This window comes from Saimiri boliviensis, chromosome 21 (assembly GCF_048565385.1).
Source record: "Saimiri boliviensis isolate mSaiBol1 chromosome 21, mSaiBol1.pri, whole genome shotgun sequence".
NCBI classification, from domain to species: Eukaryota; Metazoa; Chordata; class Mammalia; order Primates; family Cebidae; genus Saimiri; species Saimiri boliviensis.
The window spans coordinates 11,943,719-12,083,947 of NC_133469.1; the positions used below are offsets into that span (position 1 = coordinate 11,943,719).

Below are 140,229 nucleotides of genomic sequence, written 5' to 3' on the forward strand. Positions count from 1 at the left end.
AGGGTCCTTGCCCACTGCAGAGGGGTGGGCGCTCCTGGTCCCAGGAGCCTGGCTCACTTCTGCTTTTTTTTTTTTTTTTTTTTTTTTTTTGAGACGGAGTTTCGCTCTTGTTACCCAGGCTGGAGTGCAATGGCGTGATCTCGGCTCACCGCAACCTCCGCCTCCTAGGTTCAGGCAATTCTCCTGCCTCAGCCTCCTGAGTAGCTGGGATTACAGGCACGCGCCACCATGCCCAGCTAATTTTTTGTATTTTTAGTAGAGACGGGGTTTCACCGTGTTGACCAGGATGGTCTCGATCTCTCGACCTCGTGATCCACCCGCCTCGGCCTCCCAAAGTGCTGGGATTACAGGCTTGAGCCACCGCGCCCGGCCTCACTTCTGCTTCTTTCCGCCAGACCTCGGTCCAGCATCTTCCATTTCCCAGCTGCTTCCACTTGCCTCTGGGGGACACTTCGTACCTAAGTGAAGGTGCTTCCCGCAGCCCCCTCTCCCCACTGGCCATCCAGTCCTCAGGAAGGTCTTGCACCTCACTGATCCAGTAGCAAGGGCATCTTTAGCAAGACCAGAGCCACCTGCTCCCACCCCTTCCTGCCCCAGGGCAACTACAAACCTGCTACACAATGCACACAATTCAGACTTTGTAGCTGTTTTTATTATTAATATTATCTTCTCCTTTAAGCATCCCTTTAAGGGTGAAATGAAATCCAACCATTTACAGAGAAAATGATTTCAGAATGTACATATTGATTTTCCCTTACAAAAAAAATAATACTATTATTGATGTCCTTAAATTATACATTTCCCAGGGTCCTGCCTTCTGCTTGGGCTAGTCCTGTCTCCCCACCTGGACTCTTCCTCACTGGGCACTTAACCCAGACAGAGCTGTGGCAAGGAGATGCCCTCATTCCTCATCCCCCCAAAGCTCTCCCATGCTCTCCCGGGAAACCGACATGACCCATGGGTGGACAGGGCCAGCCATGCTTCCTGGATGCTTGGCACGGACAGGCCTCCTTGGTTCTCAGTCTTGGGGCCAGTTATTCCCAGGGGAAAATGTGGACATGGGGTGTGGCAGCAGTGTGCCGGTGGTCACATTCAGCTTGGTTTCCTTTCATATTGAGGGAGTGGCCCTGGGTTCCTCTGCCCCCCCAGATTCCCAGTGTATGCTGTGATATATGTGAAACTCTTCAACCCCGTGCCCTGGCCCCCCACTTCTCTGACAGCTGTTCTTTCCACCAATGGCGAGGCCTTCACTTCTACTGCTGTGAACAGGCCCTGCTCCACCAGATCTGTGAGGAAGGCAGGGCCCGGCAGCTCTTCCTTCCCTTAGCCCTGAGCTGGTGCCCTGGAGGGGCATCCCCACAGCAACTGAAGGTGCCGGGGCATGGGGTGAGGAAGTTGCCAAGGAGGGAGGCCCCAGGCCAGGGCCCAGGCATGATCAGGAGCCCTGAGATTCCCTGTCCATGGGGTGCAGCCTTGCCTGGATTGACCCAGAGCCACAGGGATCCCCTGACTTCTTGAGCTATCCCTCGGCCCCAAGAGGAAACAGAAAGGAAGGCTGCTGTGACTTCAAAGGAGGAGTTCCATGGGGGGCAGTCCCTAGATGGGAGCGAGAGTAGGTCAGAGCCCCTCAGCCCACTTCACATTGGCCTATCAACAGCTGCTCTGAGGCCAGCTCCCCACACCATGCCCTCACTGGGCACTTAACCCAGACAGAGCTGTGGCAAGGAGATGCCCTCCTCTCCTGGCCCATCAGGAAACTCCCATCGATAAGACACCAGAGAAAGCCCACTGGGGTAGGGGTAGGGGATGGGTGGGATGATGTGGCTGGGGTCAAGAGGGGCTGGGGAGGTAGTGGGCTCTCAGCTGCACAGCCCTCAGGTCAGAATTCTCATTCCTCAGACTGAAAGACAGACAGACGGACAGACCCTGCATCCCCTTTAGCTTTGCTTTCTAGGCTCCCCAAGGGTTTTCTGCCTCAGTCATATTGGGGAGCTGCAGGAGGTGTGGCCACAGGCCTCAGGAAGAGGACACCTGGGCCTGGGCTCCCCCAGCCACACACAAGCATATATTTACAGGGACACAGCAATACAGACATGTACAAATACACACCAAGCATGCACCCATGCCCATAAATATACACACACACACACACACACACGCACAAACATGAGCCATTCCACAGGCGAACTCTACATACTGACATCAGTGGGTAGTGCTTGAGGGGCCGAGGGAGTGTTTCCTCTTCCCACAGAGTGCAGACTTCTCACTGCCCTTGGCCCTGGGCTACACAATGAGGGGAACAGGAGCAAGCTGTTCCAGAAGCTCTGACAATGAGAGCTAGATCCGATGACTGAGTTATTGCTGCCCCCTTCCCCTCTCCCAGAGATGCTACTGTTTCCCCATTTCCATTCTCTTCTCCTCCATCAATAAGAGAACTCCCAAGGTGAGGCCAGGCACAGGGTGGCCCGCTGAAGACTACACTTCCCAGGTTCCCTTGCAGCTGCTTGTGGCCATGTGACTGAGTCCCAGCCAATGAGAGGCCGGCAGAGGTGAGCCTGCCAATTTTGGCATCTGCCTTTAGCAGGAAGTGGGTATGCCCTTCTTGCCTATTTCTGCTTCCCCCAGGCTTGGATACACACAGGACTGGGCGCTGGAGCAGCCACTCTGTACCCAGAATTGGAAGGTGCGTATGAAGAAACGCACAGCTGCCCTACCAGCTCTGGGCCATCTCACTCTAGACTAATTAGAAACCAGTGTCTGTCTTGCTTAAACCATGTATTTCAGGGTTGCTTAATCACAGCAGCTTAGAGTCTACTCCAAAGACACCCCAGCTACGAGGAACAGGAAGCATACAACTGGCCTTATTGTCCCTTCTTGGGCCCAGGACAGCCTCATGGCCCCTTCCTGGCTCCCAGCCCTAAGGAGGGGCACAAGAGTGATTGCACCTGGGACAGTGAACAGCTGGGACTGGGTATCAGAAGGAAGGTGTGATGGAGAGGGAGAGACAGATCCATGCGGAGGTCTCAGGTCTCATGTCAGTCTTCTCCCCACTTCCCCAGCAAGGCCCCACCTGCAACTGGATTCCTGTCCTTGCAAGGACGGAGTGCACAGTCCACAAGACAGCAATGTAACAACGGGAGAAGGAATGTCAAGGCCAGCTTGGAACTAAAAGGAAAATTCCTCAGGGTTCTTCAGGGCCCTGTGTTGGCTCACGACAGCCCGAGGGGACAGAGACAGACTCAGGCACCAGCCCCCGAGGGCAGCCATGTCTTGTCCTTTGGGGCAGGGGGTGGAGTTGTGTCTCCTGGCCCAGCACTTCTGACAACCCTGCAAAGCATCCCTCAGCACCTCCTCTTGGTGCGATGTGGTTTTTCATCCCCTCCCTCCCAGGTGTCCATGCTTCCTCCTGGACCCAAATGTATTTACTTACAGAGCCCCGGGTCCTCCTGGCAGGCCAGTCTCCCGCTTCGAGCCCAAGACCCAAGCCCAAATGGTGGGCTTCTTCCCGGCCTGGCAATGCCCCAGAGGCTGCCCCATGAGATCCTGAAGGCTCTCTTCCCCCACTCTGCTTGCCCTCCCCTGCTACCCAGGGACCACCAGCACACTCCAGTGGCACCTCCTGGCCACAGCAGTCTTGGCAGTCAGAAGGGCTACCCAGATGTCACGGTGTGCACACTCTCCCAGCAGGAGAGATGTTTTCTGAGCTCAAAGGCCTGACCCTTGATTCACAAGGGCTTTAGTAGGGAAACCCTACCCCCATCTGTACTCCTCACCCACACCTGGTCCCCTCAAGAACCACGGAGCCAGCGGGAGACAGGAGATAGCGCTAGGGGGCCGCCACCCCCGCCCTGCCACGCGCCCTATCAGATCATGCAGCCCTAGCCTTCTGCCTGGTCCAGTTTGCCCCGGGCGGGCAGCCTTCCCTCGGGACCCCTGTGGCGCCGCCCACCTGCCGCCGTGCTCCTGGGCTCCTGGTAGGGGTTGTCCAGCAGGTAGCGGAATTGGTTGTAGTTCTTGAGCAGGTACTTGGGCGCGTACATGTGCTCGCTGGGGTCTGCGGGCGGATACTCCTGCTGTGTGCCGTCGAACCAGCCCCCCGTGCGGATGAGGCCGCGGATGTAGTTCAGGTCCCGCTTGTCCTCGTAGTCACCCCAGCGCGGGAAGTCGCCGTTCTGGGCGGACACAAGCTTGAAGTAGATGCCCTCGGGCGTGAAGCACCAGGAGCAGTGCCAGCCAGCGAAGTGCAGTGGGCTGCCCAGTGACCACTGCACCAGGATGTGGCCGGTGCGGTTCTCGTACTGCCTGAAGTTGGGCATGGTGTAATACTGGCGGCGGCGCAGGCGGATGCCATCCAGCCCGTACACGGCCTGCAGCATGTCCACAGTGCAGCCCGACACCACCTCCAGGGTGCCCGGCTGCTTCCAGAAGAAGCCGTAGAGCGACTTGCGCATGTGGAAGGCGAAGGGCTCGGTCCAGCCGTCGTAGAGCTTGAGGAAGAGGACGCCGTCGCGGGCCGGGATCTCGTCGGCGTCGTCGATGATGAAGACGTCGTCGGGCCGTAGGTTGCGCAGTCGCGAGACGCCGTCCTGGGTGAGGAAGGTGCGCAGGTAGTCATCGGCGATCCAGCCGTCCTGCCGCCCTCCGGGCGGGAAGTGGTCCAGGAAGACGTACAGCACCTTGTGTCGGATGTACTCGAAGGTGCCGTTGGTCAGCATCTCCCGGAACTTGAGCGGCCGCGGCTCCCCGTAGGCGGTGAAGTTGGACTCGCACACCACAAAGGCGTCCACCACGTCGCCCAGCTCGTGGAAGCGCACGTCCAGCAGGTCAAACTCGTGGTTGACGTTGATGGCGTTGATGACGCGGCGCGGCACCTCCCTGGGCACCAGCCGCTCCTTGGTGGGCAGGTTGGAGTACTGCACCACAGTGGGCACGCCGCAGCTGGGTCCGTGCCAGCCGGGCAGGCACACGCATTCCACCCACTTGCGCCGCGCGCCCCGGCCCCCAGTGCGCTCCCGGGCGCTCAGCAGGTACCGGGGTGGGCGCCGGGCAGAGGAGCCATTGGCCCGCTCTGGCTTCTCCTCTGGCCGTCCTGGGAGCGGCCTCTCCAGCATCTTGGTACCGGGTTTGAAGCAGACGCCGCCCGCCTTGGTGCGCACGAAATACTCGGTGGTGTCCTCGGGTAGCACGAAGGCCACCCGGTGGAGCTCCTCGGTCGCCTTGCTGGGCGGCAGCGGTTGCAGCAGAGGCGAGTGGGAGTAGAGCGGGGTGCGCAGCAGATCTGGGCCTCCCGGCTCGGGGCTGGCCTGGGGCGTGACCGGCGCATTGTTCCAGAAGAAGCTGGACACCAGGTTAGGGCTGAGGGAGGCCAGTTCTCGGGGGAAGGTGACATAGGACAGGGTCTTGAAGAAGTGCAGGAAGGAAATGAGGCACAGGCCGGCCATACAGAACATGAGAAAGAGCTTGTAGCGTCTCATTTTCATCCTGCGGGAGAGAGAGATGGCAGACCCGTCAGGGCAGCCCAGGCTCCTTTCCCAGGAAGGGGACCTAGGAGGCCTCTGCTGCCACCTTGCCGGGGAATGTCCTAGCCAGCAGCACCTTGCCCCTGCATGGAGTGACCTCCTGCCCCCATGAGTCAACTCGCTGTACCAAGGCCCCTGGAAGCCCCAGCATTGATGACACAGGCATGCTCCGGCAGCCCTTCCCCAAGACCCCCAGCCACCACGTGCTCCCTCTGCAGCCTGCTCCTTTGCCTGGCCCACCCCACCCTGACTGTAGGGGCTGCACTGCTAGGCTTGGCTCCAGGAGCAAAGTGCACCCTGGGAAAGGCTCAACCCGCAATGCAGGCCTTGCCCCAGGACAGGAGTAGGAGAGCAGGCTGCAGGCTGCAGGCTGCCCTCGTGGGTCCTGTCCCTCCTCTCCTATCTTCTTTCTTATGGACATGCTTACAAACCTTTTGAATACTTTTTCACTGAAGAAAACTCACAGGTCTCAAGGGAAAACACTTAATTCTAACATATTTAAAGAATAAAACCAGGCCAGGTGCAGTGGCTCATGCCTGTAATCCCAACGCTTTCAGAGGCTGAGGCAGGAGGGTCGATTGAGCCCAGGAGTTCAACAGCTTGGGTAACGTAGTGAGACCCTGTCTCTACAGAAAATTTAAAAATTAGCCAGGTGTAGTGCCATGTGCCTGTGGCCCCAGTTACTCAGGAGGCTGAGGTGGGAGAATCACCTGAGCCCTCGAGGTTAAGGCAGCAGTGAGCCATGATTGCACCATTGCACTCATCCTGGAAGCACAGACTGAAACCCCGTCTCAAAAATAAAATTTCCCTTCATTAACCCATGCCCTTTACTAATTTCCAGGCATAAAAATTTGAGGTCGGCTGGGCACGGTGGCCCATGCCTGTAATACCAGCACTTTGGGAGGCCAAGTTGGGTGGATCACTAAGTCAGGAGTTTGAGACCAGCCTGGCCAACATGGCCAACATGGTAAAACTCTGTCTCTACTAAAAATATAAAAAAATAGGCCGGGCGCGGTGGCTCAAGCCTATAATCCCAGCACTTTGGGAGGCCAAGGCGGGTGGATTGTGAGGTCAAGAGATCGAAGCGATCCTGGTCAACATGGTGAAACCCCGTCTCTACTAAAAATACAAAAATTAGCTGGGCATGGTGGCGCGTGCCTGTAATCCCAGCTACTCGGGAGGCTGAGGCAGGAGAATTGCCTGAACCCAGGAGGCGGAGGTTGCGGTGAGGCGAGATCGTGCCATTGCACTCCAGCCTGGGTAATGAGCGAAACTCTGTTTAAAAAAAAAAAAAAAAAAATTAGCCAGGCGTGGTTGCGCACATCTAGCTACTTGAGGCAGGAGAATTACTTGAACCCAGGAGGTGGAGGTTGCAGTGAGCTGATGTGGCAACATTGCACTTCAGCCTAGGCAACAAGAGCAAGATTCCATTTGAAAAAAAAAAAAATTGAAGTCTGTCTCTGGCTTTATATGCAATTTTTCTGTTCTTGGTTTAATATTTTTCATAAATATTACCATATCGGATGCTAGGTCTAACCAAGTTGTTTTCCTCAATCAATGATAAATTTAAAAGATTTTGGGCCAGGCGCAGTGGCTCACGCATGTAAACCCAGCACTTTGGAAGGCCAAAGCAGGCGAATCACAAGGTCAAGAAATCAAGACCATCCTGACCAACATGATGAAACCCTGTCTCTACTAAAAATACAAAAATCAGCTGGGCATGGTGGCGCGCGCCTGTAATCCCATCTACTTGGAAGGCTGAGGCAGGAGAATTGCCTGCCCGGGAGGTGGAGGTTGCAGTGAGCAGATTATGCCACTGCACTCCAGCCGGTGACAGAGCAAGACTCTTTATCTAAAAAAAAAAAAAAATTTTTTTTGGTATCAGTAGAAATAAATGTACCAGTTCCTTTTAAATTCCACATATTACATGGCTATTGTGAATGAATCACTCTGTATTCATGAGTGACTATGATGTAACCATTGATACAGTTTATCAATTAGTTTATGGCTGTGGAATGGAGATGCTTGTATATTCTTATTCTCCAATTTAAATCAACTTTTTTTTTTTTTAAAGGCAGAGTCTTGCTCTGTCACCCAGGCTGAAGTGCAGTGTCGTGATCTTGGCTTGCTGCAGCCTCTGCCTCCCAGGTTTAAGCAATTCTCCCGTCAGCCTCCAGAGTAGTTAGGATTAGAGGCATACACCACCACACCCAGCTGGTTTTTATATTTTTAGTAGAGATGGAGTTTTGCATGTTGGCCAGGCTAGTCTTGAACTCCTGATCTCAGGTGATCTGCCTGCCTCGGCCTCCCAAAGTGCTGAGATTACAGGCGTGAGCCACCATGCCTGGCCCAACTAAACTTTTAATTTTAGAATATTTGTAGATTATCAGAAAAGGTGCAAAGACAGCACAGAGCTCAAACACTTTACCCATTGCTCCCATTTTACACCACTAGGTACATTTGTCACAACTAGGAAATGGACATCAGCATGTCAGCATTAGCCAAACCCTACACTGGATTTGGATGCCTCATTTTATGAATGAGCTGTAGAGCCACAGGGCACCTCTGACCGCAGCCATCCAGCTCATTTCACCCTTGAGCCTAGGCAGGCAGGCAGGCAGGCCAGGAGTTTATATCCGTTTGACCAATGAAAATGCTGGGTGGGGCCGAGTGGGACCAGTGACCTGTCGGGGGGACCCACCGGGTCACAGAAGAGGCTGAGACAGAAACCTCGCCTTTGGCATCTGACACTGTTCTTCTGCTTAGACATTCTTTCCCTTCAAATGTTTCCATCTGTGGTTTCTCTTTATTTCCGGTTCTTTCTCTGGGTCATACTCTCCCCCTCACTTTTTTGAGACAGAGTCTCATTCTGTTGCCCAGGCTGGAGTGCAGTGGCGCCACCTCTGCTCACCGCAACCTTCATCTCCTGGGTTGAAGTGATTCTCCTCCTTCAGCCTCCCAAGTAGCTGGGATTACAGGCATGTGCCATCATGACGGGCTAATTTTTGTATTTTTAGTAGAGATGTGGTTTTACCACATCACAGCACTTTAGGAAGCTGAGGTGGGTGGATCACCTGAGGTCAGGAGTTTGAGACCAGCCTGCCCAACATGGTGAAACCCCATCTCTAGTAGTGGCAGGCACCTGTAATCCCAGCTACTCGGGAGGCTGAGGCATGAGAATTGCTTGAACCTGGGAGGTGGAGGTTGTAGTGAGCTGAAATCACGACACTGTACTTTAGCAAGACTCCATCGCAAAAAAAAAAAAAAAGAAAAGAAAAGAAAGATAGGCACTTGGCTTCCAACAAAGCTCCTCATCATTCTGAACCTTAGTTTCTCCATCTGTGAAATGCACAGAGTCCCTGGCATGTAGCATGTGCTCGATAAGCTCTTGTTCCTTTCAATGCTCAAGGCTAGATACCCTCAATTTAATTTTCTCTAAGCCACATAGCCATAAGGCACAGAATCATGACATGATTGATCTAAAAATGTTAAGTACCATCTCCTCCAACTCCTTCATTTTATAGAGGGGGAAGCCAGAACCCAGGAGGCTCAGGGACCTGCCCAAAGTCACAACAGAGCTGGAGTGTGAAGTGGGCAGCTGTGCCCCTGCACCAGGTGCCCCTTGTGACCTCACCTTGGCAGAGTCCTGAGTAGGCTGATAAGGAGCAGCCGAGCTGCTGATCCCAACAGTCAGGGCAGCGCTTGCCCTGTTCAAGCTCAGATATCCATCCTCTAGTAAACACCACTGCGCCTGGCCTTAGTGGAGTATTTTCTCTACCCCACTGCTTCTGTGGACCTGCTTCTGTGGACCACACTCCAAGTTACACAACCGGTGGGCATCGCCTGGGACTGCCGTTCAGACTCTAGATCCCCTGGCAGCACGAACAAAGGCTTTAGCAAAGCAAGGTAAGAGGAACCCAGAGAGGCAAGGAAACAGCCTGCTAGGCATAAAGGGCCTCCGTGGACCTGCTGAGGTCAGATTGACCCAGCTGCCCCTTGGCTGCCTTTCAGGATCTAGTTACTCGCAGCCAGCTGTGCCCTTCTGAGCACTGACTCACCAGTGCTTGGGAGCTCCCCTCTGAGTCACTGGAGCCTTTAGGCCACAGCTGCTTGATAAGGCCTCAGTCTGGCTTGCTGCTGAGAATCATGGATCTGAGCATGTTTCCCTCATCACTCAGGTTGCTAGGAGGCTCAGAAGCACACAGTGGTTAGCCCAGAGTGTGTCAACAGTGCCTCACAGATTACATTTTCTTGGGCTCCTTCACTTGCAGCTGCCTGCATAGTTTCAATCCTTTTCAGCTCAATTCCTTTCTATCTTTTCATTTTTTGATTGAGACAGCATATAAATAAAATGAAATAATTAAGCACTGGCACTCAGGGTCTCATTTAAGTCTCTTAAACACCCTGGTGGGTCATTTAAACTGCCCTGTTTTAACAGATGGAGAAAATGAGACTCAAAAAGATGGCAAGACTTTCCCCAAAGGACATTAAGGAGGTGGCTGGGTCAGGCCGAGTCAGGACTTGAACCTCAGTTCTGGTTCTCAAGCCAGCGCCTCTCTCCCTCACCACAGCTGAGACCACCAGATGCCTCCGTAGTGCTGGTGTCCCAGCTGTGGGCTGAAGCTATGGACCCAAACTGGGCCCCAGTTGGTGGCATTTCTGCTTCCATTACAAAGCTTCATCAAGGCTGGGCATAGTGGCTCACGCCTGTAATCCCTGCACTTCGGGAGGACAAGGTGGGCAGATCGCTTGAGCCCAGGAGTTTGAGACCAGCCTGGGCAACATGGCTAAACCCTGTGTCTCTAAAAAACAAAAAAAATTAGCAGTGTGTGCTGGCCCGTGCCTGTGATTCCAGCTACTTGGGAAGCTGAGGGGGGAAGACTGCTTGAGCCCTGCACGTCAAGGCTGCAGTGAGCTGAGATCACAGTACTGCACTCCAGCCTGGGTGTGGGATTGAAACCCTTATCTCAAAAGCAAAAACAACAAAGCATCAAAAAACCATCAGGTGTAGCAATAAAACTATCACTGAGGCTGACAGTGCCCCCGGCACTGTAACATGTCCTAAGCATGTTACACGTGTGACTGCACTGAATCCTCCCAACACGAAGCAGGTGGCCTTGTATAAGGAAACCAAGATGATGTCGCTCGCACAGCGCTGCAAAATAGAAGGATCACACCGGATCCTGTAGGGTCACTGATGGGCTTGTGTCCAGTGGTAAAGCTGTCCTGAGCCCCTTCCAGCTGCCAAGTTCAACCCAAGTGGGGTAACAGGGCCCCTGAGGAGTCCACCTGTGACCAGTGAAGACAACCCAGTGGATGGTGCAGCCCCCGTGGCATCTGATCCACACAGCGTGCCACAGGGTGCCCACCCAACCCACGCCACTCATTCAGCAGGAATTCTGCCAGAGTCCCCTGTGTGCCAGGCACCTCAATGGGCACTGGGAATATGGGGGAGACAGGATGAACCAAAATCCCTGTCCTCAGTGAGCCTGCTGGGCAGCCAGCAGGTAGGAGCCTGCGTATACTACAAACACGAGTCAGGTCGGAAAACTGCACACCCAAAGGAACCGTGCTCCGGAGAAAGACAAAGCGGGTAACGGGCAGGAAGGAGTGCGTCGTGCGTCCAGTGATGAATGGGGTGGGGGCAGGGCAGGCTCACTGGGGAGGCGACGTGAGCAGAGACTCCACACAGGAGAGGGTGCCAGGGAAGAATGTTCCAGGCAGAAGGCACAACCAGTGACCTGGCAGGAATGTATGCACACAAGTGAAGAACAGCAAGGTGGGTGGGATGGAGCAAGCGAAGGGATGTGGGGGAGCGGGGCAGGGAATGAACCCAGGTCACACAGGGCCGGGAGCCATGGTTAGAAATGTGGCTTTCACTGGAGGACTCAAAGAAAGGAAGGCCATGGCCTGACCTTGGTGTGAACGGCTCACTTTGGCTGCTCTGCTGGGAATGGACACGCACTTCAAGAGCAGGGCAGGGGAAGCCAGGAGGCCACAGGCAAGTCAGGGTGGCTTCCCCCACAGTGGAGGGTGTAAAGTGTGCTCAGATTCTGCTGGATTTGCTGAAGAGCTGGATGTGAGCAAGGCAGCACACTGGGTGGCCCCACGCACTGGTAGAACGGACCAGCCCTTGACTGGGGTGGAGAAGGCCGGCCCTACCCAGCAGGGCTGGGGGTTGTAGCCATCATCAGTCTCTGCAGGGCCTTGCCCTAACCATTACTTCTCCTGCAGACTACAACGCTGAGGCTGAGCATGAAGGACACGGCCAAGGTCGCACAGCTGGCTAGCAGTACGTCCCGGGCTAACCTTGGTCTCTGGATCCAAACATCAGATGCTTTCTGCAGCATGCTGTCTAGAAGTTTTACCCGAGGGATGGGCGGCATAGGAGATGCTTTATGTCTGTGGTCCCCCTGTGGCCTCGGGGAGTGGGAGCTGCAGTATGGGAGGCATCATTCAGCCCCCTGCCCCACTCCCACCCACTTCCTTGGATGTACGTAGCTTGAGGTCCTCCAGCAACTCAGGATGCCAGGAGGGTCACTGTGGTCAGGACTTGCCTGGAGAATAACGTTAGTTGAGCTAGGACTCGGGGCCTCCCCTGCGCTGGGCCATTGCTCTCTATGGCCCAGGTAGGCAGTTCTCTGAGGACAAAACCCCTCTCCAGCTCCTTCCCACTGCCAAGGCTGATCTCTGTTAGTGCAGATGCCATACTCTGGCCCTTACTCAGTTTGTTAAAATTCACCTAGTATTTCTTAGATGCCTGCTCTGTGCCAAGATTGGCCTCCCTGGAACCAAAGCACCCACCCCTGCCCCAAGCCAGAGCCCATCCCAAACTCTCTCAATCTCCCCCTGGCTCTTCATCGTAATCGAAGTTCTTATAGTCTCTATGAACAGAGCAGGTCACCTGACCTCTCTCAGCCTCAACTCCTCCATCTATAAAATGGGTATCATTATCTCTGCCCTGCTTATTTCAAGTAAGAATCAGAAAGACCTAGCCACAGCCTCAGCCCCGGTCAACACTAAACTTACTTTCCCCTAGAAGTCTGTCTTCCCAGCTGGCATACAAGCTCCCTGGAGCAGGGAATGTACACAGCAGGTGCTCAATGAAACCACCCTGCACTACCCTGGACCTCTACAACTTCCTCACTGTCACTTCCATGTACTCGGACTCCCCAGTTCAAATCCCAGCTTTGCCACTCCTGTCGGTGTGGTCTTGTACAGGTGAACCACTTTTCTGTACCTCTGTTTTCTCATGGATAGTGAGGGCTGAAAAAAATCCCCATGAGAGGCCTAGCACACAGTAAGCACTCAGTGATAAGAGCTAGCTCTTCCTCTCCCTATTATTATTTCTCAGCCTGGCAGAGAAGAGAAACAATGAGCCTTTGGGTGGGGGCACAGCAGAAGCAGAGGTTTGGAGGTGAGTCCCTGGCATGGCCTCAGCCTGAGTGGGTACTGTCCTGTCTCAGAGCAAAAGGGAACAAAACCTGAACCTCCTGTGGGGAGGGAACAGAGGCCAGGAAGCCACGCCTCCTGAAACTCCAGGAGAAGGGGGGCTTGATGTCCCATCCCCACCCCACTGCCAGACACCCTGTGAGTTGCACCCAGCTCCAGAGGCCTGTGCCTTTAAAATTTTTTTTAGACAGGGTCCTGTCTTACTCTGTTGCCCAGGCAGGCCCAGTACAGTGGGGTGGTCATGGCTCACTGCAGCCTCAAACTCCCGGGTTCAAGCAATCCTCCCACAGCAGCCTCCTGAGTAGCTGAGACCACAGGCATGTGCCACCTCTTGGCTGATTATTTAAACATTTTTTTTTTTTTTTTGTAGAGATGAGGTCTCCCTACATTGTCAGACTGGTCCCACTTCCTGGGTTGAGGTGATGCTCCCACCTCGGCCTCCCAGTATTGGGATTGCAGTTGTGAGCCACCATGTTTGGCCGGACCTGGGTCTGTTGGGTAAGTGGTAGAGCATGGGCCAGGCGCTTTCTGGCAGCCAGGTGATCCTGGACACGGGAGTCGGAAGCTGACGTGGGATGACAGCAGGCCTCAGGCAGTGGCCATGCTCTGGAGGGTCTGAGCTGGACAGACTTCCTTCCTTCCCTCCCTCTTCCCTCCTCTTCTGCTGTTTTTCTTTGGGCTATGCTTGGAAGGCTGATGGGCTGAGGGAGGGAAGCCGATGAGCCCAAACTCTGTGACCCAGCCATGACTTCACATTCAGAACTACGGTGGAGCCCAGCCGGAGGGAGCTGGCCAGGGAGAAAGGAGGTGCTCCACGGAGGCCACTGACTTGTCATGGGAGCTGGCCAGCTGGCAGCAGTCTCCCAGGGGCAGACTCACAGTGACAGCTGTCACTTGGTGATGGGAGGCTCCTGTGGAGCTCTCCGTGGTCCTGAGCTTGCCTGCGCTGACCAGGGTCCTAGCTCAGCCAACAGGGTGCCCTTGGCTGGCCACACCCTGGCCCCTGCCAGCCTCCTCCGTGGTTCAGACGGTTCATGTCTTAACAGTCATTTCCCCTGTCTCCCACCTCTGGCCCCTTCTCTGCCTGCCCCTCAATACCTGATCTCTGGTGTCTTCAGCTGGGGGACTCAACTCCTCCAGAAGAGGCCAACTGTCATGTGTGTCCAGCAGTGGGCAGACTCAACAGCCAGTGAGCACTCAGGGCATCCCTGGAATGTTCGTGAGGGGCATTTTGGAGACTTCCAGGCACACCCTCAGCCTCCACTCCTGGGCAGGAAGTAGCTCATCCACGGCCCGCAGCCCTGGTACACCTCAGAGTGGACCTGCACTACCTCTCCAGGAGTTAGTTCATCTGCTTGAAAGGGCTTCGCACTGAAGCCCATCTCCCTGTGCTCCTTCTACCCCGGCCCGGTCCTTCCCCATGCGACCTGAGGGCTCAGCCGCCTCCAAAAGGAAGTCAGGAGGCACATCTTTGCAGCAATCCCTGCCATGTGCAGCAGCTCCTGGGGCACAGGGTAGGCCAGTGGCCACAATGGCCAGATCCGAACACTGCTTTTGACCTTGGCCAGTCTCTCTGCCTCATGCCTCAGTTTCTCCCTCCATGATACGCAGGTATAACCATTTATATCTCGCAGGGTTGTTGTGAGAGTCAAGTGAGTTAATCCCAGAAAAAAGCTAGGCGGCATGCCTAAGCACACAACAGATGCTCAGGACATGCTGGCTCCACTATTACTGCAAGTCTGGAGGATTTGGTTTGAATCCCAGTGCCATGACTTACTTGCTGTGTGCCCTTTGGCAAGTTACTTAGCCTCTCTGGTCCTAAGTCTTCTCTGATGTAAAAGGAAGATGTCACCCTGTTACGCAGTCCTGTGGAAGACCTGGCTGAGCCATGGTGTCAAAGCATTCTGCATGGGGCCTGGCCATTAGCAGAGGTTCTATAAATGCGTGTTTTTCTTTCTTTCCTTCCATTTGGGTTTTCTGCTGGACAACCAGATGCAGATGATCCCCTGAACGTACCAGGCCTTGCTCCTGACTGGCTTTATTACCTTTAAGAAAGGTAACAAAGACCCCTTTATTAAGGTACAAAGGGAGCTGGGTCAACTTGAGGGCTGCTTAACCCTAACTAGCACCCCCAGTCTATGGGGCCTTTATCAGTAACTCATGAGGCATTCAGGACCTAAGGCCAGACTCTGGGGAATCTGGAGACCAGCCGAGGCCTTGGTCCAGAGGCCCGTGACTAATAATTTGGTCCAAGCCTTCACTCAGGCCAGTGCCCCGCCCCCGCAAGTGCACAGCTGGCCTCTGCATATCCACTTCCAACAGCTGCCCATTCCAGTCCCTTTGGGCTGCTAGAAATTCTTTCTTCTGTTGACCTTCATCAGTTTCCCTGGAACTTCTGCTACTGGTTCCTTCCCTGGGGTAAAGCAAAGCGAGTCAGCATCTCTGGGGTCAGAAGACAGTAATCACATCCCCTAGACTCTGAGACTAAATGCAGCATGAGGTTTCAGGATCCCACATGGGGAGACGGGCAGAGGAAGTGGCTGCAGAACATGACTGATCCTGGAGTCCCGGCGAGACTGGAGAAAGAAGTGCTGCTGTGCTGTCCTCCCCACTCATCATCTGACTTGTTCCTGTGACTGACACCCATCCACAAGGCAAGCCTACACAAAGTGGTCACTCTGCAGTGACGTCTCATCCCAGCTACTGGTGGACATCAGGGATGCAGCTATGTGTGTCTCCACTTTGCAGATGAGGACATGGAGGCCTCAAGAGGTTAAGCGACTCACTCAGCCACGCACAGTGGATAGGAATGAAACCGACAGAAACTGAGACTCCCCATACATCCTGCAGCTGCTGGCAGGTGGAATGCAGATCTGGGGATTCTTCTTCAGGCCAAAGACAAGTGGCCTGGATGAGGAGGGCCTGGTAGACCATGACACCCAGCCCCCGGGAATTTTGCTTCCCTGGCAGGCTCAGAGGGAAGGAGTGTGCTTCGGGGCCAGGCCTGGCCAAAGACTCCATCTTCCCTGGATGACCAGAGTCAAATCCTTGCAAATCCCATTCACCATGGGGCAGGTGGGACAGCGTCTGCTGTGCCCACCATGGATGAAGAAACTAGGTCGAGGGAGGAGAGACAGAACTACAAGGGGAGCAGTTCTTGGATTAGGCAGGCAGGGTTCAGGGAAGACAGGGTGCCCAGTCCACCAGAATACCCACGAGAGTCTCAGCTCCGCAGAGTCAGCCCCTCTCTCTGCTAGCTCAGCTCCAGGGTGGAGGCCTTGCCAAAGGCTCAGCCCAACACTCACCCCCAGGAGCCCTTTCCATGGCAACACCCCCCCCCCACCTCCAGCCCCTGTGCAGGCACCACTCTCTCCCCTCCAAACCCATCCCCTTCAGCTGATCCCAGCCCCCTGCAGGCTGCCTGAGGACTTTCCCACAGAGTGGTCGGCAAGTGTCTGGGAAAGTTGGTTCCCAAAGCTGGGATCTACCTCTGCTAGGACTCTGCCCCTCCCACACTGGTCACTGGTCCACCCAGGACATCAGCTTCTCATCCCCAGAGGCCCGTTCCATAGTGTTTTTGTTTTTTAGAGACCTCACTATGTTACCCAGGCTGGATATGAACTCCTGGACTCAAGCAATCCTCCCACCTCAGCCTCTCGAGTAGCTGGGACTAGTCTAGCACCACCATACTCGGTTTAAGTTAATTTAATTTGAATTTGAATAGCTGCATGCTCTGGTGGCTATTGCATTAGGTGGTGCAATTTAGACTGAATGGGAAGGGCAGGAGGCAGGGAACCAACCAGGTCCACCACGCCAGCACCCTGGACCTCATGGGGAGAGCCATGAGCTGGAGCAAGGGAGCATCCCAGGCACCCAGCCTGGGAGATGGGCTGTGAAGAAAGGGCCAGGGACGGGGCGGTGGTGAGCTGATACCTAGGTCCCAGCTGAGAGGGGCTCATAGAGCACTGGGTAACTATAGGAGGGAGGGATGCAGCTCTGGGGGGCAGCCTGACAACAGGGTGCAGGGGCATTAGGCAGGTGATTGGCAGAAGGAGACCTTGGGAGGGGAGGTGGGCTAAAGGCAGCCTCAGGGTCCGATATACAGAAGTACAGATGTATCCCATGGACCTGGTCCCGTGGGCACTGAGGACAGCTATTTCCCAGACAGGTCCCTGGAACTCCCCTCCAGGTGTCCCAGGACCCGAAAGAGGGGTGGAGTGGAGAGAGAAAGAAAACACAGCCCAGGGCCCTGCCCCCAAAACACAAGAAGATGCTCCCAGCTTTTCAATTTCAGACACTGAGTTCCTTGCAAGATTTGGTTTGAAGGAAAACTTGTATAGTAAAAAAAAAAAAAAAAGTCTGATAAGGCCTGCTGTGAATCCATTCCTCACACCACAAGCAGGGAGAGGAGGCCCTGAGGAGGGGGTGACTTGGTGGAGGCTGCACTGCAAGCAGAACCCAGGTCTCTCTGACTCCAGAGAGGCAGGGGCGCTAGGCTGGGCTTTTCCATCTCGGATCTTCAGCCCCCAGCCCAGGCAGGGAAGGGACCATATGGACATCAGGGGGAAGGGGGCAGAGGGCGGCTGTCCCCCCTGGGGCTAGTGGTGCCTGTGCACATTTCACGAGGGCCTGAGGGCTCTGGCTGCCTCCTACACACAGAGCCTGGAATGGAGAGGTGTAAGTTGCCTCAGGGGAACAGGCCAGGCCACAAGTGGGCAGTGGCTCCTGCCCCAAGCATCCAGAGCAAATATTCAGTGAATGTTTGGGATTAGCCAGAGGAATGAGTACTGTTGGAGGCATCTCAGGCACAGGGCTCTTTATCTCTCAGAGAGGGGTCCGCCCTCATGAAGAGAGGCCCTCTGCAGGGCCAGGAGGCAGTGGGAACCCGTGGGGACTGCGGACTGCGCCAGGTGCCGGGAATGTGCCCCGGGCTGTGAGAGGGTTGAGGGAATGTGAAGACTGGAGCAACTGGCCTCACTTCATTCCACCCCCACAGGCACACAGGGCCTCAGACTCACAGCAGCAGGTGACAGCAGCAGGATCCACAACCACCTGCAGCCTCAGGGCTTCTCAAAGCTTCAGGGGCAAAGTCCAGGCTGCTGCCTTCAGCCTTGCCCAAGGCAAGGGCCTCTCTCACCCCCACCACCATCAGGAGCCCATGGGCCTGGCATTTTCAGGTCACAGGGCTCTCTAGCTCTGGTAGATGACTAGATCAGCTGCCCAGGAAAGCTGCGGCTGCCCATCCTGCCAACTGCCTGAGCCCCTCTGAGCAGCCTCAAACCATGTGAGCACCCCGGTGGCACACTGCAAGGCCAGGCTGCAATTATGTTTTCCAGAGCCCAAAGTTTCCAGAAAGGCCAAGGGGACCCAGGGCAGCCCTTCCCACTGCTGCCCAGTTCCAACAAGAACAGGTCACCTTGGACAGTGTGCCGTGTTGGGGTCTCCTGCAGCTTGAAGAAGGCTCAAGGTCCAAAACATCAGGAAACCTCCAAGGTGAGGCCCAGACTCCAAGAGGCTCCGAAAGCCCTGGCTCCTGCCTGACACCGCACACCCCTACCCTGATCTATCCTGGAGCTGGCACTCCACATCCATCTGCCCCCTGCCCACACCATGCTGGCCCATCTCCATCCAGGCTGTCCACATGCCCTCCTCCCCTGAACTCCCATCCCCTCACCCACATTATTTTCCTCTAGCCTCGATCGCCCAGAACTTGGAGACAAGCAAGGGAGGGGTCCCATGCCGCCGGCACTGCCTCCTTGGGGAGTTTGTTTGCTGCTGTCTGCCTGACGCTGGCCTCCAGCTAACCTGGCCTGGCCACAGATCCAGGGATGCCCAAGCCCCTGTGCCCACAGCTTCCCCTTGCCAACCTGTAATCGTAGAGGGGGCGCTATATTCTAAAAAATGTGTCCCCCAATGTTCGTGTGTAGGAGATTTAATCCCCAGTGTAGTTGTGTTGAGAGGTGTGGACTTGTGGACTTTTAAGAGGTGATTAGGCCATGAGGGCTCCCCACTCATGGGGGGATTCATGTTGTTACTGTAGGAGTGGGTTGGTTATCGTGTTTCTGATAAGATCATGGGCTCAGCCCTGCCCCTCTGTGTGGGTGAATGCTTCTGCCCTTCTGCCATGGGATGATGCAGCACGAGGGCACTCACCAGATGCCAGCTCCTGGACCCTGGACTTCCCAGGCTCCAGATCTGTGAGACAGTTTTGCTGTTTACAAACTATCCGGTCTCAGGTATTCTATGACAGCAGCACACACAGGATTAAGAGTGGGGAAATGAGAGAACAGCACATCTGAGGCCTCCCCCAGAGCTGCCCTCTGACAGGCTATGCTCAGTGCCTTAGCTGTTTTCTAACCTCAGGTAGACATCCGCCTCCCACTGTATTTCAAAGAGGAGAAAATCAACATTCAGAGAGTCAAAGTGACAAGCCCTGGCACTCCCCGTAAGTGACATGCATCTGACCCTACCTTGTGGCCCACACCACCAAGACTCCAGCCTGCATTGCAGCTGCCGGACCCCTGCCTGGGCCCCTCCCAGCCATTGCCACCTCCCTGACCTCACCTGGCCTGCGCCTGCCTCGAGGCACAGTGTCTAGTTCCCTCTGCAGCCACCTGCTCCCAACTCTGCCTGGCTTTCATGGCTGTAAAGCAGCAGTTTCCTCCCTAGAGGCTGAGCCCAGGTGTCAGTTAGGTGACCACGGGGGAGCTGACCTTGTCCCAAAAGGTGCCGGCCCTGCCTTCCATCTGGGCTGTTTCCTGACTCCACCTCTTCACAGTTGCCTCACCTCTCCAGCCTCAGCCTCCTCCTTTGTAAAACACATAACCAGGCAGCAGTGAGAGGCAGCCCCACCTTCCCAGAGCCACTGCTAGATGCCAGGTGCTCGAGGAGGTAGGGGCACTGTGGTTTACAGGTGGAGAGCCTGTCAGGGCCAAGCGCTCAGTAAAATGCATGTCCATCTCTTGTGAGCCTTGCCTTGCTCCCTCTTGGGGTGGGAGAGTCCCCAAGAACTTTGCCCTGACTCCCAGAGGGGCTGCCAAACATTCTTAGTGGGATGAAGACAGGAAACCAAGGAACACAATACGTACAGAAGAGCTCAGAAATAAACTCTCTGCACAGCAGGCCCCGAGTCTCTGACAAAGTACTGGACAGGGACAGGGCGGGGGCCAGGAAGCCTGAACCCCCTCAGTCTCCCCTGCAAGGGGCCCTAGCAGTCTGCAGCCTTTTGGGAGGAGTTAGGGTCTCCCTGGGAGTGGGGGCAGAGGCTGGATTCTGCCCAGAGGAGATGGCCAGACAGCTATTGTACTGCTGGCTCCAAGCCCAAGGGTCCACCCTTAGCAAGGCATTCATTCCCCCGTGTGGAGAATGCCCCTCTTGAGGGTGAAGACATAAATCACACCATACCCTGGATGGAGGCTGAGCGAGGCTGAGCCCAGAGCTTCGAGCATCCCTGCTGCTGGGGAACTTTGCACACAATGCCCCACCTCCAATGCCTCACCCTCCAGGGACTCCTCCCTCTCCCTAGCCCTTGCCTTCCCTGGGGGGCTGCCCTCAGCCCAGCCTGCTCAGGAGTTCCCCCACGCTGTCCCCTAAGCCTGGAGAGGAATTTCCTGTTTGCTTGTCTTGCTCGTGGTGGTGGCTGATGCACAGAGAACAGCGCAATAGCATCCAGTGGAAGAATGAGTGAATGAATGTCCTGTCGCTCTGCCCCTAAGCCTTGTGTCTCTGTCAGATGGTGTGGCGACTGCCTGGGAGGGCTGCTGAGAGGCTCCCGTGGAAAGAATAGAACCGATGACACGCGATGCCGTGTGTGTGTGTGTGTGTGTGTGTGTGTGTGTGTGTGTGTGTCAGGGAAAAGGGACTCCCAAGGGCACAGGGGCCTTGCCATCTCTGCAGAGGAAGGCCGGCAGGGACTGATGGCCGGAGGGGTGGGGGTAGGAGTTGGGGCCAGGGGGGTGAAGGAAGGAGGAACAGAGAGGAGGTCGGAGTGGGATGGGGGCTGCTCAAGCCTGTAATTATTAATTGGGCAGATGATTAATTATTAACAGAGCTTCGGGTTAGAGGAAGAAACGGCTTCTTTTTTTTTTTTTTTTTTTGAGAGGGAGTTTCGCTCTTGTTACCCAGGCTGGAGTGCAATGGCGTGATCTCGGCTCACCGCAACCTCCGCCTCCTAGGTTCAGGCAATTCTCCTGCCTCAGCCTCCTGAGTAGCTGGGATCACAGGTACGCGCCACCATGCCCAGCTAAGGTTTTGTATTTTTAGTAGAGACGGGGTTTCACCATGTTGACCAGGATGGTCTCGATCTCTTGACCTCGTGATCTACCCGCCTCGGCCTCCCAAAGTGCTGGAATTACAGGCTTGAGCCACGGCGCCCGGCGAAACACAGCTTCTTCTAATTCATTAATAGGCCCGTGTTGCCAGCCCCTCCACAAAGGCTTAAGCTCCCATCATTATGGGACCACTGAGGCCAGCAGGATAAATCCTCAAGACCCCCTGTACCTTGGGCTTTCAGCTCCCTCCCCACCTCCTAGTCCACTCCGCCTTACAGGTCCAAATTACCCTGCCCTGCCCCATCTGAACAAGAGGAGGGAGGGTCGCCAGCTCTGCCCTGCCCTGGCTTCCAGGGTCAGAATGCCCCCATTCCCACACCCAGGGCTCCTGGTGATGGGGTGCCTCACCTCCAGTCTGTGCTGGGGGTGGCGATCACCAGATAACAAAGGAGGCCGAGGAAAAGCCAGGAGGGAGGGGGTTGGGCTAAGTTATTCTGCCTCTGCTGGAGGGTTCTCTTGGACCTTGGGCTGTCCTGGGTGCCCACCCCCAATCTCTCAGCAGTCGGCGAGGGGCGGGGGCTGCTTTGGGACCACAGCTCTCTGAAGTCTAGCCTCAAAAGGGGGTGGATTTAAATCCTGCCCCTTACCAACCCCACTGGGTGATCTTGGGCAGGTCACTGAATACCCTGGGCTTGATGCCCCTATCAGCAAGGTGAGGCCATCCAACCCCGAGGGGATTAGAAGGAATAACATCCAAAGAGGCTTGACACAGGCCAGTCCTCTGAGCTGGGTTCGGCCTCACCACGTGCCCAGCAGAGGCGCAGCAAGGCCTGCAGGCACCGTTCCCTCGATGCTCCCAGGATGGACCTCTCTCTGCCTCCTCTGACACCCCAGGTCCTCACTGGCTTCCCTCCTGCCTCCGCAGCAGCCAGGGGCACCGCCAATTCCCCATTAGGCCACATCTCTCCACTCAAGCCCTCCCGTGGCCCCATCACACTCAGAATAAAACGCAGACTCCTCTGCGCGCCATGCGCCCTGCCCATCCGACCATCTGACGCCTGCACCTCTGCTGACTTCGCCTCCCTTGTCCCCCAGGCTCCGGCCACACTCCCACCTTCCTGTCTCCTACACTCTCCAGGTGTGGCCCCATTCCAGGGTCCTTGCACCAGCTGATTCCTCCGCCTGGAACGCCCTTCCTCAGGTCCCTGCTCACTCTGATGCTACCGGTCAAGGTGCCCCTGAGCAGCTGGCTGAAGTGCTGCCCCTGCCCCCAAGGCCTCTCTCCAGGCCGTCCCTTCCAGCACTCATCCCTGCGGAGGTGATCCCGCTTCACTGTTTATGTCTCCCCTGTCCTCACCCCATTGGCTCAGCCACAGGAGAGCCTTGGTCACAGGCCTTGGTCACCACTATTCCCCGCCCCCCAGGACAAAGCCTGCCCCGGAGCAGGCACTGCACAGACAGCTGCTGGATGACGATGGAACAGTCCAAAGACAAAGGAGCCTGGATGAGACGTGGTGAAAGACTCAGAGGGACAAGTATCCTCTGGTTTGGGGGTGCAGGCCCAGCCTGAGAGTTCCCACGCCCGACAGGCACGCTCCCCTACCCAGTGGCCTCAGAGAAAGCCCCTGCCCTGCTGAGATCAGCGCCACCCTGCCCAGCAGCCCCGGCAGTGCCAGCCCCTCCCACCCAGGCTTGCCATCCTCTGGGGACAACATACAAAGGCCCACTTCAGTGCAGAGCCTCAGCTCCATCTCCAGCCTGGCGGGCCGAGCAGGGGGAATGGAGCGGAGGGCGCGCCCCACCCTTCCTCATCCTCTGGGGCCTTCTCTAGCATTGGGGACTTTGTCTCAGGTGTTGTACCCCAGGCGGCAGAGGAGGGGTTGTTGGCTGGCAGAGGCCCCCATGCACAGGCTAGCAGGTGGTGGTCCGGTCTAAGAGTTGTAGGCAGTGGGAGTGGGTGGTGCTCCCCCGGCACCCACCCATGTGTACAGGACAGCAGGTGGTGGGCAGCAGGTGGTGGGCTGGGTGCCAGGTGGAGTGAGGAACAGTGAGGTGCAGACCTGGCGGGGGCGATCCAGGCTGGGGAGCAAGGAGGGCAGTGGGTATGGGCTTTGGGCCACACTAGGCCTGGCTTTCTGTCCTGAGACCCTCTGTGGTAAACAAGGTGCAACTCTCAAATGGCCGTCCCAACAACCTGAGCTGGTAACTTGTAACTCAAGCCTGACACCAAGGGACTGACGCTGACAACTTCAGGATTCCCAACGCTCCCCCTTCTGCACCCCTCCCTACCCATCGCCAAGCCTTGCACATCTCACTGCCCGAAATTCCCAAATCTCCCATCCCTGAGCCCACTGCTCACCAGAATGGCAGCCGCTTCCTCAGTAGGCCCTGGACCCAGCCCCCATGAGCCAAGCAAAAGCCACATCTGACACTGCCCCTCCCAGCTTGGAACGGCTGCCCTCAGGAGAAAGTGCAAGTCTCCCAAGGAGGCACAGAAGTTGCTGTGTAATCTCGCCCTCCAATCCCCGTGCCTGTCCCTGGAGGGTTCGGCTGAGCTGCACTCCTTCAGGTCTCCCTGACCCCGGCCCGCCCCCCAGAACCCCTTACCGCATACAAGGGCTGTGGTGTCCAACGCCCCTGAGTCCTCACCTCAAGCCCTGAGGCCCACACAAAAGAGGTGCTCACCCTCAGTTTGCTGAATGAATAAATGACCACCCCAAATCCACACACCCACACCATCCAGTCAATGCTGCAGGGCTCTCAGGCCTGGTCTGGGGCTCACAAAAGTGCCCACACAGTTCTAGTACTTCCTGCTTTGACACCTTGGGCTTGCCACACCCCAGTAAAGCAGCTTAGTTACGTGAATCCTAAGGGCCCCTTCCAATGGGATGTGGTGGCGGAGGGGAGATGCAAGAATGAGCCCTGCCTTCACAGCTGGGAGGAGTTATGGGGAGACAGTGGGAAAGGAAGAGTGGCTCAGCAGTTAGGATCCTCCCCGCCAGCATCCGAACTGCAGCCCGCGGCCGTGTGTGCACCGCCTTGTGCCTGGTGCTGCAGGTGCACTGCTGAGCGAATGAGCGAGCTTGAATATCGCCCTGGCACTGTGGGGACCAAGGGAGGTGACAAGGCCACACCTGCCTGCAGCCTGCCGCTCCTGGCAGCACTGCCCCTGGGACTGGGGACCTGAGCCTTACGATTAGCTTCCGCTGGGGTGGTCCCAACAGAGCAAGCGCATAGCTGGCTGGGCTCTGCGCGCCCAGGGAGCCTGCCCTTGGCTGGGACACACCCTGTCTCTTCTCCTCTCCCAGTTACTCTATGTCCAATTCTGCCTGCCCGGGGCATTCTGCCCTGGTCCATGCTAGCCCCGAGCCAGGTCAGTGTCTAGACACTAAGCCACCTGCAGGGCTACCTCTGCTTCGAGGTTCGGATTATTTCTCAGGGGGTGGCGGGTGACAGCACAGACGCTCCTACAGCGGCAGCCACATCTTCCTCCCCACATCATCAGCATTCAGTAACACGACCTACTGAATGCGTCCCCTCATTCAACCTGTTCTCATCCTTTCTGAATCCTGAGGGTGACGATGAAGGTCCCAAGGCGATGGGGTGCCATCTTGTTAGTGTTAGGAGGATATTTACGGGCAGTGGTGAGGGTGAGGTGGCAGCCACCCTGCAGCAGGGAAAGGCCGTACTCCTCTGTGGCTCTTGTGTTAGGACCTGATCATCTCCAGCAGGGACACTTCGCAGGCCCCACCCATGGTCACAGGACACCACGCAGGGCTGCAGACGTTGGGCCCCCTGCCCAGCACTGTGAGACCATCACCCATCTCTTCCTATCCATCCACTACCTAACTTTCCCACCTGGTGGAGCCAGAAACAGGCACGCAAGCCAGAAACAGGCACCAAAAATATACAAAAAATTAGCTGGGGATGGTGGCAGGAGCCTGTAATCCCAGCTACTTGGGAGGCTGAGGCAGGAGAATCACTTGAACCTGGGAGGCGGAGAATGCAGTGAGCCGAGGTCACCACTGCACTCCAGCCAGGGCAACAGAGCAAGACTCCACCTGAAAAAAAAAAAAAAAAAAAAAAAAAAAGAGAAAGAGAAAAAGAAAAGAAAAAAGGAAAAGAAAGCTCTGTATCACGGGTCCCATGTCCACACATCTCCTCTTTGGGACACTGTATTTTGTATTCCCTTCCTGGTGCCCAGCAGCAGGGCTCCTGCCCACTCCTACCTTCTTAGCCTCATTATCCTTCGGGGCTTGGGAGCAGCAGAACCAAAGAGATGAGGCTACCTGCACTCCCAAATCGAGAAGGCCTGGCCCAGCTTTCCCAGCCTGGGATGCCCCCAGGGCCACAGAGGATTTCCCAGACACACCCCTGATGTCAGCAGAGTTGTGCCCTGACACCTAGCTTAGTCACCGGTGCACAATTTCACTTAGGGAGAAATTGCTGAAAGAATGGATGGACGGATGAGTGCTCTGTACTGGGTACACAGTGTACTGGGTAAAGAGTCAAGAGCTGGGAGGGAACGGAAACTCACCCCACCCAGGATGGAGGCTCAGACGAGATGACAACACTGCCACAAGGCACAACTTGACCCGTGTGTAGGAGGATAGTGAGACATGCACTTTGAGGCCAGGGTCAGTAATGACATCGGCCACAGGGAAGACCATGCCTACTGGGCCCTGGCATGGAGGTGAAACAAGCAGCCCTGGCTCCTGCCCTGGGGGCCACTTCTGTCTAGGAAGGGCAGGAGGGCTTCCTAAGGAGGGCATCTCTGGCAGCAGCTGGGCTGGAGAGGGCAGGATCTCCAGGGGTGCAGAGTGCCAGTACCAGCAAAAGCCAGGAGGCAGGAAGGTGAGGGTCACATGTGGAATATGGCAATTGCCCAAGAGGCTGGAGCATGGGGGACGCGGGGGAAGAAAGAGCTGGAGCATGGCGGACACAGCGGAAGAAAGAGGCTGGAGCATGGGGGACAGGGGGGAAGAAAGAGGCTGGACTGGCCCCGGAGGAAGGAGGTCAGAGGTGTTTGGACAAAATTCTCAGAGCACTGCATTCCAGGAGCCCCAGGCCTGGGCTCCCATGACCCAATTTCCAGGAATAAGAGCAACACAGGCCTCCTGCCGCAGGTTTGCCTGCCGCAGGGATGTGCCTGGTGCTAGGCAAGTCCCACCGTGAGACCCCACAGCTGGTCACTGCTCACAAGCGGTGGCCCCAGAATCAGACAAAGCGGGAGCCGGCTGTCTCCAGGGCTCCTTTTTGTCCCTCTCATTGTTAGAATACAACTTCATTTTTCTGGTTCTAAAAGTTTCTAACCCACTCTAGAACACCAGGAAAGCATAGAGAAAGAAGCAGGGCAGTGTCCCTGCCTCCCACCATCCTGGCCATGGCTGGCGTCTGGCCAGACCTTCCTTGCAGGCCTTTCTCTTCCCCATGAACCTTTTGCTGGAACCAACATCAACATGGGTTTCCTGCCACCTTTGGCAGTGCGCATTTTGCTCTACGAGGCTTTTCTTTTGAAACGAAGTTTCTCTCTTGCTGCCCATGCTGAGGCACAAAGGCACAACCTTGGCTCACTGCAACCTCTGCCTCCTGGGTTCAAGTGATTCTCCCGCCTCAGCCTCCCTAGTAACTGGGATTACAGGCACCCTCCACCACACTCAGCTAATTTTTGTATATTTTGTAGAGAAGGGGTTTCACCCTGTTGGCCAGGCTGGTCTAGAACTCCTGACCTCAGGTGATCCACTGTCTCATCCTCCCAAAGTGCTCCTGCTCATCTACACCCACAGCTAACCCTGTTCCTGCTGAGAAATGTTCTGGCCTGGGAACAGGGGAAGAGGGTGGGGTGCCGTCTCATGTGGGTCTGGTGTCTCCTCCTCACACCACACAGGGGACTCTCAGCTCTATGAGGTACTCCGGGCAAGTTTCCCAGCACCCCATACCTTAAGGCTCCCTCTGCAAAATGGGTGGGTTTGGCTGGCCACGTGTCCTCTCTTGGCTGATCCCCTGGGTTCAGCTGCAGCCCTCGGAAGGTTTTCCAATCCTGGGATATGGGCACATGTGAAAAACAGAGCCATACCTTCCAACCCATTGTGGGGATTCAATGAAACCATGTATGTAAGATGCTTTGTTAATTGTAGAGCGCCACACAAACTCATCGGGTCCCTCGCCCATCGGGCAGGCTCTGTACCGAAGACACTAGACACAAGCAGACCACCTCCCTGTCTAGCACTCAATTTCCATACAGTGAAATGAGGATTATTTTGGCACCCTGGCCCATGGTTCTTGAGATAATGAAAATTAAATCACGCAAGAAAACTCCAGCATCTCTTTCCCGTTCATGCCACAAATATGAGTTAGAAATATAACATGCACAGTCCTGGGCCATGGTGGGGGAGGTAGCTTTTCCATCTCTCACCTGAACCAGCCAGTTGGCACTGTTTCTGGAAGTGGCCCTCACTGTCACTCTTGCAATCACCATTCAACAAATATTTAAGAAATATGTATCAGGCTGGGTGCAGTGGCTCACACCTGTAATCCCAGCACTTTGGGAGGCCAAGGCAGGCGGATCACTTGAGGCTGGGAGTTTGAGACCAGCCTGGGCAACATGGTGAAACTCCATCTCTACTAAAATACTAAAATTAGCCAGGTGTGGTGGCACGTGCCTGTAATCCCAACTGCTCAGGAGGCTGAGGCAGGAGAATTGCTTGAACCCGGGAGGCAGAGACTGCAGTAAGCTGAAATTGTGCCACTGCACTCCAGCCTGGGTGGCAGACTGAGACTCTGTCTCAAAAAAAAAAAAAAAAAAAAAAAAGAAAGAAAAAAGAAAAGAAATATGTATCAAATGCCTTCTACTTGCCAGGCACAAAGCCAGGCCCTAGTGCATGCCTGGTGCCAGCCTGGGAGCCCAACCCATCCCAGTCACCTGTAGCTCTTCCTGTGCCCCTCTCTCGAGGCAGCCACCATCACTCACCAACCATGATTCACCCCAACCAGGTGCCAGGCCCCAGGTAGCAAGAGAAGGATGCACCACAAGAGATTCACCCAGTGCCTTAGGCAAGCTCTGGGCATCACAACCCATCTGGGACTTGCTTCCAGGAAGAGGCCGAGGCAGCAAGTGTTAGGATGTAAGCATTGTGGGGGCAGTGGGGCAGGGGCGAGTGTGGTGCATGAAGAGCTGGCGGGCGCAGAGGCTACGAATACAGGTGGGGACTGGGTCACAGGATCTGGGTCACAAGGGTTGAGGATCTTGAAATCTAGTAGCCACTACAGATGCCATGGGGCTGGGAAATGGCTCTTGGAATGCATAGGCCTCTGTATCCCCAGGGCAGCATTTATTTTATTTTTTTATTTTTGAGACAAGGTCTTGCTCTGTCACTCAGGCTGGAGTACAGTGGCGCAATCTCAGCTCACTGCAGCCTTGACCTCCCCGGCTCAAATGATCTTCCCCCTCAACCTTCCAAGTAGCTGAGGGTACAGGCATGTGCCACCACACCTGGCTAATTTTTAAATTTTTCTGTAGAGATAGGGTCCCACTTTGTTGCCCAGGCTGGTCTCAAACTCCTGGACTTAATGAATTCTCCTACCTCGGCCTCTCAAAGTATCGGGATTACTTTGAGAGTCCAAGTCAGCATTTTTTAAACTGTGGGTTTCCAGCCCTCCCGTGGTGAGAGGCTGACTCAGCAGGGCTGGCTAGGGCCTGGGAAACAGGTACTTTACTCAGGCCACCCAGGTGACACTGAGCAGGCCTTCCAGAGACAGGGCCCAGGACGGTGGCGGGAGGAGGGCCTCGAAGAGGAGGCCTGGAACCCAAGAGACTAAGTGGCGGCTGTCTCAGGGCTCTAAGTCTCAGAGAGCAGACCCTGCTGGGAGCCCACGGGAGAAGGAGCAGGTCTGGGTGACCGAGAGAACCTGCTCTCTGAGAGTCCGACAGGCTGGACACAATCCCAGCCCTTCCACTTCCCGGCTGTGGGCCCCTGACTCTGGGTACTGTCAAAACGCCGAACAGGGATGATAATAGTGCTTGCCTCTCAGAAGTTAGGAGACATCTCTGGGAAACGTCTGGGAGAATGCATACAAAGTGGTTGGTTGGCCCTGGGCCCAGCACATAGTAAGTGCTTGATAAAGAGCAGCAAATTATGATGTCCAGGAGGCCAAAGTGGGGAGGACAACTGTGGGAGCCATCCATCACGAGGCCTGACAGCCAGAGTCCCAGTACCCACTGGGGCCGGCCTCCCTTGCTCAGAACCCTGTCTCCCCGGGCTGTTCCTTCTGGGAAGTTTCTCGTCTGCCCAGACGGAGGGAAGGCTCGGAGGAGGTCCCGGTGTCTGTACAGGTTCTGTCTCCCTAGCCTGGCCCTCACGCACTCCTCCCAAGGGATTCCCACTTCAGTAAGAACCAAAGTTTCGAGCAAAATAAGCTTCATAAAGTAAGTTCATAAAACAATAGGGTAATTAGATGTGTGAATGATTTCCATTGTTCCAGTTTTGTTTTTATAGAAAAAATCAAAATAAGTGAGTCAAAAGGGGAAATTCCACTTCAGGCAGCACAAGGAGAAGTACGTGAAGATTCGTTAACTTCCTGACTTATGGGCAAGGCCTTGGTTCCCCTTGTCGGCTCCATGCTGGACTGTGAGAGGGGGTTCCCAGCCTGCTTCCCGCCTGTGGGCAGCTCCGCCCCTTCCCGAAGCCTCACTGTCCCCTTCCTGGTGGTGGGGACAGTAGCCCCCCGCAAGCAGGTCCCTGTACCCTTCCTTTGTAGTATGAGGGCCCTCTGGAGGGTCAGTCCCTTCCATCAGGGATGAAGGAGGAGGAGTAATGAGCAGGACAGCCAGGCTGCTCACCTGGGCTGAGATTCATTCATCTGCACATTTAACTGAGGTCCTCCTCAGTACCTGTGTCATTGAAAGTCTATCAGGAACACCTAACAAACATACCAAAGACACAGGCAGGGTGCTCTGGGAGCTGATAGCAAGGACACCAGGAAGCATGTGGGCTTCCCCAAGCCAGCGACACTGCAGCTAAGATGTAAAGAGTGGGTCAGCCCAAACAAGAGACTGCACCTCAATTTCCCTATCTGCAGAGGGGATTATCCTGGAACCTCTGTCATGGGCTGCTACAGGGACACAATACCTGATGGCTACTCATATTTTTGTGGGCAGAAACGTGCACATTGGAGAGGCTGTGGCGTTGGGGGAAGAGCCAAAGGGGAGAAGGTTCTGTCTGACTTGGGTTGCAGGACTAGTGTCACAGAGGAAGGGGCTCATGAGGAAGCTTTTGATGGGCCACAGAGTTACAGAGGACAGCGGAATGAAACAGGAATTCAAGTCGAGGGAACAGCACAGTGAGGGAACAGAACGTGAGGTTTGGGACCTGCTTGGGCCACATCTCGGCACTTGCACTGGCTTAAGCTTGGGGCCCATTCTGTGCAGAACCCCAAGGCCAGGCCAAGGTGGAGAGGACCCCTGCAAGGAAGGGCTAGAGCAAGTGTGCGGCAGCCAGGGGTGTGGAGGGTGTCAAGATGGGGAGGACACCAGGACCTCCCCATTCCCTCAAGCCTTACCCCAGGGCTGGCACAGGGTGGCCCCTCACCTCCAGCCCCTAGGCCTCCCACGCCTGCCCCTGTAAGCCCTTCTCACTGACAGTATCACCAGCGGCTCCCAAATCTAGCTGACCAATACTCTTTGCATCCTTTCTTCCTCATTGAACCATCATTTATTAAGCACCCACTGAATGCCTGGGGTCTAAAGCTGGCATGTACCAGCCCTCATTATGACACTCATTAGGCCATCACTGGCTTAAAGTTGGCCATACAGGGAGGATTTACACCACGGCGATCAGCCAACTCATCAGGGGTTTGTTTCACAGAGAGCCGGTTGCCAGCCTACTATTGCCACCAGTTGGAGCAATGGATCTGGAAAGGCAGGCCCCTGGCCAGGACTCAGTCAGAAAAGGAAGACATCAATCACGTACGTAAACAACACATCTCCAAGGGCATGCGGTATAGTCTCCAAAGAGGCGGGGGTGAATCGGGAAACTCATTCTGGAACGGAGCAGTAAACTATGGAAACGATGCCAAGCTGTTCAAATAGTAACAGTCCACCTCACTCCATTTTATGCTTTATTTTTTTTCCGAGATGGAGTCTTGTTCTGTCGCCCAGGCTGGAGTGCAGTGGTGCGATCTCGACTCACTACAGCCTCTGCCTCCGGGTTCATGCGATTCTCCTGCCTCAGCCTCCCAAGTAACTGCGATTACTGGTGCCTGCCCGCCTTTTTGTTGTTGTTTTTGTTGTTGTTGTCGGTTGAGACAGTATTTTGATCTTGTTGCCCAAGCTGGAGTGCAATGACACAATCTCAGCTCACTGCAACCTCCACCTCCTGGGTTCAAGCAATTCTCCTGCTTCAGTCTCCCAAGTAGCTTCAAATACAGGCACATGCCACCAAGCCTGGCTAATTTTGTATTTTTAATAGAGACAGGGTTTCTCCATGTTGGTCAGACTGGTCTCAAACTTCCGACCTCAGGTGACCCGCCTGCCTCAGCCTCCCAAAGTGCTGGGATTACAGCATGAGCCACCACACCCCGCCTAATTTTTGTATTTTCAGTAGAGGTTTCATCATGTTGGCTAGGCTGCTCTTGAACTCCTGACCCCAGGTGATCTGTCCAGCTCAGCTTCCCAAAGTGCTGGGATTACAGGCGTGAGCCACTGCACCCGACAGCACCCCTATTTTAGACACGAGAAAACTGAGGAACAGAGATGCAGAGTCACCAGCCCACGGTCACACTGAGAGCGGCAGAGCTGTGATTTGAACCGGGCCACTAGATCTGGAATTCCTACTTTTGGTGACTCTTTCCTTGCCCCCAAGCAGCCAGCACAGGGCTAGGCAGACCATCAGTGCCCATGGGTATCTGCTCCCCAGTGGGATTCTAATCTTCTTGGGGCTTGGAAGGCCTGCGTCCTCTCTCTCCAGCACAGTAAATTATTATCCCTATCTGAGGACATCATGTTCCGAGAGCTGGTCCCCACATGGAGGGCTGGAGGTGGCTGAGACAAGGGGCCGCATTAATGCATTTTGGGAAGCAAAAAGGCTCTGGCCTTGGGGAGCACTGCAGGACACCCTGAATGCCTTTGGCTGGGCGGGTGGATGCTCACGGGGCCAAGTGGAGCTGTGTTTGCAGGCCACCCTGCCTCTGGCCACTCCTCATCACTTATCTAGTCTTCTCCCAGAATTGCATGACGACCATGCAGTTCCCTCACCTTCGGCTCTCTGCTGTTCATGTCCAGCCCAGCCCTCTCATGATTCTCATGGCCGCTGCCCAGTGAAGCTGGCCTGGGCCGCCAGCTGGCATCCGTGTCCTCGTTTTCCATGTAATAATACCAACGCCGCAGCCAGCAATCTCCCAGGTGCTGCTTAGGTGCCAGGCACCCCGTGTGCATCCTCTTATTCAATCCTCTCTGCAACTCATCCCACAATCAAATTCTCTGGAATCTGAGCACTTTGGGAGGCAGAGGCAGGAGGATCACTTGAGCCCAGAAGTTCAAGACCAGCCTGGCCAACATAGCAAGACCTCTATCTCTATTTAAAATTAAAAAAAAAAAAAAAAAAATTAGCTGGGTGTGGTGGCTCAAGCCTGTAGTCCTAGCTACCCAGGAGGTTGAGGCAGAGGGATCCCTTGAGCCCAGAAGGTCAAGGCTGCAGTGAGCTATGATCACACCACCTCCAGCTTCAATGACAGAGTAAAACCCTGTCTCAAAACAGAAACAAAAACAAAAACAAAACCTCCCTATTTGACAGATGTGGGAACCAAGGCTCAAAAGCTGACTTCCTGAGGTGGTCCAGTTATTAGAGAAAAAGAGATAATCAGCGCTGGGCAAGGTGGCTCACACCTGTAATCCCAGCACTTTGGGAGGCTGAGGCGGATGGATCACTTGAGGGCAGGAGTTCAAGACTAGCTTGACCAACCTGGTGAAACCCTGTCACTACTGAAAACACAAAAATTAGCCGGGTGTGGTGTCCAGCGCCTGTAGTCCTAGCTACTCCGGAGGCTGAGGTGGGAGAATCGCTTGAACCCAGGAGGTGGAGGTTGCAGTGAGCTGCGATGGCGCCACTGAATTCCAGCCTGAGCAACAGAGTGAGACTCCATCTCAAAAAAAATAGAAAAGAAAAAGAAATAATTTGTGTGCCTCAAGCAGTCCTGGCCACACCAAAGGCACCAAGCGGACCCTCAGAAAGGGTGGCTGAGCCAGCAGCATCGCCCCAGCCAGGTCTTGGCTCCCTGCTGTCCTCAGGACCAAACACTAGCTCCCTGCTCTGCCCTCCCACCTCACCTCCCCCTGGCCTCCCTGCCCAGCCTCTCCCCGGTCTTCATCTCGCTTCTCCCAGGGAGCACTCACAGTGCCTGACTGTCTCCACCACCACCTCTCAACACGCACAAGGCACTCACGCCTCTGAGCCTTTGCTCAGGCCATTCCCTCGCCCCAGAACGCCCTTCCCACCTTTCTCTACCCAGAGAACTCTGCCAGCTTCCTGTCATCATCTCTTCCAGTAAGTTCTCTCTTCCTCTTGGGCTGGGACCTCTCTTTCAAACTTTCCTAGGACCCTGAGCAGATCCCCTTAGCACTCTACAGCCTGAAAAACCCCTCAAGAGCTGCAGCTCCTGGGGTGAGGGCTTTCCCCTCCATCCTTCCGCCTGGCTCCATATCTGATCTTTAATAACTGCGCCCCCAGCCCAAGTGACACGCTAGTGCCCACAACTCCCCCATCAAGGCGAATCTAGACTGGTGTGTCCCAGGAATGAAGCGGGAGACCGGGGAGGTATCCCACTGGGGTAGTGTGTCTGCCTACACCCCATCAGGGGCCTTCAGGGGCTTCTTCCGAGGCTGGGAGTCATCCGACCTCAGACCACCAGGTCTGGCCGAATGCGGCATCCCTTCCTGCTGCACCCCAGCTCGGGCACCTCACCACACACACCAAGGCGCACTCCCCTCCCCACCCCCAGTTCCAGAACTCACTATTTGCAGATATTTATAGCGCCCTCCCTCAGCCAGGTTTCCTCCCCCGCCCTGGGCAGTGCAGTGCAAGGAGCCGGGGGCCCCTATCACGGTAAAAGGCCGGGGACCCTCTCCACACTCGCCTCTGCCTTGTCCCCAAGAGTAGCTACGGCCGCAGCCCCCGCACCCGCCCAGCACCTCGACTGCGCCTGGGCCTCGGCCGACGCCGCCGCAGCCCGGGGTCGGGGGTGGGGAAGGCGGGCTCGAAGGCCTCCCGCCCCAGCCCAGCGCTGCGCCGGAGGTTGGGGGCGCCGTGCACAAAGCAGGGCTGGAGCCCCGCGCCTCGGAGACATCTCCCGCCCCGCCAGGAGAGGGGGTCGGGCGCCGCGGCTCTGCCCTCCGGGACCCGGCGAGCTCCGAGAGGCGGCGGGTGGGGGGAGGGGGCCCGCGCCGAGCGGCTTCCCCGGCATCCAGCCCCCACCGCGGCCCCAAGGCCCCCAGCACCAGTGCGGCCGCGGCCGCCCCCTAAGGTCACGCTCGGGGAGGGGACCGCGGAGCTGGGCGGGGGGCGCCGAACACAGCACGGGAGAACGGGGAGAGCGGGCAGCGCGGGGTTGGAGGGGCGGCGGCGCCCCTGAGGACGCCGGGGTCAACTCACCCATCGCCCGCTGGGTCTCAGCAGCGGCGGCAGCAGCAGCGGCGGCGGCGGCTCCGCGGCCCCCGGGGTCCCCGGCGGGGAGATGCTGGCGTCCGCCGCAGCCTCTCGCCCCATCCCGGGCTCCGGCGGCGGCGGCTGCGGCGGGCGCCCGGCATCGCAGGCGGCGCGGCCCCGGCCCGGCCCCGATCCCCGCCTCCCACCCCCACCTCCACCCCGTCCCGCGGGCCCAGCGCGGCCGCTCTGCTGCACCCTGGGGCGGCGGCGGGGGCCCGGCGAGCGGACGGGCGCGGAGGAGGGATCGCGGCGGGCGCGCGGGGGGCGCGGAGGCGAGGCCGAGCGCGGCGCGCAGGGGTGCCCGCTCCCGCCGGCTCTGGTGGCTCCGGCCCCCACCCCGCCCCCACCGCAGACCCCTCCCCTCCCCCGCCAGCCGGGCTCCGCCGCCGCCGCGCCGGGCCGGGGGCGCCTCGCACCGCAGACTCCGGCCGCCGCCGCCCCGCGCCACCCGCGCGTGCTGGATCTGGTGTGTGCGTGTGCGAGCGAGTGTGTGAGTGCGAGTGTGCGCGCGCCCCTCCTGCGACCGTGCGTGCACCGGCCCACGGCCCGAGGCGTCCTGCGCGGGGGCGTGTGTGGAAGACGCGGGCGGCTGGGGTGCAGGCCTGGTGTGCACGCGGGGCGGCGAGTCCTGTTCTGTGTGCGCGTGGTGGGTGCGTTCCGCAGCGTGCCCAGGTCGGTGTGACTCTGTGTGCCGGGGTCTGTGCCTGTGTGTGCGCGGAGTGCCGGCCCGTGTTGCGGTGTGTGCGTGGATCCGGCTGAGCCCGCGTGAACCTGGGCCAGGACTGCGTGCAGGCATCCGTGACCGTGTGTGGAGGCCTGGGCTTGGGATGTGTGCTCGGGGCCGGCGGGGCCTATTACTGTGTCCACACAGTCTGTGTGTCTGCTCGGGGCGTTGGTGACCGCTGCACACCGGCCTGCGTCCTTCCGACACCCTCCATCCACTCACAGGCCCCAAGCAACCTGAGCACTCTTGGGGTAACTCGGGGGGATCCCCCCTCCCCCGACCACCCCAGGCCTGGCTGGCCCTGCCCACCTCTTGAGCCTGTTCTCCTGGCACTTGTCCACCAGCGGTTCTCCGGTTCTCTGAGGGCCCACCATGTCGCGCACCGTCTCCTTGAGGTCTTGCTGTCGGCCAGTCCTCTCAGGGTTCTGAGGCGTCCGTTCCCCACGTGTTTCCCGCCGCCTTTCAAGTGGTTCCGCTCTGGCGCCCTGCAGAGCAGCCACTTCCGGTTGCGGGTGCAAGGCGCGAGGCATCGTGGGTACGCAGCAGATTTCTCTGCGCCGCCATCGCTGCCGTCGGTGAGGGTGCAGGGATGCGCCTCCAATGCTAGATCCCAGCGAAAGTGCTGCAGGGTGGTCCCAGAGGCCTTTGCTGAGCCATCCGGGCTGCCTGGGGCTGGTCTTCCTGCTCCCGGTGCCTCCGTACCCAGCTTCATCCCCTTGCTGAGCAGGAAGAGTGACCCTACTCCAACGTTTACCTGAGCAGGTCGCTCTCCTGCCTGAACCCTCAATGGCTTCCACTTGCCCTCAGCTTAAGTTCAGTGCCTGGGCGAGGCACAAGGAGCCCCTAGTAACTTAGCCTTCCCCTCTTCTTCAGCATCACCCCTGCTGCTCTCTTCTTCCTGGAGGCTCTCACTAACCAAGGGTGAGCAAACCATTTGCTGTAAGAGCCTGCTTGTAAATATTTCAGGCTTTGCCAGCCATACGGTCTCTGTCCCAACTACTCAACTCTGCCATCGTAGCATAAAATCAACCATAGACAATATGCAAAAGAATGAGAATGGCTGTGTTCCAATAAAACTTTATTTATGGACACAAAAATCTGAATTTCATATCATTTTCACGTGTCCAGAAACATTTTTTGATGTTTTCCCAACCACTTGAAAGTGTAAGATCCATTCCTAGTTCCCATCACTCTAAGCACATCACGTTACTCATGCCTGTAATCCCAGCACTTTGGGAGGCTGTGTTGGGTGGATCACGAGGTCAGGAGTTCAAGACCAGCCTGACCAACGTGGTGAAACTCCGTCTCTACTAAACATACAAAAATTAGCCACGTGTGGCGTGGTGGCCAACACCTATAATCCCAGCTGCTCGGGCGGCTGAGGCAGGAGAATGGCTTGAACCCAGGAGGTGGAGGTTGCAGTGAGCCGAGATTATGCCACTGCACTCCAGCCTGGGTGACAGAGCGAGACTCCATCTCAAAAAAACAAACAACAGCCAAAAAAACATCTCCATGATATCTGCGTAGGGTAGCTGTCACTCCCCCAAAATCCAGTCTATTCTGGGCAAGGGAGCAAGACTCCATCTCAAAAAAACAACAATAAAAAACATCTCCATGACATCTGCCTAAGGTAGCTGTCACTCCCCCAAAATCCAGTCTATTCTGGGTGAGGGAGCAATACTCCATCTCAAAAAAACAACAACAAAAAACATCTCCATGACATCTGCCTAAGGTAGCTGTCACTCCCCCAAAATCCAGTCTATTCTGCCCTGCAAAAATGTTGGCCTCCTTTCCCCAGCCTGGCCCTCCAGCCCACTCTGTCCCTTCCTCTCCAGCCCCCAAAGAACCCTCAATTTTGCTTACATGTGTCTTCCTCCCCCAGTTCCCCATGCCACAGCTCTCCCTGCCTGTGACTTTTGCCTCTCTGGAAGGGGCCACCTCACAGACTCTTTCCTTTCCCAGAAAAACCTTCTCTCCCTCCCCAGGCCTTTGGCAGCAACTCTGGGCATCCCTTAGCGCATAAGAGAAGTGCTGCTTCTCCATTGGACTTGGTTTGGGCATCAAGAAAACCTTGACACTGGCCCCAAAGCACCAATGCAGGCCCCAAATCTCACATTCTTCCATTTCCGTTGCTCCTGGCAAAGGGGAGGAGGACCTGCGCAAGCCCCAGCCCTTGCCCTTGCAGGGTAAGGACAGGCCCCACTCCCCAGAGAAGCTGCCCTGCACAGAGCTGGCCGGGGTCCGGGGACTCACTCTCTATCCTCCCCAGACTGAGTCTTTGTTCTCCTGACCTTTCCAGATTCCCAAGCTTCTTGGGAGGCCTAAGTGGAGTCAGCCTTGTTGGGTCCATACCAAAGTCCGCCTCCATGTCCTCAATGTGGCTCTCAGTGTGTTGGGGGCTGTGTGGCAAGTACATCTTCCCCACCCCCAACCCATCAGAGATAAGCGACTTGCTTGATCACAGGCAGCCAGACTCACTCAGGGAGAGCCAGGCACACCACACCCCACCCTCCACCCTCCCAGCTCAGGCCCTGTGGCGCCAGGAGCCTCCCTCCGAGAGAGCTAGCCAGAAGGGGAAACAGCCTCCAATTCCTTCCTCCCACATGGCCCCTGTACTCCCGAATTCACAGAGGCCCGGCACACAGTAGGCACGGAGGTGCTCAGCAGGTAGAGAAGCTGAATCCCCGGGTGCTTCAGACCTGGGTTCTTTGCCAACTCACCAAGTGTTCCAGTCATTTCTATTCCTAAGCCTCAGTTTCCTCATCTGCAGAATGGTGTGAATCACTGCCCTGACATTGCATTGACGTCAGAGTAATCTGGGTCTCTCCATCCTCTCCCAGTCCCACCTCCCAGCCGTCCGCCAAGCCCCACAGTGATGTGGGGGAGGGTAGTTGGTGGCCCTCCTGCCCCACCGCTCCTTTAAGGGCTGAGCTGCCTGATAAGCAGGCTGTGGGAGCTGGAGGTGGGAAAAGCCCAGATACAAGATTAGCCAACCCCTGGTGGTGTCGCCTTACAGCCCTTTCACCCTGGGCCGTTTGACTCTGGGAACAATTGCTAGTTCTGTTACCCTTTCAGCTGCTGCTGATGCCTGGCCCATGGGAGCCACATTCTGCACTCCCTGGGTCATCTCACTCCTGGCTCTGGGTCTCCAGGTGAGGAGGCTCCTTGCCCACACCATGAAAAGCAAGCCCTAGGCCAGGCTCGGTGGCTTATGCCTGTAATCCCAGAACTTTGGGAGGCTGAGGTAGGCGGATCACTTGAGGCCGGGAGTTTCAGACCAGCCTGGCCAACATGGCAACACCCTGTCTCTACTAAAAAGACAAAAATTAGCCAGGTGCGGTGGCGTACGCCTGTAGTCCTAGCTACTCGGGAGGCTAAGGCAGGAGAATCACTTGAACTCGGGAGGTGGAGGTTGCAATGAGCTGGGATGGTGCCATTACACTCCAGCCTGAGCAACAGATCGAGACCCTATCTCAAAAAAGAAAAAACAAAAACGGGGGGGGAGGGGTGAGGTGTTGTGGCTCACACCTGTAATCCCAGCACTTTGGGAGGCCGAGGCAGGTGGATCATGAGGTCAGGATTGAGGCCATCCTGGCTAACAAGGTGAAACCCCGTCTCTACTAAAAATACAAAAAAATTAGCCAGACATGGTGGCGCACACCTGTAGTCCCAGCTACTTGGGAGGCTGAAGCAAAAGAATCATTTAAACCCAGGAAGTGGAGGTTGCGGTGAGCCAAGATTCCACCACTTTACTCCAGCCTCGGTGACAGAGGGAGACTGCATCTCAAAAGGAAAAGAAAACCAAGCCACCAAGACCCAGCCCTGCCAAGGCTCTAGGTGGTCAGGGAGCACAGCAGTGCAGTGGGCAGAGTGAGCCGGCTCTGGTCTGGGTCCTCTGAGATGGGCCAGGGCTCCACACTCAAAGCCTAGGCCTGCTGGTCTGCAGGGTGGGCATCAAGATGGTCATCTGACAGCGTGCGGGGAGGGTGAGGGAGGTGGGATGTGTCACAGGGTAGTGCTGGGCAGCACCAAAAGTATTGGATAAAGGGTCCTTTGAGAAATTAAAATGAAATGCCAAGCCCCCCAACAGACTGAAAAGACCCCCTCTTGGCCAAGGAGACCCCAGAGAAACCTTGAAAGCCGAGTTCTTGGCCACAACAGAACGGGAGGTCAGATACTCCTCGATACATGCCCTCCTGAACCCCTTCCTTAGGGAAGAAAGCCTGCTGGCAGCTAGGGCTAGCCAGAAACCAGCCCTTTTGAAAGATTTCACTGCTGATACCAACCTTCTGATACTGATACCATCTGATGCTGTCCCTGTTTGGCAGTTTTGACACAATAACCGACCATCGTCCCTTCCTGATAAGAAACGGTCAACCACAGAGAGGCAGAGAGGGTCTAGCCAGTCCACAGTGGATGCCCAGTGAAGATACTCAGGTTTTGGCCTTTGAGAGGCTGAGGCAGGCGGATCACGAGGTCAGAACTGAGGCCATCCTGGCTAACACAGTGGATGCCCAGTGAAGATATTCAGGTCTTCACCTTTTGACATCAGAGGGCTGAAAAACGCCCTACGATCACGGTAACGCCACCACTTTTTTGCTCATGTGACTCATGAAGGGGCATGAAGCTCAATTGCACAGATCCCTGTTTCTCCTTTCATGAATACTCATGACTCCTCCTACAGCTTATTAAGTATGTATATTCAGCCACCCTGCTCAACATAAATTCCTGTTCCCTTTGCTCCTCCCTTGAAGCACCTGTTCCTGGCTTCTGGTTAGAAGCTTTGTTTCCCAGCCTGTTAGAATGCCTGCCCTGAAGGCTGCAACCCTTTATGAGAAATAAAACTCTCCTTTCCAAATTTGTGAACCTCATTGTTCTGTTAACGACTTCCTTCCCCATCACTTGCCAGGTGAAGGAAGTCAGATCTGTCCCCTTCCTACCCTCCCCGGCATGCACTCCATTCATTCTTTTACTCATTCATTACTGAGCCTGTCCCATTCACAGGCAGCCCTCTGAAATGCTTGCAATTTCTCTGCCTTTTAAAAATCTCTGTACCTAGCATATCTGTGTCCTGCCCAGAAAACCTTTCTAGGAAAACTCCTACGTATCCTTAAAAACCCAGCCCAGGTGTTTCTTCCCCTTGAAGGTCCCTGAAGGGCTTCTGGTCCCAGGAGCCCTGCTTGCCTCCATTTGGAGAGTTCTCACTTCAAGGCCTTTGCTGCTACTGGGCTCTGCCTGGAGTGCCCTTCCCCGCCCAGCCCAAAGGGCACTGCTCAAATGCCACCTCTCCAGAGTCTCCTCTCTCTCCCCCTCTTAGGACCTGAGCACTTCCTGTCTGCTGTCCTGGGCTCCCCACCTGGCCTTGCCGTGAGCTCTTGGGCAACTAGGATAAAAGAAGTTTCCCCCAGCCCCTAGCTGGTGCTGGGGACGGAGGGCCCTAAGGCAGGGGTCCCTGCTGGTTCAGGTAGGCTGTCTGGGCCAAGTCTTGCTGGTCAAGCTGTCTAGGCCTGTGTGGCCTTGAACAAGTCCCTTCCTCTCTACAAGCCTTACTTTCTCCATTTGCCAAGTAGAACCAATAGATTAGACAGGGATCCATTACCTGGGGGAGGCGAGGGGTCCAGTAATCTCCTAAAATTCCCAGTAGCATGGTGTGTGTGACTGTGAACATGGGTGAGTGTACACTTGTGGAAGTGTGTCCATGTGTGTGAACACGGGTGGCGTGTACACATGTGGAAGTGTGTACATGCATGTGAACACAGGTGTGTGTATACACGTGCAGAAGTGTGTGCCCCTGCCTATATGTGTATTTATATGAGTGCATGTGTGCATGCGTGTTTTGGGGGGAGAGACCATGACTGTTACCAGATTCTCAAAAGGATCCGGCCCCAGGGGGGGAATCCCGGCATGGCCCACAGGAGAGAGGGCTGTGGGCGCGAAGAGCACCCTTCCACCTCCCGCTTCACAGCCCTTGCCTAGCCTGTGTTCTTGCAGTCACTTCCCCATTTGTGAGCAAAGTCAGCTCAGCTCCCTGTTCTGCGCAGACCCTGCAGTGGCTGCCACCTCCACTCAGAAGGAGGCCAGAGACCTGTCGGCCAGGTGCCTCCCTGGCCTCCTCCCCTCTCCTCTCACCCACTGGCATGCTGGCTTCGTTGGTGCTGGCAGTCCCCTCTGCCTGAACGCTCCAGCCCCAGATATCCACAGCTCCTCCTCCTTCCAGCCTGGGGTCTGATCTGGGCCTTTGGGACCACCCCAACTCAGGGATCCCCCATCCCTTCTTTGCCCTTCTTTCTGCCATGGCACATTTCACTTTCCAGCATACTAGGTAATTGACTCATGGATTAAATTTCTTGTGTATATTGTCCATCTCCTCAACTAGAACACAACTGCCACGTTGACAGGGATCTTTGTCCATCCTGTCTCCTGCTGCTGTCTCCCCGGCATCAGGCCCAGCCTGGCTGGGGGGAACACAGGTCGTGGGGTGGGGGGTGTAGAAAGGAGTGCCTGATGCACTTAAGGGAGGGACTAGGCATAGCCAGAAAGTGCTGAGGTGGCTGTGAAAAACGAGGTTGAAGCCAAGGACACGTCTAAGCTGCCCGAATGTCCCAGACGCTGAGAGTCAGACTGAGTGACCTGGTGAAGCTGAGCAGGTGAAGCCACTGTAGCCTGGGGTCTGCCCAGGAAGGTGGCCTGTCAGAGTGGGATTTGGAGCCTAGAGGCCTCAGGGGAACATGCTGAGTCACACCAGTGTCGCCAGCTGGCTTCTCCTTGCTCGGGGCTCTTGAGAGAAGCAGACACGTCCACATGTGTGTGCACAGGACTGGCAGATGGCCACCCAGGCCCGCCGTGCACACAGAGCAAGTCCCCGTCTGCCTGCATGTCCCCCCACTGGAGGCTCCACACCCTGATGTCACATACACGCCTGCACTCTCACACAGACACGCCCCACATGCACACACAGGGTGCATCCCCGAACCCACAAGCCCTGCAGGGCGCTCCCTATAAACTCACAGGACAACATTCCACAGGGCCACTGAAGGGAGGGCAGGGCTGGGAACCATGAGGCCCAGACTGGCGTGGTGTCAGGCCACGCAGAGCCCTCCTCCTGACTCCAGCACACTCTCCCACTCCCCTCCACACCCAGCACCTGCCTTGGTGAAGCTGCCCTAAAACTTGGAGGTGGGGACGTGGGCCCAGCCACGCTGACTCCTGACCAGTCCATTCTGCAGCAACTTCGGGTTCCCAGGCCGGTCAGAGAGGTTCAGCCTCTGTCCTCATGGGCACTGGACTGAGTCCTCACTCAGCAGCCACACAGCCACAGGAAGTGGGGGGCGGGGGGCTGGGCCTGCAAGGGGACTTTGGGAACATAGAGTCTATTTGTGATTGTCTGAACCCGAAAACCACAGGCCCCAGGTGGCTGGCTAGAGGCCAGCAGCTCCTCTGGCCCCGCTTTTTTTTTTTTTTTTTGAGATGGAGTTTGGCTCTTGGCTTACTGCAATCTCCACCTCTCAGGTTCAAGTGATTCTCCTGCCTCAGCCTCCTAAGTAGCCAGGATTACAGGTGCCGCCACCACACCCAGCTAATCTTTTTATTTTTAGTAGAGACGGGGTTTCACCATGTTGGCCAGGCTGGTCTAGAACTCCTGACCTCAGGTGCCTCAGCCTCCCAAGGCACTGGGATTATAGGTGTGAGCCACTATGCCCAGCCGTTCCTCTGGTCCTTTTGCTGACTTGAAACTTAAGTAAACCAGGGTGCTGCTAGAAGCCTGCTCAGGGGTCCAGTCTGTCCAGCTGGAGCTGGGGCGCTGGGTAGAACTGAAAGAAGAGAGAAATTCACCCAGGAAATCTGGGATTGGCCACAGGGTCTCCACCTAGGGGCCTGAGCTGGCCGTAGGAGTCTCAGCCACTGACCTTTAGCTCATGCATGCTGAGGCTGGGGAACTGCCCAAATGTGAGTCCACTGGGCCTCACACCTGTGACCTGGTTGGGGAAGGCAGCCTCAAAGTCATCTCTTCTGGCCCCAGTCCCATGCCACCGCTTACACTCATCCTGTGACGTGGCGCTCCCTCTCTCACTGTCTTTATTCTGTGACAGCTTTGGCTGTTAGATACCCTAGAACCCACTGCCTGGAACTGGACAGAGTAAGCCAGCTTCCTCATTGGCACAGTGGTCCTCTAGACATTTGGCAAGGGTCCCTCCAGCACTTCTCCTCCCAGGTTCTTTTTTTTTTTTTTTTGAGACAGAGTCTCGCTCTGTCACCCAGGCTGGAGTGCAGTGACATGATCTCATCTCACTGCAACCTCCATCTGCCGGGTTCAAGCGATTCTCCTGCCTCAGCCTCCCGAGCAGCTGGGACTACAGGCGTGCGCCACCATGCCCAGCTAATTTTTGTATTTTTAGTAGAGATGAGGTTTCACTGTGTTAGCCAGGATGGTCTGGAACTCCTGACCTCGTGATCCACCGACCTCGGCCTCCCAAAGTGCTGGGATTACAGGAATGAGCCACCGCGCCTGACCTTCCCAGGTTCTTTAACGCCTCCTCCTAGGACATGGTTTCCAGACTTTTCATCCCAGTTACTCTCCCTTTGCCCTCCCCTGACACGTTCGGACTTGCATAGACACACACTGAGGGCCTCTCACCTGCCTTGGCTGCCCTGCGCTCCATGAACAAGGCCTGCATCTGCGGCGAGAGTTCTGGCTGCCATACACACTTCCTGCCAGCTGCTCTGCGAGGCACGAGGAGCTGCACCTAAAAAGCTCAGGGGCTCAAACAAATTCTGGTTTAAGACAACCTCAGCCGCACTATGGTATAGAAACGGGAAGGAATAAGGAGGCGGAGCGCAGGCACTGGGGGCGCAGGTGCAGTGCAGGCTCCAGAAAGAGGACAGGGGTGCTAACCACAGAAGCAAACCCCACAGCACTGACCACGGGCTGGGAGCATCCTGCATTGCCACGCAAGCCAGTGACGTCAGGCACAGCAGCTAATGAGACAGACTTGGGTTGCCTGGGCCCAGCTCCGAGATTCACTGACTCACTGTGTAACCTCAGGCAAGTCGCTTGCCCTCTCTGTGCCTTCATTCCCTCATCTGTAAAGTGAGGCGTGTAATAGCAGACCCCGCCTCACAGGGCTGTTGGGAGGCTTGCATGAGTTGCTAGATGCAAAGTGCTGAGAGCGGGGCCTGGCAAAGAGCAAACACATCTGCCCTTCCTTTCTCCCCATTTTTCAGATAAGGAAACGGAGGCACAAAGCAGTGGAGTTCACTTTCCCAAGATCAGGCAGCTAATGAGTGGCAGCACCTGTGCTGGGAGGTCACTGTGAGGTTCAGGAGGCCTCTAGGGGGTGGAAGGGAGGGATCCTCCTGGGTTCCCCCACCCAGTGAACATCATTGTCTGGGGACATTTGGTGAGAACCTGTGAGGCCGAGGCAGGGCCAGGGAGCGGCTGCTGTGCGGTACCCTCCAGAAAGCCTAGGCAGGGCCGAGTGTTGTCACCTATAGGAGGAACAGGCTGGCTCATTCTCATTCCCTGCTGGGGCCTGGGAAAACACTCTCAGGGACGGGGACAGAGCCAGGGCCTCTGGAGGAAAAGGCTCTGGGGCATTTGGTTCCCCTGGGGCCTGTCCAGAGTCAGGGTATCCTCCTCTAGGTCCCCCACCCCACCCAGCTGGGCTGTGAGCCTCCCAGGCTTCTTCCGCATGCCTGGAGATTGATCACCATACGCTCTCCCGCCCGGCCCCACCAGAGGCTGCCAGCAGTTAAGGACGGCTCTGAGGCTCGAGGTCCTTGGGTGGGAGGTATCCGCCAAAAATGGCTGCAGGGTTCCCTCCCTCCCCACCCTCGGCCGTGCGTCCACCATTTCTCCCTCCCTGAAATCTGGACAGCCCTGTGACTTGCTGTGGCCACCAGGATGAGGTAGAAGGGACCAGGAAATGTCCAGGCTAGGCCTCAAGTGGCCTTGCAGTGTCCTTTTGCTCCAGCTTAGAGGCCAGTGGTTATGGAGGAAAATCCGAGGGGAGAGCGGCCCTGGAGATCACAAGGGAGGAGAGAAGCCGCCTGCTCCAGCTGTTCCAGCCACCCCTGCCGGGCACCGGGCCTGGGAGGGAGGCCAGGGAGGCTGCCCCAGCCAGGCAACACCGCAGAGACAGTCACACGGCAGGCAGACCAGGCGAAAGGCCTGCTCCCACTGGAGGTCTGGGCGAGTCACATCACCTCTCCTAGATTTGGTTCCCCCGAAAGAGGGGCAGCAAAAGCACCAGCATGGTCTGGAGTGACGGTGCAGAGTCGGCGAGCCCTGTGAGTGGCGCTCGGGCTCGCCCAGGGACTGTGGTGGGGAAACACGAGCCATTTTCACTATTCTTAGAAGCTTGGAGACGCAGCTGAATCCAGGCGGACCCTCCTCGGCTGGACAAAGCCTCCAGGGAACTGAGCAGCTGGATTCTAACAAGGGCTGCTGCTGCAGGGACATTTTCCATGGCCATGTGTGAGCATGAACCATGTCAATTTTGAGCCTTTGCTGTCTCATGAGGGGTATGACGCAGCCCCCACTGACTGCAGTGGCAGAAGAGGGGCTATTTCTTTCCTTTTTTTTTTTTTTTTGAGACGGAGTCTCGCTCTGTCCCTCAGACTGGCGTGCAGTGGCACAATCTCGGCTCATTGCAACCTCTACCTCTCAGGTTCAAGCAATTCTCCTGCCTCCGCCACCTGAGTAGCTGGGATTGAAGACATGTGTCACCACGCCCAGCTCATTTTTGTATCTTTAGTAAGGATGGGGTTTCACCATGTTGGCAAGGCTGGTCTTGAACTCCTGACCTCAGGTGATTCACATGCCTCAGGCTCCCAAAGTGCTGGGATTATTATAGGCATGAGCCACCATGCCAGGCTGGGCAGGGCCTTTCTTTGGTTCCTAATCAAAGCTAAGCATATACTAGGTACTCCATGCATATAATCTGGAGGAATGAGTGGATGTTTCGTCTGAGATGGGCCAGATAGGGCAAGACTGGCACTGGGGAGACCGGCAGAGGCACTGGGAAACAGGTGAGGTAACGGTGTCTGGGGTGATGAGGGGCTGGCAAGAGATGAGACCCCCAGGACCAGGTGTTGTCTGCAATGTGGCGTGGGGAGGGAGTTGACGCCCACGGGTCTGATAGGGAAGGCTGCCCACCCCTGACAGCTGGGCTCAGAGGCTGGGTTCCAGGTGTGACATCACTGGGCAGAAGCCCTCAACACCCTTCAGGCCCAGACTGGTGCTTCGCCACCCCATCTATTCCTCAAACTCCTGCTCCCACTCTGGGCCCAGGATGCAGGGACCTCTTCCTGGAAGACTTCCCTGATTCTCCTGTTCCTTCTGCACCCTGACCCCCATGATTTCTCCTTCCGTTAGCTCTTCATTCATTCATTCATCCACTCGCTTCATTACTCACTCAGGAAATGATTTGGAGACTGGCCCTGTGTCCCCACGGGGACACAGAGATGACCCTGCTTCAAGAGAGACAGACTCAGAAGCCAAACCACAGCATGAGTCAAATCTCAATGCACTTTGAAAGAAAAAATTTCTCACGGATCCTGGGGTTGTCGTCAATGATTTTTATTATAGTGTCTCTTAAATATGCACAGACACTGAGCTAGGTGTAAAGCTCCTGTGCCTCTTTTGCCTCCAGCATTAAAACCAGAGCAAGGCCGGGCGTGGTGGCTCATGCTTGTGATCCCAGCACTTTGGGAAGCCAAGTGGGGTGGATCACCTGAGGCCAGGAGTTCAAGACCAGCCTGGCCAACATGGCGAAACCTCGTATCTACTGAAAAATACAAAAATTAGCCTGTCGTGGTGGTGGGCGCCCATAATCCCAGCACTTTGGGAGGCCGAGCCGGCTGGATCAATTGCGGTCAGGAGTTCGAGACCAGTCTGGCCAACATAGTGAAACCCCGTCTCTACTAAAATTACAAAAATTGGCTGGGCGTGGTGGCGGGCACCTGTAATCCCACCTACTGGGGAGGCTGATGGAAGGGAATCGCTTGAACCTGGGAGGTGGAGGCTGCAGTGAGCCGAGGTTGTGTCATTGCACTCTAGCCCAGGCCACAGTGAGACCCTGTCTCAAAAAAAAGAAAAAAAAGAAAGAAAAAAGTTCTAAATACACACTGCCAGAGTCAACTGGCCTCTGAGGCTGTGTAAGGACAGGCTCTTGATTTCACAGAAGGGAGGTTGGGGGTAATTGTTAGGGACCCCCTTCCCATGTCAGTATTTTCAGGCCTTTGTTGTGAGTGGGTCACATTCTCCCGAGAGGAGCCTCAGTGTCCTGCCTGGAGGGTGACGACAGGGTTGTGTGCTGGAAGCCGGCCAGCGGGCATGGAGGCCCGTCATCCAGAAGCACCTGGCACACAGCTCCGCTTCCAGTGCCGTGGCAGTGCTGCTATCTCTGGGTGGAGTCGAGCTCCCTGCCGGTCGGATGGAGGAGGGGACTGCCTGGCCATTCTGGGTGGGCGTCTGGGGACCTGTCCGAGCCTCGTTTTGCCCAGCTGGTATTGCTGGCTCAGACTGAGCTTTTGGTGGTTTTCAGGGTAAATCACACTCGTGCTCAGCGGCCATCGTACACTTGGGATGTAACTTCTGTGTCTAAGTCACTTGCCACTCTACATCAACTTTCCAGCTTCAAAACCTGTGTGGATGTTCTCTATCCTGCCTGCTGCAACCTTGTGGGTTTATACCTAGAAGGGAGGGAAGGAGGAAGGAGGGGGTGCCCAGAGTCACCCACATCTCCAGCCACTTTTTTTTTTTTTTTTTTGAGATGGAGTCTCCATCTGTAATCCAGGCTGTAGAGCAGTGGCGTGATCTCGGCTCACTGTAATCTCCACCTGATAGGTTCAAGCAGTTCTCCTGCCTCAGCCTCCAGAGTAGCTGGGACTACAGGCATGTGCCACCACACCCAGCTAATTATTTTTGTATTTTTAGTAGAGATGGGGTTTCACCATGTTGGCCAGGATGGTCTCGATCTCCCGACCTTGTGATCTGTCTGCTTGGCCTCCCAAAGTGCTGGGATTACAGGCATGAGCCACCATGCCCGGCAACTGAGGCCACTCTTGATGAAGGTTGGACTTCTTCCCTCCAAACAGCTGGGCCCACCCCAACACTGTCCCATGCAGGGGGCTGGGAACTAGAGATGAACTGTGCATGGATCCTAACCGGGAACCCCAGGGTCACTGCAGACCAAGTTGCAGGCGCCCTGAGCTCACTGGAGCAGAGGACAGCCTTGCTGGGGGGGTCCCTGGAGAGGAGATGAGAGTGATCTGGGTCCTGAGGGATGCGCCATTCCAGGTGAAGGAAGCCTCAGCAGAAACAGATGCATGAGGGTGGGGGTCTGCCCAGTCCCAGGAGGGCGTGGGGCCTGGTCTGGCATGAGCAGATCCCAGTGAACAAGTCAGACCAGGTGACAAAACCCCAGGATGATCTCAGCTCCCACAGGGCCCCTTGGTGTGAGAGCTTCCTTCCTACCCTGGGGCCAGGCTGCCCAGCAGGTTTAATTGGCACAGAGGGATGGCTGTCAAATCTGCTCTCAGGAATGGAAGGGTCTCTGAAAATCAGGAGGAAACTTCATGGTACACAGGGAAAAGTCCAGAGTTTAAATCTTTGCTCCTGTGTGAGCTTGGGCAAGCTGCTAAACCCCTCTGAGGTCTGGTTTCCTCATCTCTATAATGGGGTCACAGATACCAACTCTGCCAGGTCATTAACTTAAATGAGGTATTACATGTCAGCTACATGCCTGGAACATAGTTAGAATCCACCCCCCAACCTTTTTTTTTTTTTTTTTTTTTTTTTTTGAGATGGAGTCTCTGTCACTCAGGCTGGGGTATAGTGGTGTAATCTCAGCTCACTGCAACCTCCACCTCCCAGGTGCAAGTGATTCTCCTGCCTCAGCCTCCCGAGTAGGTGGGATTACAGACATGCACAACCACATCCAGCTAATTTTTGTTTTTAGTAGACACAGGGTTTTACCATGTTGGCCAGGCTGGTCTTGAACTCCTGATCTCAGGTGATCCACCTGCCTTGGCCCCGAAAAGTGCTGGGATTACAGGTGTGAACCACCGACCCCAGCCAGAACTCACTAGTTTTGTTGTTGTTGTTGTTTTAAATAAAAAGCTGAGCTGTAAACCTTCATTTGGAGACAGGGATCAGAGAGATTTATGGGCCAAGATTGTCCAGGGGTACCCGGGAGGTGGAACTTACAGAAGCACCAGGTCAGGAAAGGTCACGTGGTCTTGGGGCAGGAAGGAAGATGGGGGGCTGCCAGCCCCACCCGCCATCAAGCACCTGCAGCAGCACTTCAGGTTCCAGACTGGCTGGCTTCCCTCTGGAAGTCCCAATTTGTGAACCTAGAGTGAAGCCAAGGACTCCATCATATCTTTACCACCACCCCCTCACGGCCAAAGGACTGTGCTGTAGAGCCAGGCTCCCCGGCCCATCTGATGCCCTGTGTGTGTGTCCGGCGGCTGCTCGGCTGCTGATACCTGTGATGACGGGGGGGGGGTCCCCATCTCCCACAGGCACACACGCTTAGAGAGTCCTTTCTCATACGGAGCTGAACTGCCTCCCAGTCACTATACCCAAGCTCCTTAACTGACCTGTGCCTGCTTTTCCACATCTGTAAAATGGGTGCCAGCAGCAGGACCCAGTGAACCTTCAGACACAAATTGCTGCCATTCAGGGACTGGGCGAGGGCCACGGGAGTGAAGGCTTTGCAAGTTCCCAGCAGGGCACCTGGCCCTGAGCAGTGGAGTTTCATTAGGATCACCTGGCGGGGGGAGGGGGCGCGACCTGCTGAGGCTCCCCGTGCAGCCTGAGTCTATAAACCTTCGGGACTGACACAGCACTTCGGGAAGCAGCAATTTACTTGATGATGAGTAATTTCAAAATGTTACTTTTGAAAAGATGCTATTTTTGTACTAAAATGGAACACAAGAATTTGACTGCAAAATTCACCTGTTCAAAATAAATGATGAGACATGTAATTTCTTATAAACCCCAAAACTCAGGGGTCCTAGGGTGGGGGTAGTTTTCTGCAGGGTGACGACATTTCCTGCATGAAGTCCCAGAAGCCCTGCTCTGGGCCGTCAGTCTATTTGTCCACTCACATTCTTAGACAGGTCCCAGGCGCTGGCCCGGGGCTACCGGGATGACTGGAGGAGCATCCAGGGCTGGGGGGAGAGGGTGACTTCCACACAGCAGATGCCCAAAGGTAGGAGGCTGTACCTGTGGAAGGTTCTGGTGTCAGCACCGTCTGGACCACAAGATGGCTTTGGTGAAATGCTGAGCACAGATTAATCATGGTGCATGGGAAACTAGCCATGGGCTCAAGCCCACTCCTGCCCTGGCCGGGCCCCTCTGTGATGGAAGAACCAGGGCAAGAAGGGACTGGATCAGGTGATGGTCACACATCCTGGGGTCCTTTCACCTCTCTGGGGGTCTCTGAAGGCAGGAATAGAGTGTGTGAGCTAGTGTCAGTACGTCTCAAAGCCTGCTGTCAGACACTGTGTTTGTCCCCTACGTGGCCGCCCAGGCTCATGGAAATGCCAAGCGCCTGTCTCTGCTCCAGGCTGACATCACCTCCGCGTGGGAACAGAGCCTGTGCTCATGCCGAGCGCATCGGGACTGGCAGAGATCTGCATCCTTGTTTGGTTTCAAAACAGGGGGCCCAGAAGGCAGACTCATGAAAGATGCTGTTGTCGGAGGAAATTTCAGGAGCTTGGCCTGAAGCCCGTCTGCACTTCGGCTGTGAAGAGGCAAGAACCCCGCCCGCTGCCCTAGAGCTGGGCTCTGAGGAGGCTGCAGGTAGCGCCAACTCAGCACCTGCTTCCAGCAGGGTCCAGCCCAAGCCCTCATGGCATAAGGGTGGCCACAGGCGTGTGGTGGATGGGTGGACATCTTGGTTAACACTCCTGTCACCTGTCCCTGTCTCCCCATCAGTAGGACGGAGGCAGCTCTCACTTCTCACAGCTATGGCCACTCCATGTGTTTAGCAGTCTGAGTGGGCTGTCGCCTCATTCTGTACATGAAAAACCAGCCCAAGTAACTGCCCAAGGTCACAGTGTCCCTTCCTCCCTGACTCATGCCATTTCCTCTCCGTTCCTCCCTGACTCACGCCACGCCTGTGCGAGGGGTTGCTGCGTGTCTGGCAGTGACGCTGGGGCTGGACCTAGTGGAATAAGAGACAAAGCCCTTGCTCCCATGGAACAGGCGAGAGGCAACACGGACAGAGGCAGAGCTAGCGTCCCACGGAGGGAACAGAACAGGGAGATGGGAAGGGTCTGGCAGGGAGCAGTGAGGGATGGACTCTCTCTGAAAGGGGCATCTGTGCTAAGACCTGAGGGACAAAAAGGAACTAGCCTCACAAACAACAGTCAGGTGCTTTTCCCTTTGATGTCAGAGCAGCCTGGAGTCGCTCCAGACAGGCCCCGCTACCCCAACGGCCACTAGCAGGGGACACTCTGACATGGGCCTTGTGGGGAGCTTGCTCTGTGGCTCTGCTGTCAGCTCCCAACTCATGAGAATGAGAGGATCAGACCAGGACGGAACAAGCCCTAGTGAGTTTGGCTCACAGGGGCTGCAGTGTGCCCAGACCACCTGCCCTGGCCCTGGGACAAACGGATGTCTGAGGGCCAGGACCTCCGTCCAGCCAGCGACCTAGCTTGGTTTTGGAAGGGACTGATGTCTTCAAGGAACAAGTGGGCAGGGGCGGTGAGTGTTCTCTGGTTCCATCTAGCCCTGCCTCACTGCTTTCCCCACGGAGGCTATGGGAGGCAGACAGGCTGGAGAGGGCCACCTCGGCCCGCCTTGTGTCAGATGCCACCTGGGTACATGGACAGTGGCAGCGACCCACCCAGGGCTGCACAGCTCTGCCTGGTTGTGCTGTTCACTTTCCTTGCCTTGACTCCTGACCCTTTATATCCTCAAACTGACTCCTGAGCTTCCCCTCTTGCCTTCATTTCCCTCCAGGAGAGAGGCTCAAATGCAGCTAAATGACACAAGGCTGGGGACAGGGGACACAAAGGCAACAGCCCAGCGCCCTGGCCCCACACACTTAGGGCAGAGCAGGTGCTGGGAGAGGCCTGGGGCCTAGAGTTGCATGGTGGCCGCTTGTGACCAAGACTGTGCCTGAACCTGTCGGTGCCTCAGTTACTCACCATGCTTCTCTCTCTCTGGTGGTAGTGCTGACACCACAGCTCCAGGGGTGTTCAGGGACTATGGTCGTCATCAGGACCCCCGGTGGCTCGGCTGGGAAAGCTGAGAAGGACAGATCTTGGAAGGCAGCTCCACAGGCACAGCCCCTGCCCAGCACAGAGGGGAGGGGACATCCGGGAACCCTGGCCACACCAGACAGAGAGTGGCTTTGTTCCTAGGCAGATGCACTGATTCGGTTTCTGTTGCAGAGGCTCTTGTTAGAGGGATGAGTTCTTAAGTCACAGAAAGCAGGACGAGGTGCTCTATGGGCTGGTATTTATAGAATATCCTTCCCTAAACCCACTAAAGCAAACTAGCTGGCAAGAGGGCAAGGCCTCTGCCCTGGTGACCTGAGCACTGGGTGCCCACAGCACCACTCACACCCCAAGACCCTGGACTCCCACTCAGGAAGAGCACCACAGCCCTGCCACTGCCTAGGGGCTAGAGGGCTTGGCCTATAGCAGGGAAAGCTCTGTCACCCCCTCTAGATGTATATGAACATCTGAGAGTGGGCCCGGGGGGTACCAGGCAGGCCACGTTTGCCCTGGGGCTGTGGGGGCAGCAGCATGGAATGGAGCCAGAGGCCCGGGTTCCAATCCCAGCCCTGCCACTTAGCAGCCTGGTGAGCAGAGTTCTTGAACTTCCAGGGCAGTGAACAGGGGAGGCGTCCACCACCAGAGTAACAGGAGGCATGCAACAGCACTATTAATATCACAATGCGTAATGTCACCATTTATTACTTCCTTACTGCATTAAAAAAGTGACCCCGTTTCTAGAGACCCAACAGCATCACACAGGCATTCTTGGAAGAGAATTTCTTTTGTTCCCAAGCCTTTGTGACTTTAAATCCTCTCACCTGCAGAACAGAGATGGCTTCAAAGTGGGGGGTGGGGGAGTGAGCAAGGGCCCTGGGCTGAGACCTGTTTTTCTTCCATTTCTGCTGTGGCTTCCCACCTCTCCCTGGTTCCACACCAGGCCCTGCTCTGCGGCAGGAAAATGGATTCCTGGGCCACGGAGCCATCAGGCCTTTGACTTTGCAGGACCAAGTGCCCTGGAGGCTCTGCGACAGTGGCCAGTCCCTCGTGGGCTGGTCTAGAGAATGGGGCGCAGGGAGGCTGGGAGCTGGGGAGGGTGTGGGGAATCCAGGGGGCCCTGGATACTGATGAAATGGCTCAGGTCTGAGCTCTGGCTGCCCCACTGATTGTGTGGCTTGACCAAGGTGCAAGTCTCTTGGCCTGCTTCCTCCTCTGAAACAGGAGTGGCAATCCTGGCCGACAGCCCTGGTGGCACCCCCTACCCACCAAAGGCAGAGAACATGTGTGAAATAGTCTAACTCAGGCCCTAGGCCAGGCCGGCCCTATGCTTCCCAGGGTACTGTGTCTCAAAGAACCTCTTCCCTCCTGGAACCACTGTCTACTCTTCTTTCTTTCAAATGAGTCCCCCAGCCTGACTCACAACCCGTTTCCTACCCTCAGCCGGGAGAGGCCCCTCATCAGTAGTAAAGATGGTTCATCTCAGCTGCCTCCCAGCCTACGGTTTTCGCAGCACCAGAAGGAAAGCGAAAGGCAGGCACTGGCTCACCGTGGCTCAGGCCTGAGGAGAGCAGCCCCTGCCTCAGCCTGCTGGGGCCGTCTTCACCTCTCCCACATGCCCACCTCTGGGAAGCCCAGGCTGCCCACCTCTGGCAGCTCCAGGTCTCTTAGACCACTTCTCCCTGTTCCTTTCCACCTGACCTGCCCCCTCTGTGGCCATCTCAGGCGTCGGATGCTTCCCTGGTCCTCCTCAATGTTTACCACAGATGATACAACTGGGGCAGGTCCAGGGATGGGGCCCAGCCAGGGTCACCAGCCTAGGTTCCACTCTGGATGCAGGAGCACAGGGCCGTGAGGCTGGAGAAGCGGGGGACTACTGCCCTGAGGTGAGGGGAGGGGTTGGTGGGAGGAAGGGTGGCCTTGGGAGAGAAGGGTCTGCTGGGCCTGCGACACTCAGGGTCCACAGGGTGCCTCTTCCTGCTCTGCAGGAGGCTGCCGGGGAGGCTGGGGCAGCCTGCAGGCCCACTTCGGCTTTCACACCTGGCCCTCTGCTGAAAGGGCGATGGTCCTGAAAAGTGGCCTTCAGCTTCCTGTGTGGTGACAAGATGTGAACCACAGGTCCACTCTGCACCCATACCCTCCACCGCTGCGAGAGCCATGGGAGAGAGTCTGATGCAGGCTGAGGACAGGGTGCCTGCTGGCCACTGTGGCACAGGCAGATGTTAGGAAAAGGCTGGACCCCATCCTGCCCCACGCCAGGCGCTGCTCGGGCTGCACTCCCCGGCTGCCCTACGGTGCCGTCACCACGCTCTGCTCACCATGGTCTACACTCCAGAGGCGGTAAAACTCAGCAAAGTCCACATAGGGCTCAACGCGGCCGTCCTCGCCAGGCGGGAGTGAGTGGGCAGGCCGGGAGCGGAAGAGGCCCCCGTCGGAGCTGGAGCTGCTGCTCTGCGTGTGCGTGTTGGTGGACTGCAGGGTTAAGGTGGGGCTTTGGCTGCAGGACAACGGGGGAGGGAGTCAGTCAGGAGCAGCCGGGTCAAGGGGGCCTTGGCTTCCAGCCTGGGAACAGAGAGGCCCCTGCATCTATCAGCCCCTCAGGCCACAGGCCTTTCTAGCAGAGCTGCTCCAGCAAGATGTTCTTAGGAACAGATAAAAAGTCAAATTTAAAAGCACCAGCTAGCTGCATGTGGCTACTTTAATGAACTAAAGGTAAAGAAAATGGGACCAGGCATGGTGGCTCACACCTGTAATCCCAGCACTTTGGGAGGCCGAGGTGGGTGGATCACCTGAGGTCAGGAGTTCGAGACCAGTCTCACCAACATAGTAAAACCTCATCTCTACTAAAAACACAAAAAAATTTAGCCAGGTGTGGTGGTGTGCACCTGTAGTCCCAGCTACTTGGGACGCTGAGGCAAGAGAATTGCTTGAACCTGGGCAGTGGAAGTTGCAGTGAGCCAAGATCATGCCATTCATTGCACTCCAACCTGGGTGACAAGAGCAAAACTCCATCTCAAGAAAAAAAAAAAAAAAGGAACACTAGGTTCAAACGCCTAATAGCCACAAGTGTCTGGTGACGCTGTGCTGGGACAGCACTGACACGAGCCCTCCCCCCATCACAGAAAGTTCCAATGGGTGGTGCTGAGCTACAGACTATACACTGCCATCTCTCTAAATGCATCCCAATCCATGCCCTTCTCAGCAGGGCGGGCAAGTTGTCTTCTAGAAAACCTTCCTTCGCCCTCCTCACCGTCACTCCCTTCTCATCAGTTGGGTGGAGACAGGCACCCACCTTCTGTCACAGCTGAACTGCCTGTTAGTGCTGCCCAGCACCAGCACAGGACCGGCCCACGTCCGGACCAACTACAGCTCCGATGCTGAAGGGAGGGATACAGGAGGAGGGCGGGTTATCCTGTCTTGTCTAGGGCCACAGCGGTTACTCAGCTTTGTGGACACAGCTGGAGGACTCCTCCAGGCAGCCTGGCAAGGGTGCTGGAGAGGCCACCCCTACTGCACTCGGATGCCCACGGAGCTTGCTTGGCCTGGCAGTCATTTCTAGCCCTGTGGCAGTGGTGGCAGCATCCACAAGCCAGAGGCAGAGGGAAAGGAAGGCCCCCTGATGAGGCAGAGGCAGACAGGCCACCCACCCCCTTCCAGGCCCCTTCTAATTGGCCACATCCTGTGCACTCCATCCTCAGAGTGGGCTGGGTGTGGCATCTCTATTATACAATGCAGGGCTGGAATGTGGAAACCAGATCTGGGTCCCCTGGTGTCGGGGGGTGTACATTCCACGGAAGTGAAGGGGGTGGGGTATACTCCAGACCTGTTAGGCAGGTCGGCAGCTGGAGGGGGCCTGTCGGCAACACCCTCAGGCTGCTGCTTCCATTTCACCCCCTGCCCTCAAAACCAGAGAACTTACTTCAAAGCTAAAATCAGGCACATTAGCCAGAAGGCATGGGCTCTGACAAGCCAGTACAGGCCAGACAATGTCCCCAAGCAAGGACACCACAGGAAGCTGCCCCACATCATGCCCAGGTGGAGAATGAAAGAGAACCTTCAAGGCTGGGGACAGTGGCTCACGCCTGTAATCCCAGCACTTTGGGAGGCCAAGGTGGGCAGATCACCTGCGGTCGGGAGTTTGAGACCAGCCTGACCAACACGGAGAAGCCCCATCTCTACTAAAAATACAAGAAAAATTAGCCAGGCGTGGTGATGCATGCCTGTAATCTCAACTACTCGGGAGGCTGAGGCAGGAGAACTGCTTGAACCCGGGAAGCAGACGTTGCAGTGAGCCAAGATCTCGCCATTGTACTCCAGCCTGGGCAACAAAAGTGAAACCGTCTCAAAAAAAAAAAAGAGAACCTTTCGCTGAATGAAATCAGCAGATGGGGCTCACAAGAAAATCCAAGAAGGCTGGCACCATCAGCTACCTGACCCGAAACCTCAGCTGGCCCAGCAAGGGCTGCCTCTTCCTCCTGCCTCAGTTCCTAAGGAGACCTCCCTCACCAGGCACGGAGCTGGGGAATTTGAGACCTCAGGGCATCTCATCCACAAGACCTGGCCCCATGGTCATTTCTGTCCCAGTGCCACAGGACACACATAGGGGTGACAGCGCTGGTGGTGGCTAAGTTGGGGAGGGACTTACTTGGTGAGGGTGGGGGTTGCTTCATCCAGGGTGGAAGCGCTGTGCGCCCCGTTGACCATCTGGCCCTGGGAGGGCATGACAAGAGAGAGGGTCACGCTGGTCTTGCTGGTGCTCTGGGCACTGGAGTATGGCACAGACACAGGGTACACTCGTCCCCCTGCAGCTTTGGGAGGAAGAGAGTGGGAGCCTCAGGCAGTGGCTGAGGAGGAACCCAGGATAGTGGGAGTAGAGCTGCTCCATGGCCTGATGGGGTGGTGCCTGAGGGCTGAGGGTTGGCAGCAGCCATGCCTGGCTCCCCAAGCCCAGTGCGGCGCCCTGCCCCTTGGTACAGCTTACGGGGAATTTCCTTTGGCAGAAACTCTTCCAGGCCGGGCTGGGAACTCATAGCAGTAAAGCCTGCTGGTGCTTGAGGTGCCTCAAGGAAAGGGTTACTGCCTGACTTTCCACGGATGCTTTAATCCAGAGGATAAGTTTGCTCCCAGTTGAGGCTGATCCAATAAAAATACGATTGCAATAACAACAGGCCAAAGGAACTCCAATAACCCTGGTGTCCATGGGAGAACAAATCTGTCTGTGGATGCCTGAGCTTTACCTAAGGTTTGCTTGTTTAAAACAAAGAAAAAAAAAGCAGCCCTCGGGAACCAAAGGTCTTAGCACGGAGCAGCACTGGGGGAGCTCAGCAGAGAGCAGCCACCTCTTTTTCTCAGAACTTGGCTGAAGAATTACAAAGGCAGGGGCCAGGTGCAGTGGCTCATGCCTGTAATCCCAGCACTTTGGGAGGCTGAGGCAGGCAGATCATGAGATCAGGAGTTTGAGACCAGCCTGGCCAACATGGTGAAACCCCGTCCTTACTAAAAATACAAAAATTAGCTGGGCATGGTGATGTGCACCTGTAATCCCAGCTACTCAGGAGGCTGAGGCAGGAGAATCACTTGAACCCGGGAGGCAGAGGTTACAGTGAGCCATGATCGTGCCATTGCACACCAGCCTGGGCAACAAGAGCAAGACTCCATCTCCGAACAACCACCAAAAAAAGAATTACAAAGGCAAAAAGCAAAATATCCTTCTTCCTGCCCTGCTCTAGTGCAGCCCTGGGACAGACAGGCTTTGGGGCCTGACCATCTGTCCACATGCCTAATCTCTTTGAGGTCCCTTCATTCTTAGCCTCAGTTTCCCCCTCTGGAAAACAGGGGTACCACCTGGTTTTAGGGTTGTCAATGAGGACTGAAGGAAATAATGCAGGTCGTGCTCCTGGCACACCGGAGGCGCTCAACCAGTGGTGGCCATCATCTCTACTATGCGGCTTCACAGCTCTGTGAATTGCTGGCTGGTGCACTCAGGTTCTGGGAGGTTGCCGGGACAGGTGGTATTATCCTCATTTTACAGACAAAAAAGCAAAAATCAACACGCAGCACAGAGAGGCTGAAAGTCAAGAGAACCTGGGTTAGAGCCACTCAGAGCCAGGCTTCCTAACTCCATCTCTGTTTCAATCAGCCTTGGCTGTTCTGCACCCACCTCTGGTCCCCAGATGGCATCCCCAGGCACTGCCTGTCTGCACAGCACACGTACCTGGGGCCGGGCTTGTTGTGGGCTGGCTCATTTCGCCCAGCGGGTAGCCAAAGTTCCTCACCAGCAGGGTCATGTCCTCATGCCGGGGGCAGAACCTGGCACGCTCCCCACCGCTGGCGAAGGTGTCGCTGTGGATGCGCTTCACCCGGTCCACCACTGCCTGGGCTACCGCGTCGAGCGAGGTCTGCTTGGCGAACTCAGTGTCAATCATTGCGGCAATCTCCTGGGGAAGGGGGCAGGGGGAGTTAAGAACCTGGTAAGGAACTGGGGGCGGCCCTGGGGGTGTGCGCCATAATCTCAGAGCCCCAATCAGGAGATTTAGTGGTCAATAGCACAAGAGGTGAAGGAAGTGCCTGCCAGGCAAGCTTGCCATCTGAGGCTTTCAAGGTATTCAGGATAATCCTTCTGGAACTTTCTCATTAGGAAGTGTGTGCCCTTGTGATCTCTGTGATTGCTGGGTGCATACCTCTAGGAGGGAGAGAACATCCACCCCACTGGTGATTGTGAGGATTAACTAACAATGGTGGGAGAGTGTTCTGGCGACCACTAAAAAGCCCAGTACAAAGTGTCATTATTATGAAACACTCTTTCCTGTAACAAATTTGTTGTAGGTGATGTTATACATGCTAGGATTTTGTCAGGAACTGGGGATAAAAAATGAAAACAGGGTCCCTGACCTCAGAGAAGTCCCCGTCCAGTATACAGACGTTCCTCAATTTAGGATGGGGCTATGTCCTGAGAAACCCATTGTAAGCTGAAAATATTGTAAGCTGAAAAAGCATTGAATGTACCTAACCTACTGACATCATCACTTAGCCTAGCCTACCTTAAATGTGCTCATAACACTTCTATTAGCCTATAGCTGGGCACAGTCATCTAGCACAAAGCCTATTTTATTCATATATAATATTGAATCTCCTGTGATTTTTTATTTTTATTTTTTTGAGACGGAGTCTCACTCTGTTGCCCAGGCTGGAGCACAGTGGTGCGATCTCGGCTCACCACAACTTCTGCCTCCTAGGATCAAGCAATTCTCCTGCCTCAGCCTCCCCAGTAGCTGGGATTACAGGCATGGGTCACTAGGCATCAGGTAACCCTTTGTGTGTGTGTTTTTAGTAGAGATGGGGTTTCACCATGTTGGCCAGACTGGTCTTAAACTCCTGACTTCACGTGATCTGCCTGCCTTGGCCTCTCAGAGTGCTGGGATTACAAGCCTGAGCCACCATGCCTGGGCGGATCTCATGTAATTTATTGAGTACTGGATTGACAGTGAAAATCAGAATGGTTGTAGCGGTACTTGGAGCACGGTTCCCACCGAATGTGTATCACTTTCATACATTGTAAACTTTCTCTTGGGTGGGAGTAGGAGGGTACGGGCAGGTAATAGGAAATGACCTGGAACCAGTCCTGGCAGGCTTGGTTTCATCACTAAGCAGCAATGTCACCTCCAGCAAGACCCTGAACTCCCAAAATGGGCCCCAAATTTCCTACTCTACGTGGAAGTAAGCCCCTGTCCCTCTATGTTATAAAGCTACTGGAAGGAATGGTAAGCTGTAACAGGTGAAGAAATCAGAACACAGGCTGGCGTGGTGGCTCCTGCCTGTAATCCCTAGAACTTCGGGAGGCTGAGGCAGGTGGATCACCTGAGGTCATGAGTTTGCGATCAGCCTGGCCACATGGTAAAACCCCATCTCTACTAAAAATACAAAAATTAGCCGGGCATGGTGGTGGTACATGCCTATAGTCCTGGCTACTAGGTAGGCTGAGGCAGGAGAATCGCTTGAACCCAGGAGGCGGAGGTTTCAGTGAGCTGAGATTGCACCACTGCACTCCACACTGGGAAACAGAACAAGACTCCGTCTCAAAAAAAAAAAAAAAAATGAAATCAGAACACAGGAAACAGGATAGTTAGACACTCGAGCAGTAGTAGATCTGTCATTCAATCCAGCAATCCACTGCTGGGCATCTACCCAAAAAGAAAATAAGCCATTATATGAAAAAGATACTTGTGTACAACATATGTTTATAGCAGTGCAATTCACAATTGCAAAGATGTGGAAGCAGCCTAGGGGTCCACTGACTGACGAGCAGATAAAGAAAATGTACCTGTGAACTGTGGAATACTATTCAGCTGTTCAAAGGAAAGAAAGATGTCTTTTGCAGCAACTTGGATGGAGATGGAGACCATTATTCTAAGTGAAGTAACACAGGAGTAGAAAACCACAAATTGTATGTTCTCACTTGTAAGTGGAAGCTAAATTATGAGTACACACAGGCATACAGAGTGATATGATGGACTTTAGAGATTCAGAGCAGGAGAGTGGCAGGGTTGCGAGGAATTAGTTATAACACTACTTGGAAAAATGGGTGGGGTGCTAAAATCTGAGAATTCACCACTACATAATTCATCACTATCACAAAAAAACACTGGTACCTCAAAAGCTACTGAAATAAAAATGTACAAATGTTAAAGGAGACTTTTTCCTCATGATTTTTTTTTTTTGAGACGGAGTTTCACTCTTGTTACCCAGGCTGGAGTGCAATGGCGCGATCTCGGCTCACCACAACCTCCGTCTCCTGGGTTCAAGCAATTCTCCTGCCTCAGCCTCCCGAGTAGCTGGGACTACAGGTGTGCGCCACCATGCCCAGCTAATTTTTGTATTTTCAGTAGAGACGGGGTTTCACCATGTTGACCAGGATGGTCTTGATCTCTTGACCTTGTGATCCACCCGTCTCGGCCTCGCAAAGTGCTGGGATTATAGGCGTGAGCCACCGCACCTGGCCTCCTCATGATTTTTAATTAAAAAGGACAAAGTAGGCTGGGCATGGTGGCTCATGCCTGTAATCCCAACATTTTGGGAGGCCAAGGCAGGAGGATTGCTTGAGACCAGGAATTTGAGATTAACCTGGACAATACAGTGAGACCCCTTCTCTACCAAACAAAACAAAACAAACAAGCAAAATTAGCCAGGTGTGGTGACACACACCTATATTTCCAGCTACTCAGGAGGCTAAGGCTGGAGGATCACTTGAAGCCAGAAGGTCGAGGGTGAAGTGAGCCATGATCACGCCACTGCACTCCAGTATGGGTGACACAGCTAGACCCTGTCCCTTTAAAAAATAAAAATAAAAAGACAAAGCAGAGAATGTTATCTTCCTACAAGAATCACAGACAGGAGGAGGAACACAAACTAAATTTATCTTAGCCAGTCAGCAATCCAAGGTCAGGGAAAGGCAGCTTTCCTTTGAGATGATTCCTTACGTGATTGTCTTAAAAGTCACGCTTTGGTGACTCCAAGGTATTGGAAAAATAAGCAGCCCCCGACCCCTTCTGGTTGTGGGCCTATGTTTACCATGCCTGACCTCACTGCAATCCCACAAAGGTAGAGGCTACCATTGCCATTATAGAAACGAGAATCGAACTGTAAATTATCTGTGACTCAGGGAGGGCAGTGAAGCCCCCAGGCCCTTGGCAGGAAGTGATGGGGTACAGGAGGGACCCTTCAGCCACAGCTCTGTGGAGCAGGCCTTATCTCTTTCTCGGCTCTCCTCCTGCCCTGGCCCCTTCCTGGCTGTCCCAGAGCCATGACGTGCCCTCAGCAATTCACATCCATCTCCCCCTCTTCCCTTTAGGCCTTGCTCAGGCCCTGGGGACTGATACTGCTTCAAGCACAAAATGAGTCAAGTTTTTTGGTAGGATGGGTGTTTTTAGAGCTCTGGGATTCTCCTTGCCCGAGTTTTGAACTCAGGGATGTCTGGTGACGGCATCTGAGAATCACAGCCCTAGAAGGCAGGGTGAGCATGCTGCTGCATGGGCCAGCCACACTCTCCAGCCTCGGGCTTGGCTGGGCCCAACTCACCTGGTTGGCCTGCCCAGGCCCATGGGCTGCCTCCAGGGCCTTGTACAGCCCCTCCGACATCAGCACCAGGAAGCCAGTCACCCCATCCAGTGGCTGTGCCCCATGAATTTCAGGCTCTGCGATGATTGGTTTGGACTTGGCAGCGCTATGGAGAGAGAGTGGAGGGAAGAGCTTTGCTTGGAACAGCCCCCAGGTAGATGTGGTTCTGCTGAGGGGAGGAATCTATACCCAGAATGTAAAATAAAACACATAACCCAACAAAAGGAAAAGAAAGAGAGAAATAGGTGGAGAGAAAAACAGACCCATCTTCTTATAGCAGCTGCTAAAATAAAACTTGGAGGACGACAAAAACTGGCAGGCAGCTGAGGTCAGGATGGCAAAGGTTGAATGCCTGATTCTGGCCCGTTCCATACATCCTGTCTACAGGGCCTGGTGGTGGCAGGGCAGGGGGTGGGACAGCATGAGGGCTAGGTTATCCCTGGGAGCCCACTCCTCTAAGAGGGCAGGGTTATCCTTGGGGCCCAGTCTCTAAGAGGGCAGGGTTATCCTTGGGAGCTCACTCCTCTAAGAAGGTGGGGTTATTGCTCAGAGCCCACTCCTCTAAGAGGACGGGGTTATTCTTGGGAGCTCACTCCTCTTGCTATCACTTGAGCTCCTCCAAAACAGGTGACTGAGATCCCAAATACTCTCCATGTGCAAAGGGATCTGTTAGTGACTGGGTCAGAGTCATTACACATCAGCACATGTGTGTGCACCTTGTACACCACCGAGGAGGTGCTGGCAACACAACCCAGAAGAGCGGAGTCTAAGAACTTCCCGACGGTCCATCAGCCAGGGCTGGGTTCTGGCAGCTGTTACTACACAGAATAAGCCAGTCTAACTGCAGGCGTGCAGAATAAAGGGATGGGCACCTTTAATGACAGCAGTGAGGGGTGTGTAAATGTATCTCCAAACTCATCAAGTTATATGCATGAAATATGCACAGTTTGTGTAGGTCAATTACACCTTAAGGTTTAAAAAAAAAAAAAAGAAAGAAAGAAAAGAGGGAAGGACACTTGGCAGGATACGCCAGAACCTGGGTGTTCTGAAAAGGAAGCTGGCTCCTCGGCTCCATGACACACACACACACACACACACACACACACACACATGCACCCCATGTGTGTATATATACATGTGCACAGAGATTTGGGGGCAGGATACAGAAGAAACTAGCAGCCTCTGGGGAGGAAGTGAGTCCTAGAGCTTGGGGTAGGAAGACTTCCTTTCCCTGTATAGACCCCAGCACTGTCCCAAGTGTTTCAAGAATGGATGTACTTTGGCTGGGGGCGGTGGCTCAAGCCTGTAATCCCAGCGCTTTGGAAGGCTGAGGCGGGTGGATCACGAGGTCAAGAGATCGAGACCATCCTGGTCAACAAGGTGAAACCCCGTCTCTAATAAAAATACAAAAAAATTAGCTGGGCATGGTGGCGTGTGCCTGTAATCCAAGATACTCAGGAGGCTGAGGCAGGAGAATTGCCTGAAACCAGGAGGCGGAGGTTGCGGTGAGCTGAGATCGCGCCATTGCACTCCAGCCTGGGTAACAAGAGCGAAACTCCGTCTCAAAAAAAAAAAAAAAAAAAAAGAATGGATGTACTTTCCAATAAAGGAAACAGAACCACACAAATTAGGGACAAACATTCCAAACTCAATTGCCTGGATGGTGTGAGGGCCTGGAGTTTTAACGTGCACTTTCCAGACCGTGACGCCTGACTTCTGCTGATAGGAACTCTGGCTTTGGGAATAGCCCTGGCCACGACAGTAAATGCTGTGATTGGCATCACACAAGCAGATGTGCCTATATCCCCAACCAACACCTCGCATACAGGTTAGCCGGTGGTTAAAGACACATATTCGAAATTCAGGCTGCCTGAGTTCCAGCCCCATGACCAGGGTGGGCTGCCTGATGTCTTCATGCCTCAGTTTCTTCTTACAAAAATGCCTCTGGGGTGATAGCAGTGCCCACCTCAGGGGGCCTGAGTAGGGAGTGCATAAAGCAGATATGTCCCGAGCTCTGTACAGGCTTGGCACAACAAAGCCTCCTCATGATGACATCCCATTTTGCTGCCATGAGCACTGGGGTGATGCCCAGAGGAGGTGTCCTCAGAGGGAAACACACAATTCATCTCATACCTCTGCTGCAGCCATGGGTAGCACCAACCAACAGGCCTGGTCTGTCCATCTCATGCCAACTCTGGCTTCCCCTGTCTCCCCTGTGGAACTGGTTGCTGCCCTCAGCTTTGGCCCTGCTCCCCAACTCTACCCCTTGTCTCTACAAGACCCAACTCCTGGCCTGCTGGGTTTAACCTGCCCCAAAGCAGCCTCTCTGGAGGAAGAAAGTTTGCTTGGGCTCTGAACTACTTTGACTGCACGTCTGTTGCTGGGGCCTACAGTCTGCATCTGGCCTAGGCCTTCTGGACTTCTTTTTTTTTTTTTCTTTGAGACAGGGTCTTGCTCTGCTACCTAGGCTGGAGTGCACTGGCATGATCACGGCTCACTGTAGCCTCAACCTCCTGGCACAATCAATCCTCCCACCTTGGCCTCCCTAGTACTTCTGGTCTTTCAAGCACAGGGGGCAGCTGGGCTGGACCTACCTGAGAAGGTCAATGTCCGTGTAGCCATATTTGACCTTGTAATCCCCGATGCGCCGGGTGCTTTCCTGCCCACAGATGATCCCCACCTGCTTGATCTTCCCGGCGTCCAAGCCTACAGAGGGAAACAATGCAACAATCTGCTCCTTGTTCACAAACAGGAACAAAAAGAGGGGGACAGAGACACGGCCATGGGAAGAAGGCAATAAAGACCCACTGAATAGGAAAAGAAGACAACGCCGGGGTGCCTGGGAGAGCAGCTGACCCAAAGCCCCTGATGTCCTCGGTCCCCATGCCCATTAGAACACGCCTCACTCAGAGGCCCTCCTCCAGGCACTGCCCGGCATGGAGCAGTTTACCTGCATCTCCCTGCCTATCCTGTGTGCCCCATGTCTGCCTGGAGCTCCCTGGGAAGAGAAGGGGCAGCTCTGCAGCAGCCGGGCTCCCTGGACTTCTTTGGTCTCTTTCCGTCTCCACCAATAAGTACATGTCTCCTGTGTGCCAGGCACTGCAGGATGCATTTCACTTCACTAACTGAATCCTCCTAGTACCCTGAGGTAGGTTACTATGTCCTACACAGGGTGGAAACTGAAGCACAGAGTAAGTTCCAATTGCCAACCAGAAAGCAGCAGAGCTGGGATTGAACCCCAGGCAGGCTGGCCCGGGAGCCGAAGGTCACAGTCCCTTTACTATATGCCTTGCTACCCCACCACCAGAGGGAGGTAAAAGGTGAGCCCACGGGATCAGCTCCTGCTCCCACTGACCCCTCGGGCAGGCATTCTCCCCACTCACCCAGCTGTGAAAGGCGGAAGAGCTCATCCTCGTTTTCCGTGGTGTGGTCCACATTCAGCTGTGTCACCTGCAACCCATCCACCGTCGATTTGCATAAAAGTGCACGGTTTGTACCTGCGGCAGAATGTGAACAGTTAAGCAAAGACCAAGCACAGAGAGAAACAGGACATGCTGGGAAGACAGAGAGAGAAGAGGCAGGCATCTCACACGTGGAAATACCCAAAAAGGGCAAAACAGGCTCAGACCAAGAGGGTGAGTCATCAATTAGGGACAGTTGATGATATGAAGAAATTGGGTTTAACTTTTTCAGTGTAATCATAGGATTATGATCTTAATCAAACAGTGAGACGAGATCGTACCACTGCACTCCAGCCTGGGCGACAGAGTGAAACTCGGTCTCTAAAAAAAAAACCAAACAAACCAGACCTCTTCTCTAGAGATATAGACTGAAATATTTACAGATAACATGACACAATGTCTGGTGTTTGCTTCAAAATAATGAATGTGAGGACAAAAGGCCACAGATAAAAGAAGGCTGGCCACAGTTGGTAACTGCTGAGGTTGGGGATGGGCACATGAACGTTCATTAAGTATCAGTCACTCTATTGTTTTACATTGTGGAAAATTTCCCATTAGAGTATTAAAAAAAAGACAGCATCATCAGAAGGGCCTCTACAGAGTTCTTCCTACTGTAACCTGCACCTGTCCAGCCTTCTCACAAACTCCAATGTCCCTGTCACCTAGCCCCATCTTGCAGCTGTTTATGGAGATGCTGGTTGGTGTTTCATGGCCAGGTAACCTCTTCCAGATGCAGTGGCCAAGACCACCCAGAATGGGATGTGACTCATCCAGAATGAGTTAGAGGCAGAAGAGGGACTAAAGGCCAGGATGCCTGCCTCCCATCCCGTCCCTTCTCCCTTACAGCTGGGACTGAGGCATCACTATGGAGAGGGACATACAAATGGCCTCAGGAAACCCCAGGTCTAAAGTGTGTGAAGCATCGGGAAGCAGATTGTCAGATCACGCACTGACCCCTGCGGCTGGTCTCTCCCCAGCCCTCCCCACCCTGGGACAGGAGGGGGCTCACCGACATTGGCGACGTAGAGCTTGTTGTTGAGAAGGACCGCCACAACAGCCATGGCCCCTCCCGAAATTTCCCTCTCCAACGTCTTGAGTCTCTCCAGGATCTTCTGATACTGAGGAGGCAGTTGGTGCTGAGGGACGCCCTACAACCATCAACAGAGGGGTCAGGGCAGGACAGAACCACCTTGACCATCTCCCCAGCCCTCTCCCTCCCTTTGCTCTTAAGGGCAAAGATCTGAGGGCCCGGAGGACAGACAGACAAGACAGTCCATGGCAGAGCCAGGATGAAGCCTGCGCTGCAACTCCAGGGAAGGTTCTTCCAGGAAAGCCGGAGATGACCTAACTCACAGCACAGAGGTCAGTGCCACAGGTGCTAGTGGGTGGGCGATGTGAGCAGATGGGTGACAAGGGTGGGGACCCATTCAGGTCAAAGGACCGCAAAAAGCTTTCCTCATGCCCACCACTGCCCAGCCAATGCTGAGCTTTAGCATGCAGCTGCCCACAGCAGGGCAGCAAGGTCCCTCACCCATGGCCACCCACCAGTGTTCCCCATGAGAAACTGCTCCCTAACTCCTGCTGCTCTGGCCCAGTAATGTCAAGACAAAGTAGGTAAGTCCATGCTCCTTGCAAAGCTGGGCCTGGACTTTGACTCCTTTGGGTGTGGGCTGGAGAAATTACCTCTGGCAGTTGCGACTGGAGGCTTGCCTTCTCAGCCAAGGCATCGTCAATGGACTCCAGGAAGCTCCTCTCTACCACATCGAAGGCCTGGAGGGACACAGGACAGGGCAAAGACTGGTTCAAAACACCACTGTCACTGGTGCTAAAATGCCCCCTATGAAGAACAGCAACAGGTTCACCGTATTCACTGCAGGTCCTCGTGTGATGGGGCTTTCCACATGTCGGTTTTGCCTCCAGGCCGGCACTGCAAGGCACCAGCTACTTCTTGCAGATCCGTGTCTTTGACAAAGCCCTTCAGCCCCATAGGGGTGCGTAGCCAACAGAGACGGCACTCAGAGTGCTTGGAGGCAGCAGACAGTGCGGAGGCTAAGAGCAAAGGCTTGGAGTAGGCCTAGCTGGAGTGACCTCTGGACACCTCAGTCTCACACAACAGAGGTTAAGTGTTCTGAGGGTAAGTCCAGCCTGGCACTCAGCATGGCACCTGCTCAAAGAAACTGTCAGGACTATGACAGCTCCTATGATTACTACGACTTCTTCCTGGGAGGCTTCTGTCAAACCCTGCTGGCCCCGGGACACTGGTGACACTGACAACTCCCCCTGGGTGTGAGATCTGCTGAGAAGCACTGGCCATGGAGCCTGAGGTCATGAAGGGCAGGAAAAGGCTGGCACCACTGTTCTCTGGGAACAGAAGCCCATCCTCTCATCTAAAATGGGCCTGAGACATGCCAGGAGGAAAATTCCCAACAGCGCAAGCAGGAAGGTGGAACCAGCCAATGACGGCAGCACCCCTCAAAAAGGGGAGGGAAGGTCTTCCCTGAATGCCCAGGTATGCTTCCTGCACCTGGAGGCTGAGCACTTGGCTAGATGGGAAAGAAAGGGATAGCTCCGAATGACTCCATTCTGACCAGGCCTTGCCCTGCTCCTACTTTACACCTCTCTCCAAGCATACATCCCTAAATCCCCCTGTCTCCAGCAGTACCTCCCCTGTCAGCTCTGCCAGCCACTGAAGGCCTGCTGCTTGCTGGCTAGTCCTGGACTCCTGTGGAAGGGGCCCCTACGCTGGGAGCTGCTTCTCTACAAGGGTGAAGGGTCCGGCAGGATCTTCACACCAACCCTGGCAACATGCTAGAAGTGCAAGGCCCAGGCCCTGGGGGTGGGGGACACGATGGAGTCAGGTTACTGCTAGCCCCAGCACCATTACCTGCAGCAGCACACGCCGCACGTCGGCCTCAGCATGCTCAGCATTCAGCTGGCCCAGGAGGAGCTCCGCGGACAGCCGCTGGGCCACGAAGTTGGTCACTCGGTTGCCATCGTAGCCGTTGAAGACCCCATACAGGAAGCAGTTGTTCTCACTTCTGGCAATGGGAGAGGGCAGAGGGAGGACTGAGACCAGGGTCTCACACAGAGGTAGAAGGAGAAAGGGAAAGGAATTGGAGGAGGCTAAAGCTACAGCGGCTGCAGCTTCAAGCACCGACCTGGGTCCCCCTACTTTGGGCATCATTTCACTCTGGGAGCTATGACCTTCTGGGATACTCGTCCCCATGCTCACGCTACCCCATCAGAGCAGGCCCTTGGCTGGTCTAAAGTCCAGCAGTATAAAGGACAGCAGCAGAGGCCACCTCCCTCCCACAGGCCACATCTCACTGGCAAGCCCATATGAGACAGCTGCAAAGTCAGTGTCTTTCCTTGCTTGCAAACTAACCAATTCCCTGGGCCCAGGACCAAAATGCTGGCACACACACCTGAACTTGAGCCAGCTGTCCTCTGGCGGGTGGCTCTCGGTACCCTTGCCATCAGCAGAGTAGCTGCGGTTGGAGGCTGAGCCAACCCCAGAGAGGTGGCAGAGCGGAAGGTCGTCTGTCCAGCTTGGCTGCTGCTCCTGGGGAAGGGCACCAGGAAGCCGTGAGGTACCACTGCTTCTGCAGGGTAGACCCCACTTCATCTTTTTCTTCTGCAACAAAAACCTAGTGGGCCAGCAGCCCTACACGGAGAGTTCCACTTCCTTTGGGAAAACAATGATGTTTGTATGAACAGACACCTGCAGAAGGGTTTGCTGTTTTTATGGCTAGTCTACAAACTAGTTCCCCAGGAAAATGGAAAGAATCCAGCATTCCCAAATGCAAGGCGCAGCAATGGCCTCCAGGAGTGAGCTGTTATGAAACCTAGTGAAACACATACAAAGGTCGCAAACTCTTGACAGGAAACTCTTTGGGGCCCCCACCTCTTACTGCACTGGCTCCAAATGCACACTGCAAAGGAATCCCTTGGGCACTGGTTGTAACTACAGGCTGCAGGCCCCACCGTCAGAATGACTGATCTGGGCAGGGCCCAGGACATCTGCAGCACAGGCCGCTCCCCACAAGTGATGCTTTCAGGTGACCTAAGATCCACCCTAGAGAAACTCTGACTTGTCACTCTCTCTGGCACTGGGGCTCCAAGTACCAGGGAGAGTGACTGAGACTGGCTTATAAGTCGGAGTTTATGGGCTAGTTTGTAAGACATCCTCAGGCCACCCTGACGTCCTCTCCCATCTCCCCTGCCACATCCTTCTCTCCCAGTCCCAAATGCCTGCAGGCCTGTCCATCCCCTGCTCTTTGCCTCCATGTGAACATCCTCCTTCTTCTTGCCTAGCAATTCTCCAGGTCCTTCAGGACTCTCTGGCTCAGGAGTCACCACCTCCAGGAGGTCTGCCTTCATGATGACCCTCCCCAGGACTGGCTGATGGCCCTCTCACGTACCCTGACTGCACCCTGATCCCAGCACCCTGGCCTGTCTGCAACACCCACTCCACCCCCGAAGATCTCAAACCAGGCTGTTCAGCATAATCACTGCAGAGCTTTAAACACACTCACACACAGGCCCCGGCCCCTGCCCAAACACAAACTCTGAATTTCCCAATCTCCCTAGTGTACACCCTGAGCATCTGTATTTTTTTAAGGCCCAGGAACTACTTTGATGCAAGGCCCAGGTGCAATTTCTTGCCCCAGATCTGGCCTCCCACCTGAGAAGTGTGCCTTGTTCACAAGGGCACTCCCAGGACCATCATGCGGAACTAGAGCAAACTGGAATAACTGGGAGAACCACAGCAATTTCGAAGAAAGTAAAATTTGTATTGGCTGGGTGCAGTGGCTCACACCTGCAATCCCAGCACTTTGGGAAGCTGAGGAGGGTAGACCATTTGGTGTCAGGAATTTGAGAACAGCCTGGCCAACTTGGTGAAATCCCATCTCTACTAAGAACACAAAAAAAGCCAGGTGTGGTGGCAAATGCCTGTAATCCCCCCAGCTACCGAGGAGTCAGAGGCAGGAAAATAGCTTGAATCCAGGAGTCAGAGGTTGCAGTGAGCTGAGATCATGCCATTGCACTCCAGCCCGGGCGACAAGAGTGAGAGTCCGTCTCAAAAAAAAAAAAAAAAAAAAAACAAAACTGTATTAAAAGTTTTATTGAAATATTAAACGAACACAAGCTAGATCAATCAGATAGGAGAAAGAAACCAAGGGCATCCACATTGGCAAAAAGATGTTAAATGATCCTTATTTGCAGGTGACATAATCTTGTACTTGGAAAAACCTAGACTCCACCAAAAAACTATTAGAATCGATTAAACAAATTCAGTAAAGTTGCAGGATATGGAATCAACATACAAAAATCAGTAGTATTTCCATATGCCGACAGTGAAGAATATGAAAAAGAAATCAAACACATACAGATACTGGGTGTACCTTCTTACAAGTTATTGTTAACAGTCTTACAGAAACGATGTGGAAATTGCTTCAACAGGCTTTTGCAATATAAAAAAAAAAAAAAAAAAAAAAAAGCCAGGCTGGGTGCAGTGGCTCAAGCCTGTGATCCCAGCACTTTGGGAGGCCGAGGCGGGTGGATCACGAGGTCAAGAGATCGAGACCATCCTGATCAACATGACGGGGTGAAACCCCATCTCTACTAGAAATACAAAAAATTAGCTAGGCATGGTGGCGCGTGCCTGTAATCCCAGCTACTCAGGAGGCTGAGGCAGGAGAATTGCCTGAACCCAGGAGGCGGAGGTTGCGGTGAGCCGAGATCGCGCCATTGCACTCCAGCCTGGGTAACAAGAGCAAAACTCTGTCTCAAAAAAAAAAAAAAAAAGCCTGTGGTTAGCTTTTGTGGCAAACTGTAGCTTCTGTTAGTCATATACTGACAGGAATGACTTCATTTTTTTTTTTCATTTTAATTGCTTTTATTCTGCATTTATCTATTTTGGTGCTTTAGTTCTACATTTTGCACCCTGGAGCAACTTTGCAGGGTGTGGGAGTTTGTTTTATTTTTAAATTAACATGGAGTAAAACTGGCTTTTGGGGCATGCACATCTATGAATGCTGACACATGCAGAGATGTGTGTAACTACCACACTCTCAGGATACAGGGCAGCTCCACTTCCAACGCACTCCCTTCCCTAATCCCTAGCAACCTGTTTCCCACTGCTCTGGCTTTGTCTTTATAAGTATGTCATATTAAAGGCCAGGTGCAGTGGCCCACGTCTGTAATCCCAGCACTTTGGGAGGCCAAGGGGGGTTGACCACTTGAGGTCAGGACTTTGAGACCAACCTGGCCAATGTGGTGAAACCCTGTCTCTACTAAAAATACAAAAATTGGCAGGATGTGGTGGTGCACACCTATAATTCCAGCTACTTGAGAGGCTGAGGCATGAGAATCACTTGAACCAGAGAGGCGGAGGTTGCCATGAGACAAGATTGCACACCACTGCACTCCAGCCTGGGTGATGGTGTGAGACTCTGTCTCCAAAAACAAAAAAGAATGTCACATAAATGAAATGATGCACTAAACATAACCTCCTGAGACTGGCTTTTTTCACTCAACATTATGTCTCTAAGAATCATCCAAGTTGCTGGCTTGTGTACACCAATAGTCTGTTTCTCTCTTTTGCCGAGTAATATACCATTGCTCGGATGTGGAATAGTTTGTTTATCCATTCATCTACTGAAGGACACTTGGGCTGTTACGTTTTTTGCAACTACGAAGAGATGGGCTATAAACATTCATGTACAGGTTTTTGTATGAACGTAACTTCATTTCTCCTGGATAAATACCTAGGAGTGAGATTGCTGGGTCATATGGCAAGCATATGTTTAACTTTGCAAGAACCTGTCAAACCGTTTTCCAGAGCAGCTGAACCATTTGCATTTTCAGTGTTGAGTTCCCGTTGCTCCACATCCTCGCCACCACATGGTATTGTCTCTTCCTTTTTCTTAATTTAGAAATTCTAAGAGGCGGTAGTGGTATCTCATCATGGCTTTAATCTGCACTTCCTAATGGCTAACGATGCTGAGCATCCTTTACGTGCTTATCTGGCACCTACTCACCCTCTCTGGTAAAGCGCTTGTTTCAGTTTTTTGCCCATTTTAAAATTATTTTCTCAACTATTGCGTTCTGAGAGTTCTATTTGTAGCTTAGCATTTCATTCACATAGTAGTGTCTTTTGCAGAGCAAAAGATTTTAGTTTAGATGAAGTCCATCTAATAATTTTTTTTTTCTCTTTCATGGTTGATGCTTTTGGAGTCATGTTCAGCCCCAGGTCACAAGAAGCTCCTATGTTTTCTTCTACAAGTTTTATAGTTTTATATTTTACATTTAGATCTGTGATCCATTTTGAATTAATTTTTGTATAAGGTAGGATAGAGGTTTAGGTTCATTTCATTTTTTTTTTCATTCTGATATCTAATCATTCCAGTACCCTTTGCTGAAAAGACTAGCTTTTCTGCATTGAATTGTGTGGGTTTACTTCTAAACTCCATTCTGTTCCTGTGATCAGCATGTCTACCCCTCTGCCGATACTATATTCTTCATTACTGTAGCTTTATTATAGTAAGTTTTAAAATTGGCTGGTATGATTCTTCTAGCTTTATTGCTCTTTTTCAAAATTGTTTTGTCTGTTTGAGTTCCTTTGCCTTGTCATATAAATTTTAGAATTAGCTTGCTTATATCCACAAGGCTTGTTGGGATATTTATTGGAACTGTTTTAAATCTACAGATCAATCTGGGGAGGGCAGACATTGTCCCTATGTTGAATCTTCCAATTCATTAACATGGTGTATCTCTACACTTATTTATGTCTTCATTAGATGACTTTTATTTTTATTAACACAATATTACGAGGTCTGAAAAGCTACTAATGCCTTCTAATAGCCCTTGAAAACAGGTAATATAACCAAAATCTACTAATGGAAATGGGAAAAAAAAAAAAAAAAAAAAAAAGAGATGAAATGGCAGTAAGTGCTAACTGAACCCAGTGTGTCACAATCATATCAACAGGAAAAAAAAAAAAAAAAAAAGGCCGGGCTTGGTGGCCCACACCTGTAATCCCAGCACTTTGGGAAGCTGAGGAGGACGGATCACCTGAGGTCAGGAGTTTTGAGACCAGCCTGATCAACATGGAGAAACCCTGTCTCTACTAAAAACACAAAATTAGCAGATGCGGTGTTTCATGCCTATAATCCTAGCTACTCCAGAGGCTAAGGCAGGAGAATCGCTTGAACCCAGAAGGCAGAGGTTGCAGTGAGCCCAAATCACACCATTGCACTTCAGCCTGGGCAACAAGAGCAAAACTCTGTCTCAAAAACAAAAAAGCAAGTTGGAAAGGGAAATAATAAGAGCTGAAATTCTGCTCAGCTCCTCATGACACCAGGAATTTAACACTTTCAGTTCAAGCAATGTCAAAAGAAAAACTACTGGCCCAACAAAGTGGCTCATGCCTGGAATCCCAGCACTTTGGGTGGCTGAGGTGGGTGGATCACTTAAGGTCAGGAGTTTGAGACCAGCCTGGGCAACATGGCAAAACCCGATCTCTACTAAAAATACAAAAATTAGCCAGGTGTGGTGGTGTGCACCTGTTATCCCAGCTACTCAGGAGGCTGAGGCAGGAGAATCACTTGAATGTGAGAGGTGGAGGTTGCAGTGGGCTGAGATCACACAACTGCACTCCAGCCTGGGTGACAGAGCAAGACTCCATCTCAAATAAAGAAAAAGAAAAACGGCTTCACAGCAACACAAAATTGGGTCTAGCTCTAATCTTAAAACTGTCTCTGAGGACACTGGGAAGATAATGCCCAAAACCATGGGGCCCTCCCCTGAGAAACCCATCCCAGTGGCCTCACTGTGCCTGCCGGGCACCCCACTCTCTGGCCATTCACCAAGTGGCCCTGTGGCCACCCTTGTGCTGTAGCCTGGTATTGTTAATTAGATTACCTCATTCCGCTGATTTGAAGACCAACATTTTCCACGTGTTAACATCTCTGGAATTGGTATGTTACAAGTAAATTAGCAGTGAGTTCTCTGAGTGATATACGAAACAGTGATGTGTCCTCAATATATTGGTGTCTTAGATCCAATGACATATGGGCAGTTTCTCATGTAATTCGGGCACTCGCTAGACACTGATTCACTAAAGTGGCCGGAGAACCTCAGGAGGTTCTCACAGTGTGGGAGTGAGAGTAGCTGGTCCTCTCTGTGTTCCCCAGCGGACTCACGCTGCCACGGCTGAGTGGGCTTGGATCATGTTCTCCTGTCTCTTTCCATCTCCAAGGATTAGCCATACCGAGCGTCCATTGCTGATGCCATTAAAGCCTACAGGACTGCCAAGTCTCTCGCTTCCTTCCTCCACATTTCTGAACAATTTTCAGAAAGGTCATGTACTTTCTATTCACACAAACCACCCACCCCTCCACCCCTGCACACACTGATGCATACTTTCTCCCACGCCCCCAAATGCCAGGCCTGCCAGTACCAGCCGCGAGTGGCGCTGGAGCGCAGGGAGAAGGAGTCTGTAAGAAGCTGAGAAGGGGGCGTCTCTCACGCAGCAGCACAGCCTCATCGTGGAGCCACTGCAGCACACACAACACTGAACACAGGACTTAACTCTTCCCTGTCTGAGAAATGAACTGCTCACAAGAAATTTCACAAAAATACGGTAAGAAGCCTGTTTCAAAAGACCTAATTTCGACTTGATTTTGCGAAGGAGTTTCCAAAATTCATGCTTTGGTATGAAAAGCTTCTACAGTGATCCAACGGTATTTAACCCATCAAGGCCTTTACAGACACCCTATGCGTGATACAAGCATTTGCTCCTCATGTACATATGCGTCCATGTCACATAATAGTTCATAAAGTCCACACACAGACTCGTCTCGAACTCCTGGGCCACAGAAATGGACAGAGAATGGTTCCAAGCTCAGGCCAAAGCTTGAATATCAAATTATGGTATGAAAAGGCCAAGTGTTTTTATGGTGAAAGCACTCAAATTCCTTAGAAGCAAAAAGAAAGCTCAGAAAGGGAGACTCGCATCCCCAGGAAGAGGGCTCAGGGCAGGGGAGCGGCAGACCTTTCTCTCCAAAAAGCTTTTGAGGCCCCAAAGCCCCTACCACCTCTAACCTTCTGGATGACCCACTTCTCAGAGACCAGCTCCACTCCTGGCCCCCACTTCTTCCACTATGGTTTTCATGGAAGGTTCTCCATGTCATCATCCTAAGGAGCTCCTCATTCATTCTTAAAGGGGCTAATAATAATTGTGGCCACTTCCTGTGTGCTAGGGCAGCAGCTGGGTGTGCACAATGGGGACAGGTGGTGCCCTAATAGATCTTTTTATTTTAGTGGTTACGTATTTATTTTAACATACTTGAGATAAATTACACAGCTAGCACCCGTGATTTCAGATATAATTGCTCAGGACATGTTTAAGTTTAAAAAATTGATTTTAAGCTTACTTTTTTTGGAAACGGGGTCTTGCTGTGCCACCCAGCCTGGAGTGCAGTGAGAGGATCGAGCTTCTGGGCTCAGGCAATCACCCCATTCAGTCTCCCAAGTACTACAGGCACATGCCACCACGCCCTGCTAATTTTTTTTTTTTTTTTTTTTTTTTAGAGATGAGATCTCATTATGTTGCCCAAGCTGGTCTGGAACTCCTGGCTTCTAGTGATCCTCCCGCCTCAACCTTCCAAAGTGCTGGGATTCCACACATGAGCCACCATGCCTGGCCTGATTTCCTTTTTTATAATTAAGTAACAGTACAGGTAAAATCAAACCCTTGATCCCCCCCTGCCCCAAGGTACCCCTCTTCCAGGGCTCCCTCACCCAGTAAATGGCACAACTGTTGTTTAAACCAAAACCTTAGAGTCCTTCTTGACTCTTCCTCCTCTGCCACGCACCCCACATTCAATTCATCAGCAAATCACGGCAGCTCCTCCTCCTCCAAAACACAACTGGAATCTGATACGTGCCACCATTCCTCTGCCATGCCATGGCCAAGCCACTGTCTCACACCTGGATGACTCTAGGAGTCTCTTAGGAGGTCCCAGGCTTCCACTCTCAGCACTCAAACGCAAAAGAGGGATTTTTCTCCAATCATACATCACATCAGGCCCCTACTCCACCCGCTCCCCATGAAAGCTTCGCATCACATAAAAAGTGGAATCTAGAGGCCATATCAGGCCCTGTGAAGCCCGGCGTGGCCCCCAGCTTCCTCAGACCTCAGCTACTCCCATGCTCCCCCAAGGCACTCGACCCAGCTGCACCAGCACCCCTGAGGCTCCTGAAACAGCAGCCTTTGCACCACCTGCTTCCCTGTGCAGGAACGCTGCTCCCATTTGCTCCTTTTCATCTCATCAAATGTAGAGAAGTCTTCCCCTACCACCCTGTCCAAAATAACCCCCCACCAGCACTGTGTGTGAATCCAGACTGTTCCTCACAGCATCACCTGATGTTGTAGTTTAGATATTACAAAATCACAGATAACTTGTATCTGCTCACTGCTCAGTGTCTGTCCCCCTTCCTAGACCGTCAGCTCCACAAAGGCAGTGTCTCCTGCACCTACAAGGTGCCCACCATATAGTGAGTGCTCAGGGACATTTAAGGAAATGAACAGCAGACATTCACTCACGGCAGAACTGAATGTAATAATTTATGGTTAGCATGCAACCAAGCCAGGCTAGGAGGGGAACGTGTCAGTTCCTTTAATACCAAGAATACTCCCAGGAGTCCTCTTTGGAGAAACTAAGGCTCAGGGATGTAAAGTGATTTGCCCAAAGCCTGTATGAGACTAAAAATGTTATCAGGCTGAAAGGTCTGGGTCCCTTTGAACACATCAAGCTTTCTTTAGAAGCTCTTTGTGGCTGTGCACAGTGGCTCACACTTGTAATCCTAGCACTTTGGGAGGCCAACGCAGACGGACTGCTTGAGGCCAGGAGTTCACGACCAGCCTAGGCAATGTGGTGAAACACTGTCTCGACTAAAACTACAAAAATTAGCTGGGCATGGTGATGCACACCTATAATCCCAGCTACTTGGGAGGCTGAGGCACAAGAATCACTTGAACCCAGGAAGCAGAGGTTGCAGTGAGCTGAGATTGTACCATTTCACTCTAGTCTGGGTGACAGAGTGAGATCAGTCTCCCCCACAGCCTCCACAAAAAGCCTTTTGCTTCAAAAGACCTTTCAAGGTGCCACACTGCCTGTGATGATGCTCCACCAAGCACTCTACCAAGTGGCCCCAGCACACCATTCCAAATGCCATTCCTGCAGGCCCCCACTGACCCAGACATATCAGGTCACTCTGCAGCCCCTCGACACATACACTTGTAGTACTAATTGTATTTAACTTGTGAAAAGCTTAATGAATACATGCACACATATTTAAACACCTGTCCTTGGCTGGGTGTGGTGGCTTACACCTATAATTCCAGCACTTTGGGAGGCCAAGGCAGGACAATTGCTTGAACCCAGGATTCGAGACTAGCTGGGCAACATGGCAAAACCCCATTTCTAGGAAGAAAAACAAAAAGAAAAACACATGTCAAGAAAACAAACACACACACACACACACACACACACACACCCCCTCCCTCCTGGAATGGGTCTCCTCTCCTCTGCTTGGCAAACTCCTATCATCCTTTAAAGCCTCGAAAATTCTGTGCTGCTTGCCCCAGGGCTCTTGACACAGGTCTACAATGACACAACTGTGCCTCAAGTATTGTACCAGTGGCATACACTCCTTCTCCCAAGCTGGTCTGCCTACACAGTGAGGGTGGGCACCACACCTCATTCATCTTTGCCCAGTAGCCATAGATCTGCAGCTTTCACAGCCATCGCTGAATGCAGGTGTCTGAGCTGAGCTGCTCTCCCCAGACTTGAGACAGTGGAGGTGACATCAGCAAGCCCCACATCCCACCTGGAGATCCATACACCCCATGAGAAGGGATGTCCTGATCGTCAGGAGGGTGGAGGGGCCTTTGGAGGACATCCCTGCCATCCCTTTGCCTTGCACCAAGACGCAATGTGTTTAGAGCTAACTATTCTTTCTTTAAAAGAGGCCATCACCACCACCTGGAGAAACACACTCTGGGACTGGTAGAGCTGGCCTTCTCTCTAACACATTTCCCTTTGGTTCCATCACATCTAGGAGGGAGGGAATCTGGCAGCCACCTGCTCTACATGACCCAGGTGGCTGCTCTCTCTCAGTAAGCCAACTCAGCCTGTACCATTTACCACTTTCCATCCACTTTCCTCTCAATGTCACAATCCAGCCAGCGTTTCCCAAACGGTAACTACAGTGGGGACATTTATACAGGAACCTTGCCTTCTGGGAGCTTACAAACCAGAGGGCCAGCCCTCTAAAGTCAATGCCAACTCAGTAACAAGACAGACCTGCCTGGCAGTAATAAAAGGGCAGCAAGGGTGTGGAAGGGAAGAAAGCAATCCCCACTGGGGAGACCTGGGAACTGTGCTCCTGGAAGAGTAATTTCAAGGCTCTGCTTCTAGGTTATCCCTGAGCCAATGTCTGCTCAGCTCTGTGAAGCCAAGGCCTAGTACTGGCTTGGCTACATACGTTTACTCATTCTTTCACAAATATTTATTGAGTGCCCAGCACGTGGTGGTAGGCGCTAGGGACACAGCGGTAAACAAGAGATCACAGGTCCCTGTCTTCAAAGAGTTTACGTTCTAGTACAGGAGGCAGACAAGTCCACAGACAATTCCAACAGAGTGCCATGAACAGCGAGGACCCAGGAGCTGACACCCTACCCTGGTAGGTCAGAGTAAGCCATGGTGCCAACATGTGTGTCCATCTATGTGCACATGCGTGTCAGAGGACGCAGGGCCTGTAAGACAGCGCCAAACCCATGAAAGTCCAGACTGGGGGTAGGGACGAGTCTGAAGACGATCCTTCCACTCAGCGCTCTCGCCTTAGTAGAAGGAAACTGAGGCTGAGAGAAACACAGTCAGAGCCATGACCAGAACCCAGTGACCGCCGCCACTGGTCATTCCTCTACTACAGCCCAGGGGTAAGGGGATTTCTGGAATCACACTGCCTGATTTTAACCCTGCCTCGGATACTTACCAGCTGTGTGGCCTTAGGCTAACGACCAACTCTGTGTCTCAGTTTGTCAAATAGGAATAGCACGGTAGCACCTAACTCATGGGGCTGCTACGAAAATTAAACTGACAAATGTAAAGCAATTAGCACATCGCCGGGGATGCAGGCAGCGGTACACAGAGGATGCTGCTGTTATTATCATTGCAAGACTGGTCGGTGCCACGGTGGGCTCGAGACTCGGGTGGCTTTGCCGCCGCGTGCCGTATTCCCCTCCGGTTCCAGGAAGCTCCCGCCCTCCACGACCGGCAGCAGCAGCCCACAGCCCTGGCGCCCTTGTCCTGGGGGGCCGGACTCGGGGGGCCGGGCCCGCCGCGCGCACGCGCCCCAGCCTTGGGAAAGAGGGAGCCAGCCCGAGGAGAGTAGAGGATGGCAGACACATCCCACCGCCGAGAGGGCGGCGGTCCACAAGCGGAGAAGGAGCCATTCCTGCACCCGACAGTCCCCCCCGCCAGGTTCCCAACCCCAAGCCCGGAGAGCGGGCCGGTTCCTCACACTCTGCAGCAGGCTCCTCCTCTGCGCCGCCATCTTGGAGGAACCCGGGCGGGCGCGCCCGCCTCCCCGCAGAGCAGCGAGTGGGGCGGCTAGAGCGGCCCGAAGGAGGCGAGGATGGCCGCGCTGCCGGGGAGCATGCGCCGAGCGCCACCCCACGGCCGAGGGATGGAGCCGTAGCGGAGCGTGTGCGCAGGCGCGCTTTTGGACTTTGTTTTTGTTTTTGTTTTTTCCCGGGCCGATGGCTCCTCGCTCATCTTTATTTTTTATGTTTTAAGACGGGGTCTCACTCTGTCACCCAAGCTGGAGTGCGGTGGCGCAATCACAGCTGCCTGCAACCTCTGCCTCCCGGCCTCAGAGGATTCTCCTGCCCCGGCCTCCTGAGTAGCTGGGATTACAGGCATGAGCCACGACGCCCTGCTGATTTTTGTATTTTTAATAGAGATGAGGTTTCACCATGTTGGCCAGGCTTGTCTTGAACTCCTGAGGGTTCTTTCTGAACACATTTGGGGCGAGGGAGGAACAATTCATTCACTCAGCAAATGTTCACTGGGTGACCCTGCCTGGCTGTATAGTGGGTACTGCAGCGAGCAAGACAAACCTTCAAAAAGCTAACATTTATTTTATTGTATTGTATGAGACGGAGTCTTGCTGTCTCCCAGGCTGGAGTGCAGTGGCGCGATCTTGGCTCACTGCAACCTCTGCCTCCCAGGTTCAAGCAATTATCCTGCCTCAGCCTCCCGAGTAGCTGGGATTACAGGTGCCACCACCATGCCAGCTAATCTATCTTTTTTTTTTTTTTTTTTTTTTTGTCCAGACAGGGTCCCGCTATGTTGGCCAGGCTGGTCTCAAACTGCTGGCCTAAAATGATTCTCCTGCTTCTGCCTACTAAAATGCTGGGATTACAAGTGTGAGCCACCCCACCCAGCCTAAAATGTTAACATTTTAATTGGAGAGGACAACATTTACATACATAAGACATTCCAAGTGAAGTTTATGGATGGTGGCATGGAAGTGAGGTGTTAGCTGGCAACAGGGAAGAGCAGGCAAGGTGGAGGGGACACTTAGTGCAAAGAAAGGGTGCCTGTGGGTTCAAAAAGCATGCTTGTCGGCCAGGCGCTGTGGCTCACACCTGTGATCCCAGCACTTTGGGAGGCCAAGGTGGTGGATCACCTGAGGTCAGGAGTTTGGGATCAGCCTGGACAACATGTTGAAACCTTGTCTCTACTAAAACTATAATTTTTTTTTTTTTTTTAAGATGGGGGTTTCACCATGATGGCCAGGCTGGTCTTGAACTCTTGACCTCAGGTGATCCACCTATCTCGGTCTCCCAAAGTGCTGGGATTGCAGGCATGAGCCGCTGCGCCCGGCCATCTACTAAAAGCATTTTTAAAAAATTGCCGGGCGCGGTGGCTCAAGCCTGTAATCCCAGCACTTTGGGAGGCTGAGGCGGGTGGATCACGAGGTCAGGAGATCGAGACCATCCTGGTCAACAAGGTGAAACCCCGTCTCTACTAAAAATACAAAAAATTAGCTGGGCATGGTGGCACGTGCCTGTAATCCCAGCTACGCAGGAGGCTGAGGCAGGAGAATTGCCTGAACCCAGGAGGCGGAGGTTGCAGTGAGCCATTGCACTCCAGCCTGGGTAACAAGAGCGAAACTTCGTCTCAAAAAAAAAAAAAAAAAAAAAAAAAAAAATTAGCTGGGCGTGGTGGCCAGGCCTGTAATCCTAGCTACTTGGGAGGCTGAGGCTGGAGAATCGCGTGAAAATCTGGGAGGCGACTGCTCCCTCCCAGGTTTTCAAGCGATTCTCCTGTGAGCTGAGATCACTGCACTGCACTCCAGCCTGGGTAACACAGAGAGACTCTGCCTCAAAAAGAAAAAAAAAAAAAAAAGCACACCTGTCACATGAACCCACTGTGGCTTGCACAGAGATGCAGAAGGAGAGAGATGAAGGGGCTGTAGGGACCAGGTCTGACCAAGGAGTTTATTCATCTGGAGGACAGAGGGAAGCTGTTGCCTTCTAAGCAAGCCATTGACTGGGTCCCATTGGTAGAGAGATGTTTGATAACTTTCATAGAAAGACTTTGACTACTGTGTTCAACACAGATTTTTAGGGGGATTGGAGTAGAGACAGGAAGACCAATTAAGGAACTGTTATAACAGTTCTAAGCAAATGTGACAGAATAGCGGGTGGATTTTATTTAGGAAATGAAATCGTCATGGCTTGATCATGGTTTGGTTGTGGGTGGTGATGGGAAGAGATGTATCCAAGATTCTCCCAGATTTCTGGCAAGAACAGCTAGGTTTGCAGGTAGGGAGATGGGAATGACCCTGAGTTCAGTTTGGACATGTTGAGTTTGAGGTGTTTTTGAGACATGCAAGAAGAATGGTCAAGTTGTCCATTAGATAGAGGGGACTGGAGCTCAGGGCAGAGGCTGAGCCTGCCAAGACAACCAAGAAGGAGTGGCCTTCGAGGCAACAGGAGCACAAGGCAGCACAGAATCCTCATTCAGAGTGGCTAAGGAGGGCCTGGGCAAAGTGAGATGCTTTTTTCTTCTTTTTTTTTTTTTTTGAGACAGAGTCTCCCTCTGTCTCCAGGCTGGAGTGCAGCAGTGCGATCTTGGCTCACAGCAGCCTCTGCCTCCTGCGTTCAAGCGATTCTTCTGCCTCAGCCTCCCAAGTAGCTGGGATTACAGGTGCACGCCACCACACCTGGCTAATTTTTGCTTTTTTTTTTTTTTTTTTTTTTTTTTTGAGACGGAGTTTTCACTCTTGTTACCCAGGCTGGAGTGCAATGGCGCGATCTTGGCTCACCGCAACCTCCGCCTCCTGGGTTCAGGCAATTCTCCTGCCTCAGCCTCCTGAGTAGCTGGGATTATAGGCATGCACCACCATGCCCAGCTAATTTTTTGTATTTTTAGTAGAGACGGGGTTTCACCAGGTTGACCAGGATGGTCTCGATCTCTCGACCTCGTGATCCACCCACCTCAGCCTCCCAAAGTGCTGGGATTACAGGCTTGAGCCACCACGCCCAGTAATTTTTGCATTTTTAGTAGAGATGGAGTTTTACTATGTTGGCCAAGCTAGTCTCAAACTCCTGACCCTGTGATCTGATCACCTCAGCCTCCCAAAGTGCTGGGATTACAGGCGTGAGCCACCATGCCCAGTCAAGTGAGATGCTTTTGAGACATCCTGAAGATAACTGAAGAGGCTGCGCACGGTGATTCAGTCCTGTAATCCCAGCACTTTGGGAGGCCCAAGTGGGCGGATCACCTGAGGTCAGGAGTTCAAGACAAGCATGGCCAACATGGCAAAACCCTGTCTCTACTAAAAATACAAAAATGAGCCGAGTATGGTGGTGTGCACCTGTAATCCCAGCTACTCAGGAGGCTGAGGCAGGAGAATTGCTTGAACCCAGGAGGTAGAGGTTGCAGTGAGCCAATATCATGCCACTGCACTCCAGCCTGGGCAACAGAGGGAAGTCTCCAAGTCTCCAGACAGTCGTCTCAAAAAAAAAAAAAAAAAAAAAAAAAGTGAGGAATGACTGAGAAATGGGCATGGAGACCTAGAAAAGGCAGTTCTTCCCACATGGTGGTCTGCAAAGAGACAGAGATAGAGACTAAACACTTAGGATTGAGGAAGGGTGTTTTCTTTTAGGTTGGGAGAAACTTGAACCTGTGTAAATACCGAAGGGAAGGCGTAGTAGAGAAGGGGTGATGACTCAAAGTGGTGGCGGGCAAGGCAGTCTACAGTTCACTGTCTCACTGTCCTGCCGTCATAGTTTTCTGTAGCCCCAGATGACTACTTGGCCTCCACACATTCTGTCCAAGTTCAGCCAGCAGGAAAGATAAAAGGTGGGAAGACAGCACCTCTCTTCCCCTGCTTCTGCCTTTTTTTTTTTATATGGAGCCTCGCTTTGTTGCCCAGGCTGGAGTGCAGTGGTAGGGTCTCCCCATACTGCAACTTCTGCCTCCCAGGTTCAAGTGATTCTCCTTATTCAGTCTCCCAAGTAGCTGAGATTACGAGCACCTGCCACCATGCCTGGCTAATTTTTGTATTTTTAGTAGAGATGGGGTTTTACCATGTTGGTCAGGCTGGTCTTGAACTCCTGACCTCAGGTGATCCGCCCGCCTCGGCCTCCCAAAGTGCTGGGATTACAGGTGTAAGCCACTGTGCCCAAACCTGTCTGCTTTTTATAAAATTAAACAAAACTTCATTTGCAAGCCATCTCCCCCCAACCCCACCTTTTGTTTTTTAGAAACAGGATCTCGATGTGTTGCCCAGGCTGGAGTGTGGTGGCATGATCACAGCTCATTGCAGCCTCAAGCTTCTGGGCTCAAGTGATTCTCCCACCTCAGCCTCCCAAGTAGCTGGGACTACAGCATGTGCCACCACACCTGACTAATTTTTGTATTTTTTGTAGAGACAGGCTATCACCATGTTACCCAGGCGGGTGTCCAACTCCGGAGCATGAAAGATCCTCCCTGCTTGGCCTTCTAAAGTGCTGGGATTACAGGCGTGAGCCACCACACCTGGCTCTCCCTTCCCTTTTAAGGAGACCTTCAGAGGTTCCATATGACACCTGTACTTACATTTCACTGGCTACAAGCAAGCCCTGCATCCACATCTAGGCTGAGCTTCAGTGTGCCCAACTATAAGTGAGTTTTGTTGCTAAAGGATAGGAAAATGGATTCTGGAGGCTATAAGTGGCCTCTGCTGTGAAGGGGCTGGGGCTGAGGAGGGGTTGCTAGTTTGTCTGTTGAGGCCAAATCTGCAGAGTCAGGACAAGGAGCCCAACCACTTTCACTCTAATCCCAGCTCTAGGCTCTGTCACCCGTGTGACCTTGGACACGCCACCTTCCCCTCCCTGAGCCTCATCATCTTCCTCTGTAAAATGGGAATGACAAGCTGTGACAGAGTTTCACTGTGTTGGTCAGGCTGGTCTCCCTGACCTCGTGATCCGTTTGCCTTGGCCTCCCAAAGTGCTGAGATTACAGGCATGAGCCACCATGCCCCGCCTATTTTTTGACATAAAAAACATTTACAAGTTGGACACGGTGACTCACCCTTGTAATCCCAGCACTTTGGGAGGCCGAGGTGGGTGGATCACCTGAGGTTGGGAGTTTGAGACCAGCCTGGCCAACTTAGTGAAACCCTGCCTCTACTAAAAATACAAAAATTAGCCAGATTTGGTGGCACATACCTGTAATCCCAGCTACTTGGGAGGCTGAGGCATGAGAATCACTTGAACCCAGGAGGCAGAGGCTGCAGTGAGCTGAGATGGCACCAGTGTACTCCAGCTTGGGTGAAAGAGTGAGACTCTGTCTCAAAGAAAAAAGAAACAACTTACATTTTTCCATTATCAAATCTCTTGGCATTTTCCTTTATGGCATCTGCCTTCTATGTTATGCTGAGAAAGTTCTTCCCTACCCCAAATTCATATAAATATTCACTCCAGGCAGGGTGTGGTGGCTCATGCCTGTAATCCCAGCACTTCAGGAGGCTGAGGCTGGCAGATCACTTGAGGTCAGGAGCTCAAGACCAGCCTGGCCAACATGGTGAAACCCCTGTCTCTACTAAAAATGTAAAAATTAGCAGGGCGTGGTGGCGCACTTCACATGTCTGTGGTCCCAGCTACTGGAGAAGCTGAGGCACGAGAATTGCTCAAACCCAGGAGGCGGGGGTTGCAGTGAGCCAAGATTGTGCCACTGCACTCCAGCCTGGGCAACCAAGTGAGACTCTGTCTCAAAAAACCCCAAAAACAAAAACAAACTACACACACACACACACACACACACACACACAAACGTGTATATATATATATGTATATATTTCACTCCAATGATCTTTACTCCATTTGACATTTTCATGCAGTGTAAAGAACCCAACTTTGTTTCCATATACATAGCCAATCCCATATCAAATTTGTTTGTTGAATAATCTTTTCTTTCCCCTACTACTGTGAAATGTTAGCTTCATTGAATTTGTAAATCTTATACACCAGCATCTTTGTTTTTAAAACCCCTACCTCCCAGGGATGTTATGAGGATTAAATAAAGTAACATCTTCCAAGCCTTTAGCACAGGAACATAATCTGCTCCAAATATGTGGCTCCTCTTCCCTTTCCCAGACCCATATCCTAATGCTCATGCCATATGCTTCTACCATTTCACCTTGGGATGCTGGCAACAGTTCCAAAAACACAGAAGGTGCTTCTGAAGGCCTCGCCATTAGGCGCCCCAACTGCTTTTTGGCCAGTTATCACCTTCGCCAAGATATCCGTGCTCATCAGGCCCAGGACAAACTGAGTGGAGCCAGAAGCCCAAGGGAGGGGACAGTTAATTCTGCTGGGGGAGTCAGGGAAGACTTCATAAGAGAAGTGACCTTCCAGCTGGGTTTCAGAGGGCAGAGGGATTGAGCAGGCAGAGAAGACAGAAAGGGCATTTCAGGCCAAGGGGATAGCATGGTCAAAATGACGGGGGAAGCTGGGTGCCATGGCTCACGCCTGTAATCCCAGCACTTTGGGAGCTGCAGTGGGCAGATCACCTGAGGTCGGGAATTCGAGACCAGCCTGACCACCATGGAGAAACTCTGTCTCTACTAAAAAGACAAAATTAGCTGGGCGTGGTGGCACATGCCTGTAATCCCAGCTACTCGGGAGGTTGAGACAGGAGAATCGCTTAATTCCAGGAGGCGGAGGTTGTGGTGAGCTGAGATCGCGACACTGCCCTCCAGCCTGGGCAACAAGAGCAAAACTTCGTCTCAAAAACAAAACAAAACAACAACAACAACAACAAAACAAATGAGGGGGGATCTGGCAAAGGCAGAAATCCACTGTGGCTGAAACTGAGGAGGATAAATCAGGGAGGGATATGGGTACACCAGAAGCACCTTTATCTTGTAAGGGTGGGGACTCATTTCGGGGGAGAGTCACATGGTCATATTTGGGTTTCACAGGGATCCTACTGAGTCAGGCAGGAGGCAGGGAGCCCAGTGTTAGGAGCCTGCTGAGAAAACCCAGATAAGGGAAGGAGGTGGCCTGGACTAGGGTGGCGGCCCTGAGGATAAAAGAAAATGGATGGTTTTCAAAAATATCCAAATAGGTCAAGCAGAAAGACTCTGGCAGTGTATTGGAAGCAGAAGAGTGGGGAGCGGAGGATGACTCCCGGGCTCCTGGCGCAGGCCACTGGCCCAGTGGTGAAGGATCTGCCGAGACAGGGCCATTAGAGGAGGGCCAGGTCAGGGCCTGGTGGGTAGACAGAGGGGACGGAGCAGAGAGGACGCCGAAACATACCCAGTGTGCAAAGCAGCATGCTACTCTATGTACTCAAGGCGTCTGCTGTGGAAGGGGAGATCGAGGCAGTGACAGAAGTCGTGGTCTGAAAAATATTTAGGATGTTAAGTCAGCAAGATCTGGTGTATGCTTGGGTTTTTCAAAAGAGGGACGAATCTGGGATAATACCCAGGGGGGTGACTGGGAGATGATGGTGCCTTTTACTTAGATGATGAGCACAGAGGAAGGAGGAGGTTTGGTGGGAAGATTCATGCATTAATTTGACAATCCTCAACAGAGCACTCAGTACATGGCAGGTAGCTAAGCAGTGACGAGAGCCCTGCCCTTATGAGACTTACATATTCAGTGAGGAGAGGTAGGTAAGAAATAGACAAGAAAATGTATGTCAGCGGTGACAAGTGCTGTGGAGGAAAACAAAGTGGAGGTAGGCTGCCTTTTGTTTTTTTTTTTGAGGAGTTTTGCTCTTGCCGCCCAGTGTAATGGCAAGATCTTGGCTCACTGCAACCTCTGACTCCTGGGTTCAAGCGATTCTCCTGCCTCAGTCTCTTAAGTAGCTGGGATTACAAGTGGCTGCCACCACGCCCAGCTAATGTTGTATTTTTAGTAGAGATGGGGTTTCGCCATGTTGGCCAGGCTGGTCTTGAACTCCTGTCCTCAGGTGATCCACCCACCTCAGCCTCCTAAAGTGCTGGGATTACAGGCGTAAGCCACTGTGCCCGGCCCATTTTTTGTTTTGTTGTTGTTATTTTTTTTGAGACAGGGTCTCACTCTGTCACCCAGGTTGGAGTGTAGTGGTGCGACCACAGCTCACTGAAGCCTTCACTTCCCAGGCTCAGGTGATTCTCCTACTTCAGCCTCCTGAGTAGCTGGGACTACTAGTGTGTGCTACCATGCCTGGCTAATTTTTGTATTTTGTTTTTTGTAGAGACAGCGTTTCGCCATGTTGTCCAGGCTGGTCTCAAACTCCTGAGTTCAACTGATCTGACTGCCTCAGCCTCCCAAAGTGCTAGGATTACAAATATGAGCCACTGTGTCTGGCCGGGTTGCCTTTTTAAAAGGCATGACCAGGGATGATCCCATTGCAGAGGTCTCAGATCTGAGGTAGAGCAAGGAGAGCATTTCAGACAGAGGCAACAGCAAGAGCAAAGGCTCTGGGGCAGGAGTGTGCCAGGTGTGTTCTTGGAACAGCAAGGAGGCCAGTGTGGCTGAAGCACAGGCAAGAGTGGCAGGCTATGGGATGAGAGGAGCAGCAAGGCAGGCTGAGCGTGGTGGCTCATGCCTGTAATCCCAGCACTTTGGGAGGCTGAGGTGGGTGGATCATAAGGTCAGGAGTTCAAGACCAGCCTAGCCAACATGGTAAAACCACATCTCTACTAAAAATACAAAAAAAAAATTAGTTGGGCATAGTGGCGGGCACCTGTAATCCCAGCTACTCGGGAGGCTGAGGCAGGAGAATTGCTTGAACCAGACCCAGGAGGCAGAGGTTTGCAGTGAGCCAAGATCACGCCACTGCATTCCAGCCTGGGCGACAGAGCAAGACTCTATGTCAAAAAAGAGAGAGAGAGAGAAAGAGAGAGAAGTAGCAAAGTAGACCCTGGGGGTCTTCATGGGAGATGTCAACCAGACACCTCAGAGTAAAGCCACTTTGATATACAAGTAGCCGACCTGGGTGTGTACACTTGAGAGAGGTCAGAATATAGCAAATATTTAAAGCTGTGAGACCAGATGGCTGGTTAAGGAAGCAAGTGTGTATGAAGATGGGCCTGGGAGTCTTCCACATCGACACTGAGGGCTCAATCCCTGCTACTGTTCAATCGAGGTAATTTTTTTTTTTTTTTGAGACAGGGTCTCACTCCGTCACCCAGGCTGGAGTGCAGTGGTGTGATCTTGGCTCCCTGCAAGCTCTGCCTCCCGAGTTCAGGCGATCTGCCCACCTCACCCTCCCAAAGTGCTGGGATTACAGAAGTCAGCCATTGTGTCCAGCGATGTAACTTTTGAAAAGCCTTGAGGAAAAGCGCATTCAATTTTGTATGAGATCTCTCAAACATTTGAAGTCGCATTTCTAGGTCACATAATTAGGACAGGGTTTGGGAAGACCCCATTGCTGGATAAGCACAGAGAACAGATGGGTAACCAAAGCTGAAGCCTTTGCTGATCCAGAAGCATGCACAGCTGGAGGAATTTTCACATCAAAAACAGGCTTTAAGGATACGCGAGTTACCACAAATGTATAAAAATAGTTGAACAAAAGATGGCAAAGCGGCTAAAACCATGGGTGTTTTTTTTAGACGGATTCTTGCTCTGTAGCCCAAGCTGGAGTGCCGCAGTGTGATCTCTGCTCACTGCAACCTCCACCTCCCAGGTTCAAGCAATTCTCTGCCTCAGTCTCCCGAGTAGCTGGGATTACAGGTGCCTGCCACCACGCCTGGCTAATTTCTGTATTTTTAGTAGGGATGGGGTTTCACCATCTTGGCCAGGCTGAGTCTTGAACTCCTGACCTCGTGATCCACCTGCCTCGGCATCCCGAAGTGCTGGGATTACAGGCGAGAGCCACCAAGCCCGGCCCAGACCATGGGTTTTAAAGCTGGACACACTATTGATCAAGTCAGGCCCTGCCCAGGTATAACTGTGCCAAGCCACTTCTCTGTGGCAGAGCTCCTCACCTGTAAAGTGGAAGCATCTTAGTGCCCCTATCACAGGTATTGAAAGAAGGAACAAGGCCAGGTGAGGTGGCTCACGTCTGTAATTCCAACACTTTGGGAGGTTGACCGGGGCAGATCACCTGAGGTCTCAAAATAACAACAACAACAACAACAATAAAATACGGCTGGGCGTGGTGGCTCACATCTGTAATCCCAGCATTTTGAGAGGCAGAGGCAGGAGGATCACGAAGTCAGGAGATTGAGACCATGCTGGCCAACATGGTGAAACCCCGTCTCTACTGAAAGTACAACAAATAGTGGGGCGTGGTGGCGCATGCCTGTACTCCTAGTTACTTGGGAGGCTGAGGCAGGAGAATTGCTTGAACCTGGGAAGTGGAGGTTGCAGTGAGCTGAGGTCATGCCACTGCACTCTAGCCTTGCGACAGCATGAGACTCCATCTCAAAAAAAGAGAGAGAGAGAAAGAAAAGAAAGAAGTGAACTAGACAATGCTTTGCAAAATACACAGCATAGCTCGGACCCATAGTCAAGTGTAGCTATCTAATAGACAAGGACACTAGAAGAAGAGGGGAAAAGATTCAGAATAAAACAAAGGAGAGATGGAGAGGGGCCAGGATCAGTGTGCTGAGCCAGGCTGCACTCATGGGCGTGGGACTGGTGTAGTCACACAGGGCCCTGCTCTTGGAATAGGCCTAGCAAGCATTGCCTTAATGCTCTGCATTAATTTCTGTTTTAATTTCACCACCTTGAAATTCTTCATCATTTTATTTTGGAACTTGTGTTTTATAAAGGAAGTCCAGTGGGACTCAGACCAGCAAGGAGGACAGGCAGCGGGCCGTGGAGTTGCCTAGCAATTGGCCTGGCCACCCTGTGTGCACCCACATGGCTGGGCAGTTTGCGACACTGTGGGGCTGTGTGGGGACAGCGGGGGCCAGGCTCTGTGCCCAGATTGGTGGTGGCAGCAGAAGAAACTGGTGGGGGTGTCACGGCTCCATGCCATCACTGACTCGGTGGTGGGAGAAGAGACTCCACGTGGAACAGCCTGTCCCTGTAGCATCTGCACAAATATAGCTCACCAGCCTAAATGGCGGGACAGGTCCTGCCAGCAGTCAGGCAGTAAGCCTTGTCAGAAAGTTATTACGACATGGAAACACACGCATGGATACTGGAATAAAGCGCGTCAGGGAGCCATGGGGATTCTTCAAAGAGTTCAGAATTTTTGGTTTTCTCCCTAGCATCCATGGGGATGTTGGGGGGGGTGGGGAAGAATCTCTGGCTTTGAAAATTGATATAGGCCAGGCTCATGCCTGTAATCCTAGTACTTGGGAGGCTGAGGCACAAGAATTGCTTAAACCTGGGAGGTGGAGGTTGCAGTGAGCCGAGATCATGTCACTTCACTCTAGCTTGGACAACAGTCTCAACAAATAAAAACAAACAAAAAAGCCTGCTGTAATATTGCAAATGTCATCTTAGGAATTAAATGCATAGATCATCACATTCTATAGAAAAAATTCTATTTTATGTGAAGCTTACTCACTATGAAGGCAATTTTAAAACTAAGTTTTCCTTGTAATAGAAGACCCAGCAATCAAATGCGTAAACAGATCATTAAAATTCTATGGAAATCATGAGGTCACTTTCAGTTTCTTGTACAATCTTCACAAGTTATAGAAAATGTCAAAGGAAACATTAAACCGTTGTATAAGTTTACATTTAAAATTAAATCAGACACATATGAGACTGATTTATATGAAGAGATAAATTTTTTTTTTTTTTTTTGAGACGGAGTCTCACTCTATCACCCTGGAGTCACGTTGGAGTGCAGTGGCACGATCTTGGCTCAGTGCAACCTCTGCCTCCTGGGTTCAAGTGATTCTCCCGCCTCAGTCTCCTGAGTAACTGGGATTACAGGCATGCACCACCACACCCAGGTAATTTTTGTATTTTTAGTAGAGAAGGATTTGCCATGTTGGCAAGGCTCGTCTTGAACTCCCGACCTCAGGCCTCCCAAAATGCTGGGATTACAGGTGTGAGCCACTGTGCCTGGCCAATATGAAGAGTTAATTTTTTTTTTTTAAGAGTTAAATCTTTTCTTTTTTTTTTTTTTTTGAGACGGAGTTTCGATCTTGTTACCCAGGCTGGAGTGCAATGGCGCAATCTCGGCTCACCGCAACCTCCTCCTCCTGGGCTCAGGCAATTCTCCTGCCTCAGCTTCCTGAGTAGCTGGGATTACAGGCACGTGCCACCATGCCCAGCTAATTTTTTGCACTTTTAGTAGAGACGGGGTTTCACCATGTTGACCAGGATGGTCTCGATCTCTCGACCTCGTGATCCACCCGCCTCGGCCTCCCAAAGTGCTGGGATTACAGGCTTGAGCCACCGCGCCCGGCAAGAGTTAAATCTTTTTAAAAAATTCTTTAAAATCATGAATTTCTCCTAATATGACAGCATATAAAATACTCTTAGCACCTACAGGAACAATTGCCTTGGCAGGAAGAAGGAGCCTTTTCAAAATAAAATGTACAAAAAATTATTTGTAATCTTGCCTTTGCCAAAAGTGGCTGTTGTAGCTTTTTTTTTTTTTTTTTTTTTGAGACAGAGTTTCGCTCTTGTTACCCAGGCTGGAGTGCAATGGCGCGATCTCGGCTCACCGCAACCTCTGCCTCCTGGGTTCAGGCAATTCTCCTGCCTCAGCCTCCTGAGTAGCTGGGATTACAGGCACGTGCCACCATGCCCAGCTAATTTTTTGTATTTTTAGTAGAGACGGGGTTTCACCATGTTGACCAGGATGGTCTCGATCTCCTGACCTCGTGATCCACCCGCCTCGGCCTCCCAAAGTGCTGGGATTACAGGCTTGAGCCACCGCGCCCGGCTTGTTGTAGCTTTTAATGTAAAATGAAGTTGTCACAAAACCTAATAAATGAACTAAAAAAAAAAAAAAAAAAAAGAGCCAAAAAAATCATATGACCAATCAAGAAATCGTATTAAGGCATTATTATTTTTGTCTTATATAAAATGATACCAAAATGTTATTATTATTATTATTATTATTATTATTATTATTATTATTATTATTTTGAAAGGGAGTCTTGCTCTTGTCGCCCAGGCTGGAATGCAATGGTGATCTCGGCTCACTGCAACCTCCCCCTCCCAAGTTTAAGTGATACTCCTGCCTCAGCCACCCAAGCAGCTGGGATTACAGGTGCCCACCACCATACCTGGCTAATTTTTATATTTTAGTAGAAACAGAGTTTTACCATTTTGGCCAGGCTGGTCCTGAACTCTGGACCTGAGGTGATCTGCCCACCTTAGCCTCCCAAAGTGCTGAGATTGCAGGCATGAACCACTGCACCAGGCCCCAAAATATTATTTTTTATAATCTTAAATTTATGATGTTACTCATGTTACTCTTACTCCAATTGCAATTTATATGTAATATTTTGAAAGTAAAATGCTTTTTATTTTAGTACTTATTTATTTATTTATTTATTTATTATTTTTTGAGACGGAGTCTCTCTCTGCTGCCCAGGCTGGAGTGCAGTGGTGTGATCTCAGCTCACTGCAACCTCCACCTCCTGGGTCCAAGCTATTCTGCCTCAGCCTCCCGAGTAGCTGGAATTACAGGAATGTGCCACCATGCCCTTCTAAATTTTTTTTATATTATAAGTAGAGATGGGGTTTCGTCATGTTGGCCATGCTGTTCTCAAATTCTGGGTCTCAAGCAATCTGCCCGCCTCGGCCTCCCAAAGTGCTGGGATTACAGGGGAGAACCACAACACCCGGTCAAAAATTGCACCATTTTAAAATTGATTTTTGAACAAGAGGCCCTGTACTTTCATTCTGTACTGGGCTCTGCAAATCATGCAGCAGCCCTGACTCTGAAAACTAGTATTTATTTGAAATGGTTTTCCTATTTCTCCAAATTGTTCTGTTTCAGGGTTTAATGACTTCCTTCAAGTCCAATGAAGGCCATTCCATTACATTATAACTTTTTTTTGGGTAGTGGGGGTTTTGCTCTGTCACCAGCCTGGAGTGCAATGGCACAATCTCGGCTCACCACAACCTCTACCTCCCAGATTCAAAAGATTCTCCTGATTACAGGTGCTCACCACCACGCCAGGCTAATTTTGTACTTTTAGTAGAGACGAGGTTTCTCCATGTTGGTCAGGCTGGTCTGAAACTCCTGACCTCAGGTCATCTGCCTGCCTCGACCTCCCAAAGTGCTGGGATTACAGGCATGAGCCACCGTGCCCAGCCAACATTTATTTATTTATTTAATTTTTGGAGACAGGATCTCACTCAGTTACCAGGCTGGATTGCAGTGGCGGTGATCACAGCTCACTGCAGCCTCCACTTCCTGGTATCAAGAGATCTTCTCCACTTGGCCTCCCAAGTAGTTGGGACCGCAGGCTCAGGCCACCACGCCTACCTAATTTTTGTATTTTTAGTAGAGATGCTGTTCTCGAATTTCTGGACTCCTGTGATCCACCTGCCTCCCAAAGTGCTGGGATTACAGGCGTGAGCCAAGGTGCCCAGCCCTAACTTCTTTTTCTTTTGTTTTCGAGACGGAGTTCTGCTCTGTCACCCAGGCTGTAGTGCAGTGGCCCGATCTCCCTTCACTGCAACCCAGGTTCAAGCGATTCTCCTGCCTGAGACTCCCAAGTAGCTGGGACTACAGGCGCCCGCAACCACACCTGGCTATTTTTTTGTATTTTTAGTTGAGACAGGGTTTTACCATGTTGGCCAGGCTGGTCTCGAACACCTGACTGCAGGTGATCCGCCCGCCTTGGCCCCCAAAGTGCTGGGATTACAGGCGTGAGCCACTGTGCCCCACTTAATTTTTGTTTTGTTTTGTTTAGACACCAGGTCTCACTATGTTGACCAGGCTGGTCTCAAACTCCTAGGCTCAAGCAATCTTCCCACTTTGGCCTCTCAAAGTGCTGGGATTCCAGGCATGAGCCATGGCACCCAGTGGAGGGCCAGTAAATTTAAAAACTGTCTTGTAAAAACATGTGTATGTAAAAGCATGGAAATGGTCTGGAAGGAATGAGGCTAAGCACCTAATCTTGTTTCTCCTGCGGGTTGGGGAAGGGACCAGAATAGGAAATGGTGATGGGGTATGTATGTGGACATGTGCACGTATAAGGTGAGGGACTCTGGCTTCAACTGTAATGATTTTTCTTTTCTTTTTTACTTTTCTTTTTTTTTTGAGACGGAGTTTCGCTCTTGTTACCCAGGCTGGAGTGCAATGGCACGATCTCGGCTCACCGCAACCTCCGTCTCCTGGGTTCAGGCAATTCTCCTGCCTCAGCCTCCTGAGTATCTGTGATTACAGGCACACACCACCATGCCCAGCTAATTTTTTGTATTTTTAGTAGAGATGGGGTTTCACCATGTTGACCAGGATGGTCTCGATCTCTTGACCTCGTGATCCACCCGCCTCGGCCTCCCAAAGTGCTGGGATTACAGGCTTGAGCCACTGCGCCCGGCTTTTTTTTTTTTTTTTTTTTTAAGACGAATTTTGGTCTTGACGCCCAGGCTGGAGTGCAATGGCACGAACTCAGCTCACTGCAACCTCTGCCTCCTAGGTTCAAGCGATTCTCCTGCCTCAGCCTCCCAAGTAGCTGGGATTACAGGCATGCACCCATGCCCGAGTAAGTTTTTTTTGTTGTTGTTTTTAGAAGAAACAGGGTTTCACCATGTCAGTCAGGCTGGTCTTGAACTCCTAACCTCAGGTGATCCACTCACCTTGGCCTCCCAAAGTGTTGGGATTACAGATGTGAGCCACTGTGCCCAGCCGATTTTACTTTTTTAAAAGATAATATATTGATAGGTTCATTGTGTAATGAAAAATTAACAATGGCCTGTCTGGGGAGACAAATGGGATGGACCATCCAAGCCAAACGAGGAATGAAGAACAAAGAGACACCGGGACACGCGGGCAATCGCTGGTGGGTTCTGAGTCTTCACTTTATTACTATGTCACCAGAAGTCACCACCTTCACTTGGTTCACCACGGATGGATGGATGTCATAAAGGAGGGTGCCACGGGGCCACTGGATTCACTCAAGACTTAACCAGGTGGTGGGGGGGGCCTAGAGTGGGGGCCCAGGATGGGGGCCGCCCTTCACCGCACACACACGCACACACACACAGATATATTTGTGGAGCCTTATATTATACATCTTATATATAGAAAATATATGTATTTATACTATACACAGGCAGTAACGCTGTGGGAGGGGGCCGGGGCACCGACAAGGGCTGTGCGCACCAGGGTATGGGGAGTATCAGGCCAAGGGCATCGCTGGGAGGCAGCCGGCCCAGTCCCTCCTCCCATAAACTCCTGGGAGGGGCGTTACCCCTTTTGTGCTCCTTAGAGAATCAAAGGGGTCTTGGGCCAAGGTTAGGGGTCCCCCAGGGCTAACAGGTAGGGGCTCTCAGTGACATGGAGAAACCTGGGACCCCCGAGGCTTTGAAGATCAAGAATCACCAGGGAAGGATGGAGTGGGGAACTAATGTCCGTCCCCTGGGAATTAGCCTCTCCACTGAGACACCCGCAGGTGGATCAGGAGCCGTGCAGGCAGGACAGTCTGTAACCATCCAGGATGAGCCAGCTCAGACAGCAGAAGACCTGGCTCCTGAACCTCTCACTCTGCACTTGACCTTGGACAAGCCGCTGTCTCCCTGCCCCAGACTCTGCCAACTCTAAGGGTCCTTGCAGCTCTACGCTTATGTCAAAGCTTTTTTCCTGGGCCCTCTCTTGTGCTTGATGGGGAGGAGGAAGCCACCCTGCAAGGTCCAGTTGCAGGAAGGCCCTTCTCTAAGGAGAGCTTTGGGAGCAAGGGAGAAGCACGGAGGGCAGCTCAGAGGAAGAAGGGATACAAGACAGAGTTGGGTCTGGGGTCCCCCAGGGGCTATTCTCTGCCAACAGAAGGCAAGAGCTTCCCCATGAACCTTCCAGGGCAGAGTCAGGAGCCCTGGGCCCATCCAAATCTGGCCCTCCATCTCTTGCCCTCTCTCATCTCCTTCCTGGGCAGGTTCCTGCCAGAGCCCAGCCTGATGGGGATAGATCATGCCTGGGAGTGTTTCTGGGCTGTACCCGGGAAGAGTGTGGGATTCTTCATGAGATGACTCATCACCCCCCATTCCTGGCAGGAGTCTTGACAACTTTCCCTGCCTAGGGTGGCAGGCAGAGTCTGTAACAAATAGCCAGGATGCAGTCAGGCTTACCTGGTGTCCTGCCCTCCGGCCAAGGATTGCCAGCAGCTGGCTGGTGCCCAGGGAGAAACAGATGGGCAGCACCCTGAGATCTCCAAGTACCCACCAGAAGGGGAGGCTTTTGGTGGAGAGTGGGTGAGGGTCAGAACATCTCATGGCCTCTTGCAGGGGGCACAGAACTTCACTTTGCCATAAACACTCCTGCACCCACTCACACCTTTGCCTTTGGCCTGCTACAGGTTTCATTCTTCAGGCCAGCAGATAACGCGCCCCCAGGCTGGTCCCATTTGGGCCACTGTGGACAGGGCCCCTTCCCTGGATTGGAAAATGAAGTCAGCAACAAGTAGCTGTCACTCAGCTGCCTGGGGTCCTCTCCATCACTGCTGTCCCTTGGGAGGTCTTGGACAGACCCGGGTTTAGATCTGTGTTCTGCTGCCAACTCGCTTATGTTGGCGGAGCCTGTTTCTCCTCTGTTAAATGGGAACAATGATGCTACTTGTCTAATTAGGACTTCCAGCCCAACCTTAGGGATGTGGAAGCAGGAACCACCCACACCCTTGGTATCCCCAGGACAGGTGCTGGATAACTGCTGAATGAGTGAGCAGGTGAGGGATCGCCTACCTCTTAGGATTCTTGGAGCGGGGATGGGCAGATGGTGGCAGAAACAGCCAGCACTGGGCTTGTCCACCACCTGCTCTGCTCTGCTCCCTGGAGGACAGGCCAGTGGACACTGGGTGGACGGGAGGATGGGGCCCCAGCGCTCTTCCACACCTCTCTCCTGGTCCCTTATGGCTTAGTGAAGAGCCCACCTTGTGCAATAATCTACCTGCCCCCACTCAGAAGAGATTATGACCTTAGGCTCCACAGCCCTCTTTGTGCCTTGGGGTCACCTGCCACCCTCTCCCCTATAGCCCATGGTCTTCCCTGGGCCTCCCATGCCTCAGGGGCTCTTGCCTGTGTCATCTTGGAGGCAGTGCCTCTCCATGGCTGCAGCCCGGGAGCTGACTTGCTGATTCCGAAGCCCCTGTCCACAGGGAGGCTGGCTCTGCAGAGGGTCTTCCGGAAGGTCAAGGAAACACCTCTCATGCCCTTGGCTGCTCTAACCCCTGAACCCTGACTGACCCCAGATGAGAGGAGAGGTGACACAGTGTCCCAGATCAGTTCTGTTTCCTGGGAGGTCACAAGGGCAGGGAATCGAGGCACCTGCTGGGCAGCCGAGGCCAAGAAACCCGGGCATCATGCCCAGCTTTGCCACTCACTCACTGTGACCTTGGGCCAGTCACACCCTCATCTGGGCCTCCTCATCCACCAGCCCTAGGCAAGGGCTTCGTGAGCCCTTCCAGAGGAAAGGACAGTGATCAGTCCTTTGAGACCACGAAGGGGGTTGATGGAGCTCCCTGGAACGAGCGCCAATGGGACACTCAGAGCACAGAGCAGCACCAGGGTGAGCCCTCTCAGAGGAGGCCAAGGGCCAGCGGGTAGGGCCAGGGGGATGTGGGTAGAGGGACCTGAAAGTGGGGGTGTCCCCAGGGAGGGGGAGGAACAGCTTGGGTCGAACAGGCCCTTGGCTTGCAGCAGAATCAGGGTGTCTCAAGGGGCTGAGGGCCCCAAGGCCTCCCAGAATGACAGTAACATTGAGCTGGGAAGCCCCAAGCGTGCGGATGGGGGGAGGTGGGTGGCCAGGGACAAGCATGTGGTCTGCAGTTGGGTGGCCTGGGCTTGGCCCCACCTCTATCACTAGCTGCCTGAGTGACTCTGGGCAAGGGATCTTGACCTCTCCAGACCTCAGTTTCCTCAACCATAAAATTAAGACCGTCCCGACACTCTTAGCAGGACTGCCGGAGTGGGGTGACAGCCCCCAGTGTCCTGTGGGTGTTCACATTCGCCCTATGACTGAGCCACGGTGTAAACAAACTTCCCAGCATTATCTGGGTCTTTCCCACCGTTCCGGCCTCTGGGACCACCAAGACTGCCTCCGCAATTCATCTCTCCCCTTTCCAGAGACCATCTCTGCCAATTTCACCACGCATGCCCAGCACAGGCTGGATGCACAGTAGGCGCTCAAGGAATGCTGATGACACAATGTATGAATGCAAACACCCCTGGCCCCCACTCACTAGGGCTCTGTGGGTTACATGCCCTGGGACACACTTGCACACACGTGTAGACACCCCCCAGCACTGGACGGCCCCACCCCTGCCCTGAGCTACCCTGGACCTCAGTGGGACAAGGCAGAGGCTGATGAGGCGCTGGGCAGGGCAGCCTGGGAGGGAACGGGCGCTGGGTGTGGAGGGAGGGGACAGATGGGGGAGGGGGAGGTGCAGGTGGTCACTGTGGCTCAGTAGCCCTGCGACTGGTAGCCCTGAGGCTCAGTGTCGAAGGCGTTGGCTGGCTGCTGGTAGGTGCCGCCCATACCGGCGGGATCCGGCCCGGTGTTGGGCTCCACATAGGGCGCGTAAGGCATGCTGGAGTCCTGGCTGGGGTCCATGTAGTCCTGGGAGAAGAGGGCCGAGTCGGCTCCAATCTGGTACCGCTGGAAGGCCAGCACGGCCTGGCCCGCCTAGGTACGAGGGCCAGCAGGGACAAGGACAGGCGGGAGGGGGTGGTTAGGGGAGAGACAGACAAGAGCACTGGGTTAGTGGTGGTTAGTTCACAGGACACAGGCAGGAGAGGGTTAAAGATCCTCAAAGTACTGAACACGAGACTGAGACTAAGCTTGGCTGTGGAGAAGGAAGGCTGCTCTCACAGTCACACCTGGAGATGCCTAGAACCAGATCGTCCAGCCAGAAAGAATCTCCAAAGCCACCTGCCCCTGTCTTCCAATCCCAGAGGTTAAACCTGAGCTACTAAAAGCTCTAGATCGTCATTATGTTGTGTTAAAGTGGCCCAAAGGCCAACAACAGCCTCCTTAAAAAAAGTGTCTCAACAAGACAAAGGACTGTTGGGATCTCCTACGAGCCATTCTTTTGTCTCTCTTGCAGCTAGGCAAGGCCATGTAACTACATTTCGGCCAATGGAGTACCCTCGTGTTCTTTGTCCCACCCTCTGACCTGATGCCTGGAATACAGATGTGATGCCTGGAGCTCTAGTTGCCAAAAGGGACCACAAAGACCAGGAGCCAAATGCATCATGGTGTAACCATCATTACAGGCATGGTGGCTCATGCCTGTAATCCCACAACTCTGAAAGGCCAAAGTGGGAGGATCTCTTGAGGCCAGGAGATCAAGACCAGCCTGGGCTAAAATATGTAGCTCTGGCATATTGACCATGTTGAGTCAAAGGCACCTGAAAAACAGCAGGCACAAGAACAATCTGACCTTCTTCTCGAAAGCAGGAGAGGCTGGGTGTGGTGGCTCACGCCTGTAATCCCAGCACTTTGGGAAGCCAAGGCGGGCAGATCACTTGAGGTCAGGAGTTCGAGATAAGCCTGGCCAACATGGTGAAACCTCATCTCTACTAAAAATAAAAAAAAAATTAGCTGGACATGGTGGTGCTTGCCTGTAATCCCAGCTACTCGGGAGGTGAGGCAGGAGAATCGTTTGAACCCAGGAGGCGGAGATTGCAGTGAGCCGAGATCGCATCACTGAACGCCAACCTGGGCAACAAAGTGAGACTCCATCTCAAAAAAAAAAAAAAAAAAAAGACAAGCCTGGACACATAACAAGACCCCATCTCTTAAAAAAAAAAAAAAAAAAAAAAAAAAAACTCACACAAAAAAATTAGCCAGGCATAGTGGTGCTTCCCTGTAGTCCCAGCTACCCAGGAGGCTGTGGTGGGAGGATTGTCCAAGCCTAAAAGTTAGAGGCTGCAGTGAACTATCATCCAGCCTGGGCAACAGAATGAGCCTGTCTCTAAAAAAGAAAGAAAGATGCTTGGGTCACTGAATACCTCAGGAGCCACCATGACAGCCCTGGACTACCTCCACAGCCTTGGATTTTGCTGAAATCACTGTTGTTGTTGTTTTTTCTTTTTAAGACAGTTTTGCTCTTGTTGCCCAGACTGGAGTGCAATGGTTCGATCTCAGCTCACCACAGCCTCCACCTCCCAGCTTCAAGTGATTCTCCTGCCTCAGCCTCCCCAGTAGCTGGGATTACAGGCACGCACCACCGTGCCTGGCTAATTTTGTATTTTTAGTAGAGATGCGGTTTCTCCATGTTGGTCAGGCTGGTCTTGAACTCTCGAACCCAGGTGATCTGCCCGTCTCGGCCTCCCAAAGTGCTGGCATTACAGGCATGAGCCACTGCACCTGGCTGAAATCACTGTTATTTGGGATTTCTGTTACCTGCTGCTGAACCTAATTCTAAGTGAGAAACTGAGTTAAACAGAGTGAAACAAGTTTCAGCATCATCCGACTTGGTGGAGCGTTGACTATTCAATGTATGTTGAATCCCCAAGGGGGAACTGTGGCAAGCAACATTGGCCAACCTTGCCTGACCACCGAAGCCTCCCCGGTTTTATTGTTTTGTTTTGTTTTGTTTTGTTTTTTTGAGATGGAGTCTTGCTCTATTGGCCAGGCGGGAGTGCTATGGCGTGATCTTGGCTCACTGCAACTTCCGCCTCTAGGGTTCAAGCAATTTTCTGCCCTCACCACCTGAGTTGTAGCTGGGATTATAGGCACCCGCCACCACGCCTGGCTAATATTTGTATTTTTAGTAGAGATGGGGTTTCACCATCTTGGCCAGGCTGATCTTGAACTCTTGATCTCATGATCCACCCATCTCGGCCTCCCAAAGTGCTGAGATTATAGGCCTAAGTCACCCCTGAAGCCTGAAGCCCAGCACTCCTTTTTTTTTTTTTTTTTTCACAGATCTCAGAAGGAGAAAGACTTGTCCACAGCACACATGCATGGTTAGGAAGCTATTTTTCAATAAAAGCAATTACGTTGTTATTAAGCATAATGACACTGACCACACTGAGCTAAGTCCAAGTTTAAGTAAATCAAACTTGTCATTAGAAAAACAGCTTAGGGGTTTATTGCAAAAGCCTTCTCCAGAAACCTTCCTGGCCCAGGGAATCTACCTGTGATGGGAACATGCTGATACCCTCCAGACCCCTGTTTAGGGCTGGGAAGACTGAGCCTAGAAAAGGAAGCACCCATGGCAGAGTTACTGCTAGAACCCTCCCTAAATATGGGGTCCTACCTCTTCCCAGGTCAGGGTGCCCTCAACTGCTTCCCTTTGGCCCCTGACAAGGCATTTAGTCAACCAGCAACCTAAAAGGGCCACTTAGTGAAGGGGTAGGGAGTGAATATGACTGGTGTTTTATTTCACAAAGTTCCAGAAGCCCAGTCACTGGGCATTGCCTTTTTTTTTCTTTTGAGACGACTCTCACTCTGTTGCTCAGGTTGGGGTGCAGTGACACAATCTTGGCTCGCTGCAACCTCTGCCTCCTGGGTTCAAGTGATTTTCCTGCCTCAACCTCTGGAGTAGCTGGGATTACAGGCGCCTGCCACCATGCCCAGCTAATTTTTGTGTTTTTAGTAGAGACGGGGTTTCACCAAGTTGGCCAGGCTGGTCTCGAACTCCTGATCTCAGGTGATCTGCCCACCTCGGTCTCCCAAAGTGCTGGGATTACAGGCGTGAGCCACCATGCCTGGCTAGGGCATTATCTTTTGATTGTACTCACTGACCAAGACTCTGAGGGGCAGCCCTTTCTGGGAGGTGGGGGTTTAAAGCTAAGTGCCAGCACCTTGGGAAAAAAGGCAGATCATGTCTAAAGAAGTTTGGCTAAGGGATAAGGTCTGGGGTTTCCCACTATGTTGATATGGGGTCCTGGCTGGTGGAGGCTCGGACACTGGAGCCTGTAGAAGCAGAGAGGTGAAGAGCTTCCTTCCTGAGGATACCCTTGAGCCCTGGCCGGCCCACAGGGACTGACTGAATGAATCTTGACAGCAATGTCTGTAGACTCGGTTCTCCCCGAGCTCCCTGGCTCTACTCTCCAGGCTAGTTTCCTGTACAGAGGCAGAGGGCTGGGGCAAATGACTGACCCTTCTAGGATCATCTGACTTGGCAGAGCCTTGGCTAGTCAATGTATGTTGGATCTCCAACACATATTGGGGCTGCAGGCACTCGTACTATCTCCGTGGTCACTGAGTCAAGGCTTCATTTGGGTAACCAGTTTAAGGGGCCACCGACAGGAGCAAAGGAGAGGCTGGCCTGGGCTGCAGAGGGAGGATGGGAGTTGTGCTGAGAGTCCAGGGACCTGGAGGTCCCCTGGCCCCACTGTCTCAGAGCAGACGCCCTCTCTGCAGCATCTCCAGTGTGCAGCAGGCAGTCTGTGTCTGCACTGAGATGCCCCCAGTGTCGGGAAGCTCACAATCAGTGTGCTCAGGTCCTGGCAGGGCTGAGGCATTGCTTTGGGGAACTGTCTGTGTTGCACCAGCCTCCTTAACTCCTGCAGAGAGTGGAGGAATGGGTGAGTTCCTGCCCAGGCCGCTGGGGGCCCCAAGGAGGAAACCTGTGTAGAATCAGAGACCAAAATCCTTTGGAGGTAAAAATATTCATCACATGAAAATCACTCTCAAAGAGATTCTGGAGGTGCCCCTGACTCTGGAGAAGAGGAGTGAATGAGTGAATGAATGATGAATGAACAAAAGAGCTTACATTTATTGAGCATACTGTGCTCAGCCCTGTGCTGGCCTTTGTTTCACTGGCACATGGCCTTGAGAGGTTTGTCCATTATCACTCCCAGTCCAGGTAAGTGGACTGAGGCTCAGAGAGGTGCAGGGGTTTGTCAGGGTCACACAGCACATGAGAACAGAGCCAGACCAGGAGTCTTCTGATATCCTAGGCCAGGCCGCTCACCAGGGGGACAGTCACTCTTCACACCGCCATGAAGGGAGAGGCTATTGCTCCGCACCCACAGCTCAGTAATGGGGGTCATGAACGCCTCCAGGCAGCCTGCGTATGGGGCCACCTCCAACCCGTTAGCTACCCATGGCTGTCCATTTGGAAGAGATTTGGATGTGTTTGTCTTCTTCTCCCTGGCCTGTGGGCTCCTGGAGCCAAGGACCCCACCTAATTCATCACTAGGCACAAAACAGCTGCTCAATAAATGTTTACTGAATGAATGAACGCATGGAGAATAAATGAAGGAGGCAGTGAAGGAATGAATCAGTCAGTGGAGAACCTGAATCGGTTCCTCCAGCCAGCCTTCCACTGCCCTGCATGCTCTGGCATCCTGGACACTGCTGGCACTAGGCTGCTCCTGCAACCTCCCCACCAGGGGTGACACAGGGCTGCCCGCCTCTATCTACGGCTGTGCCGAGGTGGGGAACAGCGTGCTGTACTCCTCCTGGAAGCTTAGGTCCTTGAATCTCCGCACGGCCAGGGCTGCGGTCAGGCTCTGCCAGGAGAGAGCAGGGGTGAGGCCGGTGGGGAAGAGCTGGAGAGGTGCCAGGAGGGAGGCTGGCTTCAGAGAGCCGGGCAGCCACCTGTCGGTCAGGTACTTCACACCCACGGCTAGAAATCACCCACTACTCCTCTGTAAGTCCCGCCCCTGAAATCCTCCCTGTAGGCTGGGTGGTCCCCAGTCCTGAGGCACCGTCTCTGGACGGAGATCCCTGGGGAGTCCAGGACACTGAGGGCTGCAGCAGCCACAGCTGGCCCACTAGGGCCTGAACCATGGGTCTCCCCCTCCGAACGCTCTCTTCCAATATTGTTGGGGAGATGGGTGTACCCCCGAAAAATGAATATTCAGGGGCCCTCAAAAACGGAAAGAAGTCATTCCAGGGCAGGCCCAGGAGGATGGGGAAAACAGGGAGGGCTGGCGGCCTGTATGTAGCCTCAAGGGTCTGGGTGCAGGAGGCTGGACCCAGAACTGCTGGCTGGCCTGGAGGGGAGGCAGCTGTGGGTCACGGGGAGAGCTCTTGGGATGGGGCTATGGAGCTGATGTGACCCTAGGTCTCTGCAGAAGGGTGATTAGGAGAGAAGAAACACAGATGACCCAGACCAGTGGGAAAGAGGGCCCAGCCGAGCTGGTGCATTGCTGGCGCCCCAGCCTGCCCGCCTAGGGCCTGCAAAGGAGGGGTCTCTGGCCAGCTGGGCTCAGAGACATGCTTTGTTTGACACACACAACATATTGCTTAAACTTGAATAAACTTCCAACACATCAAGATCCGATTTCATGTAAAAATTCAGACTTCTGCCTTCTCTTGGTCCCTATTCCTGCTTGGCAGCCAATCTCCTTGAATCTCTGCACAGAGGACAGGCACGCATGTGCCACCTGGCTCGCTCATGGCTCTCTGGCCCTGCCTGGCCCACTCGAATCTGATGTCGATACCTGTCTACCCCAGATCCTATACCCTCATTTTACAAATGGGAAGACAGAGGCTAGGAAAATTAGAGGCAGCCCCGATGGGAACCAGGGCTCCTGACTCCTAGGCAGGGCTCCCTTCCAGCCTCAAACCCTGCAAGCCTCACCTTCCTGTCCAGGCCTCTGCTTTCTCATCTGTGAAAGGGGATGATAAACACCATCCACCCAGAGTGAGGGTCTGCCATCTCTAGCGACTGTGCTGCCCACAAGGGCCGCAGCCTCGTTGCTGAGGGAGCACGGCTGTGAGTGCCGCAGAGAGAGGCAGGCAGAAGAGGCAGCGAGGGTGGTGTGGGCTTCCAGAGGCACAGCAGGTCCCCGGCTAGCGCAAGGCCACTAGTCCGGGAGTTCAGTGGGGAAAGGAGGCGAGTGTGGGCTTGGTGGGCGGTAGCTGTACTCACCCAGGTGAAGATGGAGAAAAAGGAGAAGGCGATGGCGGCCCGGGCTGCGTCCGTCCCTTCGTTCATCGGGTTGTCCTTGGGCTTGGAGACCTGCCACTGGTTGGCCAGGAAGCAGAAGCCCACGAACCAGAGGAAGGCCCAGAAGGCTGGGGGTGGGGGGATCCCCAGGGCCGGGCAGAATGGGCAGTGCCACACATGGGGGAGAGGGTGAGTGGGGAGCAAATGAGATAGCCGAGAAATGGGGACATTCAAGAGCGCATCTCCCACGCTCCCCGACCCCCAAAGGGAGAGGCCAAGCGGGTAGGTGAAGAGAGAGGGGAGCCAAGAGAATGTGCAGGCGAGAAGAGGGAAGCCAGTCAGATGCAGGGGGGAAGGGGCCACAGACAGGGCAGGGCCAGGGCCAGACAGAGAAGAGCCACGGGCAGCGAGAGGGGAGGACGGAGGGAGAGACAGAGAGAGAAGGCAATCAACTCAGGCTGCATTTCTCCAGCCTCTGCCAAACCCCCATCTCCAGCCACACCCCTGACGTTGACCCCCCCAGCCCCCCGTCCACCCCTATGCCTGCAGCTCTGCAGGCAGGAAGACTCCAACCCCCAGACCCCACCCAGCTAGAGGCTTCCAGACAAATGAGGTGGGGGAAGGAGGACGAGGCTGGGGCAAAGATGGTGGCTTGGCTGGGTGGGTCTGGGCTTCGACTTTTTTTTTTTTTTTTTTGAGACGGAGTCTCACTCTATCACCCAGGCTGGAGTGCAGTGGCGGCAATCTCGGCTCACCGAAACCGCCGCCTCCGGGGTTCAAACAATTGTCCTGCCTCAGCCTCCTGAGTAGCTGGGATTATAGGCACATACCACCACGCCTGGCTATTTTTTGTATTTTAAGTAGAGACGGGGTTTCATCATGTTGGTCAGGCTGGTCTCGAACTCCTGACTTTGTGATCCTCTTGCCTCGGCCTTCCAAAGTTCTGGGATTACAGGTGTGAGCCACCATGCCCAGCTGGGCTTCGACTTCTAATGTGCTGCGGCTCCACAGAGCCCCAGGTTTATCAAGGGGCCCACTGAGAGCTGAGCCTGGGGTGGTCAGCAGCGGGAGCCTCATGGCCACACAATCGACTGTGGGTGCACAGGTCTCCCCAGAGAAATCCAGACCTGCTCAGGGCAAGGCGTGTATCTGCCAAGCAGGTGAGGCACCCACCTGGGGCCAGCCCACCTTCCAGAGGCACTGCCAGGGAACCCTGAGGCAGGGACCCAAGCCTCAGAACAGCAAGGCTGAAGCCTAGGGTTCTGACCCCTGGCTGAGAGCATCCACCAATCAGATTCCTGGAACTCACAGGGCAGAGATCAGCATACCTCTGCCAAAGGCTGCTTCTGAAGGGCAAAGTGCAGCAGGTCAGGTTGGCTCCATAGGTCCAGGCCCTGGTCCTGCCCAGGTCTGGCTGGGAGGGCAGGGGAGGGTAAGGCTCCAGGGCCCCTGTTGCCAACTGGGCACCCAGTCACCACCTTGCTTAGTCCTCATGAAGCTGCTCCAGGGAGGTGGCACAGAAGAGGCCACTGAAGCACCGGCCAACCCATGAGGGCCGGCACATGCCTAGTGCCAATCATGGTCCCTTAGACTAGAAGGAACTAGAATCCCATCTGTGCTCCCCTGCCCGTGGGCAGCATGGGTTATTTTGAGGTCCTAGGCCCTGTCCTGGTCCCATCTTCCCCGCTGCCAGCCACGTGACCCTGAGTCTGTCTCTTCACCCGCCTGCACCTCATTTCCTCATCTGGAAGATGGAGAGAAGGTTGGCAGCCGTCTCCCATGGCCGGGACAGCCCTCTGCTGACTCCATGTAGGGGGCACCCGCTGGGCGGGGCTCACCCGAGACTCCGATGTCGGACAGGACGGCTTTCTTGCGGTCCTTGACGCTGCTGATCTGCGGGAAGTACACGTCCAGGGCCAGGTACAGCAGGCAGGTGAGGAAGGCGAGCACACCCACGGTCACACCGTAGCTGCAGGCGTTGGGGTTCCGGTTGTAGATGCAGAACTCCTCCTCCTCAGAGGCGCTGTTGAGGTAGCCCTCATTCACGATGGAGCCGAACACCACTATAGAGAACAGCTGCGGGGGTGGGGGCCATGGCTTAGACGTGGGCAGACCCCTGCCTGACGCCACCCAGGGGATGGGGAGGCTGCCACCCTCTCCTGCTCCCTGCCCCTCCATGAGCCACAAGGCATTTCAGAGGGGGGTGCCCAGAGAGGGAGGGCAACTTGCTTGGGTCACACAGTGCAAGTGGGGGTCAGTCACTTCCTTTCTCAGCCACAGGCACTGAGGACCCTCTCACCACAGATGTGGCCCCTTCTACCACCCCTCAGCCATGTCCTAAATGTCCTCCCAGGCCCTGACACCAAGATGTCCTGGGACTAGACTGACCCCTAAAGAACAAGGAGCCACAGTGGGCCCTCCTGGGCTGTGAACCTGCACAGCCCCCACCCCCAGGCTGACTCCTCCAGATGCTGGCATGCGCCTGGCCCCATCTTGTGTTCCCCTTCCCTCTGCAGAGCCGTGGGCTAGCCTGGGGTCTCAGGCCCCTACCCAGGCCCGTCAAATGGATGGAGTGATGAATGAAAAAATAACAGTGGACCAGGTGCGGTGGCTCACGCTTGTAATCCTAGCACTTTGGGAGGCCAAGGCAGGAGGATCACTTGAGCTCAGAAATTTGAGACCAGCCTGGGCAACATGGCAAAACCCCGCCTCTACTAAAAATACAAAAATTAGCCAGGTATAGTGGTGTGTGCCTGTAGTCCCAGCTGCTAGGGAAGATGAGAGGGAGGATTGAGCCCAAGAGGTGGACGTTGTAGTGAGCCACGATCATGCCACTGCACACCAGCCTGGGTGACAGAGAGCAGCTCTGTCTCAAAAAAAAAAAAAAAAAAAAAAAAAAAATCTGTGTGTGTGTGTGTGTGTGTGTGTGTGTGTGTATATAAAATAATAATGGACACAATCCTACCAGATACAGGGCACCCTGCACGTTCCCAAGGGTGTTACACATGTGATCTCACTGCCCTGCCCCCTACAATATGGCAGGAAGTGATGGGATATCACTTCTGAGAGTAAGTGACAAAGGATTTCTACTTCCTTCTTGCTTGTCCTCTCCTCTCCGACTCCCTGCTTGCTCTGTTGAAAGCTGTTGTGTTTTGAGCTACCCTTTGGAAAGACCTGAACTGAAGGACGTCTTCAGCCAACTGCCCACAAGAAGTGGGCCCCTCAGTCCAACACCCACAAGGGACTGAATCCTGCCAATATCATGTCAGTGAGCTTACGAATGGATCCACCCAGGCTTGGCGCAGTGGCTCACACCTGTAATCCCAGCACTTTGGGAGGCCAAGGTGGGCAGATCATGAGGTCAAGAGATCAAGACCATCCTGGTCAACATGGTAGAACCTGTCTCTACTGAAAAAGCAAAAATTAGCTGGGCATAGTGGTGCACGCCTGTAGTCCTAGCTACTCAGGAGGCTGAGGCAGGAGACTCGCTTGAATCTGGGAGGTGGAGGTTGCAGTGAGCAGAGATCGTGCCACTGCACTCCAGTGTGGGGGATAGAACAAGACTCTGTCTCAAAAAAAGAAAAAAGGCAGGCTGGGCGTGGTGGATCACGCCTGTAATCCCGGCACTTTGGGAGACTGAGGTGAGTGGATCACTTTAGGACAGGAGTTCGAGACCAGCCTGGCCAACATGGTGAAACCCTGTCTCTACCAAACATACAAAAAATGGGCCGGGTGTGATGGCGCATGCCTATAATGCCAGCTATTTGGAAGGCTGAGATAGGAGAGTTGCTTGAACCTGGGAAGTGGAGGTTGCAGTGAGCCTTGATCGTGCCATTGCACTCCAGCCTGGGCGACAGAGCAAGACATCATCTCAAAAAAAAAAAAAAGTTTAGAGACCACTGAGTTAGGACGCTGTGGGTAAAAGGGATTCTGACGTAAATGTGCACAGAAGATGAACAGAGACACAAAGTGTGGTACATCCATATACTGGATAACTGTTCAGCCATAAAAAGGAACCACCAGCCTGGGCAGTGTTGTAAAACCTCATCTCTACAAAAATTAGCTGGGTATGGTGGCATGCACCTGTGGTCCCAGCTACTTGGGGGACTGAGGTGAGAGGATCGCTTGGGACTGGGAGTTTGAGACTAGCCTGGGCAATATAGCAAAACTCCATGTCTATAATAAATACATTGTAAATTATAAAAAAGAAAAAAAAATGTCCACCGAATTATACAACATTAAAATGGTATGTTATGCAAACTGGGCACAATTAAAAAAAAGAAAAGATTCTGAAGCTTCGTCCTGGTTCATCCATGGCACAGAGGTGAGCAGTGGTGGCCTGTGAGCCACCATCTGCCAGTCCTGATTTGGGAAGACCCCATGACCACGAGACTTCACACCCATGAGGGCATCAGGGCCCACAGCTCTGCCTGCCACAGGCTCCGCAGCCTCACCATCACCTCTTTGAAGCAGGCAGGGCTATTTATACCGTCCCCAATTGATTGAGTAGAAAAACTAAGGCTCAGAAAGAGAAAGGGGCACTGTTGTCAGCAGCAGAGGCTGAACTTGAACCTAGGTCTCCTGATTCCCAGACCTGTGTTCTTTTCCACCTGGCCAAGCTGCCTCTCAGTTTCAGGAGGTGGGCCCTGAAGAAGGGGTGGAATTTACTCCCAGAGACCCAAGGGATCGAGCAGAGAGGCCAGCAGGGAGGAAGTCCTGGAGGGCAGCCTCAGTGTGACTGGGGATCAGGCAGTACAACTGAGTCCCGAGTATGGTGCTCAGAGGCACAGTGGGGAGCGCCTTTGAAGGCGCCTTTGAAGCCTTAAGAACCATTGTCAAGGGGGCTCCTGGGCTACTGAGAAACCAAGACAAGCCAGGCAGATTCTGAACACTGGGAGATGTGCAGTACATGGCCAGCTGCCTAGGCTGTGAACTGCACAACTCCAGGGACTGCTAGCCACACAGCCCCTTGCACCTGTGTACTGCCACAAGTCCAAGGCTCCTACCAGAAAACTGTCAGGTTGGGAATCTGAGGCCCAGTCCTGGATGTCACCAAAGCAGAACGGAAAAGGCTCCTGATCAGAAAGAGACTTCAGACACTGAGGAGTCATACAGACCTGCCAATTCAGATCCAAGGCCTGCTGCTTATGCTGGGTGGCCTCAGCAAGTGACTTAGCCTCTCTGAGCCTCAGATGGGTCCTCTGTACCAATTAACATCCCCTCTGGGGCTGACGGGAGAATTAGAGCAAGTACCCAGAGCAGAGCAGTGCCTTGTAGGAGCTTCGCAAGGTCCATTTCCTCTCTAGAGGTCCCAGAAAAGAAGGAATAACACCAGGAAGGGCCCTCTTGAATACTTCCTAACAGACACATGCTCCTGGGGCCAGAGGAGACCCCACCGCGCAAGTGCTGAAAATAAGTGTGGATCCCTTTCCAAAAACAGAACATATCAGGCTCCCCAAAAACAGACGAGGTGGGAGGGGAAACAGGCAGGCAGAAGCCTGGGCCCTGGGGACAGCAGAGGAGGAACCATTAGGACTGGGCCCTCTTGGGAGAAAGAGACAGGCAGTCCTTAGAGAGGCCGAGAGGAAAGTGCTGGAGAGGATGTGTCCCCAAGAGGGTGCAGAGCAAGAGCAAAACAGCATCACTGGAGGGAGCGCGTGGGGCCCCCGCCTCGGTCAGGCATTCATCACAGGTCACAAGTTTCTCGGCTCTGGGCACTGTGCTGGGAAGGGCACTGCTATGGAGAGAAAAGACTGTGGTGGTAAAGTGAAGACAAGCTGCCCAGCCAGGAGTTACAGCGGCGCCCAGGTGAGGGACGAGGGGCCTGAGGCTGGTGCAGGCAGTGGCGCGACGGGAAGAAGTAGGTGCTGAATATACTTTGAAAGTAGAACCACCAGAATCTGCAGACAGACAGACATGGTGAGTGAGAGGAGGAGAGGAGAAGCTGGGGATGGTGGCTCACGCCTGTGATCCCAGCACTTTGGGAGGCGGAGGCAGGTGGATCGTTTGAGCCCAGGAGTTTGAGACCAGCCTGAGCAACACAGTGAACCCCTGTCTCTAATAAAAATACAAAAATTAGCCGGGCAGAGGCTGAGGCTGGAGGATTGCTTGGGCCCAGGAAGTGAAGGCTGCAGTGAGCTCGGATCGCACCACTACACTCCAGCCTGGGAGACAGAGGGAGATCCTGTGTCAAAAAGAAAAAAAAAAAAAAAGAAGGGGCCCAGTGCAGTGGCTCATGTCTGTAATCCCAACACTTTGAGAGGCTGTGGTGGGCGGATCACTTGAGGTCAGGAGTTTGAGACCAGCCCGGCCAACATGGTGAAACCTCGTCTCTACAAAATTAGCTAGGCGTGGTGGTGCACGCCTGTAATCCCAGCTACCTGGGAGGCTGAGACAGGAGAATTGATTGACCCGGAAGGCGGAGGTTGCGGTGAGCCGAGATCCTGCCACTGGACTTCAGCCTGCGATAGAGTGTGGCTCCATCTCAAAAGAAAAAAAAGAAAGAAAAAAGAAAAGAGCAGGTTGGGGACTGAGTCATGGAATTTAGGCTCAATGATAATGGGGAGCAGAGCCGTCGCCTGCAGATGCCACATCCCCTGCAGCCTGCTGATCCAAAATAGGGAAACTGAGGCTCAGGGAAGGGAAGGAACATCGCAGAGGACACAGACCCAGTCCCTTGCAGTCTCCTGAATCCCCTGCAGGACTGTCAATTGCCCTCTGTGATAAGGGTTTAACTTCACCATTTAGCTGCCATCCCCCACCCCAAGTGGGAGCTCCCCCAAAACACGACACAAGCCTCAGGTTTCTGTTCCTCAGCCACTCACAGTACACGGGAGGAGGAATAGAGGCTTGCCCAGGGCCTGCTGTGTACCGGGAAATGTATGTTCTGACTCCACCAGCTCAATATTCTTATTCCCATTTTGGAGCCGCTTCTAGAGACCTGCCCAGTCTCCCAGCTGGGCAGGAGTGGACTTGAGGCTTGAACCTGAGTCTCGCTGGATCCAAAGCTGGTGCCCTGTGCCAGGCAGCATCCCTGGGTCACTTGCTAAGGCCAGATCTGCAGGCACAGCAAGGGGCACACAGAGCGGCCGCAAGGAGCCACTGGAGAACCAGAAATGAAACCAGAATGAAATTCCACACTGGCCACAGCAGCCAAGACACCAGGGGAAATTCTTCCAACAAGCGGATCTGCTGTGGGAAAGGGAGACAGGTCTTCAGAGGCAGAGACAGAGGCCCGGAAACAGGAGAGGATGGAGGGCAATGGCCAACAGAGGACCCAGGTCACCGGCAAGCAGAGGAAAAACAAGCTTCCTTCGAGCTAAAGCAAACGCTAAAAAAAGGCACCAAGGTAAACCTGCCAAGCCTCTTTGGTTTTTTTCCGCCCTCTTTAAAATCCAATCCTGAGTCTTTTTTAAAAACGGATTCCAGATGGTGCTTGGTGGAGATCTATGTCAAACTCAGAAAAACAAATCAGTAGGAATCTCAGAATCTTGGATTTCAGGATCCTGGGCTACTGGATTCAGAGACATAGAAAGAGAGACCCCAGAAGCACCAAGTCCTCTGTGGCCTACCCTGGTCTCATCTGTCCCCTTCCCCACCCTATGTAGCCACCCCAGAGGGCTGAGGGTGGCTGGTGTCCTCAGGCTGATAATTCTGCACCTGCCTTCCTACCTTCTTCAGCTTCAATGGGAGCGAACTCCTCCCCACCCTCCAAACGCTGCTGGGATATGGTGACTCCCAGACACCTGCAGGGACACCCCACTTCCCAGTCACTCTTTCCCATCCTGAGCCTTGGGCACTCCTGGCTAGGACCTGAGCCAGAACCAGCCCTCAGCCTTCTGGGGACCTGGTGCCAATGGAAGAAGGCACCTAAATCATCTCATTTAATCCTCATCAAAAGCTGCAAAGATGAAACAAACCTAAAATCATTCCCACAAAGCAGGTCTTATACTTAGACCATTTCACAGACAGGGAGGCTAAGGCTCAGAGAGGCCTTGCCTCTGGCTGGCCCACAACAGGTAAGTGGGGAGCCAGCCTCATATCCAGGCTTGCTCCTCCAATCCCTCAACGACTTCTGTGTCCAGCTGCCTACCCATGAAGGATCGAATTCCAGAATCCCAAACTCTAAGGGCAGCATGAGATCAGGGACGGATGCCTGCTGGTCCCGAGCCCTGTGTCCCACAGTGCAAAAGGCCCTGGGCCCACTTTACTTGAGGGACCAGATAATATCTCCTCTCTACAGACAGACCAACCAGGGCGTGCTCAGGACCCACTGCAGCGCATCGGTAATGAAGGCTCGGGGCCAGCTGTGCCCGGCCAGCATGGGGGTGGCTGAGATCACTGTTGCACCGCCAGGAACCTCCCAGAGGCCTGGTTTTAAATGTCGTTAGACAAATGCTGGGTTTCCCCAGATAAGCTGCAGAGAGATGACATCTGGCGCCCATGGCACTCTGTCCTCCCAGCTCAGATGGAACTGTCTACCTCACCCTGCGTAGGAACATCTGTTCCTGAGCTGCGCCGCTCAGGGGAGCCCTGGTCCTTGCCCTGTCGATGCCCAGGTGCCTGACACCACCACAGCCTCCTCTCTAGTCTCCTCCAGGCAGTCCACAGGCAGCAGCCAGCGGGGGGTCTCACCCATTCCAAACCTCAACGGTCCCTCCGTTGGCTGAAGATAAAGTCCATCACCCTAGAATGGCCCTGAGGTCCCCCTGCTTGTGCCATAAGTCCTGCCTCTAGGACTCCAGGCTCTCTCAGCCCCCCAGTGACCTTAGCCTTGCACCAGCTGCTGGGCCCAGCCCTGGTTCACACTCGACCCCTCCATCCAGTCTGACAGTCGGGCCTGCTGCTTCAACCTCCTCCCAAAACTGTCAAGTCCCTCCACCCTGGGGCAGGCCACGGTCGCCACTCTCCAGGCAGTGATAACAGCCCATACGCCCACGTGCACCCCCACACTCTGTCCCCTCACAGCAGCCAGACAATCCCTTTAAACCCAAGCCAGGTCATGTCACCCTCCAGCTCTAGACCCTTGGATGGATGCTTGCCCACTGCTCCCTGCCCAGGCAAAGATCTTCCCCCACCCCTGGGGTCCCGCCTGCCGCTGAAACTCTTCCCAATACTCTCCTCCCAACCCCTCCTGAGTTCATTCCTGCCACAGGGCCTTCCCTCTGTCTGGGATGCCTGTTTTCTCCAGATCTCCCCTCAGCTGGCTCCTCAACATCCATATCTCAACGTAAAAGATACCTCACTGGAGAAGCCCTCCAGACCAGACTCCCAGATCTAAAGTATTCTCCAGTGCCTCAATTAATTTTCTCGGTAACATCACTATATAACTTCTTTCCTGTTTGTTGGTTCAGTTGTTGGGTGTATGTCTGTTCCTCAGACCCAGGGAGAGAATCAGGAAAGCTTTCAAGGGGAGTAGACAGCAAGACTGACAGTCAGAAAGGCCCAGGCAGCATGGGGTGCAGGAGAATGATCCCCTCCTCAGCATCCTTGCCTGGCACCTTTGCTTGCACACCCCTGTGCACAGGAAGCTCACTCCCTGGAAAGGAGGCTGCCGAGTCCTCTCCCCACCAGCTGAACCCAGCCTTCCTGCCCACGTCCCCGTGCAGGCATCCATCCTGCCTCCTGGGGAAAGGCTGAGGGAAGAAAGGAGCGGTCACGCTTTGAGAAACGAGTCAGGCTGCCCTGGGCCCCCCTTCCCAGGAACGGCGCCTTGCCTCCCCCCACGGTCATGTGAGGAAAACGGCTGAAGCCACGTGGACACATGATGGATGCTGGGCAGCCTCTTGGCTTCCTGAAGAGCCTTGCAGGGGTATAGGCGGGGGTGGGGCAGGTAGGGCTGTGGGTCCCTTCCCCCACCCCTGCCTCACCCTGGGTTGTGCAGCCTTGGAAGTGACCTGCTGGGGATTAGGCGTAATCTCTGCAAGCTGTCCCTGATCAGTGGTGGGGGTGGAGTGGGCTCTGCTGGGCCTGGGTGATCTGCAGACCCCTCCCTCTTTCCAGAATGCCCCATGTTCCTCTCCTCTGGCTGAGTAACCTCAAAGGGGCCTTGGAGCCTCATGAAAAAGGGGGAAATTGGTCGGGCATGGTGGCTCATGACTGTAATCCCAGCTATGTAGGAGGCCGAGGCAGGTGGATCACTTGAACCCAGGAGTTTGAGACCAGCCTGGGGAACATAGTGAGATCCTGTCTCTACAAAAAAAAAAAAACAAAAAAAACAACAAACAAACAAACAAACAAACAAACAAAAAAAAAAAAACAGAGAGTAAGAAAGGAAGAAACGAAGATCCAGAGAGGACTTGCTTGACAGGCCCAGGGCTTCGTTCTCAATAGCAGAAGTATCTGGACCACCATCCCATAACCCTCTTCCCCCCAGGGCCTTCTTCACCCCAGGTCTTGCCACCTCTGCCCTTTCAGAGGCAGGGTAGAGGTGCGGGGAGAGGGGGGAACCACCACCTGGAAAGGGGTGTAAATGCCAACCAAACACTGCAGAGCCCTTCAGGGCTAGACCTCATTTATATCCCCAAAGACCCCTGGGGTAGGCACTGCTGTACCCATTTTACAAATGTGGCCACAGAGGCTCTGTGAGGTCTCTCAGTTGGTAAGAAGGGCAGGGTCGGCTGGATGTGGTGGGATTATAGGCTCATGCCTATAATCCCAGTACTTAGAGGGGCAGAAGTGGGTGGATGACTCGAGGTCAGGAGTTCGAGGCCAGCCTGGCCAACATGGTGAGACCCCATATCTACTAAAAATATTTTTAAAAATTAACGGGGTGTGGTGGTGGGTGCCTGTAATCCCAGCTACTCGGGAGGCTGAGGCCGGAGAATCACTTGAACCTGGGAGACGGAGGCTGCAGTAAGTTGGGATCATGCCACTGTACTCCAGCCTGGGTGACAGAGTAAGACTCTGCCTCAAAAAAAAAAGAGAGAGAAGGGCAGGGTTCACCATCTGGTTCTGTCTGCTTTTCCTCATCCCAGTGCCTGCCTCGGCCCTGCCAGTCCCTACCTGCTTGATGTGTTTGGTTTCTCTCCTTCTGTGCAAATTCCAGGTCATCAGGGAAATAATCTGGTCAAAGGCCCTGCCTCTTCTAGAGAAGAAAGGCCCAGAAGGGGAAAGAGATTTTTTGAGATTTCTGTCTGCCATCCCCACAGAGTCCAAGGGAAGCAGGGAGAAGAGTGCAAGCTTGGGAGAATCCAGGAAGCCTTCATGGGGAGGTGACACTTGAGCAGGGCCCTAAAAGCGGGGGGACTTGAATAAGAACAGAGGTCAGGAGGACGACAGGTCAGTGCAGTTCCCGCCTCATCCATCCATATGTGGGGCCCTTAAGAGATGCCTGGAACAAGCCTAGCCCTGGGGATATGACAGATGCTGTTCTCACCCCCGAAGTGTACACCCAGCAGGGGTGACAGCCTCGTCTCTCCTCTGCCAGGCCTTTCAGCCTTTGCCCATGCTGTTCCTCCTTCCCCTTTCTCTGCCTGGCTGGCTCCCCCCTCTCATCTCAATGCTGGTGTCACCTGCCTGTCCCTCTCTAGGGGTCTGTGCTCACCTCCATATTTTCACTGGCTTCCGCCGCCTTTCCCCCGACTAGACTGTAAGCCCTCCCTACAGACCAGGCACCTCATCCGCCTGTGCTCAGCATGTATATTAAAGAGAGGACTAACGGGGTGAGGGTGTCCACATTCTGCGGCTGTTTGGATTCAAGGGAGGATGCATAAACCCCTCACTGCTGCCAGATGCTGCTGAGAGATTCATCAATAACCATCAGCCATGAGATGGGCAATGTGAATGAAGGTCAGGAGTGAGCCTGAGAGGATGGTGAGCAGGGGAGAAAGCCCGTGGGGAGTGTGCGTGGGAGACTGCAGAAGAAACCCTGGAGACAGTGACAACTTTTCCGAAGGACCAGAGAAATGGGTGAGGGAGTATCTTCCTGAGATGGGGAATCATGCACATTTGCAAGCTGATGAGTTAAAAGAGAGTAGACCCAGTGAAATTGAGGGTGGAGGAGAGAGGGAGAGAGAATTGATGGATGTGTTTCCTTAAGTAGGTGAGAGAAACAGGCTCTAGTGGCTGCAGCCAGGCTGGCTTGGGCCACCAGGACAGGGAGATAGTCTAGGATGACGGTGCAGGTGTGAACAGGCCTAGGACTGAATTTAACCAGAGCTGTGCCAGGTGAGTGTGATGCGCAGAAGGGCTGGAGCTGCACATGTGGCCACTGGGAGCCAAGGTGGGGAGGGGGACAGGTGGGACTGGGGGGTGAGGCCTGGTGCATGGTGGAAGATCGGTGGTTCAGAGGTCTCAGGCCCAAGGGCCTAGGATCAGGGGCGGGAGAGAGAGGTGGAAAGACAGGCGGGATGGAGGAGACACCTGGAAGGAGGATCAGGGAGTGCGACAGGCTACTGGGAAGGTAGGGCCAGGCCTCGCTAGGGTCCAGCTGGTGACGTGGCTGAGGCTGGCGCATAAGACCATGCGGGGAGAGGAAGCCAGCGTAGAAGTAGACACTCCAGTGCCCAGGACTGGAGCAGGAGTAGTGCTGGAGAGGGCTGACACCAAGCCAGGGTGGGCATCTTTGAGGAACTGGCAAAGTGGCCTGGAGCCGGCTCGTCATGAAGGCAAGTGGGCGACCCAGTGCTGACAATGGCCTGGCAGCGGCCTCAGGAGCCAAAAGGTCCCTGCCCACCTCCAGGCCCAGCAGATGGAGGGTCTGCAGGATAAAGCGGCCCCCACGGAGCAGGCTGCAGGAAGCAGGGTCTGGAGGAGGCCAGGTTACAGAGCAATTTACAAAAGCTGTCAGGGACATGCTGGGAGGGGCTGAAGGCTCGGGAACTCTTGCCCCCTGGACTTTGGGGTACTGGAGGAGCCCCAGCTTGTTAAAGTTCCTGCATGATTGCAGCCTGGGCCTGACAGTTTGGGACTATCCCATCTACAGAGTTGCCCCTCCCCAGTGTCTCCTTCACCTGGCCCCTGCCCCACCAGCAGCAGGAGCTAAGCAAAACTCCATCCCTGGAAGGGAAGGTTCTCCCGGCAACACAGAGCATGACTGCCCTGCCAGGCTCCAGCTGACGCTGTCTGCTCTGCTCCCATGCATGAACCTGGGGCCCAGGACCCCTCCACTGTAGGCCCCCGCAGAGCATGAGGGGATGGCTCCCAACATCCCTTTTTTTTTTTTTGAAACAGTCTCACACTGTGGCCCAGGCTGGAATGCAGTGGTGGGATCTTGGCTCACTGCAACCTCTGCCTTCCAGGTTCAAGTGAATCTCCTGCTTCAGCCTCCCGAGTAGCTGGGATAACAAGCATAATCCTAGGCACCACCATGCCTGGCTAATTTTTATATTTTTAGTAAAGACAGGGTTTCACCATGTTGGCCAGGCTGGTCTCAAACTCCTGGCATCAAGTGATCCACCCACCTTGGCCTCCCAAAGTGCTGGGATTATAGGTGTGAGCAACCTCGCCTGGCCCCAACATCACAGCTTTAAAGACTGACCAATCCAAAGTTCCCAACCTGAAGTCCACTAGGGGCAAGAGTGGGGTTCTTCAAAGGTGGAAAGGTCAGGAACCACCAAAGCAATCCAGCTATCCTTTTCCGTTGACAGATGGGGAAACAGAGGCCAGGAAAGCATGGGCCTCTTGCTCAAGTCACGCAGCCAATCACGGGCAAAGAGGGTGCAGAACCCAGCCTCAGGTCTTCAGGCCAAGGCACTCCCGAGCGCCTGCCCTGCCTCCCCTCCCACCTGACAGCTGGTTCTTCCGGTCTGGGTGCCAAGTGTAGCTCCCTCCAACAGCCCTGCCATCTGCCTCTCCCTTCCTCCCTCCCTCCTCCTCCTGGCTTCTCCTCCACTCTTCCCTTGCTCTCCCAGCCTCTGTTTTTCTCCCTGGGGCTCAGGCCTGCCCATCAGCTTTGCATGCACTGCTCATGTGGGACTGTGGCTGGGGACTCAGCCACAGCAACTCCAGAGTTAACCTCTCTGGGCCTCAGCTTCTCGTTTGAGGAGGGGATAACAAAACCCACTATAGCAGCCGTATGGCAGGCCTTTTAAACTTGCACTCAGGCTGGGTGTAGTGGCTCACGCCTGTAATCTCAGCACTTTGGAAGGCCAAGGCAGGTGGATCACTTGGGGTCAGGAGTTCGAGACCAGCTTGGCCAACATAGTGAAACTATGTCTCTACTAAAAATACAAAAATTAACTGGGCATGGTGGTGCACATATGCCTGTAATCCCAGCTACTCAGGAGGCTGAGGCAGTAGAATCGCTTGAACCCAGAGGGCAGAGGCTGCAGTGAGCCAAGATCACAGCACTGCACTCCAGCCTGGGTGACAGAATGAGACCCTGTCTCAAACAAACAACAACAAAAAACCCCTGCATTTTCTTTTTCTTTTTTTCAGACAGTGTTTCGCTCTTTTAGCCTAGGCTGGAGGTCAGTGCTGCGATCTTGGCTTACTGCAACCTCCACCTCCTGGGCTTAAACAATTCTCGTGCCTCAGCCTCCTGAGTAGCTGGGATTACAGGCACACGCACCACCATGCCTGGCTAATTTTTTGTATTTTTAGTAGAGACGGGTTTTCACCATGGTGGCCAGGCTGGTCTTGAACTCCTGACCTCAGGAGATCCACCTGCTTCCACCTCCCAAAGTGCTGGGATTACAGGTGTGAGCCACCGCACCCGGCCAGAATTTGAGTTTTCTATTATTTTTAGATGGAGTCTCGCTCTGTCATGGCGTCTTGCTCAGTCACTCAGACTGGAGTGCAGTCATGCAATCTCGGCTCACTGCAACCTCCACCTCCCAGGTTCAAGCAATTCTCCTGCCTCAGCCTCCTAAGTAGCTGGGACTACAGGTGTGCACCACCACACTCGGCTATTTTTTTTTTGTATATTTAGTAGAGACAGGGTTTCACCATGTTGGACAGGCTGGTCTTGAACTCCTGACCTCAAGTGATGTGCCCGCCTTGGCCTCCCTACGTGTTGGGATTACCGGGGTGAGCCACCGCACCTCGCCAAGTTCAGCTTCTTTACTCAGTGTTCATTTTGGATGATGTGGGGTGAGGTGGGGGGGTGGATAAAACCAGCATGTAAAATTGCCCCCCTCAGGTCACCCCTTGGTGCCATGGAGATCCAGGCAGGGAAGCCACAGGGAGTACACAGAGCCTGGAGCCCTGCAGGCCAGGTTCAAACCAAGGCTCTGACAGGCCCAGGCCTTGAGCTAGCACGAGTCGCTTCTTCAGGCTGAGCCTTCATTTGTCATCTGTAAAATGGGGGGAAAGATACCCATCCCACTTACAAAACCATGTGGTGTTACAGCCAAAGCCCTTAAAAAAATGAACCCTGAAAATGCAACATTTCAAACATGTCATCATTTTCATTTTGTTAAAGTGGAGAATTTTTAAAACCTCATTTACCAGCACTGATACTCATTTGCTATAGTCCATTTTAGCCCTCTGCAAAAAAGAATATAAACTCCAAATAAAAGGTGGTCCTTTCTATTGAATCAGTTTAGCTCCTTGCTGTAACTGCTTTTTTCCCCTCCATCTGGCTCTAAACAAAGAAATGAGTCACTGACAGGCGGCAATCACCGCACAACAGATCAGGCACCTCTGACCCAGACCAGCCCAGTTCGGGTGGGAAGGCCGAGGCACAGAGGGTGAGGAGGGGACACTTGCTGAAGGTCACAGCTGTGGCCTGGGGGTGCCAGGAGTGGCAGCTGATCTGCCACTGGGGTGATGCCACCAAGAGGTGAGAAAGCCTTAGTCGGGAGAGAAGCCATGCTGGATGCAGTGGCCACGCCTCGTCATCCCAGCTACTCGGAAGGCGTAGGTGGGAGGATCACTTGAGCCCAGGGATCTGAAACCAGACTGGGCAACACAGCAAGATCCTGTCTCTAAAAAAATAAAGAAGCCAGGTTTTGGAGGTCCTGCTTCTGTGCAGGATGACCTGGGGACTCAGGGTGGGTCCAGGATGGTGAGGTCCTGAAGCGGTTTGGGGGCCTTCTTTTGGAAAAGCAACAGAAAAAAAAAACTTCTGTTACAAATTTTACAAAAACACAGGTCCAGGCCAGTCGTAGTGGCTCACGCCTGTAATCCCAGCACTTTGGGAGGCCAAGGCAGGCGGTTCACCTGAGGTCAGGAGTTCGAGATCAACCTGCCCAACATGATGAAACCCCATCTCTACTAAAAATACAAAAATTAACTGGGTGTGGTGGTGTGTGCCTACAGTGCCAGCTACTTGGGAGGCCAAGGCAGGAGAGTTGCTTGAACCCAGGAGGCAGAATTAGGTTGCAGTGAGCTGAGATTGTGCCATTGCACTCCAACCTGGGCAACAGAGCAAGACTGTCTCAAAAAAAAGAAGAATTAAAAAAACAAACAAACAAAAAACAGGTCCACATGCACATCCTGGTAGGGCCCCTCCAGGGCTGTGGCAGGGGTCTGGGTTGTCCAGGAGTCCTGGCCGCGGTAATCAATTGTCCCTGTTTGTCTGGACTGAGGGCCTCTAGGGATACTAAAGGCAGGAAATTCCTGCACACCAGGATAAATGGGTCACCCCAGCCCTGAAGCTCAGGCTTCACTTGCTCTGCTCTGTGGTGTGAGGGCCAAGAGCAGGCACTAGCTGCATCTCCCGCAGCTCCTGATGTGTTAAAACGGCTTAGCATGCCACATAGTTTTGAAAAGGCCCGAAGGAGACACAGCACCATATTCACTGCAGCCCTCCCTATCACGCGGTGGTATCACATGATCACCACTCCCCACCAAACTTTTTCTGTTGTGGTAAAATACACGTAGCATCAAATTTACCATCTTCACCATTTCAGTGGTGGTAAGTCGATTTCTACCGCGCAACCGTCACACGTGATTTTTATACTTCCAATTATTGGCAGGTATTACTTTGATCAGGGGGAAAAAAAGCTATTTTTGAAGGTGTTAATTAGCCTGTATCAGACACCTCTTGGTCCAACAAAGGTAGTGAGCACCTCGTATCCACCTGTGTGAGCGGGGCTGGAGGTCCTGCAGTTGTCTGAACTTTGGTTGAGCCAGGTGACCTTTGTGTCCTTTCCAATCCTGACATTCCAGGATTCCAGACTCTTCCCTGCCCCCAGGGGAAGCACTATGCTTTGGAGGCAGGAAGGCCTGGGCTCAAATGCTCTTCTGCCACTTACATGCTCAGTGACCTTGGGCCAGGCACTTGGCTTCCCTGAGCCTCAGTTTCTTCTGGTGTTGGGGAGCCAGCTGGGTGGTTGTGTGTGGTCCTGCACTCCATGGGTGCTCAGAGGGGCTGATCCTTCCTCCTCTTTCCACGTCCTCGCCCCAGATGTGCACATGTGTAAACCCTCATCCCACCAACCCCAATCTGACACCACCTTCTCCATGGAGCTTAATTCCACAGCAGGGAGAACCCTCTCCTGGCTCTTGTGGCCTCTGCCTGGTGGCACCTGGCTTACTCCCCAGGGGGACTGTGGGCTCTCTGAGAACAAGGCCTGCTTCTGAGTCATGCTGCCTTCCCTCAGAGCCCAGCAGAGTCAATAAAGTAAATGAAGCCATCACTGGCAGAAATGACCCAAGCAGACAGAACACCCATGCCCCTCACAAAGCCAGGGGCTTTGCCCTTCCAGGCCAGAGCCCCAGGGGTGGGCAGATTGGAGCAGTGAACACAGCTTGCCCACCTGATCTGGCAGGTGCTCCCCAGAGCTCCCACCTTTGTTAAGGGCCTGTCAGGGCATCTGGGGAGCAGGAGACTGGCACAGATAAATGAATTCAGAGCCACAAACACAGATGTGCTGGGGTGCCAGGCTCTGTGCAGGCACTGGGGACCTGAGGGCTAAAGAAATTGGGCTTTCCTGCCCACAAAGGGCTCCCATCTGATGGCATTTGAGAAGAAAAGGCTTCAAATGGGGTCACCCTTGGTAGGCTGGGGATACATGCCCAAGCCATCCTACCAACCAGACCCTGAAATCCAAGGAAAGGAGGGAGCTTGAGCATGCTGAGGTGGCAGCTGGCCTTGGATGTAGCCCCTGGGGTCCCTGACAGTGCCCTGCCCAGCATTGCCAGTCCAAGCCCTTCTAGTCTGAGCCCACCAGGAATGGGCCCCAGACCTACAGAGGCCAGAATCTCCGGTGGGGGTATCTAGGATACAGCCAGCCAACCCCAGGGAGCCCTGGGCACCCCCTCTCCAGACCCCAGTAGGCCTGCTTTCCATGGGGTGCCACTCAAGGCACCTGAACTCCTCCTTCTGTGCTCACTGTCTCTGTCCCATCCCCCCACCAGTCTGAACATGAGCCCCACTCAGCCCTTTGCACTGGGGATCCTGCCCCCCAGCTAGGCTGGAGGCCACCCTGGCCTCTTCACTGTGGGAGGAGACCTTTCTCCCAGACACCTGCCATGGGCATCCAGGTGCATGCTGAGTGGTAGGGGTGTTACCAGTTCATGAAATGTCAGAGCCCAAGGGGGCCTCAAGAAGGCTCCTCCCACCTTCTCTATAAATTGGGAAACTGAGGCATGATAGAGGAGATGACACTCCCCACCTCGGAATTGAAGTCCTCATTTCTCGAGAACATTTCCTGGGTGGTTCCCAGACCAAGGTCACGCAGAGAAAGAGAGGCAGTTCCTGCGTAGAAGAGAGGTATCCGGCTCCCGACTCATAGCTCTATCCGGGCCGGGCTAGGCAACACGAACCCGGTTCCCTGCCCTCTCCTCCTCCAACGTCCATCGCAGGCGCGGCAGGCACCCCAGCGAGACGGTCCACGCCCTGATCCACCCACCCCAAAAGGCCACCTTAAACCCCGGCTCCGTCCCTCGGTCCTGAGTCCGCCGCGGCAGCAGAGCACAACCCGAGCCTCTAGCTGCATAGCCGCGGCCTGGAGGTCACAGCAATCCGGGCGGCAAGGGGGGCGCACGAACCGGGGGCCCCGGGAAACCAGGGCTCCAGGAGCGGGAGAGGCGACCCCACGAACGCCAGGGCCTCCACCTGCCCGGAGCCCCGGAAGGAGGAGCGGCGGCAGCGGGCCCCATGGGCAGGACAGCTCCCCGCCCGTTGCCGAGCCAACGCCAGGGGCCCGGTGGGGTCGGGGTCCGTCTGGGCGCGTCGCCCTTGCCCATACCCCCACCCCGGCCTGGCGGAGCCGCCGGCCGGTCCTTACCCAAGACACGACGCGCAGGATGGTGTGCGGCTGCCGGACCAGGGTGTAGGGGTCGAAGGCGCCCCCGGCTTTGCCCGCTCCGTACGCACCCCCTTCCATCGTGGCTGCACCCGCGCGGTGCCCCCCGCTCGGCGCGCGCCGCCGACCCGTGCGCGTGCGCGGCGCCCCCGCCCCCTCCCCTGCGCGCGCGGCCGGCGGCCCAGGGCTCCCGCGACGGGGCGTCGTGCACGGCGGGCGCAGCTCGCGGGGCGCGGGCAAGGTGCTGGGCGGCGCGCGACCTCGGGCGCGGACGCGCGCGCTGCGGCCCGGGGCGGAGGGCGCGCTCGTCACCAGTGCGGTGACCTCTTTGCAAAGTGTCGGGGGAGGGCGGTGCGTGTGCAGCAAGTGCGGGCCGTGTCCCTGCCCCGCATCCCTGGTCCCCTGTCCCGGTCGCAGCCCCTCCAAGTCATCGGCTCTGCTGAAACCATCTTCATGCTTGATTTGTTTGACTGTTTCCTGTCGCTTTGTCGGCCCCAAATATAATGAGAGGGCAGAAGCGGTGTTCGTCCTCTTTAGAGGGTGCTTGGTACACAGTATGCGCCGCAGGAATATTTCTCGAATGAATGAATGAAGCACAAGTGAATGACCCTCTCTTAGAGCGCTCCAGAGCAGCCCCCACCTCCCAGGACCACCTTTCCTCGGGCTCTTACGATGACGTCATGTGTGTCCCTGTGCCTGCGCACCCTCCCACCCCCAGCCTGGAGGGGCCTGGCACAGAGGCGGCAGCTGAGACTTCCTCTTACCCGTTCCCTCCCACCCCAGGACACTGTCCCTTTCCTGAATCCAGCAATTAATTATGCAGTCGTTTGTTGGTGGGCCCTTGCTCTGCTTGTCTGTGAGCTCTCAAGACCCAGGTGTTGTCTAATTTATTCATTTCCTTACCCAAGGGCCTGGCATACAGTAGGTGCTCAGTAAATGGAGCCTAGTCTCCATTACCCCATCACAGCTTGGGCTAGAGCTCCAGGTTTCATGGAAGAGGCAGCTGGATGAGGGAGCGCTCCCTGCAGTGGAAGGGCCGCCTTCCAGGGCTGGGTCTCCTGCTGCCCTGTACCTCTATGACCTCTCTGTGTCTGCAGTTACCTGCACCGGCTCCAGGAGCAGGTTGGATGAGGTATGTGTGGAGGCTTTTGCTGCTCTGATATCCTGCCATTCCGTGATGACACGGCACAACTTCTGTGCGGCAGAAATGTGTGCTGGGCCTGAGGGTGCCCCTGATAAACATTACAGGGGCAAATGTCCATCTTAGGCTCAGTTGATTGCTTAGTCTCTACCAGGCCTTGTGCTAAGGGCTTTACATACATTTCTTTCTTTCTTTCCTTCTTTTTTTTTGAGAGGGGGTTTCGCTCTTGTTGCTCAGGCTGGAGTGCAATGTCGTGATCTCAGCTCACTGCAACCTCTGTCTCCCAGGTTTAAGCAATTCTCCTGCCTCAGCCTCCCAAGTAGCTGGGATTAGCCAGGCATGTGCCACCACGCCTGGCTAATTTTGTATTTTTAATAGAGATGGGGTTTCTCCATGTTGGTCAGGCTGGTCTCAAACTCCTGACCTCGTGATCCACCCACCTCGGCCTCCCAAAGTGCTAGAATTACAGGCATGAGCCACTGAACCTGGTCAGGGCTTTACATACATTTCTGCATTTAATCCAGCAAACCTATAAGGTGGCTACTATGACGATATAAAACGTTTAGAATCATGCACAAGAGAAAATATTTGTGACCTTAGGTTAAGCAAAGAGCTCTCAGATACAACACGAAGAACATGATTCATAAAAGAAACAATTGATAAACTGGACTTCAAAATTAAGAACTTCTGCTATTTAAAAGACACTGTTAAAAGAATGTATGAAAAGACAAATGATAGTCTGGGAGAAAATATTTGCAAACCATAGATCCAAAGAACTTGCATCCCAAATAAAGAACTTCCAAAATTCAACAATGAGAGGATGAAATTTTTAAAAAATGGGCAAAAGATTTGAATAGTAGTACACCTCACCAAAGAAGATATACAAATGGCAACTCAGCACATGAACAAATGCTCAATATAATTAGAGAAATAGAGCTGGATGTGGTGGTATGTGCCTGTGATCCCAGCTACTTGGGAAGCTGAGGCAGGAGGATTGCTTGATCCCAGGGATTCAAGGCTGCAGTAAGCCAGGATTGCACCAATGCGCTTCAGCCTGGGCAACAGAGTGAGACTCTGTGAAAAAAAAGAGAAAGAGAATATGAGAGAGAAGTACAAATTAAAATTAGAATGAGATACTTCTACACATCTATTAAAATGGGTAGGCTGGGTGCCGTGGCTCATGCCTGTAATCCCAGCACTTTGGAAGGCCAAGGCAGGTGGATCATGAGGTCAGGGATTCAAGACCAGCCTGGCCAATGTGGCGAAACCCTGTTTCTAGTAAGAATACAAAACAAAATTAGCTGGGCATGGTGATCACAGCTACTCGGGAGGCTGAGGCATGAGAATCACTTAAACCCAGGAGGTAGAGGTTGCAGTGAGCTGAGATCGCACCTAAGTGTGATCCAGCCTAGGTGATAGTCTCAAACAAACAAACAAACAAAAAAAAAAAAAAAAAAAAAAAAAAAAAAAGGAAAAAAACTTGTACAGAAGTTTTATTTCTTTTATTTTTTAATTTTTTTTTTTTTTTTAGATGGAGTCTCGCTGCGTCACCAAGGTGGAGAGCAGTGGTGTGAGCTTAGCTCACTGCAATCTCCACCTCCCAGGTTCAAGTGATTCTCCTGCCTCAGCCTCATGAATAGCTGGGATAACAGGTGCCTGCCACCATACCAGGCTAATTTTTGTATTTTTAGTAGAGAGAGGGTTTTAGCATGTTGACCAGGTTGGTCTTAAACTCCTGACCTCAGGTGATCCACCCGCCTTGGCCTCCCAAAGTATTGGGATTACAGGCATGAGCCACCTAGCCCGACCCTGAAGAGAAATATGTGGAGCAGTTTTATTTGTAATAACCCAAGCCTGGCAATGACCCAAATACTCCTCAAGTGCAGACGGTACAACGTAGTACACTACTCAGTAATAAACACTACTCAGGAATAAACAAACACTATTCAGGAATAAAAAGCAATGAATAGCGGATACACTCAACAACATGGGTGACCCTCAAACACATTAAGCAAAGTGAAAGATGCCAGACTCAAACATCTAGAGACTGCAGGATTCCCTTTCTGTGGCATTTCTGCAAAGGCAAAACTGTTAAGGACAGAAAAAAGATCAGTGGCTGCCAGGGGATTGGTGAGCAGAGATTTACTATGAAGCAGCATGGGGAAATGTGGGGGCACAATAGAATCTTTCCATACCTTGTTTATGGGAATGGTTACCCAGTTAATAACTGTTAAATTTTATTAATAAAACATATTTTATTAATAAAATTAAAAATGTTGCCCAGCGTGGTGGTTCATGCCTGTAAATCCCAACTGTAAATCCCAGCACTTTGGGAGGCCGAGGTGGGTGGATTATGAGGTCAGGAGTTTGAAACCAGCCTGACCAACATGGTGAAACCCCGTTTCTACTAAAATTACCAAATTAGCCAGGAGTGGTGGTTTGCACCTGTAGTCCCAGTTACTTAGAAGCCTGAGGCAGGAGAAGCACTTGAATCTGGGAGGCAGAGGTTGCAGTGAGCTGAGGTCGCACCATTGCACTCCAGCATGGAGTGAAACTCCATCTCAAAAAAAAAAAAAAAGTTCATCAAAACTTGCAGAACAGGCCGGGCACAGTGGCTCACGCCTGTAATCCCAACACTTTGGGAGGCCAAGGCAGGTGAATCAGTTAAGGCTAGAAGTTTGTGATTAGCCTGGCCAACACGGTGAAACCCCATCTCTACAAAAAATACATTAAGGCCAGACGCGGTGGCTCACGCCTGTAATCCCAGCACTTTGGGAGGCCGAGGCGGGTGAATCACGAGGTCAAGAGATCGAGACCATCCTGGTCAACATGGTGAAACCCCGTCTCTACTAAAAATACAAACAATTAGCTGGGCATGGTGGCTCGTGCCTGTAATCCCAGCTACTCAGGAGGCTGAGGCAGGAGAATTGCCTGAACCCAGGAGGCGGAGGTTGTGGTGAGCCGAGATCGCACCATTGCACTCCAGCCTGGGTAACAACAACAACAACAAAAAACAAAATACATTAATTAGCTGGGTGTGGTGGTGCGTGCCTATAATTCCAGCTACTCAGAAGGCTGAGGCACAAGAGTCACCTGAACCCAGAGGCAGAGGTTGCAGTGAGCCAAGATTTCGTCCCTGCACTCCAGCCTGGGTGATGGAGTGAGTCTCTGTGTCCAGAAAAAAAAAAAAAAAAAAAAAAAAAAAGGCTTGCAGATTGTCCATACAAGAGGTGATTTTCACTGCATTAAGTTATACCTTTTTAAAAATTTTATTTATATATATATTTTTTTGAGACAAATTTTCTCTCATATTTCCCAGGCTGGAGTGCAATGGCATGATCTCAGCTCACGGCAACCGCCACCTTCCAGGTTCAAGCGATTCTCCTGCCTCAGCCTCCCAAGTAGCTGGGATTATAGGTGTGTGCCACCAGGCCTGGCTAATGTTTTGTATATTTAGTGGAGATGGGTTTACATCCTGTTGGCCAGACTTGTCTGGAACTCCTGATCTCAGGTGATGCATCTGGCTCAGTCTTCCAAAGTGCTGGCATTACAGGCGTGAGCCACTGCGCCTGGCCAAGTTACACCTTTTTTTTTTTCGGAGACAGAGTCTGGCTCTGTTGTCCAGGCTGGAGTGCAGTGATTCAATCACAGCTCACTGAAGCCTTGAACCCCTGAGCTCAAGCTGTCTTCCTGCCTCAGCTTCCCCAGTAGCTGGGAATACAGACTCGTGCTACTGAGCTTACCTAATTTTTTTTTTTTTTTTGGTAGAGATGAGGTCTTGCTATGTTGCTCAGGCTAGTCTTCCAGTGACAACATTCCTTCTTTTATTAATTCAATAAACATGTATTCAAAGTCCACCCTGCATTAGGCTTTGTGCTAGTCGTAGGGGTGTTTGGCTGAATAATTGGACTGTCCGTAACCCTCCACCCCTAAGATTTCATCATACTAATACATTAAGTCTCAGAAAGCATGGTGTTTAACATCCTGCATTTCAGATTCAGATATTTTGGGGAGATAGATGGAAACCTTGGCTTTCCTTATCCCCACTCACTGTGTAACCTCGGGCAAATGGCTTCTCTTCTCTCAGCCTGTTCCCTCATCTGGAAAATAAAAATAAGCATAGTACCTACCTCTGAGGATTGTTGTTGAGATTAAATGAGAGAATGCACATGACATGCTTAGAATGGTGCCAGATACAAAGAATGGGCTTAGCAAATGTTCTTAGCCTCACCATCAGGGTTGGTTTTCAAGGTAGGTATGTACTGACAACGATTTTCTTTGCATTGCCAAACTTTAGTCAGGCTTCTGGATCTTCTGCTAAGCCACCTATGCACTTCCTTGTAAAATCCAGTTTTAGCCCTCCTAAGTCGGTTTAGCAAGAACCCCTCATCCTCCATATAGGATCCCCTTTGTATCTCATCAGGTTTTTCAGCCTCCACTACTGGTGATGTCTGTTTACCCCGGCTTGTCTTCAGCAAGAATCCCGTTAGGTCAGTTTAGCCAGAATCCGCCTTACTTCTGATACTTCCTCTTAGTAATTTTCCATCCAGTGGCCCCCACACTTGCCCATGTTTGGAGTTAAGCCCAATCTCTCTTTCCCATTGCAAGACTTCATTACGTGGTTCCTGTGTCTATAGCAATGGTCTTGCGTAAAGTCTTTCTTATCATGCTTTCACACATATCATTGAATAATTTTTTCTTTAACAGTGTAGCAAGGTATGTAGGCATTTTCTTAGAAACACAAAGCTATGAATGGTGGATAGGTTCCCAGGGTCGCCCATGAACCTCTATACCATTGCAAAGTATATAAATATACTTTATGTCACAGCAAATTGTAGAAACATCCTCCACTGCCATCTGGATTTATGTGTTCTGCATTTGTGGTGAGGCCAAAGGAGGAAGTCAGGCTGGTCTTTGCAGGACAAGCTTTTACAGACACAGAGCTGCCTGCACCATGCCCTGTAGTTGGAATTCCGAGCCCCGGCTGAGTTGCAATGGGCATTTGCTCCCTCTTTCCTGCCCTCTGGAGGCTGGTGTGGCATCCAAGGTGCTAGTTCTGTCTGCTGTATGTGAAGTTGGAGTTGCCTGAACAGAAGGGAGATGAGATGCATTCACTGTATTTGAGTGCATGAGCCACAGAATTATTATACTCTTTTTTTTTTTTAGACAGGATCTTACTGTTGCCCAGAGTGGAGTGCAGTGGTACAATCATGGCTCAATGCAGCCTCGACCTCCTGGGCTTAAGAGATCCTCCCACCTCTGTCTCCCAAGTAGCTGGGGCTACAGGTGTGTGCCACTACACCCAGCTAATTTTTTTATTTTTAATTTTTGTAGAGATGAGGTCTCACCATGTTGTCCAGGCTGATCTTGAATTCCTAAGCTCAAGGTGTTCATCCTCTTCAGCCTCCCAAAGTGCTGGGATTACAGGTGTAAGCCACCACACCCAGCATGATGATAATCTTAAAAATTGATCACAGGGGCGGGCACGGTGGCTCATGCCTGTAATTCCAACACTTTGGGAAGCTAAGGCGGGTGGATCACCTGAGGTCAGGAGTTCAAGACCAGCCTGGCCAACATGGCGAAACCTCGTCTCTACTAAAAATACAAAAATTAGCCAGGAGTGGTGGTGCGTGCCTGTCATCCCAGCTACTCAGGAGGCTGAAGCAAGAGAATCACTTGAACCTGGTAGGCAGAGGCTGCAGTGAGCTGAGATTACATCACTGCACTCCAGCCTGGGCAACAGAGGGAGACTCCCTCTCAAAACAAACAAACAAAAAATATTGAGCAGAGATACCTATTTGGAGAGCTGCTTGGTAGTGTGTTTCAATTGGCTGAAAAATGTGCCATTTGACCCAAAAATCCTATTCTTTTTTTAAAGAAGGGGTGAAGGGGGCACACACAGGATCTAGTTGGCAGCAAGCCTGCGTATCACACATTCATCTAGCCATCTGCTCAATGTGGATGGAACATCGCTGTAAGCCAGGTCATTGAAGACCCTTGGGATCCAACAGTGACATTATACACGGTCTTTGTCCTAAAGGATCTCAAATTCCGGGGCGTGGGGCAGGGGGGTGGGAAATAGTAATAATCAAGGGTAGCAGGTGAAATATGGCCACAAATACTTTGAAACTCCTCCGATAGAGAGGAGGGCTCTACGTCTCCTCCCTTTGAATATGGGGAGGCTTGTGATTGATTAATAGAGTGACAGTGGGCCATTTTCCTGGCCCAGGCATTAAGAAAATATTTGCTTTCAATTTTCTTTTTCTTTTTTTCTTTTCTTTTTTTTTTTTTTTTTGAGATGGAGTTTCGCTCTTGTTACCCAGGCTGCAGTGCAATGGCACCATCTCAGCTCACCGCAACCTCCGCCTCCTGGGTTCAGGCAATTCTCCTGCCTCAGCCTCCTGAGTAGCTGGAATTACAGGCATGCGCCACCATGCCCAGCTAATTTTTTGTATTTTTAGTAGAGACAGGGTTTCACCATGTTGACCAGGATGGTCTTGATCTCTTGACCTCGTGATCCACCCGCCTCGGCCTCCCAAAGTGCTGGGATTACAGGCGTGAGCCACCGTGCCCAGACCCTCAATTTTCACCTCTTGGAAAGCTCTCAGTCCTGAGCTGTCATGAAAGAAGTCCTGAAACCACCAAGACCTCATGTAAATACTCTGGCCACAAGGTTCACGGGATTCCAGCCTTCTAGCCATCACCACCAGCATCTTGAGCTCCCGGCACTAACTCGTGTAACCAGCTGAATTCCAAAAAGTGACCTCAGTTGATGCCACTTTGAAAAGAAGAATCACCCAGCTGAGCCTTGCCCAAATGAAGCACATCATGACTAATATAATATTATGTAATATGGAGGCTGGGCACAGTGGCTCATGTCTGTAATCCCAGCACTTTGGAAGGTTGAGGCAGGTGGATCATTCGAGGTCAGGAGTTTGAGGCCAGCCTGGCCAATATGATGAAACCCTGTCTCTACTAAAAATACAAAAAATTAGCTAGGTTTGGTGGTAGGCGCCTGTGCTCCCAGCTACTCAGGAGGCTGGGACAGGAGAATTGCTAAAACCTGGGAGACGGAGGTTGCAGTGAGCTGAGATTGCACTACTGCACTCCAGCCTGGTGACAGAGTGAGACTCTGTCTCAAAAAAGAAAGTATATATATTATATACATACATATATGTAAATATAAATATATGTATATATATATACAAATTTTTGAGACTATCTCAAAAAATGTATATATACACATATATATGTATACATGTATACATATATGTATATATAAATATATATACACACACATATATATATGTCTGTATATAATAATGACTTGTTTGGGAGCCACTATGTGTTAAAGTAATTTGATCTGTGGAATACATAACAAGCCTAATAAGTCAACAGAAACGTCTGCACCACACCCAAAGCAATTGCAGGTAGAAGATAAGGCAAAACTAAACAGACCAAGCCGTGCTCAAAAATGAGCAATTCTATGGAGTTGAAAGCAGGGAAATGACTGAAGCCATGGGCACTTGGGCACTGGGTCCTCATGCCACCAAATCTTCAGCTCTTTTTGGGTAATGAGATCAAAATGCTTCACAGGAGACAGAAACCACATCAGCCTCCTGCCTGAAGCCAGTAACAGTAGTGGCACCCCACTATTGAGAATGGAAGCAAAAAATGAAACTGCAGGGGATCTCTGCCTGGGACTTTGACTTAGATAAAGTGCTTGGTTCAGGGAGGGGAGGACAGATTTTGGCAGCTCACAGGATGCTGAAGCAAGCCTCCTTCTGACTCTTCCACTGAGGCTGCAATGTCCCCAGTGTGTCCATGGGAAGGGGCCCTAGACATCATTGTGAGAGGAGTTTCTGGAAGACTGGCAGAAGCAGGAGGAACTCCGCTGGAGAGGGTAGGTGAGGACAAAGGGAAAGGAAAAAGAAAAACAAAACTCTTCCATTGCAAATGAGGCTGCAATCCAAGCTTTAGAAGCCTTGTTGAAATCAACAGGCAGCAAATTCACCAATCACAACAAGCAGAAAATGAAGTAACTGCAGGCCTGGAGTGGTGGCTCACATCTATAATCTCAGCACTTTGGGAGGCCGAGGTGGGAGGATCACCTGAGGTCAGGAGTTTGAGAACAGCCTGGCCAACATGGTGAAACTCTCTTCTCTACTAAAAATGCAAAAATTAGCTGGACATAGTGGTGTGCACCTGTAGTCCCAGCTACTCCGGAGCTTGAGGCAGGAGAATTGCTTGAACTCAGGAGGCGGAGGTTGTAGTGAGCCAAGATTGTGCCATTGCACTCCAGCCTGGGCAACTGAGTGAGATTCTGTCTCAAAAAAAAAAAAAAAAAAAGAAAAGAAAAAGAAAATTAAGTAACTGCAGAAGATGAGATGAATTTATAGAAAGATAAAAGACAAAAATAAATGTTTGGAATCCTCAAAGAAAGAATCTTTATAAAGGAAGAAAAAAAAAGAACGAGACTAGCCATATGGAAGTCTAGATAGCTGAAAACTTTAAATGCTAGGGGAAAAAAATGAATGGACAGCAAAAAGCGCAAAAAGGAAGGAAGGCATGAACCCACAGAAATGAATGAGCCCTGAAAGCAGAGCTTCCCTAATGACTGTTCCTTGAAATTTTAATAGTCTTTGCCTGGCATGGTGGCTCATTGCCTGTAATACCAGCACTTTGGGAGGCCGAGATGGGAGGATCACTTGAGGCCAGGAGTTTGAGGCCAGCCTGGCTAACATGGTGAAATCCTGTCTCTACTAAAAATACAAAAAAATTAGCTGGGTGTGGTGGTGTTCACCCATAATTCCAGGTACTTGGGAGGCTGAGGCACCAGAATTGCTTGAGCTTACTGTACTCCAGCTTGGGTGACAGAGCAAGACTCTGTCTCAAAAAAAAAAAAAAAAAAAAAAAAAAAAGAAAGAAAAAGAAATTTTAATAGCCTTGAGAGAGAATGGGAGAAAAGAAGTGTAGGCCCACTGAGGAGGGTTGATTTGGACCCTGCATAAACATAGACAAACAAAGAACAATTTCCTATGTATGTATAGAAAAATATAACTTACCAAAATTGATTCAAAAATACATTGAAATATCTATATTGTCCTATAACCATTAAAGATGCTAAAACATCACTTATGATGTGGGTACTTAAAGAGAAAAAACCCAAGAAGCTAAAACAGTGGTTAAAAATCTAGTGTTGGCCGGGCGCGGTGGCTCAAGCCTGTAATCCCAGCACTTTGGGAGGCCGAGGCGGGCGGATCACGAGGTCGAGAGATCGAGACCATCCTGGTCAACATGGTGAAACCCTGTCTCTACTAAAAATACAAAACATTAGCTGGACATGGTGGCACGTGCCTGTAATCCCAGCTTCTCAGGAGGCTGAGGCAGGAGAATTACCTGAACCCAGGAGGCGGAGGTTGCGGTGAGCTGAGATTGCGCCATTGCACTCCAGCCTGGGTAACAAGAGCGAAACTCCGTCTAAAAAAAAAAAAAAAATCTAGTGTCAGCTGGGCACTGTAAACCCAGCACTTTGAGAGGCTGAGGAACACGGATTACTTGAGGTCAGGAGTTCAAGACCAGCCTGGCCAACATAGTAAAATTCCATCTCTACTAAAAACGCAAAAATTAGCCAGGCATGGTGGCATGTGCCTGCAATCCCAGCTACTGGGGAGGCTGAAGCAGGAGAATCACTTGAACCTAAAAGGTGAAGGTTGCAGTGAGCCGAGATCACACCACTGTACTCCAACCCGGGCAAAGAGGCAAGACTCTGTCTCAAAAAAAAAAAAAAAAAAAAAAAAAAAAGAAAGAAAGAAAGAAAGAAAAAGTAATATTTACCTAGTTTTATCCCAGTTTAAGAAAAAGTTCAAAAAGGCTGCGAGCGGTGGCTCACGCCTGTAATCTCAGCACTTTGGGAGGCCAAGGCAGGAGGATCATGAGGTCAGGAGTTTGAGACCAGCCTGGCCAACATGGTGAAAACCCATCTTTACTAAAAATACAAGAATTAGCTCGGGGTGGTGGTGGACACCTGTAATCCCAGCTATCCGGGAGGCTGAGGCAGGAGAATTGCTTGAACCTGGGAGGTGGAGGTTGAAGTGAGCCGAGATTGTGCCACCACACTCTAGCCTGAGTGACAGAGCAAGAGTCTGTCTCAGGAAAAAAAAAAAAAAGCTCAGACCAATCTCACCCATGAATGTCAGTGCAAACAATGCTGAGGAAATATTAACAAAATGAATCCTGGAATGTATAAAAAATGATATATTATGAACCAATTGGGTTTATCCTAGAAATGCAGTTTGGTTCATTATTAGAAAATCTATAAATATAATTTATCATACAAATAGACAAGAAGGGAAAATTACATGATCAACCTAGTAAATGCAGGAAAAGTATTTAGTAAAATCAGTACATTCAAAGTAAAAGCTCTTACTAAGCTAAGAAAACATCCTCAACTTGATAAAGATTATCTACAAAATTCCTGCAGAATGAATATACTCAATGGAAACATTAAAAGCATTCCTTTTATTCCTTAAAAAAAAAAAATAGAGAAGTCTGGGCACAGTTGCTGACACCTGTAATCCCAGCACTTTGGGAGGCTGAGGCGGATGGATCACGAGGTCAGGAGTTCGAGACCAGCCTGGCCAACAGGGTACAAGTACAAGTCGCTACTGAAAATACAAAAAATTAGCCAGGAATGGTGGCAGGTGACTGTGGTCCCAGCTACTTGGGAAGCTGAGGCAAGAGAATTGCTTGAACACTGGAGACAGAGGTTGCAATGAGCCAAGATCACACCATTGCAGTCCACCCTGGGTGACAGAGCAAGATTCTGTCTTAAAATAAATAAATAATAGAACATGAAATAATAAAAGAGAATCAATTAGAAGTATTAAGAATGCAAATATAAACATTGAAATAAAGAATGCAATAGGAGGAGAAAACGGTAAGCTGGATACAGCTGAAGAATGAGCTGGGTAATCAGAATGGTGAAATACCTTGAGATAGGTAACTCTGAACAAAGAAAGAGAGAAAGGGAAGAAGAGAGAGAAGGAGAGGGAATAATAGAATATTTTTATTATTTTGGGGAGAAGGAAGGGTCATGTGATAGAGAATAGAGAAGACATAAAATTGCGAGCAAATCTTTTTTTTTTTGAGACAGGTTCTTGCTCTGTCACTTAGGCTGGAGTGCAGTGGTGCAATCTTGACTCACTGCAGCCTCTGCCTCCCAGGTGTTCAAGCAATTCCCCTGCCTCAGCCTCCCAAGTAGCTGGGACTACAGGCGTGCACCACTGTGCCTGGCTGACTTTTTGTATTTTAGTAGAGACGGAGTTTCACCATGTTGGCCAGGCTGGTCTCAATTTCTTGACCTTGTGATCTGCCTGCCTCAGCATCTCAAACTGCTGGGATTACAGGCGTAAGCCACCGTGCCTGGCCCGACTCCCATTTTCTCTCTGCTTTCTCTCTAACTGCCAGCCGATTGGGTCAGGCAAGTCCAACCCGTCCCAAGAGCCTCAGGCCGCCCTTCGACCTCTAAAGAGATCCCTCCTCTTCTTGGAGACCTCCCTTTCCAAGCCTGCCAGGGTGGCTGTTCTGTGACAGGACAGTGGTTCCCCAAGCCCCCAAATAAGCTGCCTTCATCTGTGACTTAGTCTGTTGTGGTGGTGAGCTGACACGTCCAGGTGTGACCATCGCTGAAAATGTGTGCCCCCTCTGTGGTATGCCCTGCCCTGTTCTATAAATATCTGTAAATACTCATATATATATACACATATACCTACACTAGCTGACCACCTCGCCTATAGTGCTGGGAATCAGTCACTGTGCTGTCCTTGTGGAGTCTTGCGGCCCAACAAGAGAAAGCTGTCCCCTGACATTGCCCTCTCCAAAATGCACCACCTCCAGTGAGCCTCCCTGTCATGCCCGGCCTGTGGACAGCCAGCCCCCGCCATCTCTCCTGCCCCTCACCAAGCATGGGGGTGCTGTGCAGGCAGCCATGTGGCCTGACAGTCTCTACCAGTCCTGATGTCCCTCGGCTGAAAATCAAACCCATTTCTGGAAGACAGGGAATGTTTCCTCTGCCGGCCGTGTTATCTGTGGAGCTCAGGGGAGGGGAAGGGCCAAGCCATTTCTAGGGTGATGTTGGGTGCAGTGACAAGGCCATACCCTTCCCAAGGGACACTGTTCCTGGAAAGGTTCTGGAGCTTAGCTGGCTCTTATTCTGTAAAACCAACTCTGGCCACTAGAGGGCAGGGCCATGAACTTGGCCTGGAAGGAGCCTCATGGGGCAGCTGGCATTCTGGAGGGACAGCCAGCCTGTGCCACGAGGTGCAGACAGGAGAGGGAGGCAGGGGGACGGAACAGAAGACACCTGGATTGGATAGAAGTCAGTGCCCTTGGATGCTGGTACCTGCCTTCCTGGCCACTGCTAGATCAGGCCTCTGAGCCTCTTGGCCGTCAGGGCCAGAGGTGCCATGGCAGACCCCATGAAATCCCCCAGGCGTCACCAGGCAGTATACAGTTAACAGGCCTGGAAGGTCCCCGACAGCACAGCTGGACATGCTCAGACACCCTGGGGCTCCTCGTTCAGTGGGACAAACTTCAGGACCCAGTGGGGAAAACAGGAACACCCCAGGCTGAGCAGTTTGGCTACATCCATTTATTCCAAAATAAAAAAGCAAAATGAGATTCGCATCACCAGGGAGCCACAACCCCATCCCCGCCTCCTTCCTCTGTCCTATGTTAGCAAAAAATAAGTTTCTCAGCTGCAAATAATTGTTACAACCTCCTCCCTATATGCCAGCTCCAACCTCTGCTAGATATGATACAGGGGCGGCCCTACCCTCCGGAATATACAAAATGTGATACAGACACAGTATGTACACTGGGGAAGGGGGGCCACCGCCGCAGGCTGTGCCCTTGCCTGGTCCACAGTTAGCCCCACTGCCCTGCCTCAGTTGCCTCTCTGCAGAAGAAGATGGGAGCCCCCCCTGA

The 140,229-nt window shown here is 53.0% G+C and overlaps 3 protein-coding genes across 15 annotated transcripts; all 3 read right to left on the minus strand.

Annotated features, from left to right (window-relative positions):
- Positions 1-630: 630 nt before the first annotated feature.
- MGAT3 (beta-1,4-mannosyl-glycoprotein 4-beta-N-acetylglucosaminyltransferase) lies at positions 631-44,695 on the minus strand. Of its 5 annotated transcripts, XM_010343433.3 has the most exons (3): positions 44,298-44,596; positions 35,972-36,284; positions 631-5,481 (listed from the first exon to the last, which is right to left on the minus strand). In XM_010343433.3, the coding sequence occupies exons 1-3, from the start codon at positions 44,335-44,337 to the stop codon at positions 3,879-3,881; spliced, it is 1,956 nt and encodes a 651-aa protein (XP_010341735.3). In that variant the 5' UTR covers positions 44,338-44,596; the 3' UTR covers positions 631-3,878. The 5 variants fall into 5 exon arrangements, with proteins under 5 accessions (XP_010341735.3, XP_074246880.1, XP_039319236.1 ...); XM_074390779.1 differs by lacking the exon at positions 35,972-36,284 and having other exon boundaries at positions 44,298-44,695; XM_039463302.2 differs by lacking the exons at positions 35,972-36,284; positions 44,298-44,596 and adding an exon at positions 34,885-35,064.
- A 5,063-nt stretch (positions 44,696-49,758) lies between these two features.
- TAB1 (TGF-beta activated kinase 1 (MAP3K7) binding protein 1) lies at positions 49,759-81,140 on the minus strand. 7 transcript variants are annotated; one of them, XM_010343436.2, is made up of 14 exons: positions 81,061-81,140; positions 69,894-70,030; positions 69,353-69,506; positions 68,152-68,238; positions 67,478-67,616; positions 66,391-66,504; positions 65,602-65,713; positions 62,969-63,113; positions 59,109-59,331; positions 57,540-57,702; positions 55,213-55,391; positions 52,826-52,925; positions 50,777-50,894; positions 49,936-50,017 (listed from the first exon to the last, which is right to left on the minus strand). In XM_010343436.2, the coding sequence occupies exons 1-13, from the start codon at positions 81,091-81,093 to the stop codon at positions 50,810-50,812; spliced, it is 1,671 nt and encodes a 556-aa protein (XP_010341738.1). In that variant the 5' UTR covers positions 81,094-81,140; the 3' UTR covers positions 49,936-50,017; positions 50,777-50,809. The 7 variants fall into 7 exon arrangements, 5 of the variants coding, with proteins under 5 accessions (XP_010341740.1, XP_010341738.1, XP_010341739.1 ...); XM_010343438.3 differs by lacking the exon at positions 50,777-50,894 and having other exon boundaries at positions 49,759-50,017; XR_012515384.1 differs by lacking the exon at positions 50,777-50,894 and having other exon boundaries at positions 50,000-50,017; positions 52,826-53,037.
- A 15,827-nt stretch (positions 81,141-96,967) lies between these two features.
- On the minus strand, positions 96,968-126,356 carry SYNGR1 (synaptogyrin 1). 3 transcript variants are annotated; one of them, XM_010343442.3, is made up of 4 exons: positions 126,084-126,354; positions 108,804-109,041; positions 106,948-107,093; positions 96,968-100,796 (listed from the first exon to the last, which is right to left on the minus strand). In XM_010343442.3, the coding sequence occupies exons 1-4, from the start codon at positions 126,180-126,182 to the stop codon at positions 100,575-100,577; spliced, it is 705 nt and encodes a 234-aa protein (XP_010341744.1). In that variant the 5' UTR covers positions 126,183-126,354; the 3' UTR covers positions 96,968-100,574. The 3 variants fall into 3 exon arrangements, with proteins under 3 accessions (XP_010341744.1, XP_074246882.1, XP_010341743.2); XM_074390781.1 differs by lacking the exons at positions 96,968-100,796; positions 126,084-126,354 and adding exons at positions 104,822-105,580; positions 115,001-126,017; XM_010343441.3 differs by lacking the exon at positions 96,968-100,796 and adding an exon at positions 105,278-105,580 and having other exon boundaries at positions 126,084-126,356.
- Positions 126,357-140,229: the final 13,873 nt, after the last annotated feature.

What these genes read in the sequence shown, in the direction of transcription:
- TAB1 (XM_010343436.2), bottom strand. Translation starts at nt 81,093, where the DNA reads ATGGCGGCGCAGAGGAGGAGCCTGCTGCAGAGT. An exon ending in GACAGCTGGCTCAAGTTCAG is followed by an intron (nt 69,507 to 69,893) that starts GTGTGTGTGCCA and finishes TCCCATTGCCAG; the next exon opens with AAGTGAGAACAACTGCTTCC. An exon ending in TCCAGTCGCAACTGCCAGAG is followed by an intron (nt 67,617 to 68,151) that starts GTAATTTCTCCA and finishes TGATGGTTGTAG; the next exon opens with GGCGTCCCTCAGCACCAACT.
- MGAT3 (XM_010343433.3), bottom strand. Translation starts at nt 44,337, where the DNA reads ATGCAGGCCTTGTTCATGGAGCGCAGGGCAGCCAAGGCAG. An exon ending in GCGCAGGGCAGCCAAGGCAG is followed by an intron (nt 36,285 to 44,297) that starts GTGAGAGGCCCT and finishes ACCACCCTGCAG; the next exon opens with CACTTTCGCTGGGATCTAGC. An exon ending in CAGGAGAACAGGCTCAAGAG is followed by an intron (nt 5,482 to 35,971) that starts GTGGGCAGGGCC and finishes TCTCTCCCGCAG; the next exon opens with GATGAAAATGAGACGCTACA.
- SYNGR1 (XM_010343442.3), bottom strand. Translation starts at nt 126,182, where the DNA reads ATGGAAGGGGGTGCGTACGGAGCGGGCAAAGCCGGGGGCGCCTTCGAC. An exon ending in TCCTGCGCGTCGTGTCTTGG is followed by an intron (nt 109,042 to 126,083) that starts GTAAGGACCGGC and finishes CCACCCCCGCAG; the next exon opens with CTGTTCTCTATAGTGGTGTT. An exon ending in TTTTCTCCATCTTCACCTGG is followed by an intron (nt 100,797 to 106,947) that starts GTGAGTACAGCT and finishes CCTCGTACCTAG; the next exon opens with GCGGGCCAGGCCGTGCTGGC.